Source organism: Zeus faber (genome assembly GCF_960531495.2).
Source record: "Zeus faber genome assembly, chromosome: 21".
In the NCBI taxonomy this organism is placed as follows: domain Eukaryota; kingdom Metazoa; phylum Chordata; class Actinopteri; order Zeiformes; family Zeidae; genus Zeus; species Zeus faber.
The window spans coordinates 13,389,608-13,512,502 of NC_137208.1; the positions used below are offsets into that span (position 1 = coordinate 13,389,608).

At 45.4% G+C, this 122,895-nt stretch overlaps 1 protein-coding gene across 2 annotated transcripts; it reads right to left on the reverse strand.

Annotated features, from left to right (window-relative positions):
• Positions 1-16,200: 16,200 nt before the first annotated feature.
• chchd3a (coiled-coil-helix-coiled-coil-helix domain containing 3a) lies at positions 16,201-108,419 on the reverse strand. 2 transcript variants are annotated; one of them, XM_080022079.1, is made up of 9 exons: positions 108,222-108,419; positions 106,812-107,063; positions 106,205-106,298; positions 92,331-92,424; positions 76,517-76,697; positions 51,258-51,341; positions 39,144-39,214; positions 20,102-20,237; positions 16,201-16,875 (listed from the first exon to the last, which is right to left on the reverse strand). In XM_080022079.1, the coding sequence occupies exons 1-9, from the start codon at positions 108,300-108,302 to the stop codon at positions 16,852-16,854; spliced, it is 1,017 nt and encodes a 338-aa protein (XP_079878205.1). In that variant the 5' UTR covers positions 108,303-108,419; the 3' UTR covers positions 16,201-16,851. The 2 variants fall into 2 exon arrangements, with proteins under 2 accessions (XP_079878205.1, XP_079878204.1); XM_080022078.1 differs by having other exon boundaries at positions 92,331-92,427.
• Positions 108,420-122,895: the final 14,476 nt, after the last annotated feature.

A 122,895-nucleotide genomic window follows, 5' to 3' on the forward strand; every position in this document is an offset into this window, starting at 1 on the left:
GCACCGAGGTCAAATAAAAACAACTCGACATGAGATGGTGAGACCCTGAGACCGTGTCAGTGAATATTTGGTGGGGGTTTGGGGGTGGTTCAACCGGGGGCACCAGAGCCCGACAGGGGGTCTCCAGAGATCGAAGGGCGGTCGCAAGGGCGTTGATGATTCGAGGCAGTGTTTCCAGTATTCAAATATCATAATTCCAGATGAGGGTCAAATATAAACTGTAACAATATCCAAGACTATATGTTGTAATTGTATGTATTACACAGAGTTTTCAAACATGGAGATAGTAAAGGGTTACGCATTTGGCTCCAACAAACAGCTGAATGAGTCTTCCACCCAGCACACGCCACCATCCTGAGCCGGTTTGTCAGGGAATCGCACTCGGTTCTGCTCACCGGCCTCGGAAGTTATTTCGACTTTCTTTAAGCTGCAGCAGCGAAAAAAGCGCACCGCGTCATATCGCAGGACATCCAGATCGGTGCCACGCTGCGCTCCGGTAGCGTTGCCTTTGTCTGAGGGCACGTGAGAGAGTGAGTTTTTACCTGCCCGCAGCCGTCCCAGGACAACTCATTAAGTGAGCTCTCCTTCTGTAGAGGACAATCAGGCATGGAGGTGCTGCAGTCTGCACTCTGCTATGCTGGTCACATACTGGGTCCATTGTATGTGTGTGTGTGTGTGGGGGGGGGGGGTTGGGGGGTCTTAAATGCAAACATGAACACACACACACAAAGACATTCACAAAACAAAACGTGCACATGGAGTTGTGTCCTTCAGACGAGCTTCTCAGTGAGGGACAAAATTTACTTGACGATAAAACCCACCTAATGTTTAGCATGCATAGGCACCACACACAAGCACACAATCGCACGCACACAAGCGCACACACACACACACACACACACACACACACACACACACACGCGCACCCTAACCCTTTCCCCACGGTGGAAAGGAAATGACTTATTGACTGTAGGTCTGTGCCATCAGGTCCATGTGAGAGGCTGTTGATTTAGTCACTGCACCGTACCGTGCACCGTGTCTCCTTAATGGAATAATTGAGTTTAACTCATATATTGACACAGACACACACACATACACACACACACACACGTACACACGCAGGCACTTTGGTCGGGGGGAAAGCTTTGGACCACGTTTTTTTATTTTATTATTATTGGAGGATCCGATGGATTTGTGTTATTTGAATGGAAGTGAAGCATAAGATTAAGTTTGCCTACTGTCCGGGGGGTGGGGGGTGCATGTGTGAGTGTGTGTGTGTGTGTGTGTGTGTGTGTGTGTGTGTGTGTGTGTGTGTGTGAGAGATGTGTGCGTTTTACCCAAAGTGGAATTTGTTGAAGTGATTCGCGAGACAGGTGGAAATGAGGTTTTGACGAGCGCTTGTTTGATTTCAGAATTGGAAACGGCGAGGAGCTTTTTTTTTTTTTTTTTTTCCCTTCACGCCCATACTGATTTGCTCTGATTAGTTGCAGTAAAATAAATACCGTGGAGGGGTGTGTGTGTGTGTGTGTGTGTGTGTGTGTGTGCGTGTGTGTGTGCGTGCGTGCGTGTTGCATGTGTGCGTGTCCACGTCTTTTTGAATAGATCTAAGAGACTCGTTCTTTCCTGTGTCTTTATTCTTGAGTCCTTCTTATTCCCTCCCCTTATCTTTCTTTCTCGCCCTCTTCCTCCCTGATTAACTTTCTTTGTTGTAATGAATCAATATTCTCCATAGTTTTCTATTCCATTTATTGTCCTTTCTATAGTGAAAATATGGACAGAAATATACATTTTTAATATTCTTTAAACACAGGACAAGCATTTTTGATTGTGGGTGAGAGAGACAGAGAGAGAGAGAGAGAGAGGGAGAGAGAGAGACGTTCTACTTTGCTCCGAGTCGATGGACGAGGGAGAGTTGAGAAGAGGCGAGAAGGAGAACAGGCTGTGTTCCTTCATCCTGCTGTTAACTGCACGCCGATCAATAATCAATCCCTAATCTCTCTCCTCTCCTCTCCTCTCACCTTCACATCTCTCCCTCTCTCCTCCTCCCTCGCTCCTCTCTTTCATAAGCGCCCGTCTCACCTGCTGAGATATCGAATCTTCCTAGCGGGAGCACGTCCATCCCCACCACAGCATGCACGCACGCACGCTCGCACGCACGCACGCAGACAGACAGACAGACAGACAGACAGAAATGGGGAGATAAAATAAAATAAAATACTAAATAAATCATAAAAAATACAGAGAAAAGGAGAGATGTAGTAAAATAAAATGCAAAATAAAAATACAAAATTTGGAGAAAAAGGGCAAGGTAAAATTAAAAATTAAAAAATAAAATAAGATAAATGGAGAGAAAGGGAGAGATACAATAATGAAACAAAAAAGACAACAGGCAGAGATATTTAGATCTATAACACACACTTCCACACAATAACTGCGTCCACCTACATCATGGAACGCACCTTGAAATGTTCTTCAGAAACCCCTGAATTGACACACACACACACACACACACACACACACACACACACACACACACACACACACACACACACACACACACACACACACACACACACACACACACACACACACACACACACAGGTTCCCTCTGAGGCGTAATGCGCATGAGACGTCTGCCAGGGGAATAAAGAGAGATCCCGCTACAGAGATCCAGTCAGGCAGAAACAGCCCCCTCACTGCCCCGTCCCTCACACACACACACACACCATCCTTTTTATTGTCCTTTCTCAACACACACACGAGAATTACATTTGTCCTCCGCGTATGACCCGTCCTATACGTAGGAGCAGTGGGCAGCCGCAGTGCAGCTCCGGCTCTTTCGACAGCGTAGCCGACAGGGGCGTTAATCCCCAAACACGCATGTCTCTGATGGTGGGAAGAAACCCAGGGAGAACATGCAAAGGACCTGGGACGGGTGGGGCTCGAACCAAGGGGCTCGAACCCCAAGTCACTCAGTGAGTAGGTTTCATTCATGAAAAAAATCAAGGTTGCAAGGGGCTGTACACGAAGGACCGTGAAAGAAAAAAATAAATCAAAATAGCAAGGTAGAAACAGAAGTACAGACAAAAAAACCCCCCCATATTACAAAACAAAGTGCCTACATACATAGAGGGTGAGTTTTTAGAATTATCCACTGACAATGCGTTTATAGGGCGTTCTAAGGGCAACAGCTTGGTCGCCCTTGGTTTTTAGCCTGGATTTTGGGGAACAGCCAGAAGGCCTTGGTCAGGAGACCTGAGAGAGCTCACTGATCTCACTGCGGCCAGGGGACACAATAGTCCAGATATGTAAAGTGGGGCCAGCCCGTGTAGTGCTTTATGGGTCATTAAGAGAATTTTAAAATCAATTCTGCAATCGATGGACAACCAATGTGGAGCGGCCAACGCTGGTGTAATGTGTGACCTACAGCACGTCGCGTCGTCGTTAAAAAAGTCTAGCGGCTGCATTTTGGCCCCACTCCAGCCGAGACGCAGAAGAGGGAACTCAGGGTGATGAACAGTGCATTGCAATGATCAAGACGGGAGGAGACGAGATCCGCATCTCGAAAGGAAAGGACAGATTTGATTTTGGGCAATGTTTCTTGCCCAAAGATAAAGGATTCGACCGCTTTCTTTCCACACAACTCAAAGTTCATGTGTCGTTCAAAGAAGACTCGTAGGTTTTTTGAGGCTCGTTCGACCTGAGCTGCCAGAGGAACAGAGGAACGATACTCTGCTCTATTCCTGGAATGGGAGGAAAAACGCTCTTTTTCTCTCCGTTTCGATGGAGCCACGCTCAGCCTCGAGGAGCTTTCCGGGGCACAAAGAGGGGAAAAAAGAAGATGTGCTTCAGCCTGTGGTCATGCGGACAAACATGGAACCCCTGCGGCACCGATCGATCCGCCCCCAACCCCCCCCGCCCAAAAAAACAAAAAACCTGCTATAAACTACCGGAACCCGCTTCTCAGGGCTCCCTCCACGCGCTGTGTTCAACCGTCACCTGGAAGAGAGAAACACTGTGCCTCCGCACCGTTTCAAGCCGGATCAAACCAGAGGGAGACGACGCAGCTTGTGTCAGTTGCCACGTCCAGGAAAACCGCGGGCCACTGAAAGGCATCAGGGGTTCCCAACGCGGGTTCCGGGGACCCCCCGGGGGGTCCTTCAAGAGGTCCCAGAGGCCCCCCAACAAAACGATTAATTGTTGAAGTTCACAATTGTTAAAAAATACACTAAATACACTAAAAGGTTCAATAATGACGTGACGTTTCACTGTTATCTCTCTCTAACGACAGGGTGGATAGGTAATGGAGGTTTTGTCGCTCCTTCCCTCTTCCACTGGGAGTCCTTTAACCCCCGTCTCTCCCCTTCTCTCTCTGATTTTATAGAATCCAATTGCTCCCTTATTTCTGCTTCTTCCACCACCGAGCACACCGCGCGCCCTTTGTCCTTTTTGTTTCTACCATTTTGTCGTCCCCCGTCCGTCTCAAACACACACACACACACATACACAAATGACAAAATAATGACTCACACGTCCGAAATAATACAAAAAAAAAGAAAAAAAGAAGAAGAAAACTTGTGATTGAAAACATGGTCGCACCTGGTTCCCAAAGCGGCCTGCCTCCACAAGCCACGGTTTCGGTGGGGGAGTGGGAGGGAGGCCGCCGGCTCCCTGTCCTCCAGGGAGGCCTTTGTCTCTCACACACACACACACACACACACACACACACACACACACACACACACACACACACACACACACACACACACACACACACACACACACACACACACACACACACACACCTCCGCCCCAAATATCCATTTATTTTTCCATTTGAAATGCAGAGACACTCAAGCCGCCCTCCAATATCTTTTATTCATCTGCCTGATTGTGGAGCACGTAGGTAGCGTTTCCAAATGACATTAAGAGATGATTATAAAGTTGCGACGCGGACTGAGCGGCGCCGAGCCTCGCGCCGTCCCTTCGTCCATCTGGTCCCATGTTTATTCAGTGATTCGGTTTCTCTGTTTTGTGTGAGTGTATGTGTTTCCTCCACAGTAAAAATATGTGTACACACAATATGGAGGTGTGGACATCCAGTAATGAGGGTTTTTTTCTTTTTTCCACTGTCTAGGTGACACGTCATACTACTCAATAGGTTAAATATGAATAATGATAACAAATCAATAATATTACAGATTAAATAGATGAGTTGTGTGTGTATGTGTGTGTGTGTGTGTGTGTGTGTGTGTGTGTGTTGATCCGACAATAAGCCTGCGGAAAGGATACTGATAGATACATGGAGAGCTCCCCAATAAAACTTCAATGGCTCTGGGAGGAGAGATAGAGAGAGAGAGAGAGAGGAGAGACAAGTGGAGAGGAAGATGGAAAGTGAGAGCCTGATGTCCAGAATATTGACTGCAATCACAGGGCCTCGGCCAGAAGTGCTGTCCCATTCACTACGTCTGAGCCATGAGACGTGTGTGTGTGTGTGTGTGTGTGTGTGTGTGTGTGTGTGTGTGTGTGTGTGTGTGTGGGAAACAATTCCGCACATGATCACAACTCTTTATACGTGTGTGCGACAACAACAAAAACAAAAACAAAAACACACCCACACACAGACACACAGACACACAGTCATTTTCCAATCACGAAATGCTGAGCCGACAAAAGCCAGGAAACCTTCCTTTGTTTCTATTACCTTTACTGCCAATTACCCACAATGATAACAGCGGACTGATAAGATGCTGTCACACACACACACACACACACACACACACACACACACACACACACACACACACACACACACACACACACACGCACACACGCACACGCATGCTTCCCTCTGGGGTTAAACTCCACCGCAAACGCTGATAAGCCAATGTCACTCACTCAGCACCTCACTCTGAGAATCGATGCCTGGCCCGCGGGGGCGCTGACCGGCCACGCGGAGGAACAACTGCCCCGCCCTGCACCCCCGGCAACAGTAACCACGTTAATGAGCTCCGCAGAAAGGTCGGCTGGAAAAACAAAATAATTCCTCTCTATAAATATTTAAATGTGATTAGCGTTAGTGAGCGCTAATTAAGGCGTCTTGATGAGGACGCCGCTGCCCCCCACACACACACACACACACACAATGGGAGGGTTACCGGGAGACCGTGGGCCGGGTGTTGGGGAGGGGGGCAGCCGGGTTTTTTCCAAAGTGAGGCGTTTTTGTCCTTCCAGATCGGAATTACGAAATAATTTGTCCCGTGCGAAACCGCGAGGAAGGGACGGAAGGAAAGAGGAGAGGCACCCACGCAATCCGTCATCCTACAGCTAAGAGTTCTCCTCTCGAATCCTGTTTGTGAGGCTGCTGAGAGGAAACCTTGGCTTTGGTTTTTGAGGAACGGGGAGAGGGATCCACTTGTGGAATCGTAAATCGTAAAAGCCAAATAGGGAGTGCGAGGCATGAATCACGTTGCCCGACTCAGTGGAAGACCTCTCGGTGAAGCGTGTCGCTGACGTCGTACATAAAAGCCAAAGATTAAATACAGACTCATCAAGTGAGTGTGCGGCTAATTGTCGTCCTCTTACAGTATGTGTCGGACCCCTGGGAAAACAATTGGATCTTTATTCGAAAGCATTACAATTTTCGTCCGAGAATAACCAAAGATAATTGGACAACATTTACTCACTGACATTAAGTTAGTTTAAAAAGGCTGCACCGCAATTTAAAAAGGCGAGGACAATAGCTCTTTAGCTGGAACAACGCGATTCTAGGTGGTTACTTCAATATTTTTGGTACTAAAATATAACTGACCAAACTGACTTGCACTGCTGCCTCACAGCAAGAAGGTCCTGGGTTCGATTCCCGCCTGGGGCTCTGTTGGCACCGTGCTCCGGCGGGTTACCTCCCGATGAGGGTCCTTTCTGTGTGGAGTTTGCATGTTCTCCCCGTGCTCACATGGGGTTTCCTCCATGTGACATCAAGTAAGGACCCCCACCAAAAACATGTAGAACAACTCTGGCAGTGGCTAGTTTGGCAGAAGCTGAAGTAGAACGGAGAAGTCAGACAACTCCTTCCCTCCACTAGTCTGGGGGTCCGCCTTGGGTTGCAGGCCGGGCAATAGGACTGGCGACCCTTGCCTGAACCTGGCCTCGAATGGACACTAGTCCCGAGTTGGTGTCGGCTAATCGCGCATCGCAGCTCATTGGATCTATAATCGAAAAAAGAAGTTCACGCAAATTGTCTTTGATCCTTCGTTTTGTCCAATGATTTTTGTTGGTGAGCGTAGGAACATACAGTGCACTGTATGCATCCATATCATTTTGGCTTCCACACTTCTCTTCGTCTGTAGACGGCAAATCATTTGGATATCGCTTCTTTTATTTGCTTTGTTCGTTGTGTATGTACGATGAACATGAAGGTAAACACTTTTTCAAATTGAGGTTTTTTGATTGAATCATTAAACCGCTCTATATATCGAGCTCATATTAGCAGCCTTTACCTCCACAGATGTAGGAACGGTTTCTTTATGGCTCAAAATGCTTCATGAATTACACCAAAAATTGAAGAGTCTTAAAATCAGAACACAGACATTACTTTTTAAGACTTCATCTTAAATCACTCAGTTAAGGATCTACTTTTAGCCTGGAGATGTTTCACGGATACGGCCCCTCGTATATCCAAGGCCGTAAAGAAGCCTCGTGGAAAGCACCTGTTGGGGCTGGGGGAGGCCGTTTGAATGCGCTTCTATCTGCCGCCCCTGCAGTCTTCCCCCTTCGCCGTGAGGTTCATATTCACCCCCTTTTATTCAGCCACTAAAAAAAGATTGTGCTGAACATGCACAACCCCTCGCTTTGTTCCACGGATCGCCCGGCCTCACCCTCTTCACATTCATCCTGGTCCGCAGCGCACCCCGTGTGGGAATTACAACCCGGCACGAGTGCTGACCTCCTTCCTCCTGGCCAATAAACTGCTCCCATCACACGGCAGAGGACTCTCGGCGGAAACGTCAATGCGTTGGGCGGCGCGGTGACACATTCAACCTCCACACGTATCTTTGCTGTTCGACCTGCGTTGACCATCTTGGTTTCCCTTACCTGGCGACCGCCGCAGCCCCCGCGGGCGCGTTTGGAGAATCCTGCCGTAATGAGGTCAGCTGGTACTTCAGGCTGATGAGGTCTGACTGCCACCACCGTGGGACGAACAAAAATACACACATGGAGAGTACACAGAGGGTCATCCGGGAAGGTAGCGCCATTGTGGCTTACAGGCAATTACTGTACACACACACACACACACACACACACACACACACACACACACACACACACACACACACACACACACACACACACACACACACACACACACACACACACACACACACACACACACACACACAATGAATCAATGCAGCACCCAAACATCATGTCAAATCCCAATATTCCAGTTTATCCAGATGCATCAAGTATTGACCCTCTGTGTCTGGTTCTGATAATACTCTGCTTGATGATGTCACCTCCCTGGTGTGATCCAATCATAGATATCAAATGGAGATAATTGCGTTAACCCCCCCAGACAGCGTGCATGCATGTGTGTGTGTGTGTGTGTGTATCCTAAATGCCCCAAGGCTTCACATATATGGACATAAGAGGGGGATGATAGCATCTCATATTGTGTGTGTGTATGTGTGTGTGTGTGTGTGTGTGTGTGTGTGTCCTAATGTGCAATATCTCCCGCGTGCCCTCTGACCCACCACATATAGTGTCCAGATACAATGTGGAGCAAAAGGGTGTGTGAGCCAAAATGCTGGTGCAGATTCTGCCTTTACCGTGTGTTGTCATTGAAGGCGGTGTCAGTGTGTGCGTGCGGTCTACACATTTACAGATGAGCATACTACAATTGGATTGCAATATTTGTGCAGAAAAGTATACGTTTTTAAGCAAAGACGACTGACAAGTGCGATGTATGTGCATAATCGGACAAGTTCTTAACCAGGGGTTGGGATGGAGTTGGTGGTGCTGCGTGTGTGTGTGTGTGTTTGTGTGTGTGTGTAGCAGTCGAGGCGAATACCAAGCCCTTGGGCAAAAATCGTGCGTTGCATCTCCATGGCTCCAGGACGGGAGTGTAAAATAATTTAAATCCCCCTTTTGAGGGGTAAGAAAACATTTTCTCCAGTGCGGGGGATTAGACTAAACTGGCTTCCCACAGGTCACAGCTGGATGCGCTTATGTAGAGCCGTGTAACAGGTTTAGTGGTCGACTGCTGAACTCATACGCTGCTCCTGTGTGTGTGTGTGTGTGTGTGTGTGTGTGTGTGTGTGTGTGTGTGTGTGTGTGTGTGTGTGTGTGTGTGTGTGTGTGTGTGTGTGTGCGTGCGTGCGCGGTTCGCCGGGTGTAAAGGTTGCTTCGCACGGCTCGATGGCAGTGGTCAGGAAGGCGCCTTGAATGAGTTGTCACTCTCAATCAGTAGGAAAAGAGATCATGAATGGCACGTAGCGAGGTAGATACAACATTTGGAATGTGCTCGTGAAGAATTTCCTCTAAATCTCCTTTTTCCCACGACTGTCACACTCTCGACTGTGGAAGATTCCACCGTTCAGAAAGTAGAATCCCACAACAGGATTTTGGGTCGACCATGTAGATCTTCTAATGAGCCTCAACCCAGAGGTCCAGTTTTCCACGGACTGCCTTGTGTTAATTCTAGAGCTCCACACGACGGATTGCATCAGTCTGTAAGTAAAGATAAGGAAAATCACATTATGTCATTACTTGTGCTTCTGTCTTCCCCCTTTATAATTTATGATCATTTATTATTCACCTGTTTACCCGAGCTGTGACCCCCTGCATTCATCCAACAATACATACATACATACTGAGCTAAACTGGACTCTGGTTGTGTTTGACACTTCCCGATCAGGAAGGGGCGAGAGAGAGAGAGTGAGAGAGCGTGATCGCCGTGTGGAACAGAATTTTAAAGGGAATTCTTCACTCCTCTAAAGTCTCCCAGTTATCCCACACACCATTTTCTGCTCTTTAACCAAGCTCCAGGGAAAATTGACAACGGTTGGGAATCTTTCGGAAAATACTTTGGCTGATATGAGTGTGTGTTTTTGACTTTGTGTGCGTGCGTGTGTGTGTGTGTGCGTGTGCGTGTGCAAGGTCATCGCGGTGTCCTGGTCGCTGCGTCTCCTCTCCACAGCAGCTCAGGGGCTCATTACAGCTCACTCCATCTCCGGAGGGAAACCCAGAGTCAAAGTCAAGTTCTCACTTTCTCTTTGTCTCTTTCCAACAAAAATTCTCGCTCTGCAGATTCTCCCATTCAAACTAAATATAAGGGCTTCACCATTTTCTTTTCACTTCTTCCTTTCTCCTTGTTTGTGTTCTCTATCCACATCTGCCCTCTTATTCTCGGCATCACTTATTCAACATAGTTCTTTATTGCTATGGCGTCGCCACACCAGGACAACAAGTCTGTGATTTATACATAATTAAAGCCCATCTAATTAACGTGGCCTACTTGTGGAACACAGTCCGAGCGTATCGGTAATGAAGGCAATTATCTTGCATCGTAACGTTAATGAAGCCGATCTCGGAGTCCGACCGACCTGTGGCGAGAGCGAGGAAAACACATCACGTAGAATAGAATGCCCACCTTATTGATCTCTTCATACATAGTACAGTCCAGACCAGAAAAAAACAAAAACAAGAAACAAACACTTCGGACGCTCTATAACCAATTCTCCATCAATCATCATTACCCAATTGTCTGGCCGGGGTAAGGTGGGGTGTCACATCTGGCGATGGGTGTAGGACACCCGGAATGGGTCACCAGTCCATTGCAGGAGGACGAACATTCATGCACCATCGACACGTACGGGCCAGTCATGGAGACCGCCAACATGTCTTTGGGAGAACCCAGAGGAAACGCTTGCCAACAGGGCGAGACCACTTGGACACCCAAGACCGGATTTGGACAATGGTCTTTTGGGCTACAAGGCAACAGTCCTACCCACTGTTCCACCGTTCCGCCCCTTCCTTCGATTCCATTTACTTTTATACTTTGCCACCAACAAAGAAACCAGAGGTAACCATGGAGCTCAATACCACAACACAGCAGCAGCTGTTGCCGCTGCAGTTAAGTGTCTTTTTTTGGGATGAGACACAGGCGGACAGGCAGGCAGACAGATGCCAAGACAGCGACATGGGGAGAAGTGAAGAAGGGGAGCAGAACAAGAAACAAAAAGAATAAATAAATAAGTGTGTGTGTGAGAGGCGAGAGAGAGAGAGAGAGAGAGAGAGAAGCAGCAGGGGAGGAGAAGGAACAAGAGAGGAAGCTCTATAAATCGCCAGCCAGTGCCGGGCTGTAGGGAGGGTGTAGCAGTGTGATGAATAGAGTCATCAGCCTAAGCAGAGCCTACAGAGCAGCCTGCCATCTGCCTTCCCATTACGAGAATGGAGAGCAGGACGCCCCACTCCCATCCAAAGGCCCCACTGGCAACGCTTGGAGCCGGGAACACATTTTTGCGTCCGTGTCTCTGTGTGCGAGAGTGTGCGTCCCCCTGATTATCTAGGTGTGCATGAGATGTCCACCTCAACAGAGCTACAGCAGACCACGTACTACCACGGCGTCGCCGCTTTGGTGAGCGACGTTGGCTCGGGTGTCTACACATTAGTCAAGGTCATGAGTCTAAAGTGTCACATCTTTGGATGTGTGTGTGAGCATGTTTGTGTGCATCTCTGTGTGTGTGTGTGTGTTTAAGGGTGGCCCTCAGAGAAAAGTTACAGCGGCGTGGCAGACGCTTCACACCTCATTGGCAAGCAAGGAGCACCAATCACCAGCAACAGATCCGCCCCCCAGGCTGCCGAGCCATTCTTCAGTATTCAAATTGTGAGGGAAAGAGAAATCGAATAAAACCAAAAGAAAGTGAGCAGCGGTCGGCCAGGCAGAACTAAATGGGGAAAAAATAGAGACATAAAAAGTAACAAATGAGACTAAATTATTAGGGAATTATGGCACCGGCGGAAAAGAAACGGTAGAACTTCATCGTGGTATTCAGCTTTATTTGATTTCGTCACGAGCTTGTAAAATGTTAAGTGTTACAATTTTAAAACGCGCTAGGACATCCTAGTGGCAAAAATAGAAAGTGGCAGTCAATAGGATGAGTAATTGCTAATACAGGCAACGTGTGTTAACACCTTGCAGGGGTACCAGGGACTGAGTCAGTGTTTAAGAGAACACTGCAGATGTACAGTAACTCTGCATCTCTAAGGTGGCGATCCACTAAATCGTTTGCATTGGGTGACATTCAATTTGAAACATTTTTTCAGCAGTTACCCTTTACCCTTGTCTTCGCTCGAAAGATTGTCGCTCTGGAAATTAAGTCTCGATTGATTTGGGGTATTTTCTCGGCCATTTAAGGTGTTTTTTCATGCGATGTTTGTTCATCCATATTGACAGTTTACTCGCCACGCTGCTTTATCAAATTTACCCCTGCTGCCTTTCACTTCTTGCGTGCTGGCGATCAGCGCTTTGTTACGGTGGCCCTGAGAGCTCAACGCATTGCAGCTTAAGAAAACACATGGAAATAGACAAAACACAAGTAAATTACAAAAAAACAAAATAAAAGGCGTTAACAGAAAACACAACTGCAAAACCACATAACAGAAGTGAGCCACACAATTGAAATATTTCTGGTGAAAAGGGGCATTCACTCACTTGTGAGTGTATCAGGAGAAGCTGTTTTCTCTGGAACATTGCACTTAAATGTCTTCAATACAAACTGTGGCTTGATATAAAAGTTGATTTTTCAATTTATTAATTGCACGGAGGAAGCTGATGGAGGATTTGGGCACGGTGGTCTCACGTGGTGTGACTGGTCCGTGATAGTTGCGGCTCCAGGTTGTTACTTGTATAAATTCTTATAAATAATTACAGACATTAGATTATTTCGTTTCATATATTTTAGCACAGATAAAAGGGTGTCTGTAATCATATGGTTCACTTCCGTAAGCTGGTTTTGCCTTTGTGTTTTCTGTTATTGCGACTGTGTTTTCTGTTAATGTGATTGTGTTTTTGTTAATGCGGCTGTGTTTTCTGTTAATGTGATTGTGTTTTCTGTTAATGCGGTTGTGTTTTCTGTTAATGGGGTTGTGTAAATGTGGTTGTGTTTTTTGTTAATGTGGTTGTGTTTTTTATAATTTTCTTGTGTTTTGTCTTTTCGCATGTGTTTTCTTAAGTTGCAGTCATTGAGCTTTCAGGGCCATTGTACATTCCTCCCGGGAAAGGCGGACCCCGCCACCAACAATGGAAAAAGCATATCAAGGAGCACAAGCATAGTGCAGATACATTGAATAACTGTTTATTATAAAGTGCCATTTAAAGAAGGTATTAAATACCATATTTTCAAACAAAATAACCTTACTGATTACCACTGTATGCATGTTCAACGTAAAAGCAGCAAGGCAAGCAATGTGGCTGTCGCTGAAGAATCCAGTAAAAACACTAAATTAAAAAATTGTACATTAGTCTAGTGTAGTGTTTGTGAATATACTGTATTTAAGACCACGGCACAGCCAAAACTTATATCAGAACATTAAGGCACAAGGATAGTCATGCACATTATGAATAGTGGGATTTGCAACAGGCGGAGAAACTTCCATGACACTGAATGAGCATCATTAATATCTATATAAATATAAAAAAATTGTCACATTAAAGGTTAATAAAAAATAGAATAAAATAACCTGGAAAAGATATGCCTGAGACTGCGTGCAAACCCAAACGTACATATAGTTGGGGAAAAAGATTGAAACCGGTGATTTCCACACGCAACAAACCGGCGCATCCTCCAAGGCAAAGGTTGGCTTTTGTCAAAGCACCACTTTTTCCAAACCACTCTGACAGTTTGTGCAGGAAAATAAAAGTACAAAAGTTCTACCCACTCAAACTTGGGAAATCCCCCTCACAAACGTTGGTAAATGATGAGTTGAAACGTTACAATTGAATTACCGGACGCTGTTTTTTTCTGCCGGTCTGCGCTTGTAATTTTCCAGCACAGTGTATTCCATGTGTGGCAGACCTATCCAGTGGTTTTCCGCCTTGATAGGTGTGAGGAGAGGAAACGACAGCGAGGATTAAATACCGCTGGCGTTTTTCGAGAATAGAGGGGGAATCAACGGCGGGGAACTTTTTCTTTTCTCATCTAAAGCTGAAAGACTGAAAACATAGATCAGAAAAGAACGCGGAAGACATGGCTGAAAGACTTCCGACTGCAGGATGAAAGATTCAGCCTTGAGCTGGCGAAGCCTCAAAGAGGTTTGCCCGGAAAAATGAAATAAAGAAATAAAAGCTGGATGTATAATGGATTGGGGAAAAAAAAAAAAAAAAAAAAAAAAAAGAAAAGAGTAAAGGACAAGGAGAATAAAAGGAGAAATTAAAACAGAATTAAAATGATAAAAGCACCATCCAGTACCTCGCAGACAGTCATATGCGTTCCAAACACACTTGCGGGCAAATACTTTTATGTTTTTGCAATCGCCACTTACCAGGTTTTACAGGTTACAGCCCCCGTCCAGCCACCACTTGTTTCAATCCACATCGATTCATTTGGTCCACGTACATGACAGGAGCTTACGGCAGTTATTAGAATACGCTAGAATTTTCTGATGTGACTCATTTTTAAGGAAGCTCGGACAAAAGGCGTCGAAGGTCAGGAAGTGGAGCGCGGGGTCTCTCAGAGGAAAAGGTAAAGCCTCGGAACCCCTAATGGCGCTTTTACTTTGAAACGCAGAATGTAATCTCATTATAGACTTAATACACGATCAAATGATTTGGCTCGGCTTAGTGGCACCGGGTCAGACGGACAAACCGGACAACCGCCTGCCTTGAACCCAGGCACCCCTTAACCCCCCCGAAACCCACACAGACCACAGATCGTCAATCCCTCCCTCCCCCGAACCCTCTAAGAACCTAAATGTCAAACGGCAAGCGGACAGCTGACTGACTGACAGAGGGATTAGTCACAATGAATCACATCCTTGCACGCACACACACACACACACACACACACTCCAATTACCTCATGTCTCTCACAACACGTGTTTATTTTAGGATCTGAATTAAGATAACCTCTGTCTGCTTTGCTTTATCACCTGCTTCCAATGACTCAAGCCCAAATACACACACACACACACACACACACACACACACACACACACACACACACACACACACACACACACACACACACACACACACACACACACACACACACACACACACAAGAACAAAAACAATTACTTTCCCCAACTACCTCCGAATACACTTCACAGACAAAGAAATGGATGGCGGCCGCGAATAGCACCATGAATTGTGCATCAACTACACCCACTGTCTGCCCCGTCTTCGCATCCGTTTCACTGAAGGTATGACGCAAATGATGACAGCGTAAAACATGGCCATAAAGTTTTGATGGTGAGTGCAATTTGCTTTTGCTTTGCATCTGATCGCAATGATCCAAGTGAGTGGCAAAGGAAATAATCTGTGCATCCGTGCATCGGGGGGGGGGGGGTATCAATGGCTCCAGTGTGAATTGGATGTTTTTTGCAACAAGGCTCATTTGCATTGAAAGGGGCCAATTTTGCGGCAAATGTATGAATAATACCTAATTTCAATACGCGCTAATAGCACCGCCGCACCGAGACGCTGTTTGCGCGGCAAAGCAGTCAGGGGTGCATTTCACCGCTGTCACTGAATTGGTGAATTGGACGCTTGCTTTTTGTGTTACTTGCACATATTTAGCGGTCGCAAAAGCCGCACAATCCTTTTATGAATTCGCCCCACATTGTAGTAGAGATAGAATTTGGAGTGGTGGGCTGCAGACAGCCAGGAGAGGCTTTCCGTCATACAACACTGGAGAGAAAGAGAGACAGAGAGGGAGAGAGCGACGGAGTGAAAGGGAGAGAGGAAAAAAAAAAAGAGAGCAACAAGGAGCCACATGATCTGTTATTGTGAAGGTTAGCTTTGTCTTCCTTTCGTGGGTTCACTTGTGTTTGCAAAGCTGTTGTGGCACCGTGAAGAGATGTGCGACGCTTGTCGCGTACTTAACATCACACACACACTCACGCACGCACGCACGCACGCATACACGCACGCGCAGCCTTTTAAATATTTATTATGGAGAAAGGTTCAACAGCCGTGCCAGCATCATTTCCTTTATTTCCTCTGATCAGAAGTGTCGGCACAAAACGCGCAGCGAGGTACATTATTAACAGAACGCAAACACACTCTTCTACGCAGCAAACAGATGGATGCATGTGATGGAAGCGAAGAAACAAAAAAAAGAAAACTGACTCAGAGAAGGGATCGGCTGTGCATAGATTATTTTCTGGATTGATCGACGTCGTTATCTTTAATGGGAAAATGCTTTGGGTGAAGTTTGGCGATTCCGAGGTTTATCCGAGAGGCGGGCGGCTTGGGTCCACTGGGCCTTATCTCCAAGATGGTGGACTCCATACCGCTGCCACCTTTTCCCTTTCCTCGCCGTGAGAGATAGATACGTTAGTGCTGGTGCGGCAAAGAGGGGTGAGAGAGGAGGAAGGCAAGGACAAAAGGGTCTATTTCCTTCTCTCTGAGGTTCTCCTGGTTCTCTGGCCTAGATGGGTTCAGGTGGGGGCAGGCGGGTTTCCGTGTGTGTGTGTGTGTGTGTGTGTGTGTGTGCGTGTGTGTTTATCGTGGTGCCGGCTCATTCCTCGGTCGCACTTCATCTCCACCGGGAACGTGAGCGGGTCGGGTGGGAGGCGGGGACTCCATCCATCGCTCTGTTTGTCTCCTTCTGCCGAGCGCCACGGCTTTAGCCCCCGGTCCTCAACTTGTTCTGGGGACACACACGGGGGAAAAAAGTGAATATTAGAGAGCGGGGGAATGTAGGGAGAATGAGAAAAGCTTAAGTGCAGGAGAATGGGAGAGAGGACATATCAAGCGAGTGATAGCCCCATAAAAGGCCAGAGGGAAGATGGAGGGACGGAGGGAGGGAGGGAGCGGCCCAGTGGGGAAGGGATTACATATTGGTGGTAAGTGTGGCTACAAATCCTCAGCACATCGCCCCACTTCCTGTCAATAACCATTTGAAGCAGCCTAGTGCATCCGATGGCGTTCAGACTCCCGAGGAGGAGGAGGAGGAGAGGAGACAGAGGGCGTTAACGGAGTGGTTAAATGCCTGCGAGGAAGTGTGTCAGAGAGAGTGCGACAGAAGAAATTGATCCATAGGTTTATCAAACGGCGGCGTCACTAGCGTCATCACACATTCTCCCAGACGTGAAACATTTCTGAGGCTGGGTCGATAATGACAAAACCAAAAAACAAAAAAAACAAAAAGAAAAACAATATTTTTGACCGATACCTCGATGTAGAGGATGTAGACTATTGACGCTTTCATTAGACATTTAGACACGTGAAATTTGCGAAGCCTGAATTTGAGAAATGGATATTACGACCAAGCAGGTAGAGGTTGATCAGAGCGGCTGGGATTTGACGCTCAGAAAATCACATGACTTTACTGTTATGCAGCTTTGAAGACAACAAATCACCAAATTAGGACCAAAAGGACCGAGGAAGATATTTCACCTATTGACAATGTTTTGATAAATGTCACGAAGCTTTTTGTCAGTGAAACACCGAAGATATCAAAGACGCATACCCCGGCTGCGTCTCCATTTAAATCCTGTTTTCCTGAAACCTCAAACGGGAATATGGTCTGGGTATAAGAAAAAAAAAAAGTTGAATTTAAGGGTCAGGTTCAAATAAACAAACAAAAAAAAAAAAAAAATGAAGAGGAGAAAGAGAGATGGAATGAGAGAGAGAGAGGGAGAGAGAGAGAGAGAGAGAGAGAGCGAGAGAGAGAGAGAAGCGGTCATGCGACGAGAATATGGAATGAAGAGCCTTGCAGCGGACAAGGGGGGAGATCAGCCTCCATGATAAACCTCTATTCATGGGGGTGGGGGTAGGGGGGCAGAAGCGATAAAGGGAGAAGTGAAAGAATCGGAGAGAGGGAGGGAGGGAGGGAGGGAGGGAAGGCGGTGAGGAAGGGAAACAGACGGTAAAACTTTATCTGTTCCTCTTTTTCACAGTCTGTTATCTGGACCCGTTTAGTGTTAAATGCATTAGAAATGTGACTGAGGATGGAGGGATTGTGGACCGAGGGGACGGTGGGATTGCCGGAGGAGGAGAGTGACACAAAGGGACGCGGCGCGGGTCTGGAGTGTAATCGCCCGCGCGGCAATAAGTGGTCTAATTATCAGCCCAAAAGGCCGCGGCCGCCGACAATGGCGGCGTCCCGGACTCCCTCCCCTCGAAGAGTCAATATTCTAATAGTGAGATTGGAGGGGACGGGGTCTTCCTCAAGGGCGACGCCGTATCTCGGACAATCCTATCTGGGCCCCTTGCCGAAATACAGGAGCGGCACGGCTGCGTTTCTCATTGTTGAGAGAGGGAGGAGGGCGACGGCAGCCGGGGGTGGGGGGGGGGGGGGGTTTGAATGTTTGAGAAGCGTCTGTGGGGGTCAGTTTTCAAGTAACCGCCGAAAGAAAGGCCAACCAAGGGCGGACGCTTTGACCTCCAAGGGGGGGCGGGGGTCAAAGTCACGTCCTTTTGACATTCATCCCCCGTGCGTAAAGCTCAACTGCCGGCCGCAGATAAAGCCGTGCAAACACGGCGATCGCCGGACGCCGTCGACCAGGAGACTTTATTTTTATTTTTTTACCCGGTCCGTTTACTTTCAGGCGCAAGGGGTTCCTCCTTTTGTTTCCTTATCGTGGAACCGTTTTCCTTCTGTACCTAATGACTTAAAAAGAGAGTCTCGCAGAGATAACGGCAGACGAACGAGAGTGTGTGCGTTGTGATTGCCGCCGGGTGATAAACACAAGCCGATTACCATATCGTCTCAGCTTGCTCGCGAACAATTTACAAGATCATAAAAGCGCGTGTATTCCACGCCCTCGCTAAATCCGGACGGGGCTACAGGTAGCTCTTTCACACGCACACACACACACACACGCACTATTCCTACTTTAACACAAATACACAGAACCACACACAAGGAATGAATAAAACATGATGCCATTTGCATGACATATATCTCAAAATCTGCCTGCATCCGACTTTAAGATCTAATAGTATTACCGCCGAGAGTAGGAGAGCGTCGCATAACTGGCTTTACCCGTTTCCGGCAAAACAATGCAATTGTGAAAAATATCTAATAGAAAAGCTATATGAATGTAAATTGAGGCTTTTTGGGGCCGTTGCATATTGCATATTGCCTGAGCAGGAGCAAGTCAATATCAACCCTTAGTGACATTACTATTACCATATGCGACCGTGGGGGGAGGAGAGGGAAAGAAATGTTTGCACCTGTCAATGGAAGGGGAGAGGGGTGCAAGGGACGGGGAGAGCCGTGTCCTAATACTAGCAAGCTCTTTGGTCTGATTACATTAAAAACATACACTAAAGTCAGCCAAGGGAAGGCCGGTGCCAGCGGGTATTATGGAAATGGCCTTTAGGTTTGGACCGGACATTTAGAGTTTATACTGGCGCCAGTAGCCGGGTGGAAATGATATTCCACCGGCTGAAAGCAAGAGGACGACACATGCTAATGGAGGCAAGCCGGCGGCTGAGTGTATGTATGTGTGTGTGTGTGTGTGTGTGTGATATAAAAGTATGGTGCAATGTCAAGCCATTTGGATATTAAGAGAAGGAAGGGATACTGTAGCCTCTGCCAACAACCACAAGCTGCTAAGGAAAAAGTCGACGTCGACATCTGCTTGGGGGCGACTAGGGTACTTACGTACTCATGATGTACACTAACTACTCAACCATGAGCTAAAGAAGAGGGGACGGGGGATGCTACGACTTACAGATCTGTGGCCAATGCTGGTGCACGCTCATGATTTCCATCCTTGTTGTCGAGGCAAAGAGGGTTATAAAGTCTATTTAGACTGAAATGGTCTGAAAGGCGATACACACGATCAACACAATAAAGCGAAACCCAAACGACCAAAAAAGTAGTCGCGGGGAAGAGGGGCGGGTGGAACAGGCGACGCGCTCACCTGCTTGGCGTTATTGACACACTGCAGGTACAGGGCGGCGATGTTGGAGCACTGAAGGGTTCTGCCAGTGTTCTCCCTGTAGCACTTCAGGATCTGACCCTGCAGGTCTCCACACACAGGGAACACTTCATACCGCCTGCACAGGGACGGAGAGGGAGACAGAGAGCCAGAGAGAGAGACAGACGGAGGTCATGATAGGAGAGAAATAAGACGGTCGGGGAGGTATGAGCGGGAATAGAGGAGAAGGGGCGAGGGGAGGGGGAGACAGGAGTTAGGAGGAAGGAGAAGAGGCGGACAGAGGGTTGAGGAACAGAACAGAAACAAGACTTGGGTTTGTACTTCGGACTTTCAGAATGTAAAATATCAATTTAAATATAGCAAGCAAAGGCTGCGTTGCCTTGGTAACCACTTTGTTGCGCCCCTTTCTCATTAGGGTTCCAAAGTACAGCATCTGTAAACATGAAAAAGCCAGCAGTTAAAATAACTGTTAGGAGGAAGGAAAAATAAATAAATAAAGGTAAAAGAAGAAAAAAAAAATTTGAATGTTTCGTTTTTAACGTCAATTTTAATTTTCTACCCTCACACAAGGTTAATATACTGACTTACTTGCTTCGGTTTTGTCCGTTTTAAGGACCAATTTAAAAGGCTGCAGTGCAGACGCAAAGTTCCGTGCTCATGATGATACTGTAGGGTCCAGAACGGTTTATTTGTGCCCTTAATATAAGAAACTTCTCTTCCAGACGGCAGCACAGAATTTCCTCCGTGTCTCATTAAAGGTTGGAGCATAACATGTTGTCACTTTGAGGTGTGTGTTCTTTTTTTTTTTTTTTTTCCCCCAACAAAATCTCCGGTGTAGTAATGGCCCAATTTATTGATGTTCCTGTGTTGTTTTTTTTTTACATTTCTCCTGTAATATTAATGTGACGTCTTCTTCTGTTAAAATGCAGCAAATGTAAGAAACAGCAGCTACAGCTTGTTTCTTTTTTTTTGGCATTGTCATTAGGGTTACATGCAGTTTAACATATGCCATGAGCTAAACACCGATCAGCCACAACATTAAAACCACCACTAATAACCACTAATACCGTGTAGCTCCCTCTCGTTGCGCCAAAACAGTTCTGACCCGTCGAGGCATGGACTCCACAAGACCCCTGGAGGTGTCCTGTGGTATCTGGCACCAAGACGTCAGCAGCGGATCCTTTAAGTCCTGTAAGTTGCCAGGTGGGGCCCCCATGGATCAGGCTTGTTGTTCCAGCACATCCCACAGTCGCTCGATCTGATCGGACCCTAACCCCGCCCATCCACATGATGTAGAACAGGGGTGGGCAATTATTTTTACAAGGGGCCACATGAGAAACTGAGCTATGTTGGAGGGCCAAACCAACAATAACTTTAATTTAATTCTGCTCAATATTCATTATTTCCCACTGTAAAAAGCAGAAAATTATATATTTTGATTAGCTGCTACTGGTAACCAGAAGAATAAGGATTTTTTTGTAAATATTTATATAAATATATGAAACTGTGGTGTAGGTCAAATAGGAAAATACTCCTACAGAAGTAATAAACAGTAAAAACAAAAACAATCATAACATTAGTGTTTCATTAAATTTTTAACATGTTAATCTTCACAAATACTGAAAAAATGTTTTGCAGTATGTTAAAGATAAGCAATTGGTCAACTTGACACAAAAAGCAATAAGTGCTTTTAATGTTTTTCAGTTCATTTTACTTGTTCGGTAAAATCCAGTCCGTCTTGGGCTTGAACAAGTGCATTGAAATCTGTCTGAATGTCTGAGGATATGGATATGCGAAGGACAGCTGAGAGGTGATCATCAGTGAAAGAGGATCTGTACCTGGATTTGTTGAACTTGTCTGCTCACATACGTATGTAGATCCAAAGAGGACTAGAATCTTCTGAGCATGCCTCCTCCTGTGTGGGAAGTTCTCCTCTTTGAAGGAAGAGTTCAAATCAAGCAGTGAGACTGATCTAAAGTGCTCTGCCAGAAATGTGTCAGTCTGCGGGTCAATGAGTTCCATCTGAACATCACTGGGTGCATTACCCACACTGCAGGTGAAGGGAGAAGGAACCATGTGCATTTCACTCTCAACTGTTTTGAAAGTCTTGAAATCACCTTGAAAACTCACAACGCAGTGCTTCTAACATGGATGAGTCCTGTGGAGGTGATCGGCTGATGGTGTGGCTTCCTTCAGTGTTGGCAAGTGGGTGAGAATGTTGTCCTCCATTTGGCTTGAGAGAAGCTGCAACTTCCTCATGAAAGCCTTCACTGTGCTGTACATTTCATCCACAAAAAGGCCCTTGCATTGCAGTTTGACATTTAGTTCATTCATTAGTGCAGTCACATCGACAGCAAAACCAAGGTCTGCCATCCAGTCTGCGTCTGAAAGCTGTGGGATGGAATTTCCTTTCTTTACACAGAACTTGTGAATCTCTTCTCTCAGGTCCCAGACACTTTTCAGCACTGTGCCCAGGCTGAGCCACCTGACAGCTGTGTGGTAGCATATGTCACCAGGTTCAGTCTCATTTTCCTCCAAAAGCCATCAAACTGTCTGTGATTCAATGCTCTTGCCCTGATGAAGTTAACTTTTTTAGTTACAACGTCAACAACATGGTTATTATCAACACTGACTTACACAACACTTCCTGATGAACAATGCAAAAATGTCAATATCGACTCAGGGTTCATTTCTGTCATTTTATCCTGCATTCTCTTCATCCCCGTCAGATTTGGACAACCATCCGTTGTCACACCTGCCGGCTTGTCCCATTTCAGTCCCAACTTGTCCAAACATGCATTTACTACCGTGAACAAATCCCTCCCAGTTGTTGTCCCTTTCATTGACTGCATGGCTGCCAGCTCCTCCGTGATTTCAAAGTTTGTAGTTATCCCACGTAAGACGATGAGCAGCTGGGCGGCGTCACGTACATCGCATTTCGTCGGGAGAGGGGCACGTTCTCAAATGCTCCCTTTTTCTACGGGCATTATTAGTGCTGTAGAGTCCAACAAACACTCCTTAATAAACTCTCCGTCAGAAAACATTTTACTTTTTCTAGCGATTCTGTGGGATATGACATAACTTTTCTTGACAGCTGCATCTCTGGATGTGCAAAGTTTAGTAAAAAGTCCTTGTTGGTTTTGCAGCTCAGCCGGCAAAGCTTCAGACTCCCTTGCGCGCTCTTGATCAGACAAGTTTTTGTATTTCTCCTCGTGTTTGGTCTCGTAGTGGCGATTTAAATAGTAATCCTTGAACACAGCGACCGGTGTACCACAAACTAAGCACATGGCTTTACCTTTGACTTGTGTGAATAAATATTTAGCAGTCCATGTCTTAGTGAAAAACTCGGCATTTGGAATCAATTTTTCTTTTGTTAGCGTGAGCTGACATTTTGAGGGCTAGCTGGCCAGCATCACTTGTAACTGTTCACCCACGCATGCGCACCCTTATGTAAATTAAAAAAAAAACGGCACGCTTTTCAAAATAAAAGCAACACAGTTGTATTGCGTGCACAGCATAAATACTTTATCAGTTATGTTCTAATTTACGATTGCCCTCACGCGGGCCGGACAGGGACGCCCGAAGGGCTGGATTTGGCCCCTGGGCCGTAAAATGCCCAGGTCTGATGTAGAAGAAAACGTGATTCATCAGACCAAGTCACCTTGTTCCATTGATCCATGGTCCAGTTCCGACGCTCATGTGCCCATTGTAGGCGCTCTCGGCTAAAGATGGGTCAGCATGGGCACCCTGACCGGTCTGCGGCTACACAGCCCCATACGCAGCAAGCTGTGATGCACTGTGTGTACAGACACATTTCTATCATAGCAGCATTAACTTTTTCACCAATTTGTGCTACAGAAGATCTTCTGTGGGATCGAACCAGACGGGCTGGACTTCGTTCCCCACAGGCATCAATGAACCCATGGGCGCCCATGAACCGGTTGTCCTTCCTTGGACCACTCTTGGTAGGTACTAGCCACTGCATGCCGGGAACACCCCACAAGACCTGTAGTTTTGGAGATGCTCTGACCCAGTCGTCTAGCATCACAATTTGTCCGTTGTCAAAGTGGCTCAGATCCTTACACTTGCCCATTTTCCTGCTTCCAACACATCAACTTAAAGGAATGACTGTTCACTTGCTGCCTAATATATCCAACCCCTTGACAGGTGCCACTGTAACAAGATGAACCATTATATTCACTTCACTTGTCAGTGGTTTTAATGTTGTGGCTGATCGGTGTATGATTCAGAACAGTGACTCAACGGTTGACCCAGAACTATGTTTGTAGTGTTCCAACATAGGATTGTGACCGCGGGCTTACACCAGAAGCCATGTTATCACTTATGTACGCTCAATCACCAAAGAGCTGACGCTTCCAGCTCACACCAACTCATCGCTTCATACGCACAGAGCTGCATTCATTTATTTAGCAAAATATATTTATTTTTTAGTGACACGGTATTCTTTTATATTTATTTATATTTGTTTATATAATATAATATCGGCAACATTACGCACAGCTCCTGTTCCTCGCTTTCTTTCTCTCTTGCAGTCTTCAACTTTTGATAAAAAATAACAATCACAAAACATTGCAACCTTCTTTCTCTCACTTTAAGGATGTATGCGAGTGTGAAAATGTACATACAGTACTCTCAAAATGTAGATACGACCAGAGCCGGGACCTCCCTCTCTGTCTTTAAGAAGCACTTGAAGACCCAGCTCTTCAGAGAGTACCTCCTCTCCAAACTTACAATTACTTAGCACTACTTAGCAGTATTTATTGTTACACTAATGTCTCTGTCGCAATGTAGCTTGAATGTTATTCTCCCTTGTAAGGCGCTTTGGATCAAAGCGTCTGCTAAATGACTAACTGTAAATGTAAGTGTAAATGTAGATATAATATATAATTATAATATAACATAGTTATCCATTATATTTATTTATATATGTAATTTTTTTTATATATGTTTGTATTTATTTATATTATATATTGTCCTTCCTAAAAAATATGTTTGAGTGTGATTTGTGCGACATGAGGTCATACTGTAGATGGAAAATGTTTTCAATCAAACTATATGGAAATAGAGGGACAGTCTTAACAGAGATCAAACTTGGACTTTCACTTTTTTTACTTCAGTGCGTCATGTGATAAAATTCACTAGGGATCCAAACTATCTCCCAAATCTTCTTCCACCCATTGTTTTTAAAAAGATATTACGTCGCCGCAAATGAACAGTCACGTCGCAAAGCACAGGGAAACCGGCTCCTGCAACAGTCCGCTTCTCCTCCATTTTGGGAACAAAAGTTTTTTAGGGGACGGACCAGCAGAAAATGCATTATTTCGCATTTGCCTTGCAGCTAATAAGCATGAAGTTGAAATCCATTCAACTTCCTCCTGTCGACTTTTGAAATGAACGACTTCCAGCGGCTTTGCCGCCGCATTTTCTGGGCCATTGTCTAACTACACAAACCTTCGCACTCCTCTTACTTTTCTAGGCCTAGAAGTCCTATTTTCCACTGCTGCAATTATCATTCCAGACCCATAACCTGGTAACGGAGCTGCTGCATCTGCTGGGCGCAGGTCAAAAGGGAGATCAATCCGAGTCGGCCCGTGTCGATGTCTGTTGGGATTCCTGAACACGTCAACTGGGAGGACGGCAGCTGCTCTGAAATATGACAATCTGGACAATCACTGTCCTCACGTCACTCCTCCAAAAAAGCCTCCTTCCCGAGAAATCGGGGGGTGTTTTGGGGCTGTGTGATCAAAAGTATGCAAGGAGAAGGAAGCTCGGGCTAATGAATGATTGATCAAGAGCAAACAAGAAAAGAAAAACCGAAAAAGGGGGGCTAAATGTGAAAAGCTGTCCTTTAAGCCTCAACAAACAAAAGCCCTCCAGTGTCGGGCCAAATGAGATGACAATGCTGACTCCAAAGTTCAAAATTATTGCCAAGACAACTCTAACCTTTTGATTTATAAGACCTTTTTGTCTAGAGCCTAACCATGGAAGCAATCTTCAACAAGCCTCTGAAAGCCTCACCGAAAGGCATATTGATTATTCTACTGGGTGCTAGTGAATCAATATTGATCCAGAATGCCTCCCTCAACAATGCACACACCAATTAGCTGTCACCTTGGGTTGGCCTAAGTGGCTATTTCAGTCTCACAGCATCCATGAAGTAGTTGTAGACTCTGAATGCTAATCTGGCTATCTGACACCCTTCACTGGCCAAGCGTGCTAGAGTATGTCCTCAAGATCTGCATTTGGCATAGTGCGGCAATGCTCACGGGTGTCACATGCAGATGCTGCCCGAATGCGAGTGCATTAAATTGGGGATCTCAGATTTCTTCGATTCAGAAAATCTTAGCAAGGGGATTTTTCTTTCTTTCGAACCGGCAGATGGGATTTTCCCAGCGCGAAATGCTGTTGTCAGTCTTTTAACACACACCATAAAAATCTATAGAGATGACACTTGCACATGCTAGGGCCATTATGTTAATGGAATTGTCATTCTTTAGTTCACACCAGTGGTCAGGTCATTGAGTCGGAAGCATCAGTGTGTGTGTGTGTGTGTGTGTGTGTGTGTGTGTGTGTAAATATAAGTGCAAGAGCGCCAGAGAGATTCTGCCCCGGTCAGCAACTATGGAAACCTCCCAGGGATACTGTGGGTGCAGCTGAGCTCCTCTAGTCCCAATCAGATGTTTGATTTGCCCCTGGAGTGAAAAATCATCGCCCTGTTGGATATAAAGCAGAGGGATTGGCAGCATGGGTCATTACCCAGAGTTCAATGCAGCAGGAAGCTGGTGCAGGGGTAAGATGCATGCGTGCATCACCATGTGGTCTTAGTGGTTAGTCAATCGAGATCCCAGGTAAAAGTCATGGGTCAGGGACTAGTTGTGTGCATATGAGAAGCGCATTAGCCAACATACAAATTAAGCATTGAAGTGCCAAGTTACACCATTACTGGTGTAAACAACCATAGAATGGTAACCTTTGAGCATTCCAGGGTGCGAAGGGTGAAATACAGGACTCGTAAATGTGTGAGATATTGTTCACTAAAATTAGACTCTGTTCAAACAATCAAAAGCCATTGTCGGTTATACCTTGCCCATAGGCCTGGGTAGTGCCTATAGAGTAGGGGTATCAAGATTCTCCAAATCCAGGATTTGATTTTCATTTAACATTGGATGTTAAGGTCAGGATCGGATTGGATTTTCGATTGGAACATAATTAATTTTATTTCAGCACTGAGGGCTATGCCATTGTTAAGCCCCCTTTCATAGTTCCCTGCGAATTACAGGGATAATCTTTCAGGCGTTGCTAGCGAGTTACACTATTCACACATGCAGCTACATTCAGGAACATTTCTGCGTTGCCCCTTTTCACACATGCTATGATAATGCCGGAATAGATGGGGGAAGGGACAGATCCAGCAGAAGTCACCCGGTGCTGTGCCGGTCTGCATCCCCGACGCCGGAGAGCGTCAGATGGAGCAGCAGCGCACGGAGCGACAAACGGACAAAGCTCATTCACTTGCGCACACAGAGAGAATGTATGTGGACGTAGCGTGCAAATAAAAACAAACATGCCCATGAAATAAATCTTGAAACAAATAAATGATGCAATGAATATATAAATAAATGTAAATATATAAATGAGGAAATATAGCTCGGGCGCAGGCGTTTGTGCGCCCGAGCTCCAGCCGAGGCGGAGAGGGGGATCTTTCATTGCGATTCATGGGATCTTGCGTCAATTTCATTGCACCGCAGGGTTTCGTGAGACCCTCCGAATCTTATGCCATTGTTGCCATTTTTTAAGCACACAAAGGGAGAAAGCAAAACTGCAGGTGCACACTCGTTACCCGCTCCCACTTGGAAAACAGCTCCGTTCGTTTTTTATTTTAATTTGAACGTTTTAAATAGGCTATTTTGGAAAACAGTAACATTGTGAGAACTTTTTGAATTTGCCGTTAGAAAAAGGTTTCCGATTTTACTGTTGTCACGGAGACAGTCGGTAGTTTAGTTGGCCCATTTTAACATCCCTACTTTGTACATGTTTTTTAAATAGCATCAATGGACTGTTAATCAAAATAAAAAAAGACTGTAATTAAAAGAAAGATTTCGGGGGATAGTGCCCTCCTCGAGATCCGCCGGCGGGAGGGTGCGCTGTGCGTTGAGGGATGGAGCAGCGGACCCCTCGGCGGAGCTGACCGCACCTCGCCCAACTCCGAACCAAATTTCTTGAAAGTCAGAGCCGCAGTCGACTCCGCGGAGGGGCCCACAACCCCCAGAGCACGCTGCATTTGTTTACCGGCACATCCTGACCGCCCCAATATGGCGACCATGTCGGACAATATTACCCACAAAAACACAAGGAACATCGCAAACCTGCTTGTGATTTCGGAGTTTGAAATCGAATCCCCACCTCGGATCGGAATCGTGAGCCCCCATCTGGCAAGTGAATCGAATTTCATGATATCTGCCATTACCTTTGAACAGCGATTGGAACATTATGCTGTGTGAGCAAAGGAGATGTTCCCCCGTGTGAAACCACCGGGGACAAATCCAGTCATTTGCCTGAAGGCATGACAAGGCCATTGCTCTGCGTCAGGATATTGAACGATGACAGCGTTGCGTGCAGATATCACTGCCGCTTCCTTCCTATGGATCCCGAGGTTCATCCATTTTGCAGCCTATAGGCATCTAAAGGGACGCTAAGAGCCACACACACACACCCACTAATTACTTTCTTAAGCGCTTGCATTAATGCCAGGTGCATCATGCTGATACAAACCACAGTGTTTGTCATCAGTAATGGCCTCAGAGAGAAACAGAGACAAACAGAGAATAGACGGACGAACAGAAAGTGAGAGAGGGAAACGACAAGAGAGAGGGCCAGACGGGGGGGACGGTCGAAGGGGGCGTTTCACGATGAGGAGGAGCTATTCCCTGATACGGAGTCTTTTCCCTCATCCCATGGATCCCACTGTGGGGAAGGGGGCTCCGACTGTGGCTGAGTTAATCACAGAGACAATAACACTGTCACACACACTCAGAGGCAGCACGCCGTGTCTTCCATCATCCATCATTAAGATTAACATTAAGTTCTCATCACAAACCAAATGTACGATGGCTGATGGGGATAGGCTCTCCACCTCCCCTCGTTTCTCATGCCCCCATTGCCTGCCTGCCTGCCTGCCAGCCTTAATTTTACATGAGGTGTATATCTGTCTGCTATAAAGTATGGTGCCACAGCATAGATACTGCAGCCCGAAGCGCAAATCGGCAAGAGGGGTAAACCTCCTAAAAGTGGTTCTATCCACTCGGTGGGCCAGAAAAACATTTTTTTTAAGACAGCTTTCACCGGATTTGTGATCAGATTGGTGTAGGTTACACACACGTAATTTATCCTGTTTCAAGACAACACTGTAAAATTGCTTCTGTCGTGGAACTATAACCGATGACATGCAGTGTGGAAACAAGATGAAGAGAAGGACTTTGTTTACATAGACAAATGGAACACAGGGGACAAAGTGCATTACACCACATACTGAATATACCATACATTTTTCTACTGCAAGACCATGCTGTACTTATCAGGGCTAAGACATTCACACACACCATTTTGTTAATAAACATTCCTATACCCTGCAGTAGTGAAACAGACTCTATACTATTAATCCATTTGGCCGGGATACAAATACGACACAATTCCATAACATTTCGGTCTAATTCTTGAAAAAACTTTTTTTTTTTAAATAAAGATCATATCAAACCGTCTCATTCACATGGGTGGAAGCATAGTGTGAATAAAACATTATCTTTATACCATGGGTTTCATATTCACAATGGCATACATTCCAGACTAGTATTTTATTGCCACTATATCGTGTAAAAATAGAAAATAATTATCATATTGGGCCTGTCAAACTTTCCAACATTATCAATCCAATTCTAATTATATTAAATAAAAAAATACTTCCTTTGAAATAACAGGGGTGGTTCACAATAAGGCGCAAAATTGAGGATTAGTGTGTGTGGGGTTAGCGCTTAGGGGGAGGTTTGGGTGACTGAGAAAGTGTCCCCATTAAGCACGGGGCTTTGTTGTTTTATTCAACTACAATAAATACATCTAATATAAAAACACAAAGTTATTTTTGGTTTTGTTTTCGAAAAACAGGGAAGATCGTGGAGATCGGCAGCGCAGCGTCACTGCTATTTTTATTAGATTTTTTTTTTTTTTTTTTTTTTTTACGTTTAAAATACAGGACATTTGGGGGGGGGGGGGGTGACAGTGGGAGAGAAGCGTAAAATACGGGAGAATCCCGGGAAAAACGAGAGAGTTGACAGCCATGCCCCCCGACTCTCTTTTTCTCCCTTTTCCAGTGTGTCCAACCCCCAGAGGCTCATGGGATATTTAATAAAACCTCAGAAGCACACATCAAAACAAAGTGAGACATCTCACCAGATTTGGAGGTATGTGCGTGCGTGTGCACGTGTGTGTGTGTGTGTGTGTGTGTGTGTGTGTGTGTGTGTATGTGTGTGTGTGTGTGTGTGCGTCAGTACATGCATGGGTATTTGTGCCCTGCACTCTGGGGGACAATAAATCTCAGCAGTCATATACAGGGGTCTCGTGTCGCTCTACCAGTAGCAGTAAAGGTCTCTACACCAAAAACCCCCTCCTCTTTTCTGCCCTACCATCGCTTCTCTTTCTTTTTTTCCCCTATTCTCCTCTCTCCCTCCTCCTCGTCTCCTACCACCACCACCACGACCACCACCGCCACCCCTCAGACTCCCTCCCTGTCTCCTCCGGTCCCCTGCGACTTGATCCATAGATATGGCTGGGAATGCGGCGAAGGAGTGAGGATGATTCACATATATTTATATATATCTACGGCATAGTTTCGGGGCTCTGCCTCATAAATCACACACACACTCACACGCAGGCAAAGAGAGATAGAGGGAGAAAGACAGAAAGAGGGAAGGGGAACAGATATGACAGAGGGAGAGGGCTGCCGCATTGAGATGAGATGCTTTATCAGAGGAACGGAGATAGAAACGGCCTCGCACACGCATGCGTGCGAGCATGTTAAGATAGTGCGAGGGCGCATGTGTAGACACGTCTGCGAAACGGAAGCCAGAGGAAGGGAGAGGAGTGGAGGGAGCGGGAGAATGAGCGGATAATGAAGAGGAAAGCAGTGCGAGGAGGCGAAGGAGGAGAGGCGGATTTGATATGCACTCCTGCCGGAGGAGAGGGGACGGAGTGTGTCCCATTTAACATGTAACAAAGCAGGACAGATCACCCGCTCGCCACACCTCCCCTTCTCCCTCCCGCGCTCCCTCTCCCTCTCTTTCCTCCCGTCCTTTTTCTCCCCGTCTGTTGCCAGCTCCTCAAGGTGTCCCCAGATCAGCTATTACAGACCCGTTCCGGCAAACAACTCAGCATGTCTCAAACGGGAGGGGACGCCGGCTGGTGGGTTATTGGCCACTCCGGCCGTAAGACAGGGAAGAATTGAGAATGATGCTGGGATCTGCATACTATATGCATGCGATGTAGATTGAATATCGCTCCCGTTTGCCCAAACAAACATAGTATCGACTATGAGCTCCATAGTATTGCGCTCTGAAATGATATCCATACATCTCTGTTAAGAACACACCGTGATTCAATAGTGTGCGGACACATCTGGCAGAGTGTATGTTCATCCGTCTCAATTCCAGTTCAAAGACTACTATAGAACGAAAAACCAAATATCCAAAGATGAAACATAGACACACACACAGAATCTGCGACATTGACAGTATGGATTATCCCGTCACGCTCGAAATTGAGTTCTCAATCGCCAGGTTGTCTATTTATCATCATTTGGTTCCACTTACTGGTTAATAGGGTTAAGGGTTGGACGCGGTTCCTCCTTAAAAAGCCCTCATGTTCTCTCTAGTTAAGGCGGGTGTCAGGACCGCGGGGGGCAAATAAATACAAATGATCCAGTTAGGGAGAGAAATGGCATGCACTCCGCATCTTAAGAAGAAGACCTGAGTGACCCCCCGCCGTGAAATCCATCAGCATACATAAAAAGATGGAGGAGGAGTGTACGGAGAGACAAATACATTTAAGAAAAAAAAAGTGGGGGGGGGGAGATAAGAAGAGGAAAAGAGAACGCACGAAAGCAAGCGATCGAGACTGACAGATGACGAGAAAGACTAAGTGAGCAAGCTAGAAAGCTAGAAAAACAAAGATGGACGACGCCGGTCTAAAGTTTACAGCAGGGAAGACAAAGAGGGATGAGAGGGGAATAAATGAAAAGATAGCTAGAATGTGTTGTGTGTGTGTGTGTGTGTGTGTGTGTGTGTGTGTGTGTGTGTGTGTGTGTGTGTGTGTGTGTGTGTGTGTGTGTGTGTGTGTGTGTGTGTGCGTGCGTGCATGTCCTTGTTGACCCCTCTTCACACAAACTCACAAGAGACTGCTCTCACAGAGGCGCTCACATGGGAGAGGACAATGAAAATATATTGCTTAAAACACAGCTGCAAGCTCTATGTCTGTCTGTGTGCTTTCCTATTTCACAGGGCCTGCACAGTATCAAGAGGTTTCCAAAACTCTTGACTGGCAAATGGGCCGCGGGCACTTTTAATGTGGCGAGCTGAAAATATGGTGTGTATGGTGCTGTACCATACCGTGAAGTGAAACTCTGGTACTTTTGAACCTAAACCCAGTGATTGGCATCGGAATCTTTTCAATTTCACCCAGCAATAATAAAATAGGTTCAGCGGACTACCACACACACACCATTGCGCTACCTATTGCAGTCGGCTATTCTCTCAATACTGGATCAAGAGGGTTGAGGAAAATAGGGTTTACGTAAAAAAAAAAAAACCAGTTTTCATCATGCATCATCCGGTGTATATGGGTCGATAAGCCACAAATACGTCAAACGTAAAACACAACATACTGAAAACCTTCATGCGGTCTTTTGGAATGTATTTAAGTCAGCCATCCATCCGCTAAAAGGCTTTGTGCATGTTTATGCCGGTGCTCGTGTGCACATGTATAATATGTCCCTCGATGTGTGTGTCCGCCCTTTTTTTATAGCGGGCTGTTAAAGCCAAGACAGAGCTTTTAAATCGGCTATTGACTTCTGGCTGCGGAGCGATCCACCGTCTTGTCCCCGGGTCCAAGTTGCCTGGATACGGCTGCGAGCCCGCCCTCACCTCGCAGGAGGGTCAACGCGCCTCTCCCCTGCCTCTCGGAGCGGAGAGGCAGCTGAGCACCGTGCGCTCTTGCTACCGTGGTGCACATCATTAATAACCCGGTGTAATAAACGGTGCGGATATAAATATGAAAGAACCACAGCTTTCTCGGGGATAATATGCTTGTTGTTGCCGAGGGGAGATGGACGCTTATAAGCGGTCGACGGAGAGAGTGGGATTGACCGAGGGAAAGAGAAGATGATGGCTCCGCATGAGCTTTGGAACGAGCAGGTAAAGAGCGGGAGTACGAACGACACTTAAAACACGCCAATCCGACCCAACAAGCGTGTGTTTGCCAGGTTGTATTTTCGTGCGTGATGGTGCGGGTGTCTCAACCTGATCCGGAGAACGAAAAAAAAGATTTATTCAACGTGTAATAATTCTGGTATTCCATCTACATCTTACTTCCATATGCTGCCTTCACGTAGATAGAGGTGCTCTGAATGTTTGATTGGAACCTGTAATACGCGCACGTGCACACGCACACACACACACACACACAAATTTATTTCCAGACCACCGTCGTAATGTCCGTTACAAAGGTGATCCGGCAACGCTGGTTGGTCCGTTCCATCCGCGGCTCCGGGGGGTGGGGGTGTGGGGGGTTCTGGGACCCCGTGTCGGAGTGAACGTCTCAAACAAAAGGAGCCCAAAGCCCCGGCAAAGGTTACCGGTGACAGCCGGCTTAGGACTCTCCTCCGCCGTTCTTTTACATAAATCTCCCATCTCTCGCTCGCCTCCGTTCTCGCAAGCTTGCCTTTTGAAAGCGAAACCCCCACTGGATCGCCACGCCCTTTAGAGGAAACCAGAGCGCAGAGGCATGTGTGTGCGCGCACATAAATGCATACTGTAGGAATACCTCCGGTAATACGGTCGAACATACATGTACTGTATTAAAGGTCACACGTCCAGGACTGCTCTGTGTGATATTGTGTCAAGAGTCAGATAAACAACCAGTGGTAAGACTGGCAGGATATAATTCAGCTGCAGAGATAGTCTTCATCTGCGCAGCCTATAAGGGGGTCTTATCGCCGGTCAGTGTCGCATGCAGGATAAATAAAGGCTTTGTTCCTGCATCTGTGAGATGGCAAGTGTTTATCTGCCATATTCTGGGATTACATCCTCTGCTGAACGCTATGCATGTACAGTATATGGAAAGCCCGGACACCAAAGGTCCAAAAAGGCCTTGAAACGCGGCTCTCCCGCTTTGTCTTCTGGAACTTGAACGGGCGACAGGATATCTTGAGGCAACAGCAGAGGGTTCCACTCGACACAACGTGTGTAAGAGATGTCGACCGTTTTCACTCGCTTTGAGGTGGTGGGGATGTGTTCTCAGCCAAGGGTGGTGTTCTTTTTTTGCTGAACGTTCATCCATATCCACAGTTTGCTGACCGCAAAGAGCCCCCCTGGCTTGCGCCGGTCAGTGCATTCTCGCCGGGAAAGGCGGACCCCGCCACCACCGGGTGGAAACGGCAAGTAGAGGAGCACATGCATGACGTGAACAACACCGAACGGCTGTTTCTTTACGGCCGCTGGCGAAAGTATCAAATATCGGATTGAAAGATATATATTTTATGGATAACCGCTTCAAGTTAAAAAGCCGCGCATCACATGGCTTTCCTGTCGGCTTGAACGGAATCCGACCGTTCCGCTCTGCCCGCTTCCATCACCGCGCCGCGTTCGCCCCAACGGCACTGCCGCGAACCCGACGCACTTGTTAATTGTTAACTCGAGAGACTGCGAGGAACTCCCAGCAGGCGAGGCGGGTCGCGTCTGGGGAGGCTGGAACCCCCACGTCTGGAACCGACAAGCGGCGCGGCTGTGGTTGCCTGTTGCTGCCTGACCCCAGTGACTTATATCATCACGTCTTACTCATCAGAATGTTCGGCTGAACAAAAGATAAACCTCTTCAGTGTCTGCGTGCCACAATATGTTGAGTATATTGAGCGGGTTCAACGAATAAAGTGGGCGATGAGTGTATATTTAAATTCTTCCCCATAATTCGGGTAACATTTCCAATAATCATGTCTGATTATCCACGTTGATTTTATATAACACAAATTATATTCACAATAATGGGCTCCACTAATGCATCGTGCTTAATTTAAATCGACTGAATTTGCAATGGTGAAAAAGCATGCACGTCTTTCTGTGAGTGAGTCGCTGTATGATTGTTTGTGTGTGTGTGTGTGTGTGTGTGTGTGTGTGTGTGTGTGTGTGTGTGTGTGTGTGTGTGTGTGTGTGTGTGTGTGTGTGTGCGCGTACATCTGTGTGTGCACGGGGCTGCCCGCGTGCACGGATGTAATGAGGTCACAGTGATGCAGTGGCGTTCCGGCTCGGTGAGCTCCATCATTCCCACAGAACTCTGGCGGGAATGCTGCAGGAGAGCGGCGGGGAGCAGCTGCACCGCACACCTACGATAACAACCGCCCGCCCGCCCGGCCGCACGCGCGCGCACACACACACACCTCCTTCCCACAAGGATCTGTTGCCAGAAATAGTTTTCCCTTGAATATATATTTTCAAATATACTGTTTAAATGGAAGTAAGATTAAACATCTACACTCGAATATACCTTAAGGAGAGGCCCAATTAAAGAGGTAGTGTGCACTCCAATGTTTTTTTGAGCTCTTAACCGAAACGTATGACCGTTCTCCAATGAAACACAGCAATCTTGGTCATAAGATTAATGTTTCTTCACAATTTTTTTTTTTTTTCCAATTAAATCCGCATTACTTAGTGTGGCTCAGCGCCGCCTACTGGTTGAAATCGGCGCAAAGCGCTCAGGGGGGATGCTGACGCAGATCAGCGCTTTTAATGGCTCTCTGCGCTACCGGACGACCATGCGTTATGACATATAAATAAAAATTAATTAAAGGCCAGATAAATAAAATATAACTGATGGATGTGATGCATTTGCAACGCCGACAAACTCACCCGATGGTGCCCCCCCCCCCTCCAGCATCTCCTCCATCCTGACTTTACTCGGCTTGTGTGTAATCACCTCTTCGCGACTATACCAATCAGCCCGAAAAGAGCACAACCTCTCTCTTTTCACAAGGGCCGACTTGAACCCATAGTGAGGGAATAAAGACCTAACGGATTAAAAAAGAAGACGTCTCCCATATTTCCTGAGCATTCCTAAGCATTACCCCACCACATTATCATATCAAACCCATGTTAATTCTATCAAGCATGGATAGGGCCCACTCTTCGCCATTTTATCTCTAGAGGCCATTTTCAATTTTGAGGAAATCAAAAGGCTGTGAGACAAAATATCTCCACTTATTATTCAAGCGAGGACAGATGCGATCTTATCGCTGATGGTTTTCTGTCATACGGACAGACAGCCAGGGAGAGGGAGAGAGAGAGAGAGAGAGAGAGAGAGAGAGAGAGAGAGAGGGAGAGAGAGAGGGAGAGAGAGAGGGAGAGAGAGAGGGAGAGAGAGAGGGGGGGGGGCAGAGAGAGGGTGAGAGAGCGAGGGAGGGAGAGAGACAGGGGGAGAGAGCGAGGGACAGGGAAAGAGGGAGGGGCGGACAGAGAGAGAGCAAGGCAGGAAGAGAGGGAGAAAGAGAGAGAAGGGAAGAGAGAGGGGAGGGAGGGGGAGGGAGGGAGAGAGAGAGAGACAAAGGGTGAGGGAGCGAGGGTGGGAGAGAGAGACAGAAGGGGAGAGAGAGGGAAGGGGAGGAGAAAGAGAGAGACAGAGGGTGAGAGAGCGAAGGGAGGGAGAGAGAGGGAATATCTACGGGGAACCATAGAGGAAAGGGAGGTCGTGATGTCAACAAGGTTAGGGTTAGGTATGGAAATTCCTGTGCCTCCAAAATTCTTAAGCGCACACACACACACACACACACACACACACACACACACACACACACACACACACACACACACACACACACACACACACACACACACACACACACACACACACACACACACACACACACACACACACCAGAAGGATAGATGGCAAGTTTGAAATCGAATGGGAATAAAACAGTGCACATCAACATAACACACACGGACACACCCACCGTAACCCAACTGCCAGCACCCAGACCCCTCTGAACCTCCCACAATTTCATTACAGCATATGCACACACACACACACACACACACACACACACACACAAACACACACACTCATACTCACACTCACACACGCACACACACACACACACATTTACCATTCTAATCCATTCACAACCCTTCTAATGCATCTCCCATAATCCAATCAACCAATCGCAGCTCTCGGTACAGTGATCTACGTCACATGACTGCCCGCACATTAGCCAGGCGTGCGCTAGCAGTTAGTGCTGTTGTGTTTCACTAATAGTATTCCAGGGTATTTCTTTCCCCTTTAATCTGATTTGGGAAGTCTCAGCTCTAGCTTTCTCCAGTCTAGCGCTAGGCCCCGGTGGGTTAGGCTAATCAGTTTCCAGCATTTCTGAGGGAGACAATGATCCCAGCGTTAGCGGCGGCTAATGACACGCTAACGCGATTACCCCGGCCTCCCCAGAGGAGACCCGGGAGCGCGGAGCCTCGTCCGACCCCACCTCCTGCGGCCTCCTCATCCACTTCCCCAACATTACAATGGAGCCTAATAGCCTCTTATTAAGAAGACAGATGGAACACGGACGGGCAGCGATTGGACGTCTACTTTGGTTACACGTACGTGTGGGCTAGCCTAATGTGCTACATCCATGACAGCTTATTTATTCCATGCGGCCTGGTCCCGGTAATAGGAACAATGGAATAGTGCTTCCCCGTGCTGCAAGCGGAGGAGCAGAGCACGTTGAGAGCTCGGGTGTCGTGTTCAAAGCTGTGTAGAGCACGGCGTCGACGATGCCAGGGTTAGGGGTTCGATTCCTGCCGGGCTCAGACCCGATGTATGTACGTCGTCACACTGTACAAAGTGTTGGGGATAAACAAAATCTCCTGAATGTTTCACATTTTATTCATATTATCCTGCAAATAATTAGCAAATATCCCTTTCTATTTGTTTTGTCTTTGTCTGGTGATTCAAGGTGACAGTGCCAGATAACGTATGTTATATTTTAATAATATTATGGATTTAGATTACGCACATTTGAGTATTTTCCGAGCTTATAGCGCTTGTGCGTAATCACCGGGTGTCATGACATTTTATTTATTTTTTGGGCGGGGTCTCCGTCCTCCCAGCCTGAATTGGAACAATATTTTGGCTATACCTTTTTTTTTTTTTTGCAGTTTTTAAAGTTGAAGTTTATTGAGGCCCGGCGCTTGATTTTCGTTTTCGTTGCCTCAGTATATTTCATTTATTGTTCTAACTTGGTGTGTTGTGCGTTTATTCGAATTGTATTTTATTAATTGTGTTTATTTTATACATTTAAGCCCTGAGCGGCTATTTTCAAGTTGTATCCCTAAGAGAGATGTGGCCCGTCATGAATAAACAGTTTCAATGACTCATTCATGATACTTTCTCATCTCTTCATTTTAGGCTTCGAATAGATCCCGTGATGAGTTAATGGTATGGGCTGATACTGCTTCCAGCGATTGGTGACCCAAAAACCGTGATCGGAGCTCCCAAATATGTCATGTATGTATTTCAGAGTTGTCCATGTTTTAAAATGGACCTTACACACATACGCAGAATGGTTGATATTGAATGAATATTACTTTCTTTTCTTTTTTTATTTGTGTCAAATTGTTATTTAATTTTGTTGAGGAGACACAATTTCAAAAAAGTGTCAAGTTTTAGGATGAAGCTTGCGCGGACTGGGACCCGGACTTACTTGAATTTGGCATTGACCTGGTCCGCCGCCTTGTGGTAGTTTTCCGTGGTGACCTTGTAGAACTGAGCACTCTGGAAGGAAAGAAGAAAGAGAGAAGGAATGAGAGGGAGAGAAAGAAAGAGAGGAAGAATGAGAGAGAGAGAGAGAGAAAGAAAGAAAGAAAGAAAGCGTCAGAATGAGAGAGAGAGAGAGAGAGAAAGAGAGCAGAATGAGAGAAAGAAAGAAAGAAAGTCAGAATGACAGAGAGAGAGAGAGAGAGAGAGAGAGAGAGAGAGAGAGAGGCAGCATGAGGGAGAAAGAGAGGCACAACGAGAAAGAGCGAGAGAGAATGAGAGCGAGAGAGAGAGAGAGAGAGGCAGAATGAGAGAGAGAGAGAGAGAGAGAGAGAGAGAGGCAGAATGAGAGAGAGAGAGAGAGAGAGAGAGAGAGGCAGAATGAGAGAGAGAGAGAGAGAGAGAGAGAGAGAGAGAGAGAGAGAGAGAGAGAAAGACAATGAGTCAGAGGCGGACACAACAATAAGCCTGCAGCGTCTTGAGGGCGGCAGATCAGTTCCCGTGTTCTTCACATCCGGGTCACATCAGGGCACCCTCCCAAACTCCAGTCAAACTTAACGGAGGGGTATGTCGAGGGCACAGTCCCAGTGATTTCCGAGATGGGTGTACCGTCGCCGCGCACGCGTGTGTGTGTGGTTGTGAGAGCCCGTGCGGGTGTTTGTAAGTGTTTCGCACCGCGCCGCATTCGCTGCGTCCAGGAGCGAGCGGGCACATGCATGCCTACGAAGCCGTGTCGGGCGCAGATTTATCGCTGAGAAAGAAAGTGCTGCGAACGTCCGTGTTTGATTTTGGGTGTGTACGTGCGTATTGAGCGTATTGCCTGCCTACTCCCTCGCAATGAACTGCTGTAATAACAGGCGGCCGCGCTGGAAGGTCGGCAGGCGGCGGGGCCCGCAACCCCGCGGAGCAGCAGTCAACCCCCTCCCGGTGACCCGCGGCAAACAAATCCGTCGCAGGACCACTCAACCTCAATTACCTCCTCAAACACGGCCGTATAACGCCGCCGCCGCGCGGTTTATGGCGCTCCGGGAAGCTGTGTCCCCCCCGGGCGCTCGGTGGCAGTTATGCACATTTTTGATCGATGGTTTTAGACGCCGTAAAGCGGGATGCGTCCGCTTGATTGAGGGCGGCGGCGTGAGGTTTAATCCGGGGGATGAAAGAAGATCATCTCGACAAACACTCAGACGGAGAGTTCTAGCGTGACATACATCGTTTTGTTTTTTTAATATTGCCATTTGATAATTGCCGCTCTACGCATAGTTCTCTGGTGGTGTTAGTCGGACACTACACGGGGTGATTGATTGAAGCATTCCGCCTCGATTGAAAACACCGACGAGCTCGACCGAACCTGCGAAGGTTTATCCTTTGTTCCGTCGTCTAAGTTGACTCAATGTTTTCCAATTCGGCCACGACATAAAAAGCTGTGACACTCAAAAAATAAAAAAAAGGGGGTGGCATCTCCAACAGATAACCATTTAAAAACATAATAAAGCGCCATTTAAAAAAAAACAGAAAACGAGGGTTTTTGACATGATCCGTGTCCCGAAACTGTGAGAAATAAGGCACATCGTCATGAATAATAACATTTGCTGAGCGCAGGCAGCTGTCGCTGCTGAGAAAATGTTGAAAGGTAGCGCGGTTCTATTCGTATGGGATGTGAAAAAAGTACATAGAAATAATACACAACACACCGAGCCACTTAATTAATCCTTCATTAACGATGCTCCGCTCTGGGTTTGATAAATCAAGAGCCTTTGGTATCCTGTCCTATCTGCTCCCCCTTAACACCGTACTAAGAAGGACATTAATCATAGTTCAGGGTAGATCAATAGGAATGAACAGAGCTGCTGAGGCGATCAATAGTGGTGCATTACAGAGCTGGAGGAAGATGAGACATGACAACGCCGACAGAGGGACGGACGGAGTCGAACGGGGCACCCAGAATTGTCCGAAAGACCTGTGGCGTTTTGCACGTCAAGTCACCGAAAAGTGTTTCCCCGCATTCACAGGCGGCCTGTGTACGCGCTGCGCTCAAAACGAAACGGCAAAAACTAGGGTGGGTGTATTTCAACAAAGTTGCATGAGAAGAAAACGTAAATCTTATTTTGGTTTGTTGTTTTTGGAGGTTCGAGGAAGGTGAGGGCCCTCCTGCGGTGGCGAGATCGAGCAATTAAAAAAAACGGGAGCGAGAGATAAAGAGGAGAGCGAGAGAGAAGAGAGGCAGAAATAGTTGAGTTGGTGTCTCTGTTTGGAATACTAAGTGCGAGGTAATAATACCTGCCTAAATGGCAGAGCCGGCACTAATCAGCGCTCTAATCCGCCTGGGAGCACAAAAGGCCATGTGTGACAGTGATTGCAGGACCGGCAAACGCGCACACACACACGGAAAAACACATTTAAAACACCACCGTTGCACATAAACACTCTCAGACACATTCATGGCAACCCCGCCGGTAAGACATGAATACTGATGCGGGCAGGGTGGGCGGGGGCGCACGGGCGCACGGGCACACGCGCACACGCACACGCACACACACACACACACACACACACACACAGATAGATACAATCACAGATAGAAACCCGCACAGCCGAGTAATTTGTGTGGCTGTTGTGTGTGATTACTGAGTGGTCTCCAATCGTGATTTCCTGCTTTCCCCCCACGCTGATTCAGAGAGTAGCCCCCAACCTCCTTTTAGGCGAGAGAAGACCGACCACTCAATTTGGCCGAAAGAAAAAAATAAATAAATAAATAAATAAAATGAAAAAATAAAATAAATCTATTTTGGGTGTTGCAAACACAAACACAACACAAACCGTAATCGAAATTTGAGCGACAAATGTTCTTTGATTAGTATCAAGCCAATCCTTCCCCTTGGACTGTTTTTGTCGTTGGGTGTTAATGTACAGTGAGGTGGTACTCCAAAATAATCCAACAGATGCTTTCCGCCATTTCTCCTCAATTTGCTGGAGTTGCACTGAATAGGTTGCGCTGAATAAGTGTTTAGCTCATTGGGAAGCAAACAAAAACACTGATAAATAAGGTCATTACGGCTAATGCGCACAACTGAGGATTTTTCTTTTTTTTAACAAATAATTGCCTTTGTAGATGTAGCCCTCCTCTTCCAAAAAAAAACAAAAAAACAACAACAACGGCTTATGAAAATAGGATTTCCGGGTGTACCAGACTGCAGCTGGATCACAGGGGGTGCATATACAGTATTTGAGGACGAGCCCTACACACGGTGTTCTGCTCGGCATAAAGCTGCATCGGCTCAGTCTCCTGATGTGAAAATGCACGAAACATACCGTACAGCTTCCAACACCTGTCCGTCCTTTACGGTCGGTCGGTTTATTGATACCCTCCCGCCCCCCTCTTCTCCCGTCTAAAGCGCGTTGACAAAACGCGGGCCCGCGTCTGAGTGCCTCCCGAGCCGACGTTGCTCCCTCCCTCACTGCTGGGAGCTTTTACCGAAATACCTTCCCTCCATCAGACACCGATGTACTGGATCAACAAGGTGTGTGAGCTGTGGAGCTGTGAGCTGAATTAGGTTTACTGTGAAGTAGACAGTGGTCTACAAACGAGCTTATAGAGAGCAGTGATTCTCAACGCGGGGTCCGGGGACACCCGGGGGTCCTTCGAGAGGCTCAGGGGGGGGGGTCCCCCTAGCATAATGATTAAAACTGTAGCCAAACTTCACAATTATTTCATTTACAAGACGTTAACACCATCAGAGACTGTACAATAATGACTGTTTTGATCCTCGTTCACTGTTATCTCCCCAACTACCCCGGCTCCCCGGCTCCTCCTTGTAGTCTGCTGATTTGTCCTTGAGCAAGACACTTAACCTAGATACTGCTCCTAGATACGTCAGATACTAGGATGGGTAAATGCGGAGAAACTGCAAATTTCCCCGTTGTGGGACTGATAAGGGTTTATAAAAAAATAATAATAATAAAAATAAAAATATATATAGTAGGGAGGTATAGAAGTTTAGACTAAATCATATCTAACAACAAAAATCCAGAGGAAAAAATCACATCAAATGCGGTCAAAATGAGAAAAAGGAAAAAGGTTGAGCATAACTGTTACAGAATATTACGGATATACAGTACATGCAATGAGTTCATGCGCAACATGAATTCTCTCAGTGAATCTTGTCCCTCGCGCTCTAAAACTGACTCAAGTTTTTACCCTTTAAATGAATTCTTCAAACCTCCACCGTGAATCAGCACTGCTATTTTAAGACCGAGCCACTTTGTTTTTTCCTTCTCACGATGAATGTCTGAAAGACGCAAATTGCTGTCGGGTTTCGGTTTTTTTTTTTGTGTTTTTTTTTCAGTATTCCAACCACAACACCAGCCGTCCTCTGTAAGCCTCTTGTCTCAGATGTGATTTGCCAGTGCTGCAGACCGTCAAGTCTTCACTACAGATTACTGCCTCGCTACTTATTAAACGGGCAGATTTCCACTGATCACCGTGCGCTAAGAGGGGGGACGGAGAGAGGAAGACGGATAGAGAGAGGACAACAGCGTGAGAGAGAAGAGAGGAGGGGAACAAACAGGAAAAAAAGGGGGAAAGGGGGAGGGAGGGAAGACAGTAAGTTGAGAGGCAACAAGAGAGGGAGGCAAAAATGGAAATAAAAGAGGAGAAAGAGAGAGAGAGAGAGAGAGATGCCATTATTGTTTTTTTTAATGTTCTTTTCCCCCTGTATTTCTTCCTCTCGGAGTGCTGTGCAACCCTTCTATGTGGTGGCAATTGCTGCTATGATTGTCTCCCATGGGAGAGCAGAGAAATCCAATTTTATCGATATACAATGCCAAAAGAAAGAGATAAAAAAAACTGTAAGGGGGGGGGAGAGAAAAAAATCAGCACTACAAAAGTGGAAGTAAGACACAAAAAATAAAACACAGCACAAAAAGTCTCAAATAGAGAAATGGGGAGAGAGAGAGAGACAGAGAGAGAGAGAGAGATGGGGAAGGCAGGGAGCGATGGAAAGAGACATTCGCAGGGAAGGGGGGAAAAAAGAAAAAGAGGGGGGGAAAAAACACAGGCAAGTTGATTGTTAAATATGAGATTGTTTTACAGCAGGGCAGGTATTGAGTGAAAATGTATATAGATATTGTTTTCAGGGGCTATTTGGTGGCCGAGGCCCCGACCAGAAGCAGCGGCGGGCCGGGCTGTCTGCGTGCCCTGGTGATGGCCTGTCACTGGAAGCCCCTCTGATGAATGGCCATTTTGGATTGGAACAGACGTGTAATATATATCAGACTTCTCTCTCTCTCTCTCCCCCCCTCTCTCCCTCTCCCTCTCTCTCTCTCTCTCTCTCTCTCTGTGTGTGAGAGAGGGATGCCCGGAGTGGCCTGAGGCACGAGGATGAACGAAGGGAGGGAGGGTGGAGAATTGGATGGGGGAAAGGAAAGGGAGGGACAAGTAAGGTGAAGAGGGAAGCGTTAAGAGTGATGGCATGAAAAAGGGCTGAAGAAAAGGGGGAAAAAAAACAAGTGAAAAAAGAGAGAGTGGAGAAGGGGAAGGAGTGCGGAGGGCTTGAAGAGGAGAAGAAATCGCTCAGGGGCCCCTGCAGATTCCCCGGCCATAAGCTGCACAACATGTTCGGTCAAACTGCGATCCTCAGTTCCATGACGGATCGCACACTTTCTGGCGTCTCTCGCTGAGACTGTGAATCTGGCAAAGCGATATGTGCTACGGGAGCTGGCTCGTGATTTAAAAGCTGCATTACGTGATATTTCTGCTAATGAAATTGAGTCAGAAGACTCCCCGTAATGAGAAGGATTGCTAAATACTGTCGATGACCCTGGCAATCATCTCCCTAATCTACTGCTTCATGTGCTTTGCAGCTAACTGCTGTCTTTTGGACGGTCCATCAGAGATAACTGGACAGCTAAGAGGTAGCTAACAGAGCGAACTGTCTTTTTTCCCCCCCTTGCTTTTAAACCGAGGAAAGCAGCTCAGAACTCCACTGTATTGTGGACTGTTGACTGTCTGTGTGCGAGTCAACCAGTGGCTGGTGAAGAGAGTCTAACATACGGTGAGCAGACATCCCGGCTTGTCCTGGACAGTCCCGGTTTCATGCTGTGTGTCCCGAGTCCCGAGATATCTGTAAAACACTAAATTGTCTCGGTTTTCTGCACAATTGTTTTCAGCGTTTAGATATGCTGCTTTCACACATGCTCTGCAACCCTGTAATTATCCAGACATTACCCTGAGGAGCTGTATGTGGGAACGCAAATGTCCGAATTAATTGTGTGGCTCTACGCGTAGCTGCTTCGTACTCCTTTCTGTTTTCCTTTATATTCCTTTCCACTCTTTCGGTTATATAACGTCCAAATACATGGAGTATCAACACCAAAAAGATAAGTCGGTAGCCTCCTCCACCATCTTGGGTGTGCTGTAACACTCTGCAGCATCGTTGCGTCACGTCCTGCCTCAGGAATCCCTTTAGCCAGGCTCTGCCCCTCGTCTAAACCAAACTCAGTATTTCCAAGTGGTCTAAACGCGTCTGACGCGGACAATCTCTGGTTGTAAGCGACATGTGTGAAAGCAGCTTTATATATATATATACACACACACACACAGACACACACACACACACACACACACACACACACACACACACACACACACACACACACACACACACACACACACACACACACACACACACACACACACACACACACACACACACACACACACAGTATATAATATATACAGGCAAGCAGAAAAGAGCACAAATCAGCTACAGTCTGTGCACAGAGATCCCACTAGAGAAGTGGGCATGCGAGTGGAAGTGGACGTCTTTGGCGCATGATAGAAACGCCATGAACACGCCCACTCGCTCGCTGTGAGATGTGTGCTTCCAGGGGTGTGCGTGTGTGTAGGCGCAAAGCCGATGCTTCCTATAGGGGACTCTCAGTCCTCAGTCACTATCTTAACCCCCCCCCTCACAACAGAGGGCCGGACGTGCGGTACACTTATGGGTCCTGTTTTGGGGGCTTCAAAATGTGGTCAAGCAAGTCAAACATCTTAAGTAACCAAAGATACTAGATCAACAGGGGGGGGGAAGTCATATAGTCATCAGAATTTACAATTTACATAAATTACAATAAAATGGTATTCCCTTCAGAGTGATTTTATAGATGATCAAAGATATTTTTCCGTTGTTCGTTGAGATGTGTTTAAAGAACAATAAATATTCATTATGCAATGCCACGCTCATACTGTAATCCATGCCAGGCGGCGTAGGACATGAGAAAACAAACCGCAACTTTACCAATTACAAAAGAGTCCACATTTAATAGCGATACTGCTTTTTAGAGCATTGATACAGCACAGAAAAGTATACAATACTAGAACCCACTACCACGGACAGGAAATCTGCAATCCAGAGTCGTTTACCAAGAAAAACGACGTACTTGTGTATGAATTATGTAGGTGAAAGTGCTTCTGGAAATATAATGCATTTATCATGTAAATCCGGGCCTATAAAATCAATAGGAAGCGTACGACAGCATTGTTGATTTCAAAGCTTCTCGTTGCTGCACTCGTATTTTCATACGTTTCCCTCTTTTCTTCTCTCTGTCCTCCTCCTTTTCTTATTATATACGCCCCTAAATTGCTGATGGTCGCTATGCTTTGGCATACCATCTCCGTGCTTGCCTTCCCTTGCTTTACGATTTAAAAAGAGTTTCTTGTTCCATATTTATGTCTCCATTTGACAGATTTACATTAGATTACATTTATCCATTTAGCAGACACTTTTGTCCAAAGTGACATACATCAACCATTGGAGCAACATCAAACTTAAGTGCATGCTCTCCTGTTTCTAAATTCAACCGGATACAAGTGCAAGATGCTGGAAAGTTATCAGAATAAAATGTGTCGTTCATTTTTTGGATGTTAGTGCACTTTTTTTTTTTTTTTTTCATTTTAGTGTATAGTCAATACAACAATTTAAAGCCAGTCAACTTCAACAGAAGCAAGAATAGTTAGTCATAGCTAAGATAGGATCAGGGGCTCCTGTGAGAGCAGGGTCTTCGGGTGTTTCTTGAAGGTTGTGAGTGTCTCTGCAGAGCGTAAAAAGCTGGGTAGTTTGCTCCACCATGAGGGCACCAGGCATGAGAAGAGTCTTGAAAACTCATCTTACGCAGTGGGGGGCACCACCAGGCGCCACTCATTTGCAGACCTCAGAGAGCAGGTTGGGAGGTATGGCCTGATTAAGTGATGCAATGTATACGGTATGGGCGCAGATCCAGTGCCTGCCCTGTAGGCCAGCATCAAGGATTTGAACTTGATGCGGGCAGCTACAGGGAAAGGGTTGAAGAGAGGTGTGACATGTGCACGCCTTGGCTGGTTGAAAACCATACCCGCTGCTGCATTCTGAATCATCTGCAGTGGTTTAACAGTGCGCGCTGGTAGACCAGCCGCTAGTCTGATGGTCTAGTCGTGAGATGACAACTGCCTGGAAAAGAAGCTTTGTCGTACATTTGTCGTCAATCACTGCCACAAGAATTCAAGCCGACTTCGACGTGTCCATGAATGGAGGCCATTAATTTCCTCCTCTGCTTATTCTTTATCGTTCAATTACATTTGCTTGTAATTCTCTCAAATCTCCATTCCTCTGTGGCCTCCATCCTACCAGACAAAAAACGTTGGATTTTGTTCTTCGACACCTCATTCTGTCCGTTCTTCTCCCCGTCCGTCCCCTTCAACAATCTGTTGTTCCGCGCTCTTTTTCCCTGCGAGCTATTGTCCTTCAGCCAACATGTCAACCCCTATCCACTGCTTCATCCCCATTTTTCTCCTCGTCTTTCCCGAGCTGTCCCCGCTCTGGCTCTCTCTGAGGTGTGAAGGTGATTTGTTGACACAGTGGTCTAAGGAATATTGACCAAGGGGGCTGACGAGGTTGATTGATGACCACCCCTAACGGTCAATAATGGCTGCGGTATCGTGATTCCCCAAAACCACTTTCACCATCACAAGTCACGCCGACTCCTGTGGAGCAGCTCTCTAATGGTGAGCAGCTGCACCGAAACAACGTCATGTGACGGGCAGACAATAACACCAGGAGTCAAAATAGTGTTGTTTTTTTAAATTGGCACTGAAAAAAAGAAGACAAACAACTTGCCGTGTATCGTCATTTGTTTTACAAGATGTCCAACTTTGTTTTGATGTCTTATCATTTTTCTCCTCACTTGTATCTGCAAAAAAAGCGGTTTTGTTTTTCTTTGAAGAGGATCCATTCATCGACACTTTCCTCCTGACATCATCAAATGGTCTCCTCTCTCCTCCGCTACCCAACCAGAACTGTACAGACCGTTGCACTTGCAATTACTGATAGGAGTCAACTTGCCAATCAATAGCCACTAAGCCTCAGTGCGTGAGAAATAATTTGGTGCACCTTTTTTTTTTTGGACCCAAAGGGGATCCGTCTTGAACATAATGGGCGCTTGTGCACAGTAACAATGATGAATTTTCACATTTGTGTCACACCTTTAACCACTTCCTCCGCAAGAAAAGCAGCGGTAGCTGGTGGGGAGTAACAATATCCATGCAAGGAATTATTTTGAACTTTGTGTTTGAACTTCGAGCGTGTTTGCATATCATTTTAAGGCAACACACAAGACACTAACCCAACCGTATTAACCAAGTTAATCACAGATGAACGTTTGCCAATCAACACAAACCAACAAAAGTCCAAATTGCTTCATCCATTGTCGTATTTGCGGTGCCGTACAACAGAGCCCCGAAGAGCAGAACTCCATTTTCCAGACTTTGATTCATTCATGCAGGCTCCAGAGGATTAATGTGTTAAGCCTAAGAGCCCACCCCGCCTTGCCAGGAACACCTAGTGAGAAACAGTGCGAGGCTCCCATTTTGTTTCCCAGTGGCTCAGTCACTGTCCGAATTACACAAAACGCCACAGCAGGTGGCAGCCAATTTTAACCCCACCAAAAGGTACAACGTATCCTCGAGGACAGACCCATGACGCACGGGGCGGCGTGATGGGGACGTAATTTATCACAAATTTTAACATGGTCGTTTTACCATGCACTGCCCCCCCACATCCCGGTGACAGAAGGTCTTCTCACTCGCAGCGAGGAGCTTCCATTTGAAGCGGCCAAGGAGGTTATTTGACCCTTGTTCCCCTCTGTAGGACTCTGCTTTGACAGGGCACAGTGGGGTGGTGTCATTTCCAGGGACAGGGGAACGCACTCTGGGATGAAGGTGATTTGACCCCTTCCCCCTTCAGGCGGAGGAGGAAAGGGGAGAAGGGAAGAAAGACAGAGCAAAGGAAAAAGGCAGGGTGAGGAGGGAGAGAGAGAGAAAGGGGGGGGGGAAGAGAGAGAGAGAGAGAGAAAGAGAGGGAGAGCAAGAGAGGGACAGAGAGACAGAGAGAGAGAGAGAGACATAGAGATCACACTGAACACAGCATGGGATTTTTCACTCTTATGTGGAAAACAAGAACAGTGGGATAGTACAGGAGGAAAAAAGTGTGACATCTGAATTACCCCTATCCAGCGGCCGGGCTACCGAAATGTAATCATGTGTGCGTGTATGTGTTTGCAAGTGTGTGCCAAGTGTGCCTTGATGTGGCAACTTTTCTGCAGCAGCAGCTGAGGCTGCGGTGTTTGAGGTAGGATCTTTAAAATAAAGATGACATCATTGTGCTAATGAGATGTATAATGCAGCAGCTAGTTTAAACTATGATAGGGAAAGCCTGCGCTTTTTGTGTATGGTCATATTATAATAAAGGACCTAAATCTAGCTCTTGTATAGTGAGAGAATCAGAATTGGCGATCATTTCTGTGAAACACGTCCAAAATAAAGAGAGATACAGACAAGTTTTTGGCCTCACTGATTAATTTAGCCACCACCATACTGTCGATAATTAAAGGAAAAGTCTAATATGTTTTTAACCTAAACCTTATTTTTTAGATCAATGGGATTCAACCGGAGCTGCAATATGTAGTACAATGGGGCAATCGCAATCACGTTCTTCACTGACCATGGTTGTTACACAAAATATACATTGATCAGCCACTCACAGATGAAATGAGTAACATTGATCATCTCGTTCGAATGGCACCTGTCAAGGGGTGGGATATATTAGGCAGCAAGGGAACAGTCAGTTCTTGACGTTGATGTGTTGGAAGCAGGAAAAATGGGCAAGCGTAAGGATCTGAGCCACTTTGACAAGGGCCAAATTGTGATGGCTAGACGACTGGGTCAGAGCATCTCCAAAACGGCAGGTCTTGTGGGGTGTTCCCGGTATGCAGTGGTTAGTACATACCAAAAGTGGTCCAAGGAAGGACAACCGTCGACAAGGTCATGGGCGCCAACGGGCTCATTGATGCGTGTCAAAACACACAGTGCATCGCAGCTTGCTGCGTATGGGGCTGTGTAGCCGCAGAACAGTCAGAGTGCCCCTGCTGACCCCGTCCCTCGCCGAAAGCACCTACAATGGACACGTGAGCGTCAGAATTGGAAGCAATGGAAGAAGGTGGCCTGGTCTGATGAATCACGTTTTCTTTTACATCATGTGGGTGGCTGGGTGTAGGTGTGTCGTTTACCTGGGGAAGAGATGGCACCAGGATGCACTACGGGAAGACGGCAAGCCGGTGGAGGAAGTGTGATGCTCTAGGGAAAGTTCTGCTTGGGCCTGGCTACTTGAAGTGACACGTACCACCTACCTAAACATTGTTTAGGAGGGTCTGTTTTGGTGGCACGAGGGGGACCTACACAATATTAAGCGGGGGGTATTTATGTTATGGCTGATCGGTGTATATATATATATTTTTTTTTATTTTATTTTATCTGGGGTTTTAAAATAAGTTTCCCATTAAGATAAAGTTCAAGTTTGCTGAACGAACATTGAACCAGTTTGAACCAGCATAGGAAATAGTCTATATTATAGACTATTTCCAAGGTTAAAACTGAGCAAACTTACCCTGTGTAAAAAGAAAGCTAACTTCCTGCCATTCGGTCACAGATTATATGATTTTCCCCGCAGGGTGTGTTCTTGTGTGCTGTTCTCACCCTCTCCTCCAGCCTGGCCACCTGCTCCCTGTAGAAAGCGTCCTGCTTCTTCAACTCAGCTTCTCGAGCTTCCAGCTGCTTGGCCTTAGGGCACACATGCACGCACACGCACACACACACACACACACACACACACACACACACACACAAACACACAAACACACACACACACACACACACACACACACAGACAGTGGAAAAAAAGAGGATAAAAAACATTACTTATCCGCTCAGTGGAGTGTGTCCGTAGTTGAGACACGTGTCAAAAAAAGAACAACAACAGCAGCATAGCACACAAACACTCCGCCCAGACAGACACATCCCACCGCATAGAGGAAAAGCATATAATGAGAGAACTCGGAGCTCGGAAATTGTGTCTAAAGGAGAAAAACAACAAATGACACATCACAACGGAGAACACAGACGATCCGCCCCCACCCGCCAAACCCCCCAACCTCCTGTCATACATTACGCATACTGAGAAACACGAGGAGAGAGGGAAACACAGGCGTGAAATGGATGTGATGCGGACAAAAACAAGGTGCGCTGAGGTCGACGAAAGCGGCGGTGCTCCTGCTGCTGCACATGTGCCCGGACGCATGCACCCGACAGGTGAAAAACGGAAATGAGTGACTCCGCATCGACCTTCACAAAAACATATTTGACTCTTTTGCTGATAAATGAGACTCTGATATTTGCATTTCACTTCATGGCAATGCAGTTCACCTTATTTACGATGAAAATTAGGGCTGCAATACAATTTCTGGGGAAGTTCATTCATTTTCTAATACTAGACTAAACAGTTTTGATAGATTTGAGGGCAGCACGCCTTTTTAATGCAAAAAGTTGCAAAGTTTTGGACGTGAAATAGAATCAAATCATTTAAATGTATTCAACAAAACGGATGATATAAGAACAAACAGGATGGACAACTTCATATTTAGGTGGAATAATTGAAGGTGTTCAATAGCATTTATCCTGTTTGTTAAATACATTTCTTGAATAGACCTACTATTTATTCAAGTCCTAAAGAAAGTAAAAATCGCCAGCACCAAGAACAGGATGAATCGAAACATTCACCAATAGCCAAACAAGTCTGTTATTATAAGACAAAAAGTATTTGTGGTATTCTGGAAAGACAATAATAATGGGAAGTAGATGGAGATGTTGAGGGGAAAAAAAAAAAAAAAGAAGACAGATTTTGATATGTAAATTTGTTCTGAACCTCAGAAGCCATCAGGTGTCATTTTTCCTTTTGTTGCCTTTGAAAGCAGTTGAAATTGTCTCCTCATCTATAATTTTACACAGCATGCCAGGGAGAAGAAAAAAGAAAATACCAGGGAGAGGTCTGCATGTAAAAATATGGAACAGCTGAAATACATAGTTGAACAAAAAACAGAACACGTCAAAGAAGGGAAGATGAGAGAGGAACATCGGGAGATGGTTGTGGAGAGAGAGAGCAAGAGAGAGAGAGAGAGAGAGAAAATAACTTCTACTCGTACCTTGAATTGGATGTCCTGCATAAGGAAGCCATTGGAAAGAGAAAAGAAAGAGTGAAAGACAGAAGGAGTGTAAGGGGGAACTGAAACATCCGCCATATCCTTCTAAATTACATTTGGAAGGGTTCTGTATTCACAAGTGGAGCGCTGTACAGGTGCGCTGTCCTGCTTCACTGCTCACACATCCGCTGCACTATTACTCACTCACCTGCGCGAGTTCACAGACACACAGACACACACACACACACGCACACGATACACAAATGCAATACACACACAATAAAGACTTGTGCAAAACACACACTAAAATATGCACACAGACCCATAGAAAGTGGAAGCCCATACAAACAATTGTGTTTCCATGTTGTGAGCAAGTACATACATATACAGGAGAGCAAGAATTCAGATGTGTGGAGAAATACAAACAAGCACACAAATGTGTGTGCATGTGTCTGTGTGTGCGTGTGTGCTCAAAAAGGAGGACATTATTGATTCTATATACGGCAGCATAGCCTTCAGGAAAGCAGCCATGCAGATCAAGCCTCAAAGACTGCACTTTAATCACTTTAGTATGCCAGTGGGGGGAGAGAGAGAGAGAGAGAGAGAGAGAGAGGGAGGGAGCGAGGGATGAAGTGAGAAATTGGTGTGAAAAATACAAAACAAAATAAAACAAATTATATTGGCCTTATTCAATCACCAGCACGCTGATAGCCATCTTATGTTTGGCTTCTCAGCGCAGTGCGGTGGGAGCGGCGTGCTCCTTGCATGGTGATGAGGAGCGGCGGCGAGCGCTACAGAGAGACCGTCGACGCCCAGGACGAGAGCAGGAAGATTGAAAGTCAAGAGGATCTTGCAGGTTACACAAGGCACACACGCCGAGCCAGCCCTCGGAAAACACGCAAGCCTATATTGGTGCGGCCACTCAAACACCCACTTAACAACACACACTCAAGGTTGTCACCTTGGTCCATGGCAGGCAGACTTTTGAGGAAAAAATATATAAATCTCTATTGTTCCGTTCTATCGTGAAAATCCTGAAAAGCCCCAAGAAAGCAGGGCCGAGTTAACACACACTTAACACGGCATGATGTTATTGCTATTGTTCAAAATGTATTTTGCATTGTCGTGACAGTCTCAGTATTGTTCCCATTGAGTCTATTGTAAGGCCACTGCCATTGTGTGTCCTGCTGGGTTTTGTATGTCGGCTGAAGAAAGTTGTTTCACGATTGGAATCAATGGAACAATAGGTATTGGAGGAAATATCTTTCCGGCGGCCCAGCGACCAAGTGAACGTAGTTTGAAGGCGGAAACACAGGTTTCGAGTGCACTTGAGGCGGAGGCAATTTGCGCTTGAAACGTGTCGTTGATTCTGAGTGCGCTATCGGGGGCTGTGGGACGTACGAGCTTAGTTTTTGAGATCGCCAACGGTGCTGCTGGTGAGACTGGATTAGGGCTGGCGAAGACGCCAAGTAACTGTCACGCACCGACGACTCAATTTAGGAACGGTGGCGCGGTGGAAGGAAGGAAGGAGGGAGGGAGGGAAGCATGGAGACTGAGAAGAAGAGGGGCCCAGCGGGGGGTTGGGGGCTGTACATTGTTGCAAGTGTGTCCAAATTCAATGTTAACGTTTGGCGGCAGTCACGGAGGACTTAAAACCCGACACAGAGAGACAAAAGACGCAGACTGAGACGCGGTGATGCAAACACTGCGCAGACACTGATCTCAAACACAAACAGACACAAGCAGATGCACACACACACAGACACGCAGACACACACACACACCAGCCGGCGCAGCTGGACCCACAGAGAGCAGTTGGACGGATAAATGTGCGATGAAGGAAAGACCAAAGGGGTCATTAATAGACGGGAGGATGTGACAGAAATGTGCGCCCGGGGATTTTCGGTTCCATTTCACCTCCCCCATACTGCGTGGGTGTACGCGGTACGCGCGCACCCCACACACCCACACCCACACCCACACACACACACACACACACACACACACCCAATGTCAGGATTACTTCTGACTGATTAAAGCCATTGAGCAGCCTTTAAAGGTAATCTAATCATACTAAAGGCCAAACAATAGCACAGAATACGCCACTGCCCACACACCCTTTTTCCTCCTTAATGAAGAGGCGGTCTGGGGGTGGAGAGGGAGGCGACCGCTGGAGGCAAGCAGGGAGCAGAAATTGACAAGAAAATAGAAGTGAACTTGAAAGCAATAGAATAGAGCAAAGGGATGAAAAGAGGAAAGGGACAATACAACGTGATTTATCATTGAAGGTGTCAAGAGCGCGGAGCGGGCGACAGACCAGACGGGTGGCCCGCTTCGAGTGGATCTCTATCACAACTTGAGACGGAGGGAGGGAGGGAGGAAGCATGTGTATATGCCGGAGATGTAAGAGAGACAAAAAGGGACGACCGCAATTCCAATTAATCTACTGCCATCCCCCTCAAAAAAAGTCATTTTAAACCAAAGGGATTTCTTTCAAACTATTTTGGGATTCTATGGTGAAAATCATGGATGACTGTCAACAAGCCCATAGCACTGTTCTTCACACAAAATACAATGTGTATCTGGGCTGAATGATAGTCTTCAACGTCATTTGTTTTCAACGTTTGATACGATACGATACGATGCGAATGGAATTATTTTGTTTGTCCTGCACAAAAAGATTGAGGAAGCGATGAGAGAAACGATTAAATCGTGCTACCACATAAAAGATAAACAAATATATACAAACGATTATATAAATGCAATCTATTTTAATGGAGTTACAAAGTCTCCAGCAATTTCTCAACTGAAGTTTGGAAAACAGCCCACACACGACATATAGAGTAGACAATTTAATCTTCTCTGGTCGTCATCAGCAACATCATTGTCAACACCAAAAACTCTGATACTCTGTTATGCATCTCTGCATGTCTGCTCCTTTTAAAATACGCTACCAAAAAGGTGGAGGGTGGGGGTGGTGTTCGGGCTACAATGGCACGTGAGTTCCACCGTGAGACCCCGGTGGTCAGATTAAACGGATCGTTTAGGCAAGGTGAGCGCCTTTGCGAATATCAATTAGCCAGCCGCCGAATAATTAAGGGAAGCCATGTTTCTTAATTAACCCGGCTGTCGCACTTTGAGTGAGGAAAGGGAAGAGGAGGAAGGGAAGGCAGGAGTCGTGGAGCAAAGGGTGGAGGTGAAGACAAGGCGACTTTGCGCCAACTTTGCTGCGTTAGGTCCCGCACCGCGGTCTCCAGCTCTCGCCGTTTGGCCGCAGACCCCAAATGGGGCAGGCGCAACATGGGTCTTGCCATCAGACCTACGCGGAGACCCCCAATGGTGAATGTGAAACGGGGATTTTGCAATCAGACACAATCAGACGCCTAACGGGGAGACCCCAAAATCCCTGTTGCACCTTACGCGTACCCTGTTGGGGGTCTCCTCGTCCGTAAATCCCGGCATTTTCAAATCCCAACGTTTAACTCGACAGGTTGGCACTGCTGCCCCAGACGGTAATAGCGTCGCTCTCACTGCGTGTGTTTGTGAATCAGACGCAATTTGCTACGAGGCTCATTTGTATAGAATGGGGCCAATTTTCCCCCAAATGTATGCATAGTACCAAATTTTAATACGTGCAAATAGCACTGGCACACCGAGACACCATTTGCGTGGCAGATCAGTAGCGGTGCGTTTCACCGTTTGGGGGTGCTCTGTGAATTCGCCCAAGGTTTCCATCATTCCAATGAAACCCCACACACATCCGAACCGCCTTCCATCCCCAAATACGAACCCCATCTTGGATTTAATAACTTTCCATTCCTTATTGAACAAACCTTTATTTAACCGTAAGTTAAATAGTGCCAGTTTAGATAACATTAGAATTGAACATTCTGTTGGAAAACGAAGGGGGCAGTCCAGACGGGAAGAATCACGTCTTATTAAATGATAGATTTTTGTTTAGATCACTGGCTTTGCTTATGACTAGAAGGGAAATACAGCACAAAGTAAAGTATAATACAAAACAGAGGACAGATAAAGAGTGTTTTAAATACTGGGTCGATTACAACACACAATAACAGATGATTGAGCTGGTCGTTAATGTAGGCATTACCAACGTACAGCTTGATGTACAACAGGCTTGACCTTTTTATTCATTACGAATAAACATGTCAGACTGTGGCTGTATCAAAGACAACGCAATTTTCGATTCAAGACGAGTTACGCACCTTCAGAGACACGCCGATGTGGATATGCTCTTGTGAGCCGTGCCCACAGAATCTCGACCCAAACCCCGTTCGATGGGACACAAATCAGATCGGGTTGGAATAACTAACGGCACACTCATCCATAACCTTCGCCCCATCCGCCATCTTAGCCCTGCTGCCATTGCCTCATGTCTTTGATTCGCCCCCTTGTCACCGGTAGCATCATAATCAATGCTCCCTCACAACGTCCCAGTGACAGCGGCAGCAAGGTGGGTCAGAGCCCCTCGCGGGGCCCATCTATCATGAGGCCCCGCGACAAGAGCCCCATGACAAACTAACAGTGAACCCCAGAGGCCCCCGGTCCACTCTGCTCCGACAGGCAGGGAGGGGGGGGTCAAAGGTTGGCCCAAGTGACCGTGCTCCGGTGTTAATTGGCACGGGTGAGGTGTAGGTGGTGTGTGGGAGGTGAGATGGATGGAGGTGAGTGGGATGGAGGGAAGCAGGGCTGTGGGAGGAATAGAGGGGGAGGTAGATGAGATGAAAATGAGAGAGAGAGAGAGAGAGAGAGAAAGAGAGAAAACACTCAATATCTGGATGGAATATGGCTGAAAAGACTGTCGGGGGAAGGACTTTTCTTATCGACATGGGGGGGAAAAAACAATCCGGCAAATGGACACTATTTCGAAGAGGTGTTTAATCACTCCTACGAGACACACCTTAATGGTCAAACTCAAAACTCAAAATTGTCTTACAGGCAGACTCACAGGCTTACAATACTGAACCTGTCACACCCTGTAACAGCCTCTCAAGCCATTACGCCGTGCTATCTAGCGCTATCTTTAACAGGTCACCGGCTGATCAAATCTAAGTGAGGGACTGTGAAACAATACATCCAAACACCTTACTGGCAGTGGCGTTATACATTTTACTGAGAGTCACTAATAAAACATTGGTCCTGGTAGGGAAAGCACTCAAATTCCATTCACTTAGGCTAGGTAATTAGCATCATGGGGTTTTAAAGGAGAGGCCGTAACATTTAGGTTCATTGCTGGCTATTAGTCTCCATGGGAGGCTGGCAGGGTTATAGGCAATGTAACAGTGTCACATATACTGTGGTCAGTTAATGGGCTTACCCTTGAGTGACGGCAGTAGGACACACACACACACACACACACACACACACACACACACACACACACACACACACACACACACACACACACACACACACACACACCCCCCTCAGCAAATTCAATCACTTTTTCTCTTCAGTTTCAGTAGATTCGTCAGGTGGCCTACGCCACAGTGTATAGAATTGAATGCCACAGAATGTTTATACTCGATAGCTAATTAAATTTAATTTGTTCGAGGCCAAGTTGCAAGAGAAGCCTGTTTGAGACACCGATGGCAACGACTGTCATTTTGGCCCGTTTAGAAAGGCCGAAGACTCAGGCAGGTTCTCTTGGGATCTTTTAGGCCGCTGAGTAATAGCAGGATGACCCGGTGGGCGTCATGGCAGTGACCTGTTCAGGACAAGGGCCAAAGAGGTGGAGCAGTAGGTGGGCGGTAGGGGATGAGAGTGCACCCATTTGTGTTTATGCGTTAACCACTCGTTGTTTAAGGGCACATTAATATGAAGTGTCCTTGTGGCATCTGCAGCTCATTGACTGGTAAGTAAGGTGAACAGGGGGCTTGATCTAAACCAGCTGGCCTTAATAATGGTGGGAGACATGGTGGTGGGAGTGTGTGTGTGTGTGTGTGTGTGCCTGCGTGCGTGCGTGCGTGTGTGTGTTTGGGGGGGTGTCATTAGCATCTGCTGCATGCACCTGACACACATTAAAATCGATACACCAACCCAGGGAAACATGGATTTACATCTCTTTTACAGCCGCTCCATGTGTGACGGTTCAGATGAGTCGAAATGAAATCAAGTGCCTTGAAACCTCAATTCATTCTCATTTCTTCAGATGTGGTGACTCGACTGATAAAACAGTGTTCAGATGAGGAATATTCTGGAGGTGGGGGAACACAGAGTACGAGAGTGGGTAACGGCAACAAATCCCTAAAATGGGACAATACAAGACAACTTCCCCCTCTCCTAAGACTCCGAGGGACAACAACATCTGCCGACTCAGAGACTGATTAATTGGCTGATCAGCAGCCCGCGGTGCAAACTGATTGATTGATCATCCTTGTGTTGGGAGTTGCCTTTATCTAGAGCCCTGGGGAGCGAACCTCTGGAGGTCCCGGGTCATCTGTCATGTCCAACACACTGGTTCGGCGGAAAACCAAAGATGAAGAGCAGTGAGTTCATTACCGAGATGTGAGTGTGCGTGCGTTTGTGTGTGTGCGTGCGTGCGTGCGTGCATGAGTGAGTGCGTGCGTGAGTGTGTTGGGGGTGGCTTGGGAGTCACAGGCAAGATGGCAGGGAGGGGGCACCTGGAACCAACACTGACACTGAGTGTCTGAGTAACACGGCAACATTGTGAATAAATGTTGAGGGGGGGGAAAAAAAATCAAACACATTTTTAGCTGCCAATGTCAACTCAGCCTCCTGAACTTAAAGTAAAGGCCATGAAGGATTGAAGGCCATCGGACTGATATACAACACGTATCCAAGTATTCGTGTTGGTGCATGCAAACGGAGCAACAATGCATGGGCATCAACACACCTAGTAAAGTCAAGGAAAGAGTACAAAAGAATGTCTGAATAAAGAAGTGTGAACAAAGTACAAAGAAGGCTCGAGTGACACACTTTGCCGACACCCAAAAGTGGCCCAAATCCGATTGTCCTTGATTGAACACAGGCCTATTTTTGTTTTGAGTTTGTTTACACAAAAATCAGATATTGGCCGATTTTCATAGGAGGTCCTACACAGGCCGATCTGCAGTCATGCAACCGCACCGACCACAGAAGTATCAGATCACACTTCTCACATCTTTCTGCACAGAAATGCCATCGATGCCTTCTAATACAGCTATAGTGTTTGTCCCTTTTTAGCTTTCTTGCCCACATCCGTAACAGCTGACCAACTGTCGTCCAATCTTCAGAGCAAGACTTACATTATTGATTCTGTACAAAACACCCGTAACGGGAAACGCATATAATACGAAGCAATCCATTTGGACCAATCACAGTTCTTCTGATCTTGCATCGGCCTACCGGCAGTCACATTTTTGGGGAGGTGAGGAAGTTGGTACACTGCTCTAAAATTAAAAACGGCTGGAAGTCTGCTGGCATATCAATGGTAACCCTACTGGTAACCCTAAAAGGTGAGGTTGCCAACGCTAAATAGGATATCAGACTTAACCAGAGAATTTGGTTGATTGTAAAACTTTCGCACTTGTGGCAAGATATGCATTCGAAATGTTAGTGAGTATTCTCAACTCGGGATTTATTAGCTCGTAACTTGGATTCAATAATCAAATATTTGATAATTCCTCTTGCTAAATTCCATTGAATGTTTGTCATTTAATGCCACCAAAATATTTGAAGTTCTGTTTAATTCTCATATGCTATTCGGAGGCCTGGGGCCTTTCTTTGTGGAGTTTGCATATTCTCCCCATGTTCATGTGGGTTTCCTCAGGGTGCCCTGTGTCCTCCCACCCTAAAGATTCAAGATTTTTTTTTTTTTTTATTTGTCACATACATATACATACTTCCATACATATATGCAGTGAAATGTAATACCGGAGCGCCGGCGCAAAGACATGCACATTAAGGTTAGATACTGCTGCCAATGGCCCTGATCAAAGCATTGGCTCTAAATTTTTAGGTTGGTGCCAGGGTACAGGGCTCCTTCAATTGTGGCATTCAATTCTGACCGACATCAGATCTGAATTGAGAGCTAAGGAAAGCTGATATTCAAACATGCCGTGTTCCAGCAAGTCAGTGCGCCATGTAACAATGTAAAGGAAAACATTCCATGGCAATACAAAGTGCTCTGTCAGGAAAGACGATCACATACAGTAAGTCATCAAAAGAGGACACAACAGGGTCCAATCACTCTTGACTACTGCTGTGCATCCAAATGCCTTTATTGACCGAACTGGCAGAAAATTATGCAGCAAATAACCAAGTCTAGAAGCTGTTTCTCCAGCACAACCTGTTAGATGCGAGTCCTGCATTTGAAGGGCAGGATATTCAAGAAAAGTATTTGCAACTCTCTTGGCTCCATGGGTCCTGTGTTGCTATGGCAAACTAGTCTGCTTCGCTGCAATCACATGCATCTCATAAAAGGTAAATAAGCATGAAATCGCAAGTCACAAACGCGTTGGATAATGTTAACTTAATGGACCAAATCTCAGAAGTGAACAAATTTAAACAGATGAAGAGCTGCAGCACAGCTTATTTGCACCAATACATGGTCAGTAATGGGTCGCAAAATGAAAAAAAACAAAAAAAACTTGACTGACTTCAAATGAATCACTAAGAATCACATGAAGAGCACAAGCTATGAAAAGTTTCCTTCTTCAACAGCAGTGGGCAACGTGAACAACGTGAACACTATGTCAGGAGGACCAGATGGTGGACGTTGACCATGGAAAATGCAGCACACCTTTAGGCAGACAGCGCCAAGGCAGGACATTCCTCCACTTAACTGCAGAGCACACGATGAACGACCTGAGAGGGGAGAGAGGCGCACTGCCGTCTAAGGACCGCAGCCCCTGGGGACTGAGGGAATGAAGGGGAGAGCAAGGGAGGGGGAGAAAGAGAGAGACGTTGCAGAACACTCCGGTGAGGGGTGACCTGCGTGGAGGGTGGAGGACAATAGAAAGAGACAGGGAAAGACAAAGAGGACACAAAGGCAAAGTCCTCAGGATCAGTGTGCGGCTGACACAGGACCGCATGCTACCGCCCTCGTCCCATATGTTTGAGCACTGCTGTGTGTGTGTGTGTGTGTGTGTGTGTGTGTGTGTGTGTGTGTGTGTGTGTGTGTGTGTGTGTGTGTGTGTGTGTGTGTGTGTGTGTGTGGCTCCATCCGTGCTTCTGTGTATGCTTGCCTACGCCTGCTTAGATGGGCTCGTGTTCAGGTTGAATGATGCATATTCATCTCCTTCGTCCGTGGGGGGTCTTACGGGCCTTGAAGGAAGTCGGGAGGTGGTCTCGGTTTGCCTTTGGCTCCTGTCCATCAAGGCCGCCAAAACTGGCTCAGGGCAACCTGTGCTCCCGCTGACCACATCGACACAATATAAACCTCCGCCCTCGCCCGACCTCCTGTTCAGTGTTTGTCACCGCTGCCAGATATTAGAATGCCTGACCACAAATTCTGTGACCCTTTTTTTATTTCCCTCCACTTGATTTGAAAGTCCTGAAATGGTAATTTCCACGCTGAATGTCATAACGCCCGGGGTCTGAGCGCCTATCAGAACTCAGTGCATGATTTCGCCGCTGCTTGGCTATCAATAAAAACAGGCACTGTTTTTCCTCGTGCACCATTTTGATTTGTTTATCCTTCAAACAGAAATTGACAACTTTCTGTGAAAAGTGACTTGAAATCCATATTTCCCCCTTTGTGCCTTTTCTCCACTCCCCCTGAAATTGTTCTGTTCTTGCTCATCTCCCTTTGCCTCTTCAATTTACCACTCAACTTTAACTCTTGTTGTTTCATCGCTCCTTCTCCATGTTTCAAGTCAGCCCCTGGTTCAATCAAAATCTCTCCTTTCACCCCTTTGTGGCCATTGACAAATAAACCCCTCGAATCTTGGGTCGTGAATTGGCAAAGCCCAGACTGTTTACGTCTATACAACCTAATTAATATATTCTCCTGTCTGAAAAACGAATAAAGGCAGAGAGAGCAAGAGAGAGGAAGAGAGAGGCAGAGGGAGAAGAACGGTACACAACAGTACACTCAGAACTCAGAACAACAGGACTCTCTCGCTGTACATTACATATGACAAAGTGTCTACCGCACTGTGCAGGCGCCTCGGAGGATTGCTTGTTACCTCAACCCTTTTCTTCCACTCCAAAATCTGCCTACTTATATCCGGGCAAACATCGGAGGAGAAGGGGCGTGTGGAATGGAAAAATGAGAAGGTGATGAACTAAAAGTGCTCACCACCAACTACAACAGGAATATTGAGAATAGATATTGAGAATATTGAGTCAAAAGTTCAAGTTATTCACATTATAATTGAGTTGGATAATTCAACACAGTATAATTGAATTCTAACCTTGAGGAAACCACACTTTGCAAACAAACCCGTTAATAAACTACTTTTTACTTTTAATTTTCAGATAAATATTCAGTATAGTGGGTAAAACAGAGAGGTATCGCAGACCATAACCCTTTTCAAAATTGTTCGTTCATTAGCGAGCCAAAATTTAGAGCAACTGAAAAGGTTTGGATTAACCAATCATTTTCTTATCTTATCTGACCATATTCCATGAAAGAGAACATGGACATTTGGACTGGGCTCAGCGGTACAAAGACCTCAGAGAAAGCACACGTACACACTCACAGACGGAGACCAGCCTTTGCTTTTGAGGTAGTAAATTGACTTTACACGTTCTCTGTCAGAAAGCAGCTTTCCTGACACCTGCCTCCATCCATCAATCGAAGCAGTGCCATATCCTGGACCGGGCGTTGGCAGCCCGCTGTGCCAATTAGCTGACGGGTTGAGGCCCCGGTGCCGTGTGCCAACCGCAGACCCTGCCAATTAGAGGCCGACCTTCCATAACCCAAATACTGGAACGGTGTGTGGGCATCACAGCCCGGGCAGCGAGTACAGGACTGGACAGAAACCCAAAAAGACAAGAGAAAAAAAATCTTCAGAGAAAGGTTGGGAGATAACAAAATAAAATTAAGAAAGACAAATCCCGGAAAAGGAGTGTACGACACATGGCCGTACCTAGACATCTCACAGCAGTCAAATGTATTTAATTAAACCTTTTAAAAAGGACTTTCCAAAAATAAACAAGCACTCACTGATACTCAGCTCACACATAAGAAGCATGATGCCTTCAATGAGTTTGACATTTGCATATTATACAGGATATAAAGGTCTGTGTGAACTTTAATTGAGTGTGGCCAAGCGTGTGGCCACGAAGGAACTGGAAAGTTTCGTTTCCATTGATAATTAAGCATTGCAGAGTTTTAACAACGTCATTCAAATAGTGATTTGCATTCAAGGTTAGGAAATAAGGAATTGGAATAAACAACAATAAATAACATTTGATTTTTGTTGTTAGGCTACTTTACATCCTTCTCAGTTTCTATAAATGTGCTGGCCTGAAATAAAAGTAGGAAAGCAGACTGCCTGCTTGAGTGACTTTTACGGTCATGATAAGTCATGACCGTAAAAGTCATCATGTGAAGCTCTCAAAACAGGCAGTCGCACCGGACTGCCTGTTTAGGAAGCCCCTCATCCCTAGGCCTGTCAATTCGCGCTCAAGCGCCGGCCCCTGAACTACCCCGCTTATATTATCATCATCATTATTATTATTATTATTATTATATAGGGGTATAGCAAGACCCCTCTGGTAGAATGATAGCCTTGTGGTGCAGGAGTTACATTTGGCATCGGTGTAATTTCTACAGCTTTATTCCTTTAGTTCCTTCCCATTTGCTGCTAATTGTCCAATGATACTGACTACTTCTTTATTTAATGATCCCACGATCAATTCTTCTCCTATCCATTTATGCAGTCGCTCCCACTTGGGTGGAATCTTGTAAGTGTTCAAATAATTCTCTAGTTAAAAAAACAAAACAAAAAAAAAAAAAAACGAAAGGAAACAAGCCCTGCAAGACTGACATCTTCTTTGAATCGGGATGTTCCGCCGTGCCTGACGAGGTAAGTCCACACAACAGCCCGGGGGATTGGGCTCAAAGATAGGAGCCAATCTAGGCCAAACGGTCTGAGCAAATTTATTCAAATCATAGTGTCCCACTGTCTCTTTATCTCATTCAAAACTAAGAGACAGAGCAAGCCCCCTTCCTCCCTTCATGTCACGCATGGAGAGAGAAAATACGATGAGAGAAAATTGAACCAACTGCTTTTTTATTCTATTTTTTTTTTTTTTTAAATACCACCAACGAGCGGCAATTCAAATCCCAGCGAGTGGCCTTTAATACCTGAAAAATTAAATTGTTGGTCCATTATCAGCTATGCCCAGTCGCCTGTATCTAAAACGCGACAGCTTGTATTTGAAGTACACAAGATTCTCCAAAAGAGGCAGGACAGACTGGAGACCGCAATTTTTCAAAGGGGTGGAGGGAAGATGGGGTGTGTGGAGTTGTTGCCTTAAAAACGTTAAGCTCTAACCAAGTCATTTTCAAGCTGCCCGAGCATCAAACAGAACACAGTTTAAGGACAGAGCCAGTAGTTATTTTCTCCAGAAGCGCTGAGAGGATGAGCTTGGTACGTGTGTATGTGTGTGTGTGTGTGTGTGTGTGGATGTATGTGTGTGTGTGTGTGTGTGTGTGTGTGTGTGTGTGCGTGGATGGGAAAACAAAAAGTCACTCCAGGCGTGCGTATGTGCTTGCCTGTATGTGTGAAGGATTGAAAGAAAAAGCACGCAAATATAAAGTGTGGGGCTGATCATTTAAAGAAAAGGTTTCATCTTGAACAGATGTAACGGCCAACTGCAAGATTTTTTTTTATTTTTAAAAAGGCTTTGGCTCCGTACGAACAAACATTTATTTAATGTCAAAGTCAGCCAACTAGAGGACTGAAGAAAATTCTGTCAAGAATACAGCTTAGCCCCACGAATACAGCTTAACATCCACTTTAGGCGCACTTAAACAGATTTTGGTATGCAAACACAAAAGCAAAAAAATAATAAAAAAATTAATAAAAAGGAAGTGTGGGAGTCTAGGGGTTTAGGGAGGGAGATGGAGTCTTTCTGGCGGTGGTTTGCCAACATGGCGAGAGTTTTTATCATAAGCTTGAACAAAAAGGCTCGCTGGCGACAAGTGTCAAGAATAAATACCAATGATGATGGTGATGATTATGACAATTTTGGGCACAGGAGGAATGGCGTTCCGCTCCCTGGCTCCTGGTCAGCGTACGAGCCTGTGCGGCGAACATTAAGACAGCTCCCTTCCCCGAGTCAGATCCAATCAGTGCTGCGGGGGCGCAAATTCGGCCAATTCCAGGCAGCTTGGCGGCCGCGGGAAAGGGAGCCGTGCTGCCGTATGCAGCCGGGGCTTGCCAACGCCCCTTAACGAAACGGGATCGTCCACCAAGAGAACATCCGCAGTAGCTGGCAACGCGACGACCTCCATCACAAACAAAAGCTACTGCCGACCTTAGATGACACGACGTGACTCGACAGCCTTTTCCTCGCCTCAATTTTATCCAGCTCAAATCTCTCTTCCCCTGGAAAAGAAAATTGTCAAAAGCCTTGTCATGGAGGATGCGAGGGTCTCTGGGTGAGTTGAACCAATCGCCACCAGGAGACAAAATCGTCGCCACAAGGGGGGCCGACCGGGGCTCGCCCAGGCCAGTGTTTGGAGCAAACAAAAGATTGATGACCCAGGGTTTGATTGAAATGTCTGCCTCAGGGTTGGAGCCAGTGTTGAGAGTGAAATGATGTGGCTGGTGATTGATAGGCCACGAGGACGGTTTGGGGGTGGGTCGTCGTAAAGCAAAAGAAGGGATAGAGGGGTTCTGCGAAATCAGAACAAAGAGCCACAGGTATATGGATATAAACCGTCAATGAGATGCATTTGTGAAAAAGAGACATAATATATATTTTATTTATGTCTCTCTTTCATACTCCAACAAACCAAACCTTAACATATGGAGTTCACTGAAGATCTTGGCTGGTTTGCGTCAAGCTTTTTTTTTTTTCCACATGTTTTCTAATCGATGTTGTTGGGTAATTAAGCAGTAAATTCTAATTTACCTTTTATCTAATTAGTGATGTACTTTTGTGTAATTACTTCATTCAGCAACTCCTTGACAAGGCCCTATTGACCATAAAAACATCGTGTCTATACTTGATTGTCTACTGAATCAATGAAGACTCCACTAGACACTACTAAAGAGGAGTAGATGAAGGGGGTCTGTCCTAACTAAGTTACCAAGCATGTTGGGGGCAGGACAATAGGGCATTCGACAAAATATGTGTTGGGTCTTTGGACTGGGCGCTTCGACACCAACTCTGTACCTTTTACCTTCTGGTTGGTTTTCTTTTTTATTACATTTTAGGAATTTAATCTGTCTATTGTTGCAGTTATTGCAAACCACTTTCCCAAGACACAAAATGAGAAATACTAATGAAGTAAAATAAATCACAGGTAGTTTACACTGAACTGGTTTTGTGAAGGCTGGATTTAACTGCCAGCAAACATCACAATTATAAAAATATTATAAACAAACTAAATCACCCACCACCCGCTTGCACTAGCCTTCCCGTTGGCGTAGGTCCCCCTTGAGTGGCAGGACATGGGTGAGCTCTGACACGGAACACGTTCCCCAGACGGCAGAACCCCAGGAACCCAACAGCGTTGACAAGGACAACACACCCCTGGCCGCGCTGCTGTGAAGTTTCAATTACTGGTAGACTATCTGGCGAGCTCCCCGCTGCCAGTCAACCTGACACAGGAGGCAGCAGCTTGTATTGGACAGGCCTACGGTAGGTGGACGCAAACCAGTGAGGGGTAGAGGGAGAGAGAGAGAGAGAGAGAGCGAGGAGAGAGAAGCGAAGACGAAGGGAGATTAAAACCCTCTTTCCAGCATTAAGCGACTCACTTTGGTTCTCAAAAATTTGATTTTGCTTGCATCATATTCACATTCCAAAGGACAATTTGCAGTTCCGCAGGCTTCCAATGATAAGAACTACAGTGACCAAACTGACAAAAATGTCCCACTTAAGATTGATTGACTGCAGCTACATGTACGATATTTGTACAGTTGGTTTACAGATGTATGCAAACATAGCCAGAAGTTAGGAGCTAAAACAATCACACAATATGTGGGGTGAGTCAGGTTTTGGGCACACTTTTTAAATTTAATTAAATACTGTACACACAGTACATGAGCAGTTTACTGTTGGTAGCCTATAGTAATATTTTTTATTATTATAAGGCATGGTTTCCTTTTGTTATTGCTCGGTTATTGCTCAGCATTAATGTCCTTTTTTTATCCTCTGTGTTTTTCGTAGAGAATAAAAAGGAAGTATCTGAAACACAACAACGGCATTATGCACAGGCATGGTTGAGGTCTCGTTAGAACCGGGATGTTTCAGACATCTCGTCATTCAAGTTCGAACAATATCGATCCACATTTGGAGAACAAATTAGTGAAAAAACGTTAGTTAGTTTCAGGAGCGGGCTGCTTTGTGGCATCATCATCATGATCATTCCCCTCATCACTCCCCTCCAGCGACTTGCGAGAACGACATCTAGACACACAACTTGAGCCGGGGCTGCGTTTAAAGGAAACTCGGAAAACTGAAACTCGCGCTGCGTTTTACAAAACCCCAGAAAAAATACACTCCATCATCCAGGAATGATCGTAATTCTGACTTGCTTGTTCTTCAGGGATATTTAAACTATATTTAAACACCAGAAGACCATTATGCACATTGATTGGTCCAGACTTTTGTCCACACAAACTGTCAAAAACAGTCAAAAACATATTCCGTGTTTGTGTCTAAGTAGGCACAAAACTGTACTCCTCAACACTCTCTTTGCCATTACACGACCGTATAACCGATAGAAATGGCAAATACAGCATTGACGTACATGACACCGCGTTTGGGGGCAATTCTCCCAGATCATTGTGTGAGTGTGAGTGTGTGTGCATGTGTGCGAGTGTGTAATTGGTGCGGCTAATGCTGCGGTGGCTGTGGCCATTATAAGTGAGCGCTCACAGCATTTCTCCCATTGTGTGGGATGTACAGCAGAGGATGTATGGGGTCTCGCTGCCAATCGTGACCAGCATCTCGATGAGGGGACCAATCAATATGGGCTCTAAGAGGGAAGCACAACAACTAGCCCAGCCTTAGATTAGCGTTACTGCAATATGGATGGGCACAAAGAGCGAGGTTGGAGCTGGCTCACCTTCACTTCACTGAGGTTCAACTCTACAGCAATAAATGGTCCCATAATGACAGAACCTACACTATGGCCAGAAATGATCAGGGTTTTAGGTGTTTGACTCAAGGAAACAATACCCTCCTTTTCAATTTTCAAGTTGCCGTCTTCCTTAAAACAAAAAATCACCAATGACTGTCATCTATTTAAAATCATATATATATATATATATATATATATATATATATATATTTAAATATATATATATATATATATATATATATATATTTAAATATATATATCCACACACACACACACACACACACACACACACACACACACACACACACACACACACACACACACACACACACACACACACACACACACACACACACACACACATTCCTCCTGCAGCTCCCCACACACCTGAGGTCCATCAACAATCAGAATCCGCAGTATTTATTCCCCGGTCTTCCATCCACCCATCGCCTGATCGTCAGCTAATTTACCTCTGTTGGTATCTCTCATGGCTCCGTCTAAATTTGAGAATTTGTTTGTTCAGTCTCCATACTAACCTGCCTATCTTCCTTTCCACATCCAAGCCGTTACTGTCCTGCTTCATGGAGCCTGGCTCCCTGTCCACCCGTCTGGAACCTGGATCCCTCCTCATCCACACTGTCCCTGTCCTGTCTCGCCTCGCGCTGTCCTGTAGTCCCGCCTTCCAGGACACGTCCGCCCAATCCAGCCTGATTGGGTCTCTCCCGTCGTCACGCCAATGACTCTTAATAAAACTCCTTTTTTTTACCCCGTCTGCCAGCTGCCTCTGTGTCGTCCATTTGAGTCCCTCCTAGCCCTGGTCGTAACACCACGAAAACAGCCGACACATTGGCGCTCCGCCGTGCAGTCCTGACCCAGGGCGCCCTCCTGGGTCAGCACGACCAAGCACTCCAGGACTTCGATGACCACCTCAGGAACATTTCGCCGGCCGTGAGTAGCCGTGGGGCCCCGCCCCGCTACTCCAGCACCGCTTCCCAACCTGGCCCCCAGCACTCCTCTCATCCACCGGGAGCCCCACGTTCAGGCCCCAGTGCCATATCACGGCGACTTCCAGACATGCCAGGCTTAAATGGTCCAGTGCGCTGTGGTGTTCGAGCAGCAGCTGTTGTTCTGCTTCACCGAGGGCTCGAGCATCGCCTACCTCATCGCCTCCCTGAGGGGGGCCGCTCTCGCCTGGGTTTCAGCAGTGTGGGAACGTCGAATTCCCCAGAGATGCTCCTACAAGGTCTTTACATGGGAGATGAGGAAAATCTTCGATCACCCAGTTTGTGGAAAAGAAGCTGCATAGAGGCTCCTCTCCCTCCGTCATGGTCCCCGCAGCGTCTCCGCACTCGTCGTGGAGTTCCAGACTCAGAGATGGCCGCGGAGATCGTCTGGAATGACGGGGCACTACAGGACACTTTCCAGTATGCCCTTAATGACGACCTGCAGGAGAGTTAGCGCTGCGAGACGACCCGCTCAACTGGACCAGCTGATAACCCTGGCGACCCGGCTGGAAAACCGGCTCCGGAGCACCCGCGCAAGAGGTGGGTGCGGACCCAGTCTGTACTTCCTGCTTAGTTGGTTACGTCCTGGTCTCTGGCTTCAGCAGTCCCCAAAAACCCCCAGAGTCTCCCGAGCTGTTCCGAGTCGGAGCCCATGCAACTTGGGTGTACTTAGGTCTTGCCTGTACTGCGGCCAGACTGGACATCTTAGGACCACATACACTCTACGTCCGGTAGGTTGGTACGACTCAGTGGAGGTATGTACCAGCCGAACAATTTCTAACCCCACCCCTCGTCTGTTGCTCTCTTCCACCCTCTCCTGGGGTGGTCTGTCTCGTCAACTCTCAGCCCTCATAGATTCCGGCGCAGACGAGAATTTCCTGGATAAGGGAGTGGAGCACCAGTTGGGCTTGGTGCCCGTTCCCCACTCCGTACAAATGGGGGTCAAGGGTCTGACTGGGATGCGTCTGACCTGGATAGAGCACAAGACGGCCCCCCTTGATCTGCTGCTGTGGGGACCACCGGGAGGCTTTGGTTTTCCACCTCATCGACTCACGTCAAAACCCCCTGGTGCTGGGTTATCCCTGGCTCCTGAGTCCACAACCCCCACATAGACTGGACCACAGGTAGAATTACCGCGTGGAGTACCCACTGTCACAGCCACTGTCTCCATTCCGCCTCTGCCCATTCATCAGTCACACCTCCAGTTTCCCCCGAGACCCCACACCTGTCCTCCGTCCCGGAACACTATTGGGATCTGGGTCAGGATTTTAGCAAACAGCGTGCACTGTCCTTACCGCCAGACCGCCCCTATGTCTGTGCTATTGATCTGCTGCCGGGCGCCCCTCTCCTCTGCAGCCGGTTATATAACCTCTCCCAGCCGGAGCGGGAGGCCATGGAGGCATATATACGGACGCCCTCACTGCCAGGATCATCCACCCCTCATCGTCTCCATTAGACGTCCGGGGCCTTAATGACATTACGGTCAAAAATAAGTATCCCCTGCCCCTGATTGACTCGGTTGTTGTTCCACTCCGTGGGGCAACACATTTCACAAAACTTGACCTCCATAACACTTGGTTCCCATTTGTAAGGGGGACGAGTGGAAGACCGCCTTCAACACCCTACTAGGCCACTTCGAATACCTAGTCATGCCCTTTGGTCTGTCCAATGCCCTGGCGGTGTTCCAACTTTGCAATGGGAAGCCAATCAGGTTGGACAATCAAAAGCTGATCTGAAAGCTTCATCTTCATCTTCACCAATCACGTTTGTCGATATAGAACTAAGCCTTGCCCCATCCCTCATGGACAGGTTGCGTTTATAAACAAAGTAGACACGCACATGGAGCGGAGATGGAGCCGCAGCGTCTAGAACTCTGAGGTGAAACAGAAAAATGATGTGTCGTTGGGACACATACGTCCATAGTTTGGAATTTTTTGGGGATATTTAAGTTCCGACCCAAAGCAGACGGTAAATATAAATTGTGTAAAATATGTTGATGGGACATCCCGACGAAGATGGACAGCACCACAAACTTTTCTTTATTATATTATTTATTAAGACCTACTTGCTATATTTATTTTGATTTGATCAAAATTTTACTTTAGTGAAATGTAAATTAAAGCGGCTGCACTTGATCCTTATTGTTTAAGAACAGAAATTATTTGATTTCAAGTAGTAATATTTGTAATTTTTATTTATTTATTTTATAAAATGGCCTTTACTGACGGGACTAATTTTATTTTGAATATTCAATATAAAATATTATACATCTACATGCCTTGATGATGTCATTCTCTATATAGACTGCTTATCAATTGTTTTTAAGCTCAATAAACATAATTGACCGGAATGTCTCCCATTTGTCCATGAAATTGAAATCTTCCAGGACACGTTGACCGGCACCGATTTTTTCTAACAGAAAGTCTGGTTCCGGGCTCTGCCAGCAGCACACGCCCCGCAGAGGGCACCACGGCCCGGGCCGCTGCACAGGGCAGCGCGGAGGTTCAGTTAAACAATCACTATATCACTATAGGCAGGGGTCGTCAGAGAGTCATGGAGAAAGTGTCCCCATTATGTAGGTCTCGTTCTATATGCACTTGTTTCATTCCATAAGGAGATGTAAAAAATATATATATATATATATATATATATATATATATATATATATACATACATACATACACACACACATAATCATAATACAAGGTGTGAACATGTGCAGGACTTACAAGGACAAAAGAGTGAACAAATCACCTCTGAAAGCTCCATCAGCCTCCAGATTGTGTGCTTAGTACAGCAAACCCCAACCTCTCCCGAGAGCTCATTTGCCAACTTATCGACTCTGGAATCCAAACCCATTTCAATTTCCAATTACCAAGGCTTATGTGGTTTACAACAATGTAAATGTAATTTGTCGGACAACCGTTATGTTTCAATGAGAGGAGTGTTGAAAAGCAATCACATAGATTGAAACGAGCCCACACACCGGCGAAAAAAAACCCACGGCCAAATAATACCTTTTTGAATATCTATCCCAGAAGTCAGTCCAACTGTAATGCAACCAAAGTAAAACATCTTAAACAGCAAACCCAGACAAGAAATCACACGAAAAAGGACAATAGAAAATACGGGAAGGAACACACACAAAAACCACCAATGTACTTTTTAATTTTCAAAGATGGAACTAGAGAAAGAACTGTCTCAGCCAATTTGGGTGGGCTCCTGCACCAATGGAGTTTGGCAGAGAGAAATTACAATGGCTGGGGCAAGTCTCGAGCAAGAGGATGTCTTTTATAAAAGGAAAAGTCCATTTCCAGTTGTAAAGAACAGCAGACTTATAAGACCGTCTGACAGACTTGACAATTACACAAGTACTGTGAACAGTGCTGCGCCTCCGCTGATAACCCCTTGGATTCTATTAAAACTTCGGCACTCCAAAAGAATGCTCATGGAAGGAAATTATCACAGAAGCGTGCACACAGACACACAATCCATTTGAAAGTCATGAGACATTTTGACAATGACTATTTTGCTGCAGTATATCTCCAAAAGTGCTTTAAAAGGCTGTGCTGAGGCTACCGGAGACAAACACAAACCGATGCGATATAGATAGTATATATTGATTGACTGCATAAGAGTGAGAAATTAGCTATCACATGTACGTATGTGCGTGTGTGCTCTGTGCGCCAAATTTCAACGCCACTGCAGTGCTTTTTTATGCATTGTTTTAAAGACTTGCAATAGCTGTAGGTTCGCCTTGGGGCTAAAAGCCTAGGCTTTGTTCCATAGAACAGTGAGAATCAATTATTGAGTAATAATCTGCCACATGTGTGTGACGTTGTAAGGATACCTGCTGGGTTTTACCTGGGTCTGTAGCTATCAGAGAGTAAGATGTTATTAAGTTATTAATTAATAGTTATTAAGTTAAGATATTTTAAGACACTGTGGTGTGGGGGTGGTGGTTGTTAATTGAGTCCGAGATCAAGAGTGGCTGTATGCCTGTTGTTCGTCAGAGCAATCAACGAGCACACATTATATCACACACACACACACACACACACACACACACACACACACACACACACACACACACACACACACACACACACACACACACACACACACACACACACACACACACACACACACACACACACACACACACACACAGCCCTTTTCATGACACGTTTCCATCTGCTCCGGGCTTGTTCCATCTTGCCCACTCTCTACACTAAACTGGTACGTTTCAACCGCATCGCCTGAGTGTGTGTCAGAGGGCCCTGAGAAAAAGCCACTCGGATAGCATGTTGCAGGCAGAACTGCCACAGAAACATTTTAACTACATTTATGACAACGTTTTGGACAGATCATCTTTCTTTTCAATTAAGTATTGCAAGTATAAAGGTAAATGCTGTCTATATATATATATATATATATATATATATATATGGTATACAAAAGAGGTGATTATAAGGCAGAACCAGGGTAGGTTATGAACTATGTAATTCTATGAACTGTTATTAAAGCGGTTTCCTTTCGGTCAGATAGCAAGCTAAGTGATTAGCTACTGGAATACATCTAAACATAACTTTTTTCCACAGGAATTCAGACAGGTAAAATACAAGGACTTTGTTGAATTTTTCTCTCGGGGCAAGAATGAAGGTAAGTATTAAGGGTTTATGGTTTGCAGATCAAATATCGTAAATTTTGACTCAGATGCAGAAGAACTCGACTGATTTTGACAAAAATAGCTATATGGATGAATAAAATTAAACAAAATATTCATGTTGCAATCAAAATCTCATGAATTTCCTAATAAGCTCAAAGACTATTTAAGGACATGCAGAAGCCCTGTTTTACATACCTGTGCCACCCTCTCTCCTCTCCTCATCACGCTTCCCTCTCTTCTTCACCCGCCAGATCACGTCACACTACCCTCCCGCCCTCCCTGTCTCCGTCTCCCCTTTCGATTTGACCGTCGTTCCAAGCGAGAGATCCCTGATACACTTGTCCCGTGGCATGGAATCACATCGACCCTCTCCCTTTTCTCTCTAAAATGATTCATTTTTTTCCCTTTACTGCGATGAGCGTGTGAAATGAGCTATATAATCAATAACGCAGGTTTGTAAACAGAGGCTGCACTCCGGGGGAAAATATGTTTTCTGTAAAAAAAGAGAAAATGCTCTGTGCTTGTGGTGAAGAATGCTTGTCTAACAATGTTTACAAGGGCAATTAAAAGTAAATAAAATCACAGGCTGCATAAATGAAGGTAGTTTTCCAGAGGAGGGCAAGATACATGGCAACATACACAGAGCACAGCAAAATCAAAGGACAGAATTTTGAACTCTACCTGGAAAGGTTCTTTAAATCTATAGCTTGAGACGGTAGTTCTCAACTGGTGGGTCCTGATCCAACTGGATTACGGCTCTATTTATAGTGGGCCGCAGGTGAATATATACATCTTTTTTTTTTTTCATAGATCTATATAAATATTCTTTTGTACCAAATTTTAGATTCTGTGCTGATATTTTGAAACGCTGTTTACAACTGCGGCATTTGAAAAGTCATGACCTCATATCATGAACATCCCACGGTTGACACCATCATACAAAGTTCTTAGCCAGGTCAAATTAACAAATGAATCAAAATGAATCTGAGCAATTCCTCATTTCCTACACTCCTACAAGTTTTCCACATCAAAGCTGACCTTAACAATGCACCAAAGTGTTTTTAGTTTACTACACTATTGATTTTTTGAAATACAAGACATTAGTTCAAACTTTAAATTACTTTTAGGTCGTGACTCAGTGTCTACATAATAAATGTGGAGCTGAGAACAGTTGAGAAGCACTGCTTAATATACGCTTCAAAAAATGTCTTCCATATTGTACGTGTGTATGAGTGTTGGTGTGTGTGTCTGAGGGTGCATTGATGTCAGTATTTAATAGCCCAGACCCCCCCCCCCCCGCCCCCCCCCGGGGGTCTCTTCACTGTGCAGTTACCGTAGTGACAGCTCATTCCAGAGGCCTGGAAGTCAAAGTGAAAACTGGCTTTTACCAGAGTGGGGTCAGAGGGCTACATCTAGAGTGTGCGCGCGTGTGTGTGTGTGTGTGTGTGTGTGTGTGTGTGTGTGTGTGTGTGTGTGTGTGTGCACGCGCACACAGGGGGTTCTATGGATTACTGCTCACAGCCAGGCTCACACACATGCACGGCTGGCATTTGTCACAGTCCCAGGTATGACTTGTTGATTACAAGGAACAGGTAATGTTCTGTGAGCGTGTCTGTTTGCTCGTGTGTGTTGACATGGTAACAGAAGAACATCCCTGTGAACACATTTTACGGTCATCACATTAAGTTGTACATATTGCTCTTGTGGATGTTGTCTCTGAGGACAAGCTCATGTTTACATGTGTATGAGCTTAAACATATTATTCAATATCATGTAGGATATAGTTGATGCACATGCATTATGATTCATGACACGTTCACCGTGACATATCTGTCTGCTGCCTGTTGCTGACTTACATAGATTTGAGCGCGGACCCTCTCATCCTCTGCCGCCACCCGCTCCCTCAGGACGGCCTGTTGCAGGGTATCCTGGGTCAACACTCGCTCCACCGCAAGGATCCTCGAAACCTGATCCTGGACCTGCGACTGGGCCTCAGCCCGGGCCAGAGCGGCCGCCTGGACCTTTTCCTCCTCAAGCCTGGGGGAGCGCAAAAGACAATATTTCATTATGATACACTCATTAAAGGGCTTCCGACACATTTCAATTTCTTCACACACATTTTATTTTCAAGATTAATTTAATGTCATAATTTTATGTGGTGTGGTGTGTGGATGGGATGGGTTTGAGCAGCCACACCTGACCGGGATCTAGGTGATCGGGTCAGGGTGGCTGCATCCCAGTTGCTCATTGGTTGGGCTCACCAGCAGCAGGTTTAAAAACCCCATCCACAAACACACTCGGGATAGGAGCCCTGCCATGACATGTTCCATCTGCTCCTGGATAATTCCACCTAGCCTCCTCTCGACAATAAACTGGTGTCTACACCACTTGGGTGGCGTGTGGCAGGCAGAACTGCTACATTTTAGTTTCTATTTTATGAGCAGGCCCAACCTCTGGCCCAGGAACCAAATGTGGCCTGCACATCAATTTAGAGATGGAAAGTTTGCAATAAACTCCACAAAAGTTGGTTCAAAACTAAATATGATTAAATGTTCTCCAATAAAAGGTTTTCCGGTTGTCCCACCAATTGCCATTTCACAATTTGCTCAGTCACTTTCTGTGAATTATCATATTGACAAATTGGCGAAGTTAGAAAAATGTTTCTTGTTGCTAGTTAAATTAATGTGAGAAATACCTGGAGGCTAAAAGTAATTAAAAAAAAACAATAAACAGAATTGCTATGCAGAAGCTGCATGAATAAATATGAAAAAACATCCCAAAATATAGTTGTACGCTTAGTGTTTGTGGGTGTGTATTTTCTTTTCGTTGTTGTAGCCACACTGTTTCAACAAAAATAAAATGTTGATTTGTTTGAACCATAAGCTATTAAGAAGTTGAAAATCTGGCCTCAAACAAAATGTGGCTGAATACAGGTTGTTACAGATGAGGCTCAGTCAAATGTTTTCCATGGTCTGCTATTTGAAAATTAAACAAAAATCTGGATACATTTTATTATTGCATTAAAACAATAAGTTAATCATAATAAATGCAGTATCATCACATAATAATCAAACTGGCACATTAGAATAGCCAACAAAATAAAGAATACAGTTGAAAACTTGCAAAGAACCTGACATTTTGTCACCAGGAAACTGTAATAAATTAGTTTGGTTATAATTCTTCACTGAATAGATTTGACAAACTAGTAGAAAAAATTTGACCAAGCCAGTCGTTGGATTTTGTGGCGCACAGAGACCGATGAAGCACTCATTCTGCAGAAACACAACTAGGTTCTGAACCCTGTCACCGGGCTCTCATAGTTGCCTGGCAACACACTCCCTTCTCAGTGACGGTTGGCTTGAACGAGTTTTACAGTGCCCTGACTTAAACAGTGGTGAAGATGTAAAAATTAACCAAAACAACGGGTAGCCTAAAAATGGGAATTGTGGTGGAGCAACAATATGTGACATTTGTGGCACTAACAAAAAATATGAGACTTGCATATACTTCTTAGGAGTAAATTCTCCCGAAAACTTTTTGTATTTTGTTAAGCTGTCAAGAAGGCAGTTTCCAACAACTTGACCTTTGTACATCATTAGAAAAAGAGGAAACCCAAATATGGAATGCAATCAAAATATACGATTATTCTGTTCTATTTACAAAGAAACGTTTTGAATTCCTGTTGTCTGTGTTGTTAAGTGGACTAGTGTAATATGACGACACTCGGCAAACAACACACTTCATTGGGGTATACTGCAGTATTATAACTAGCTGGTACACATCAAATCCAATCAAAGCAGCTACAGTGTAAGCCCCCGAGCAATAGCAACAGTTTGTCCGCGTGTGCCAACTATGACTCATTCCGACGTCAGTGGAACACCCAGACCAGGCTAGGATAACAGGCAGGGCTGTCCAATATGTAGCGTTTTTTTAACGTTTCTTTTGCTCGTTCAAACATAATCACATAGTGGATCGAACACATACTTCCAGTAAAAGACGCTAAACACTTGAGTTTCCGCAAGGCTTCATTATTTTTCTATCTTTTAAGAGAGCAGACTGAATGACGAGTCACCAGATGTCAGGAGCTACGAAATTCACTTTTACCTACCAATAAGGCAACATGATACTCATGTTGAGAACGTGTTGAACCAGTGAACAGTTTGGTCGGGATGAATTGTGACTAATGACGAGTGTGTCTAATTTGCTCACAATAAGAGCGGATTCGGGCATTTTGTTTTTGATATTGTTCATTATATTTCAAATTTATGGAAATCACTGCTTAAGCACTTGTATCAATGGCAACAATTAATATTCACTTTAATGAGTTTTGGTTGGCAATTAGAACAAAATGTGACAGGAGTGATGTACCTGTATTCAGAGTACAAAACATACAGTTCGGCAAGACTTGAAGAACGTTGGAGAGATTAGAGAGAGACAGGTTGAGAGAGATAGAAAAGAGGACAAAAAAGCTGCAGAAAGCCGAGAAATAGAGTGAGAGACAGAGAGCATGACAGAGAGCACGCAAGAGATAGAGAGATGGAGAGAAAAAGAGTGTCAGAAAGGCATGTTTGGCCCTGAGGAAGTGAAGCAAAGAGGAACGGGGTTGGAGAGAAAGAAGGAAAAACTTGGAGCGAGATGGAGGGAGAGACCAGCCATGTCCAGTCTCATAGTCCACTGGGCTGCACACGTCAGCACACTCCATCCATCATTGGGCTCTGACTCTCACTCTGTCACACACACACACACACACACACACACACACACACACACACACACACACACACACACACACACACACACACACACACACACACACACACACACACAGAGCTAATGGCCTCTTACATTCACCATTTCCCCACAGCCCATGCCTCCCTGCTTGCACTGCTAATGTATCGAAGCTCCTTTAACTCTAAACTAAGGCTGCTGCTACGACTTCTTCGGATCATCCAAGATCTGGGAGATGAGGCTGTTATCTTCAAAGCAGACTATTTCAGAGCAGAGCAGACCATTTTCCTTGACCATCTGAAAACAGGCCAACGGTGTGAAAGCTAAGGCGGGAGGCTGAAGCCCTGAAGAGAGACTCATGGTGTGAAAATCACAAGTCACCAACAATGGAAACAAATACCACAACCTTGCAAAGAAAACCCACAACCTTGCAGAAAAACTCTTAACTTGCCACTTCGCAAGTGCTAACCCAAGCAAAGACCACTATCACTGACTGGATACTATCTGTCTGCCTCACCTCTATTGCTTTCCCAATCATTATTGCCCTGTCCCTGGGATATTGGACACATTTTTCATTCAGCTGGGGAAGATTGGCATGGGGGGGGGGAGTAGAGCTAGAAAGAGGTTGAGCGAGGGGGAGCACCTACATATGGGAACCAAAACCATTTCATCATTTTCTTACAGGATGATGTTTGTTGTGACAATTGATGGGGAGAGAGACATTGGTAGGGAGACAATAGTCTTCCACAGTATGAGAGGATAGCGACCGTTTTCATAACTCAGGGAGTAGATACTTGACAATAGAAAGATAAAAGAGAATGACGTCAAAAAATGAGTCGGCAAGTCAGAGCCATGAAGGTACCATTCATTTGTGTTAGTGTGTGTGTGTGTGTGTGTGTGTGTGTGTGTGTGTGTGTGTGTGTGTGTGTGTGTGTGTGTGTGTGAAGAAGATGTTGCAAACACACGGAAGGCTGGAACAAGCCGGGAGCAGATGGAACATCTTCATGACAGGTTCTCCCTGTGTGTGGGGATGGTGGTTTTACCTGTTGCTTAATCGATTGCTTTAACGAACAACAGGCATACGGCCATTCGGATCCCGGGCCCAATTACCTAGACCGAAGACAGGTGTGACTGCTTAAACCCCGCCCACCACCAGCAAACGGACAGAAAAAAAAAAGAAAGAAAAAAATACACTAAACTGCCTGGATTCTGAAACAGAGTTCCAAAACCTCACATAAACACTGGACTCTGAAACAGGGTTCCAGTACCTTAAATAAACAAAAGTGTCAAAAAAACAGTCCCCTTTCCAGGAGACCTGGAACCCTGTAACAGCACGGTCCATGGGTGAGCCTCCCCAGGGCGATGACAGACTTCCCTCCTCCCTTCCAGAGCTTGGGGCCTCGACTGCTGTGCTGGCTGGTGGAGGTGTGGTGGCTTGGGCTGTTTGGAGGGGTGATCTGGCTGCTGGGCTGCTGAATGGTCCTGGCGGTGGCTGCTGGATGGTCTTGACTTGGCTGCCGGGCGGGGCAGCTAGCTGCAGGCAGTTACCCATGATGGATGCTGCCTTTTCTTCTCTACCGGTCGTCCACTGGACACCCTGGGTGCGGCTGCTGACAGTTGGGAGAGGGCTGGTGCTGTGGCCATCCGTTGACCTGCTGGTGGCTCCAGTGCATCTTCAGAAGACCCTCCTGTGTCCCTTCCCCGTGCCGGAGAGTCCCTGTTCAGGTGCCATTGTAGCAGATCTGCCTACCACACCCCATTAGAAATCCATTTTTTAGGGCCCTCCGACACAGAGACACAGGCAGAGATGTTGTAAACACACCAGTTTATTGTAGAGAGTGACAAGATGTAACAAGCCAAGACAGATGGAACATTGTCATAACAGAGGCTCCCCCTGTGTGTGCGTGTGCGTGGGTGGGTGTGTGTGTGTGTGTGTGTGTGTGTGTGTGTGTGTGTGTGTGTGTGTGTGTGTGTGTGTGTGTGTGTGTGTGTGTGTGTGTGTGTGTGTGTGTGTGTGTGTGTGTGTGTGTGGGAATAGGGGTTTTAACTGTTACTCGTTGATTGCGCTAACTAGCAACAGGCGTACATCCACCCTGATCCCGGGCCCAATTATCTAGACCCAAGACAGGTGTGGCCACAACATCCCCACACCACAGTGCGTTCATTTGTGTAAATGTGTGAAAGAGTGTTAGCCTCTGTGTGCATAGACACACAATATTTTCCATTTTTCTCGAGCAGATGGCCTTGAAAAAGAGAAATCAAATATGCTTTGGGAACTTGGAACTGCTTTATTTTCTAAAGGCACAATAGACACATTTTTTGTTTTTGCTTATCATTATGAAGTTAATGTTGAGCGCACAGTGTAATGGCGATAAAATAATGACACCATCTTCGTTTAGATTGGTTCCCTGTAAGCCTCAATATCACTATGCATTTCGACTACCACCGGGTATGAACTTCCAGGAAAATCGATTGACGGATCGATATACGCCGGTGCGTCACAGGAAGCATGTCAACCAATTCGTAACCATTAGCGGACATGGCGGAGCAATCTACTTCACGTAGATCATAAACCCTTGATTATAAAAATGACTTATTAACATTGGTTGAGAAATGTAAACCTTATAGTGCTTGACTGCACTACAACCTGGCCATAACCTGCAGACTTCAGGTAATGGCCAAGGGCCACCAACAAAGCTCTGACACTTGAGGAAGCTATGTTGGAAAACCTGGCTGCTGAGTGGTCGTGCAGTAGGCATACGTTTTCCCTCCATTTTGATGGAGAAACAACACATAGTCAATGTCTCAATGCTCCACAGTAGAGCAGCATTCAACTTCATGCAAATTGGCTTGCTGCAATCACAAACTTTAAACGCCTTCTCTCCCTCTATCCTGATGCCTGCTCTTATTAAAATATAATGGTTGCTTCATGAAGCTCAAACATTCTTGCCTCAGTTGACATATTGTGAGGAGTCAACTTAGTACCAAATTGTGTCAAACTTGTTGTGTTTCTTTCAACAGTACAGAAGACCATTCAAATACGGGGTATACGATCTGCAAGCTTCAACCTTTCGCCCAAGCAAGAGCATTTCCTGTCCCAATGTGGACGACCTCTCCCTCTCACTTCAAACTTAACTTGAATATGCTTGCTAATGCTTTATGTTGTCCACCTGTCATCTGGCCGGTTCGACAGCCTTGGTACTGTTGGTCTGGGAGAATTTATTTTGACCGACTTGCATAACCGGGCAACCTTAGACCAAGCGCCTCAGAACAAAGGAGTTTAAGGACTTCATGCAAAATTGATGTAGAAATAATGTCGCTGAATGCTGCCTATGAATTTTTTATGTGAGTAAGCCCTCCCCCTGCCCACATGTGATCACACACACACACACACACACACACACACACACACACACACACACACACACACACACACACACACACACACACACACACACACACACACACACACACACACACACACACACACACTTTACTCATGGGTACTATGGATTGCTGCAAGGCAGTTGATATAGGCCATATGGGAGGTTCAGAAAAGGAGTGAAAGGGTGGGGGGCAGGCTAATATGATTGCAGATAAGATTACGGGGGGTCCTAACTCTCCTAAATGGAAGTGAAAGCCATTTTTGCCCAATATCCTCTGCCATTTCAAAACATGCATGCTCTAGAGCCAGGACATAACATCACAGCGGATGTCATTTTCATTTTAGTGCTGCCCTCATAGGACCTGATGCACAAAGATCATTGTATCCTGTTCTGATATCATGCACATATCAACCACCATCCATACCATCTAACCTCCCTATACTCGGGACGGAACTGTGGAGATATACTGTGGCGCACCACAAGCAGAGAATGTAATTTCCTTTGTGCCATTTCTTTATATGCCATTTTTATGTATCCTGCTGTAATTGAGGTGGTCTTCATTATGCTTGATTTATTGACTACCTTTGATGAAAGGAGGAAAAAAGAAGAAGGCAAGAGACAACAACCGGTATTGGAAAAGGATATACACTAATGCAGTGTACGTCTGAGCTAGGCATCAAACACAGACTAATAGTAAAGTAAATGATAAATGGAATTACATAGTGTTCGTAATTGTAAATGGTAAATGCAATAGTGCTTTTCTACTCATGACATCCACTCACACAGCTCATGCACTCATGCATACATTCACATACAAAAACACCAACCAGCTACCGTAGTTGGGAGCAGTTTGGGGTGAAGTTACTTGCCCAAGGTCACCATTGCCAGCGATATCTGCACCCCAGAAGTCTGAATATTCAAGGTGACGTCTTGAGGAGAAGTTATTTTCCTGCATGTCACTACTATATGCAGGACAGGTTGTGTCATGCACAGCCAACATTATGTGTTTCCCTCTATGGCTACCTGCATTTTGAAAACCTTTATGTGTCATGTTTTGCATTTTTTGCAAATATGTTGTATTCTTTTGCGGAACCACGAAGTTGGAATGTTCTGGGAGATAACAACAAGCTAAAATCTGTAAGTGAGACTGTCTGCATCCATCTGATCCAATAAAGAATTCAACAGGCGGCCTTGGCTATACGAGCGAGGGGGAGATAGAGGCACAGGCAGAAGGTCAGTGTTCTCACTCAAACGTCTGGGATGCAATTACAGCACACGGGCAAATAAGGTCTGTTTGACTACATTGTGAAATAACAGGCAAAAGTTTGGAGACAACAGTCAACATTACTCTCAGACATGTACAGACACACACGTATAAGTACACACACATGGGTGTATATACACACACACACACATACACACAATCTATAACCACCCTGTCTACAATTCCCAGATCCGCATCTCCTCTAAGTACACACAGAGCCCCCTAATGTGTTTTGTGGACCACCTGGGGAGCGGTCCCATTAAAGGGCCTTCTCTCATCTGAGTGTAATCTGCTGAGAGATAGTTCCTTCTGGAACACAGTGCCTCGGAAACCATGCCACAAGCTAACGGGCTGACCGCTGGAGGGCTGCAGAATGCTGATGGAGCAGAAGTGCTCGAGGGAACAGGGAAAGAAAGAAAGTGGAATTGAAGGGAAGAATAGGGAGGCAAAAGATGAGGTTCGGACAAAGGGAATACAAACTGAGGAAAGAAAGACAAAGAGGGACAGAGGGAAAGAAAAGAAGGAAAATGGAGAGGGGATGAAAGATGGTGAAACCAGGAACGGGGGAGAGGGGAGAGAGAGAGACAGAGAGAGAGAGAGAACGAGAGAGAGAAATGCAAGTCATAAGAAGATAGAAACAGAGGGAATAGCCTGCGTGAGAGTCCTTTTCTCTGCAGCGGTTCTGCTCTGATGCGTCGCACAGAAGGGCCACTGTCAAATCTGCTCCATGCAGCCGCTTCCCGCTACAAATGAGTAATGTCTGCACCCAAAACACGCTCTTCTGCAAGAGCACAAACTTCTCTCCAGTTGAAGAGAACATGCACAGCCAGGACACCTGGAGATCTGCTATGGCACACTCACTCAAGGACAAATTAGGGTATCTCGGGATGGGAGGAGTAAAAGGGAAAAAAAAAGCTGAATGTAATGGAATAATATATTAGAATATATTAGAATATTTAAAATAACAGTTTCAGTTTACTATTGCAATTTTATTTAGACTTTCATTGAACACCATACTGCCTTCTTTAAATATATTTACTTTGTAGTTGTTAAAATGTGAATCATTTAAGTAAATTAAAACTTGGAAAGGCTGACTTCATAGACTATAATACTTGACTAGATTTGAATGAATCTACCACCTATAAATCCAGACACTGTAGCATCCAATTGTGGGTTTCATGATCATCCCCCTCTCTATTAGAAACATTGCCAAACCTAAAACACCAACATCTTTCAGATCCGCAAACATAAACAGATAAAAATAAATTGCGCTTTGCGAAGATCAATATCGGAGCCCAGGAAAACTGAGAAAGCTTGAGCAGCTCATGGTGTTAATGGCCTTTCATTTTGGTTTGTATAATATAGCACTTTAGCGTGTTTGGAGAGAGAGAGAAGATTCAGATGTTTCTCTATTTTTCAGTGTCTATGGTAAACCACAGTACACCCTGCTGCCACCTGACAGGCAACAGACAGCTAAAAATAATACAAAATAACAATGGCACAAGGCAGAAGTTAGTCTTAGCCTCAAGAAAATCTAAGATATTTGCAATCCCTCAATAACTTACACATTAAAAGGAGTTTTGTCCTGGAATGTGCGCTTCAGGGACTTGAACCACCATCACAATTCAATTACCTTTAGAAGGCCCTGCTGACAAAAAACGGGGCATCCTGTGCCTCCCAATAGTTTTAATTAAAAGATAACAGTATGCTCATGTTTTGTTCAATAAATACATAAGAACTGAAAAAATAGTCACACAAAAAAAGCTATGTATTGGACTGCTTTTGAATATTGAAAATGACATTCTGAAACAAAGTTGTGAAAGCTATCTAATGCCTCAACAAGAAAACAAAGAGATATCGAGACAACATTTTCTTTACATGGACAGGACCAGTGACTCTATTGCAAGAATGTCAAAACACCTTCAGCTCATCTTCGTCATTTCATGCTGAGAAAATAATTTCTGGATATTGTGATAATCAAAAGAAAATAAAGGCGTAAAAACACATAAAAAAATCAAATGCATTCCTATTTGGGAAATTTTAGTTCACGATTAATAGTCATATAAATGACCGAGATAAACATTTTTGTTCATGTTACGCAATTGTAGTACTCTTATAATAGCCTAATAACACATATATACCTAGCGGGTGGCGGAAGCTCTGAATCATATTTCGGACTTCAATCTGACCGGTACGATAGATCCAAGTCAGTGTTAGCAGCGCGTACTGGACTTCATTTTCCTCGATGATAAGTCAGTTCTCCGACGGCGACACGGAGAATGACAGCGCTGCTGTCAACGGGATATTTTCACGCACCACAGGAGACCAACGATACGTCCGTTGTTGTTACAACGGAAGAATCGACGTGATGAAGTCCGTTGAGGTTGGTGACAAATTTTCAGATTTCGGGATTTTCTGAGACTCGTAATATTGATAGACTCTACATTTTGTTGTGTAGGCCATACTTTTAAACTCAAAAATAATTCCACTTTTATAAAACATGTATATTCTTACTGTTAAATAAAAGCTTTTTTAAAAACAAAATCAGTTGTGTGTTGTTGAGCTGTTTGTTATTGGCCCATTCAGCAGTATGTTAAGTAGCCATGAGGCTTTGTTTGTCCGCCAACCCCATTTGCATTCTGGGGGCTGAATGAACCTGGTGTGGGTAAAACTTTGGAGGTGGTTATCTCAGAAACACGGTTTGCCACACCCTTGTCATTAACAAGTCATAGCTTTAAAAATGTGTGCTTGATTTGCACAAGTGACACCTTGTTTGGAAGCTCCGATTCTCCACTTTCAAATGATGCGGGGAAAAAAAAAAATCTCGAAAGCCACCAAATGACCCTAAAGTTTGCGGTGGGTCACATATGAAAAATAAAGTTCTGTGTTTGCCTTTCAGGCTTTAGGTTAGGGCTGAACGATTAACCAAATTCAAACAGACCTGGCCTACAGGAAAGAGCAGTTTATATGTTGAATGTATCCAATGCTGTGTTGGTCATACTATAGAATGATTTATTGCTTGTGTTTAGTGAAAAATACAAAACATAAGGAACTTACAAAAAAATACTACTAAATTGCATACTAAATCACAATATTGGTCAAAATATCGCAATTAGATTATTTTCCCAAATTGTTCAGCCCCACATTAGGTCATACAGTGGGGCAAAAAAGTATTTAGTCAGCCACCAATTGTGCAAGTTCTCCCACTTAAAAAGATGAGAGAGGCCTGTAATTTTCATCATAGGTACACTTCGACTATGAGAGACAGAATGGGGGGGAAGAATCCAGGAAATCACATTGTAGGATTTTTAATGAATTAATTGGTAAATTCCTCGGTAAAATAAGTATTTGGTCACCTACAAACAAGCAAGATTTCTGGCTTTCACAGACCTGTAACTTTTTCTTTAAGAGGCTCCTCTGTCCTCCACTCGTTACCTGTATTAATGGCACCTGTTTGAACTCGTTATCAGTATAAAAGACACCTGTCCACAACCTCAAACAGTCACACTCCAAACTCCACTATGGCCAAGACCAAAGAGCTGTCAAAGGACACCAGAAACAAAATTGTAGACCTGCACCAGGCTGGGAAGACTGAATCTGCAATAGGTAAGCAGCTTGTTGTGAAGAAATCAACTGTGGGAGCAATTATTAGAAAATGGAAGACATACAAGACCACTGATAATCTCCCTCGATCTGGGGCTCACACGCAAGATCTCACCCCGTGGGGTCAAAATGATCACAAGAACGGTGAGCAAACATCCTAGAAACACACGGGGGGACCTAGTGAATGACCTGCAGAGAGCTGGGACCAAAGTAACCAAGGCTACCATCAGTAACACACTACGCCGCCAGGGACTCAAATCCTGCAGTGCCAGACGTCTCCCCCTGCTTAAGCCAGTACATGTCCAGGCCCGTCTGAAGTTTGCTAGAGAGCATTTGGATGATCCAGAAGAGGATTGGGAGAATGTCATATGGTCAGATGAAACCAAAATAGAACTTTTTGGTAAAAACTCAACTTGTCGTGTTTGGAGGAGAAAGAAAGCTGAGTTGCATCCAAAGAACACCATACCTACTGTGAAGCATGGGGGTGGAAACATCATGCTTTGGGGCTGGTTTTCTGCAAAGGGACCAGGACGACTGATTCGTGTAAAGGAAAGAAGGAATGGGGCCATGTATCGTGAGATTTTGAGTGAAAACCTCCTTCCATCAGCAAGGGCATTGAAGATGAAACGTGGCTGGGTCTTTCAGCATGACAATGATCCCAAACACACCGCCCGGGCAACGAAGGAGTGGCTTCGTATAAAGCATTTCAAGATCCTGGAGTGGACTAGCCCGTCTCCAGATCTCAACTTTATAGAAAATCTTTGGAGGGAGTTGAAAGTCCGTGTTGCCCAGCGACAGCCCCAAAACATCACTGCTCTAGAGGAAATCTGCATAGAGGAATGGGCCAAAATACCAGCAACAGTGTGTGAAAACCTTGTGAAGACTTACAGAAAACGTTTGACCTCTGTCATTGCAAACAAAGGGTATATAACAAAGTATTGAGATGAACTTTTGTTATTGACCAAATACTTATTTTCCATCATAATTTGCAAATAAATTCTTTAAAAATCAGACAATGTGATTTTCTGGATTTTTTTTTCTCATTTTGTCTCTCATAGTTGAGGTATACCTATGATGAAAATAACAGGCCTCTCTCATCTTTTTAAGTGGGAGAACTTGCACAATTGGTGGCTGACTAAATACTTTTTTGCCCCACTGTATATAACAATAAATAACTTCACTAATGAAAATCATTAAAATAAACAAAATCCCCACTCTATTTATCAGATGTCTGAGCGAGAGCACACAAAAAAGATCCTTCAAACAAGGGCTCGTTTGGACTCTTTGCTTTGCCAATGTACAAAAGAAGAAAACAAATAGAATATAGAAAATTTTCTGCATTTAATTCGATGCCAACAATTAAGGAAAACTCCGGGTAGTTTTTACCCAATCCTTAGTTTTCTGTCATTGGGAGTGAACCTGAGTTGATCTAGAGCAGGGGTGCCCAATATGTCGACCGCGATCGACCGGTAGAACGCAGAGGTAGGTTGGGTAGATCACGCGCCATTCAAAAGGTTGTTGTTTTTTTTAACTGATCTGACCAACATTTTGAATGAGTTCAATTTAGGGCTGCCAGGAAAAGACAAAACCGTGGTCAACATGATCAGTTCAGGTAATGCTTTCAAACGGAAAATGCAACTTCTGTCCTCAAAGCTGCAGCGCCATGATTTGGGGAACTTTCAAAACCTCGCATCAGAGCTGGAGACCCAAGGGAGGCGTCTGCACAACTTGACAGTGGGTGCTCCACGGAGCAGTTTGAAAACTTTCTGTCAGGCTTTGATAAACGGTTTCAAGACTTTGCTCTACTCTAATCGTTACATTTATGTGCTCCCCATTTACGGAAGATATTGAGGTTGATTCCCTCGCATTAAAAATTGCAACACTGTCTGCAGTGGAGGTTGAGATTTTGACACCACAGGCTGACACCCAGCTCAAGTCCAGGGCTCATGGACAGTTTTGGAACTTACCCACAGAGGGAAAAGTACCCAAAAATGAGGAAATGTGCTCCCTCCTTGACTGCAATATTCGGCTCTACTTATTTATGCGAGTCAGCCTTTTTCCCATATGAAGATAATTAAGTCCAAATACCGTTCCACCATGACTGATGATCATTTGGAAGCCTGCTTGAGGCTGGCTACCACCAGCTACAGTCTGGACTATGCAACCCTGGCTGACTCCATTCAGTGCAAGTCATCAGAGTAAGGTAGTGACCATAAATGTATTTAATTGTATTGTGCCATAAGGGTTCATGCAGTGATGCAAGGTACGCCAACATATATTGTATATATAAACTACGCTCAGTATATATATAAATAAATATATTTAGCATTTTTTAATGCAGGTAGATCATTTTGACCTGGTCATTTTAAAAGTAGCCCGCAAGCCGAAAAAAGTGTGGGCACCCCTGATCTAGAGGATTTAAAAGATTTTGATGCTCATCACTCTGGTTGACACAAAGATCGAAAAACATTATGTAAAATAGAATATTATAATGTATATAATGTTTTTTGTGCATGCTTGTTTTTGGGTGTGGGAGGAAACGCATATGAATCCGGGGATTATAGCCAAACCCCACATACGAAGGCAACTGAGCCACTTTACAAGAACATAATGTGCTCTACAGTATAGGACTCAGAATCGCCCGCAGGTGCTACTGCTTCTGGGGGCTCTTCTGAAGTCAATTCCCCATTTTGTCTTCAAAACACAAACATTTTGAAGACAAAATGGGGGAAAAAAAAAGGAGAAATCAGAGAACTTAGCAGAGCGAGAGAGACAACATTAAAGGAACTATTGATTACAGCTCTCCAAGCAAAGCACCACGGTCAATAAAGCCCCCAGTTGGCCTAATGGCATTTCCATGGAGATGCTACAGGGACACTTTTCACCATATCCCTGTGACTGTGGCAAAGATGCCAAAGAGGGGGGCCAACCAGTCAACCAGATGCTCGCTCCACTTTTTTATCTTTTATGGCTTGACAGAAAATAAAATTTCACATCAATACCGTGGTTGGTGGTTTGGGCTCCCTGGGGGTAATCAGACAGCTCTTCTAGATCAACAAAGATGATTTACCCACCATTTTAGTACCCACTCAACTTTTAACTATGAGAGCAGAAACACAGACACACCAATAAATCTTTGTCTCTTTTATTCCCTCTTTCACTCTCTTTTTCCTGTCTGTCTCATTTTGTCTTTCTCCCTTCGTCGCCATCTTTCTCTTCCTCTTGTTTTTTCACACAGCCAATAAAAAAGTAAGTACAGTAATTTACGTGCAACATAGAACTAAGCACTTAACATAAATACAAGTGCTGGAAAAACAGTTCGCGGATGACTGCTTTTTTACAAACCCATGTTTGACAAAACCTGAATATGAAAAAATGGCTTTGCCAAGATGACAAAAAGAGGGCTTCAAAGCCATCCTAAACGGGCCACAGTATACACAGAATAACGATTGCCATGATTTGAATTAATTGCGAGTGCGGTGTAATTTGAGGTACTTACTCCGCTGAATGGATGTCAATAGCGAGGACTCAGGAAGGACTAACAAAAAGAAATCACACACACATCGATTGCCAAACCATTTTTCAAACCCCTTATTAATCTTTCCCTTCTTGAATGTGTCTCGAAAGGCCGCTAATCGCCAGGCCACCAGTACCTCGTTCTCAGTCTGTAACTACACTCATTTTGTCTACAGCACACTGTGCATTTACTGAGTAATAACAGTGGCTTGGACCTCCTCGGCGCTCCGTTCGAGAAGGAGCGATGCCTTTAAAGGACATTACTGTGTGTGTGCACCTGTTCCTTCCCAGCGCAAGAGGGTAGAAGAGAGGAACGTGGAGAAGAACAGAACGCACAAGTGGATAAGGGGAGAAGAATTAGATGGTAAGACGCTTCTCAGATGAGGAGTATGATTCTTCATCTGGCCCCGGCTAATGGATCGCCCACTCAGCGCTCAGGAAATTACCTCAGGATGGCGCCCTCCTCTCTCAGGCATGATTAATTGATTCAGCCAGTAAGAGAAAGGGAGAGAGGAGGGAGAGATAGAGGGAGGGGAAAAAGTGCTGATGTGCTTCGGAAGAGAGGTAAATTGGAAACACAGTGGGGAGCGCAGAGATTGGTACTGACCTTTTTGACTATTAATGAAACCAGAGAATGGTCACATCTGAAAGTGTCCCGGATTCTAATGAAATTCCAAAAGTGGAATTGACACTGGGAAAGGTTCCACGGCATTCTATTACGGTACATCGTAAGAAGACAGCAGAGGGAGACGGGGAGAATCGAGGGAAAATAGACGAGGCGAAAAGTGAAAATACCAAGAGAAAGATTGGGAGAGATGAGAGATGTGTACAGCAGCTGAACAGCTCCCGGGAAACTTTTTCGACTTTCAGACGAAAGACGTTAATTCTTATTCTAATACTCCACCACAAATAACAAATTGCCTCATAAATAACTGCAGTGTTCGCTACACCAAACTAAATAAAACACAGCAGCAGCATGGATTTGCATGTGCCATTTTTTATTAGGGGTCAAAATGGGAAATGTTATTATTTAATAATTGTAAATGAAATGACTACTTAAATAGAAGAATGGAAGTTCAGAAAAATACACCACAACTGGCTCATAATGTCGCACTAAAGCATGTGAACCCATACCTGCATGTATGCGTGTATGTATTTGTGCATGCGTCTTACCAGCCTTGAAGTTCCTGTTCCGCCTTTTCCCTCTCCTGCTGCAGGCCTTTATACAGTTCATCAGCGATCTTCTTCCTCAGGGCTTCTTCATCAACTACTGATGAAGAGAGAAAGAGTGGAAGAAAAATGGACTTCCGTTTATAAAACACCTTGAAATTGTCTGCTCATCACATGACATCGCGTATTATTATGCTCATGCACACTGATAGGCCGGAGGAAGAGCCCAAGACAAAACAGTACATATAGAAGAGAGATGGTTATTAAAAGCCTGACTGACAGACGGCAGTGTTTAGTCTACACCGTCATCTATAATGTCTGGCATGGTGAAATGAGCACTTAAAACATGGATTCGGTAATTAATTTAATGGGGAGGGGGGGGGGGTTTCCATCCCCTATGCTGACTGGCTTTGACCCAGGCCGTGATACATTCTGTAAGCTATAAAATAAAATGGAGTTATCTGTTTCATGTATTCCATGTTGTAGCATCTTTGCCCTCAGGGTTTAATACCTTATGATGCGTATAGAAGAGACAAAGAGCAGTGTGAGTGTGTGTATGTGGGTTGGGGGCTGGGTGCATTGCAAATCAGTAACCCAAGCTTTAAAAACTTTAAGAAAAAAAAGAACTACACACAAATATAACATCCCAAATGTACACGCCAAGACACACACCATTGTCAAATCTCAGAAGCTTAAATTCCTGCTTCGCCCTGCATTGTGTTGATGGCGTCATACGTGTCTGCTTAGTTGTCTTCTTCGTCCTATCTTGGCAGTTAATTAACCATGAAAGTAAAGAAGGCAGCCAGCGACCGGGCCAAAACGTGCTCTGCAGTCAGAAGTGCCATGCGGCACTGCAGTGGCTGGCAGAGTGTGAGAATGTGTTACTCCCCAACTGCATTAGATAGATGGGATAATCACTATTGTCAGAGCCTATTAACAGCGGTAAACCAAGATAACTGCTCACCAGTAAAGGACACACCTGTAATATCAAGGACCGATAGTAGTACTTCAGCCAAACACCATCACTGCCCTAAGGCACCTACACTAGCACTCCAATTTCTCAGTTTCAAACTATGCATTTAGCCGTTTGGCATCACAAAGCTATGGAGGAGTTGATCACTGACTATTGATAACTTGTACTTTTTCTGCCTCATGCCAATGCCAGCTTTTGACTGACAATGCAATCAAACTACTGAAGCGGACATCTGATCTTATGTCAAAGTGATAACAGAATAAGAAAAAGTAACAATAACAGCGCTTTACCAGCCACAAAGAAAAAAATAACTTTGGCTTTATAACCAGCCTAATACTGATTACAACAACCGAGGAGATTTCCTTGAAAGGGGAAAGTGATCATCACTTTCATTGTGTTCGCCACATTAGACTTACGTTAAACCTAGCATCACATAGCATCTTGCACTCCTATTCTAGATATTTGTGACATTCACTGGTGGGTTGTAAATTCATTATGCTTCCTAGATTATCACAGCAGTGTATCGAGCAGTGTCTCCTGCTTCTACAGCTGGCTTTGGGATTTAAAGAAGCACCGATGCTTCAGGGTAATCCCATATCTGTTCCTGGCTGGCTGCTGAAACATTTTTTCCCCTCACAGTGACTAAAACTAATTTTAACAATGGGAATACACTGATCAGCCAGAACATTAAAACCACCTGCCTAATATTGTGTAGGACCCCTTATGACGCCAAAACCCGCTCTGACCTGTTGAGGCATGAACTCCAAAAGAAATCTGATGGTGTCCTGTGGTATCCGGAACGAAGACATTAGCAGCAGATACTTTAAGTCCTGTAAGTTGCAATGTGGGACCCATGGATTGAGCTTGTTGTTCCAGCACATCCCACAGATTTCGATCGTTTTTAGATCTGGGTAATTTGGAGGCCAAGTCAACACCATGAACTCTTAATCATGTGCCTCAAACCATTCCTGAACATTTTTTGCAGTGTGGCAGGGCGCATTATCCTTCTGAAAGAGGCCACTGCCAACAGGGAATACCGTTGCCATGAAGGTTTGTACTTGGTTTGCAACAATGTTTAGGTAGGTGGTACTTGTCAAAGTAACATCCACATGGATGCCAGGACCGAATGTTTCCCAGCAGAACACTGCCCAGAGCATCGCACTGCCTCTGGGGGCTTGCCTTTATTCCATAGTGCATCCGGGTGCCATCTCTTCCCAGGGTAAATGACGCATACGCACCCGGCCATCCATCCATCATTGCTCTGTGGCCTTGTGAAGAGTGAAGAATCACTCCAAGAGATTCATTCAAATGGGGATAAAGGAGATGACATTGGCAGGTTGGCATGGTAGAGCCTATAGAATGCATTATTATTCCCCTATCACACATAGTTCACAGTCAATTACTGGGATAACCTTTTCAGCACTTCGAGTTTCACTATTAACACATTCAGCTACATTCAGGAAGATTTCTGTCTTGCACCTTTTCACACATGCCATGACAAATGCCGGAATAGATGGGACAAGCAGAAGTCACCCAATGCTGTCCCTGTCTATACCCCCCGCGCTGGAGGGCGACAGTCAGAGCAGCAGCAAAAAAATATATACGTATATATGCCTATGAAATAAATCCTGAAATAAATAAATGTAACTGAGTAAATATACGCATCCGGCCCCGAGCGCACCTCCAGAGTCGGGCGGAGGTGCGCCCAGCGGCCGTGGTGGGATCTTTTATTGCTATTCATGGGATCATTCATTCCTTTTATTGCGCCACGGGTTTCATGAGACTCCTCTCAGTCTGATGCAAAGTTGCCATTTTCAAGCTTGCAAAGTGAGAAAGCAAAAGTCCTGCACCTGCACCACGGCACGATGGCCATGGCTAGGCTATTTTGGGAAACAGTAAAGTTTTTAGAACATTTTGAATAGGCCATTAAAAGCAATTTTCGACATTACTATCGACATGGATGTTAAAATGTGCCAACTAAACGACAGATTGTCTCTGATCGGTCGTTAAGTTGGCACATTTTAACATCACTAGTTTGTACATGTTTTAAAATAGCACAAATGGACTGTAAAAAAAAAAATATATATATATATATATATATACTCCTCACAAAAAGTAAGGGATATTCGGCTTTCGGGTGAAATATCAGGATGAACCTTAAATGCACTATAACCTTTACAGGTGAACTTAATTTGACCTTCTCTAAACTTTTGAATGCACATGTTCCACTGTTCAATGTTTCAATACTTTTGGCACAACTTGCTGTTCTCTAACAAGAAGCTGAACGGCAATTCACAATAGGTGTTTGATCCATGAATGGACCAATACATTTCCTGGTTCAATTAGAATTGGTATTTCTCTGATGAAAGTCCATTCATGTTGAGCAGAAATGATGGCCGCCAACGATGTTGGAGACGTCAAGGAGAGCGCTATGCATCAGCCACTGTTGTCACCAGACGAGCCTTTGGTGGTGGTGGTGGTGTTACAGTGTGGGCAGGTGTGTCTAGTCAATACAGAACTGCCCTACACTTTGTGAATGGTACAGTGACAAGCCCATACTACCTGAATAACATCATTAATCCAGTCATTGTGCCCCTGCATGAACAACACAGGCCTAATTTCATCTTCATGGACGACAATGCTCCAGCTCATCGAGGTTCCATCATTAGGGAACGGCTGCTGGAGACTGGGGTACCTCAAATGGAGTGGCCTGCACTTTCTCCAGACCTGAATCCCATAGAAAACCTATGGGATCAGCTAAGTCGCCGTGTAGAGGCTCGTAACTCTGTACCCCAGAACCTTAATGACCTGAGGGCCGCCCTTCAAGAAGAGTGGGGTGCCATGCCTCAGCAGACAATAAGTCGACTTGTGAACAGCATGAGACGTCGTTGTCAAGCTGTAATTGATGCTCAAGGGCACATGACAAGTTATTGAGACATTGACATTTTTTGTTGTGGTAAACCCACCACTGTTGTTGGCTTTTGTTTCAATACATTGTTTGAGATGAGGAAATCACCATTGCATGCTTCTACTTAAACGCTCTACTTTCATGATATAATATCACTGTAGCGTGAACTTTTTACATTTTCCATAAATTTCAGCCGAAAGCCAAATATCCCTAACTTTTTGTGAGTAGTGTACACACACATACACACACACACACACACACACACACACACACCTTTTTATTAATTTCTCTCTCTGCAAGGAAATAGAGCAATGGCGGCAAGGAGGTCGTATGCGGACTGCGGACACTGTAGGGAGAAAGGCAACTGGCATCGGTCCTGCACCGCATGCCTGGGTAAATAGCATGTTGAGGTGGCGGTCCTGGAGGACACCATGGAGTTCCTAGCCTGTGCTCAGCTCTCCCTGGCTACGATCTGGACAAGGGAGGCACGCTGGCGCGAAGAGGACACCGATGGAGAGCAAATCAGACGAGGAGGAGGTGGACAGGGAGTTCTACGCTGGAGCCCCCCTCCAGAAAGCTCCGACAATCCCTCTCTTCCGCGAGGTCCACACAGAACTGGTAAAGGGGTGGGAGAATCCCTACTCAGCACGGGCACCGGTAAGAGGCTACCTGACCATCCACCCAGTGAAAGGACCTGTCACTGGCTGCCTCGCCCTGGCCGCCTAGGCAGCCAAACAACTGGCGGGGGTGGCAAAAAATGCCTAGCTGGTGTCAGGGCAGGGGGCCTGCGCCATCAACACCCAGACCCTCCTCCAGCGCTATTAGGCCAAGCTGCTGGCAGAGCTCGGCGGCTCAGCCTCAGTGGACAGGGGAACCCTGGTGGAGCTTTGGAAGGCCACGGACCTCTCCCTCTGCCTTACCCGTTACGTGGCTCAAGCTACCGGACGTAGCATGGGAGCCTGCGTGGCCCTGAACCGGTCCCTCTGGTTGGGCCTAACTGGACTCCAGGACCGCGCTCGATGCCCGGTGTCCCCCACTGGCGCCTTTGGGGGGGGGGGCTTCTGCCCTCCTCTGCCTCCTCCTTCTCTCTAGAGCACCCAGGGGCAGTAGAAGCCACAAGGCTGGACCCAGAACGCATTCTGCCCCACTGGCAAGGCACAGGAACAGCAGAGGCAGCTGCGCCCCGAAGACCACTCCCGGTCTCACATGAGGCCGCAGCAGGGCAGCAGCCCACTGCCACGGCGAGCAGGCCTTGGATCTCGGAGGAAACGGCAGGTGGGGCAGCAGGACGACTGTCCTGTCCCACCAGTGTGCTCCTTTCTCCCGTGTCTACAGTTGGACAGCACACACTTACAGTGAAAAAAACACATGCACCATTTGCCCACCTTGGCGCCCATGTGTCTGTGCCATGAATCACATGCCCCATCCCCCCACACCTCCCACACACCCACCGTAGGAGTGTAGCAGGCTTCCGTTATAAATGACAGCCTGCCACGCACGAACCCCCACAGTACCATCAAGCACCGTTTGAGCACATTCACAGATTCAACAATAAAACCAGCGAAACTCATAAACCCCAGTGTCCCATTGTGTGTCATGCCCCACTAGGAGAGAATTTTTATCAAAACATATCGCCCGTGAGGCATCAATTGGCCATGAGTGGGCACACGCCCGACCCATTGAATGCTGTGCCTGCGCGTCCACGGGGTGCCCAGGCCCAAGGTGCGTACATATCAGACCGGTGGGTCCACGAGTTGAACCGGTGGTTGCGCAAGCACACACCCGACCAACACTGCCGCGTTCACAGAACGCCCAGACTTGAAGTGCAGATCTCACGGGCCCGCAAAATAAGCCTGCACGCACCCAATCCGGTGCGCATCAAGCCGCCACAATGTACAGCTGCTTGGCAATGTGCACGATGAGCCCGTGGGACTGGAAAACCGTCACCGAGGGCTACGAAATCTAGTTCGCCCGACCCCCACACGCTTCAGGGGAAAGATCGAATTGGTGGTACCGGACGATCAAGCAGAAGTTCTGAAGAGAGAAATAGATTCTCTGCTAGAAAAGGGAGCGATACAGAGCGTCCCAGTAGAGCGGGAGGCACCAGGACACAACAGCAGACATTTTGTGGTCCCAAAAAAGGATTGGAATTTGTGCCCCAACCTGGATCTATGGATGTTGAACAAGCGTCTGATGAAAATGAAATTCCAGATGCTGATCACACGTCAATTTGGTTTATTCGACCAAATGACTGGTTTGTGAAAACGGTAGGCCCCTGTCCAAGGAGCAGTTGGTTCTTTGGCTGGTGGAAGCCATAGACTTGGCCGATAGAAGCCTGTCATTAGAGGAGCCTCAGGGTCTGTGCACACACTCCACCAGGGGAGTGGCCTCCTCTTGGGCCCTCTTCAGAGGGGCATCGGTGGAGGATATATGTCGGACAGAGTCTTGGAGGTCCCCGCACACATTTGTGCGTTTTTTACACCTTGGACATTACGAGGTCTGCGCTGCCACATGCCAGGCTCGGCAAACAGACCTTAGTATGCATGTGTTACAGAAGGTATCCCACAAGAGTTTTTCCCCCACACGTCCACTCACATGTCTGGGACACGCCAGTGGGGGTTACGTTATTACGTGAACCTCCCTTGGGTGATCACAATACTATCCTGTGATGGTATATGGCCCCATAAGTAATAGAGCGCAGTCCCTGCGATAGGGAAAGCCTACGTTGTGTAGGCAACCACGGTTCCCTGAGGAGGGACCAGATCTATTACTGTGCTGCGGTATGGTTCCATTCTGAGGCACTAAGCGGCGAAAAGAGGAAGAAGTGGAAGTCAAGCTGCAATATATACCCGTGGGGGCAGACAGAAGTGTGGCGTCGTCACTTCCTCTGCCCTTTCAGGCGTGAATGCAGAGTGTTTCGATCAGTCCCATGAGTAATAGATTTGGTCCCTCCTCAGGGAACCATGGTTGCCTACACAACCTAGATGTTTTTTGCTGCAGTCTTCAAGGTGAAAGCTTTCCACTGATTACCATGACGATGTCAGGGCTGATGCCATCCATCAGTGTAAGCCTTGGCATAGCACTGTTCATAAAGAAAGGCTAATGGATCACCTGTGTGTTTTTTTCCCCCAAAAAACTGCTGATATTTTGATTAAAGGGAAATGAAGATAAAGCTATTTCACAGGTATTGCACCTGGCATCAAGGGTTCAATCTTTAATTGCAGCTGTTATTCCCTCCGTCTTTCATTGTGTGCAACAGTCTTATCCTCATTTCTAGTCTAGTCTAGTTATTTCATACCAGATCAAATATGATTATGTTCATACCAGTGTTTTTCTTGCCAGTCATAAAACCGATGCCTCCTCACTACCCACGGCAATGCATAAAAACAGTAGAGCAGTAGATTCAATGCATTTGCGTCAGATTTAATACAGCAGAGAGTGACAGTGCCAGGTAAGGGAGAGGGACCTCAGCAGAAACACTGGGGTGCATGAGAGAAGGTGACTGACAGCTGACAACTTTTTTTTGCTACTGTATAACTTCCACGAAGCCGTATGTGACAACTGTCACATACGGCCCTAACACATGAGGGGGAGCAAATATCCATTATGTTTGACAATAGTGAGAGCCACCATTGATTTTGCTGGAGAAGGAGAGTCTAATTACAGCTTTTCCATCAAGGTATGTCTAGATGACATCTTGTAGAACAGACATCCCACAAGAAAAGAAAGAAAAGTAGATTTTAAGGTGGTTTAAGCAAGAGCTTCAGCTCATGTGGCAGAATGTAATTGATGGCTATTGACAATTAATGAAGAAATATGAAGAAGGGCAATATGTTTGTATGCATTTGTGTAAGAAGAGTTTAAAAAGGTGCCCTTAGTGGGAGAAGCAATCTTGAGAAATTAAGTTTTTGAAAAGTTTGAATATTTAGACCACAATTGTAGTCCGATATTTCAAAAGTTAACAGCGCGCACCATCAACGCGTATAAAAACAAGCACGGATGTATGTGCATATATATAAATATATGTACGCAATTACATTGACAATTTCTCTCCGATGCAATTTTTGGATTAACAATGTCCAAATATGTTTAAAGAACTATTAATCATTGTTATGATAATTATTAGTCTAGAAATAACATAAAGTATAAAAAGTATAGAAAGTCTGGATCTATACAAAGAAGTAAGGTTTGCATAAATACGCCATGTTTTTTCATCAATATAGTTTCATATAATATAGTTGCAGTTGACCCTGGGTAGTTGCCGTCTTTTCCTCTAATGGGATTTTTTGGAGTTCTCATTTTTGGCAAGCACCCTTGTCACAAAAATGATTTGGCTGAGGTGTCAATATCACTTCAACAGAAAGTTGTTTCCTGTTTCACATACAGACTTCTGGAGACATAGTAAAAGTTCCCCTTACTTGGAGCAAATTCCATCGATTTACCCTTGATCTGTAAAACCGGCCGTGATATTTAAGAAATCTCCATAAAAAAATCACAGACAACATATTCTGTAACCTCCAGCCAACTCAAACATATCCACTTGAAGTCAAGTTGTAAATGTTTTTTATATTTTTGTAAAATCCAAGCTGCAGATTCATCGGCACACCCTCTGCTCCGTCCAGAGGAGAAGGGCGCTTCAGATAGTTAGTGGACCGACAGGGTCGATCAAGGACCGGGTTTTGATATGATAAACACTGTTTGGGGTCCTTGAGGAAGGCTGGACAGGGTCAGAGACAATTCCTGATCGGAGGAGCCTGTGTCAACCCTGAGTAGGACATGTAAATGTTAAAGAGATTAAAAACTCATCTTTTTAGACATGCCGCCCTCCCGCTCCTATCCTTTCCCTCCGATTGCTAAACCCTGTGGAAAAACTTGAAGAGGAGGAGAAGAAGAGGATATTGGCGGTGGAGATAATAGACAGAGGCAAATTGTGTTTCTCATCAGAAGTTTCATTAACCCCAGGACCCACACGGAGGGCATAATCTGTAACATTACCACTTCCTCACGCTTCTGGCTCCCGCTTAGACGAGGCCTCGCACACCTTCCACCACGTTCACATGTGGGGAAAAGCAAAGCGCCGAGACTTGTCTTGCAGCACTGGCAGTCAGGTTCCTCCTTCTATTTTTTTCATTGTAATTGTAATATATTTTTCCTCTATTTCATGTTATTCAATCACAGGTTATGGAATCGCTTGCCATTTTCACATGATTAGAAGTTAAGCAAGGTTCAGCAGGGAAGCAATGCACTACCACGTCTTCCACGTTCACAAGAACACACATACTTGTCACACTTTTACCCCCCCCCAACCACTTGTTTTCCTTTTTCCCTCGTTTACTTTCTCTGGTGCACCTGGGAGACATCTTTAAGCAGGCTATTAGTCCGTCACAGCATGTGGGCTCAAGAATATGAATATTTATCGCACATTGGAAAAAGTGTGGGTGGCTCAAACTTGACCGTGATATAATCAGAACATACAGTTACTCAGGCCATGATTTAGAGACGGGCCGTACGCTGAGAGACTCACTCGATACCCAGACCTCGCGGGCACAGATAATCAATTTCGGACTCATTAAGGTTGCAACCTTTTAGGATTTGATTTAACTTTCCAAGTTTTGAACAAGATTCATCTTTATTCAGGGTTGCCTTTTTCACCCACCTTTTGAAATTAGCTGATTGGATCAATTCTCTAAGCTGACTTTTCTCCTCTCCTTTACAGTGGCTTGTAAGTTTGATAGTCACATATCTCTGAGGTGGCCTAGCACTAGAAGGCGTTCTGCAAAGGATATGACCGGCATTGATAATAGAAAGGCATCCTTTTACATGAACAAATGTTAATTCATTGCTGATAGTATTAAAACAAATGCACTTTGTGTATTGAGAAAAAAAATGGAGCAGCAGATTATTACCATCTGTTGCCATACAGAAGTCCTTTAGCTGCATCAACAAAATTAATTCAACCATTAAATCTAAGCATGACACAAAAACAAAATACACACACACAAAGGAAAGGAAAAGGAATATTTTTTGTTTCTATATAGTTCTATCTACCACTCACTAAGGCCTATAGGGAGAAGCAGAAAGAGAATACATTTCCTCACCTTGGAGGTCAAGGGCATTTCATATCTACATTTAAGCAATAGTAAAGAGTAGGGGTAAAATTTATGATAAAGCTGGCTTTAAAGGTGCAGTGTGTAGAATTTATGGAACGGACTTGGCAGAAATGGAATATAATATTCATAAGTATGTCTTAATTAGTGTGTAATCCCATGACAATAAGAATCGTGTTTTCGTTACTTTAGAATGAGCTGTTTTTATGTACATAGGCATGGGTTCTCTTCACGGAGGCTGCCATGTTGCACCGTCATGTTTCTTCTGCAGTAGCTCAGAACAGACAAACCAAACACTGGCTCTAGGAGGGACTTTTGAGTTTTTCGTGCCCACCGTCTCTTCTCAGAGGCCGTAATGTTGTACCACCATGGGGAGAAGTATTCAGTTGGTTGCAATCTGCAAATTCACCGTTAGATGCCATTAAATTCTACAAACTACACTAAATGTCCCATTGATTTCAATTTTAACAATTATATTACATAGTATACTATGTGTATGTATGTATGTATCTATGTATAACGGTAATTGGGGACCCAGGGTCAGAGAGGCTGCATACCCACAATAGGTAAAAACCCCCATCCCCCCACACACACTAAGGAAAGAGGAGCCCTGTCATGACCTGGGTCCATTTGCTCCGGGGCTTGTTCTATTAAGCCCCCTCTCCACAAAAAACTTGTGTTTTTTCTACAATCCCCATCGTCTGTGCCTCTTTGCCGGGGGTCCTGAAAACACTTGCCACTTGGGTCGCACGTGGTAGGCGAAACTGCCACACTGGCACCTGAACAGGGACTCTCCGGCATGGGGAAGGGACACAGAAGGGCCGTCCGAAGACGCCCTGGAGCCACCAGTGGGTCAACAGGAGGCCACAGCACCAACACTCTCCCGACTGGCAGCAGCAGCACCCAGGGGGTCCGGCGGAGGACCGGCGGAAAAGCAGACGCAGCAACTACCACATGTATGTGAAAAATAATCTCTTAAATCTTGGCAGATAGCTTCTCCATCCAGCAGCCATCGCCGGGACCATGCAGCAGCCCGGCCACACCTCCAAGCAGCCCCCGCAACAACCAAGCCTGGCTACGCCTCCACCAGCCAACACAGCAGCTCGAGGCCCCACGCTTGAGAAGGGGAGTCTTCATTGTCGCCCTGGAAGAAGGAAGCCAGTGGACCATGCTGCATTCATTTTTCTTCTCTGCTTTGGGGGGGGTGTAGGCTTCGGCCAGGCATTCTCCCTGGCCAGAGTTTGATGTCGGGTATGTGGTGTGGGGATGGTGTGGTCTGAGCAGCCACACCTGACCTGGATCTAGGTAATTGGGGACCCAGGATCAGAGTGGTGCCATACCTGTTTCTCATTGGTTGATGTAATGAGCAACAGTAAAACCCCCATCCCCACACACACTCAGAAGAGAGGAGCCCTGTCATGACCTGTGTCCATCTGCTCCAGGGCTTGTTCTATCAGTCCCCCTCTCAACAATAAACTTGTGTGTTTTCTCCCCCTTCATCTGTCTCTCTGTGCTGGAGGGCCCTGAATACGCCACTTGAGTGGCGTGTTGCAGGCGAAACTGCCAAATCTCCAAAATGTGTTAATTTCTTTTTTTGGGGGGGTGAAATCACTATTATTCATGTTTCAATTATTATGCAGGGATTTTCAAATGTCCTGCCTGGTTTCTCACTGAGCCAGGCACCGCTTAACTGAGGCAGAGGTGGAATTACATCAAATGTTGGTCAAAGATGATTGCCTGCAATCCAAACCTGGATTCAAATCAGAGTTGGTTTTGTCACAAGCAAAGGTTTTGCAAACAATGAAAAACCACATTCTTTGCAGCCAGATCGGATCGGTAGTTGTGCCTATATCCAGTTCATCATTGATATCTTAATCTTGACATCACCATAACTGGCGATACAATACCACCAAAAGATAGCCGATAACCTGAAATACGGTAGCCTTTTGGTAAGTGGCGGGGAGCTTGAGGAGAGTTTAGGCATCAAAGTAAGATGCACAGGTGTACGGCAGTGCTCGCACATAGACACGCACCTCCTCCTCCTCCTCCTCCTCCTAATGAGGCCGGGTGGTTTGTTGTGTGAAACTGCAGAGATGTCCTTTTAATCATCAAAGCCAGCGTGGCGTGGCATAAGTTGGCCTTTTCTAATTACCTTACCGATTGAGCACCATCAAGGATGGAGAGACTCGCCCACACCCTGGATGTCACACTCTAAAGACCCTGCGCCCACGCCCTATCCTCTAGTGTCTAATGAGCAGGTAACATTCTAGTGTCCTCTGTCTGCTGTGTTCAAAGAAGCAGGATGCTTATACAAAAGGAACAATACTAGACCTGAACTTTAGTCAAGACTTGAGAAGAGAAAAGAAAGCATCTAGGTGAGACAGATGCAACCAAAGTGTGCGTACTTGTGTTTTCTAAACTTCCATATGGGTATATCTGTGGTATTAAACTCATCCTAAAGACCAATCGTCACACCTGTTGCAAAGACAGTAGTTGACACAATAAACAATCAATCTTGCAATGTCACTTTTAATGACAAACTTTACTCTGCCACTCCATGTTTATCTTGAAAAGAAAAACTTCAACAAGTGACACATTGCCACATGATTGCCTATATGCCACCCTATTTTTGTCATTGGTGTGTAATTCTTTCAAGCAAACAGCACATTTCAAAGAGAAATCCTTGAATATAAAGCAGCATAAAAAATATGATGACCAATTCATGGACATGCAAATGTCGTTCAAAATTATCATCTTCGACATATTTAGGCAGCAGACAATGTACCAACAATGTTGTGAGTTTAAGTAAAATTACTTATAGTCAAGGCATGCCCTCTCTCCTCTCTTGGCTTCATTTCAAACCAAATATTCTCTTAAATAGATGACAGAATTTTTTTTTTTTTTTTTTTTCAAGTTCCTCAGACTGACCTCAGCATTTCTCTGTTTGATAAATATATTTTATCAAACAGAGAAATGCTGAGGTCAGTCTGAGGAACTTGCCTGCATTTGCCACTACAAGAAAAAAAGGCAACTATGACAGCTTGAGCTACACAATGGTGAGCCTCAACGGAGGGCAACTAATTACAACATCAATTAATTAATGGTATTAAAATAAAAAATAATTAATCATTTCATTAACAGGGAGGTGAAGACAATGAATCACAATATGACCATGGCTGCAGTGAGGTGACTCTGAGAATGAAGACTAATTAGAATCCGCTACAAAAGTTTGAGACAAACAAGCTTAACGGTGGCTTAAAACTAAACACCCACACACTCTGTTAAAATTCAATATATAGCTTAACTTGGACTGAAAGTTCATTACCGCATAACCTCTGCCAACCAATCCAAGTATTAGACATTTGTTTCAAGACCAAGGATAGTTTGTCTGAGAAAATATCTGATGTTTCTTATGACGAGCAACCAAACTGAAGTTTGTCCTTCATCCGTTGATATCATCCCAAAGATTAGCAAGCCATTCCCAGTTTAACTATAGTAAACAGTAAAGGAGAATATTTGACGATTCAGCTGGTTTCAACCTTGTTCTCTCCATTGAAACCTCACTGATGTGGATAGCTAAACAATCCCATTACTATGAGGGCAAATAAGTCCCTCGGGGTATCTTGATCTTTGGCTGGTCTATAGGTCTATAGGCAACTCTAGCCTATAATTGGCCTGGAAATTGAGGTAAACAAAATGCTTTCATTCTCCACCGCCCCACCAATGTGTTCTTGGATGTGTGATTTCAAGTTTAGGAGGCTCTATCCCCTTATCACAAATTCCTACACATGCACTTAACTAATACAGACGACAGCATAAGATGACCAGAACATCCAGTTCATAACACTGCACTTCAGTGAGTGGTTTAGTGTATTGGCACACAACTTACCAGGTGATGCAGCGGGAGGTGGCGCAAATGGAACTGACTCAGGAGCGCCCGAAGGCTCAGGGACACTGGCAGGAGCTACAGGTTCTACTGGGGGCTGGGGAAAAGGTGTAACTGGTTCAGAGAGAACAACAAACTCAGGCGAGGAAGGCGCAGTGATTGGCTCAGGCAGTGAGGACAAAGCTTCCATTGGTGTATGCGGGGGTGACAGGAGTGTGACAGGCTCAATAGCAGGGGAGGAGGAGATGGGTTCTATTTCAGGCAAAGGGGATGCTGTGATGGGTTCAATCATGACAGGTGGATTAGGAGCAATGGGTTCAATTATGGGAGAGGATGGAGCAGGGGTTTTGATCATGGAAGGAGCAGCAATGGGTTCCATTATGGGAGGAGGAGACATCCCAATTACATGGTCAGGCGGGGTAAGCAAAGCTATGGATTCCACAACAACTGGTTCAATAGGAGCATGTGGAGGAGGGGAAGGTGGAGGCAAGGTTGCCGGCTCGACAATAGCAGGAGGAGGTGCCGCGACAGGCTCAAAAGTAGGAGTGAGAGCAGCAGTTGCGGGTGGAGGAGACGGGACCACCATCTCAATGACAGTGGGTGCTGCTACCTGTTCCGTGAGGGAAGGAGCAGGAGCCACTGTCTCAGTGGCAGTTGGAGCTGGTGGAGGAGCTACCGGAGGTGCAATGGGCTCTACCAGAGGAGTGGACAAGGTAGTGACCGGATCAAAGGGGGGAGGAATTGGATGCAGGGGAGGAGAGGGGGCCTGGGTGGGAGGAGATGGTGTGGCAGTATGTGGGTGGGCGTTCGGCCAAGGGCCATCTGCAGGCTCCCGCATGCGATTGATGACATTTTCAGAAAGCTGTGAAAGAGGAGGAGAAGGAGAGAGAGGTTTAAGTGAAGCAACTGGACAGAATCGAACAGAGCATTGTGTTGACCATAAACAAAACTGGCAAATGTCCTGAGGGAACCTTAAAAGTTGTTTATAGTAAGAGCAAATGCATAGTAACAAGAATGGCACTGGAGTGAGAGGGACATTACACAACAAGCGTAAGTTCAAAATACAGGCTGGCTGAACAACCAGGTGCTCAACATAGATCTGGTGATGCCAAATGCAAGGTAATCTTGTCAACTACAGGCTCTAAATCTATGTTTAACTTCAGCAGGAAGTGGTATGAAGGGGCCTCTCAAAGCTCATGATAACAGCAAATAATATAATTATAAATATAATTACAGCGCCCCCATTATAATATAAATGCAAAATAAAAAGCTCAAAAAATAGCCAGGGTCTATTTCCAATGAAGTATGTGTAGAATAAAAACATAAAGTAGAAAATGGAGCAATGTGCAACATGTGGACTTGTGTGTATGTGTGTGTGTGTGTGTGTGTGTGTGTGTGTGTGTGTGTGTGTGTGTACAGTAGGGCAACTAAGTAATAATAGGCGTAATAATGTATAAAGAGTGTTCACTGGGGAATACAATGTACGGTTGGAAGGGGTATTATTCACATATGCTATAATAATAATAATAATAATCTGTACTGATACAATAAATGTGCAACGATGCAGATTGGCTTGTACATGGATATCGATGTAAATATACATGGATATCGATGTAAATATACATGATATAGATGTAAATATACATGGATATAGATGTAAATATACATGATATAGATGTAAATATACATGATATAGATGTAAATATACATGATATAGATGTAAATATACCTGCTATATATTGAGGAACGGATGAACAGGTGAATAGTGTATCGATGAATAGGTGAATCAGTTGTACTTTATTGTACATAGGGCATATTATTGAAGTGCGAGCGGTTCGTCGATAACAAAATGAACGTGTCTCCAATGACTGACATTAGTTAAAATAAATTAATGACGCTGCGTGCTTGTTACGTTCACACCGAGGCGTATTCGCCTCGGACGTGACGTCAGCGTGACGCGCATTCCAACGCGCTCCCTGACGTCGGCGGTACGGGACTTTTGCAGATGGACGCCACTCACCCGTATGCCCTTCACAACCGTGACGGTTTCCCTTTCGTCCGCCTCGAACGAAACGCGGCGTGTGCTGTTGTTCGCGCCCATCGTCTGCGAGAACGGCGAACTTCTAAACGTCAAATAAATGTACTTGCGTGGACTTGGTCTCCCAGCGCGGGTCGGCAGTGACAGCAGAGCACCGGGCCAGTGGCGCGCACACTCGCTTCCTCCTTACCCGGCACGTTTTTTGGGGTTTTTTTTTGTTTTTGTTTTTTCCGATAAACGTGAGTCGTGATTGGATGAACGCGGTGGCGTCGGCACAACGCCGAATCTGATTGGTCAGAACGGTTTGCCGTCGCTCCAGCCCCTGGACGGTGGGAGAGGGCTTTACGACATGTACGTGAATAGAAATGTCTGCGCGGATATGCGCGAGATGTCAGTGCCTTCGCGCAAACTATTTTTGAAGAATAATAATAACGAAAACGCAATAAAAACTGATTGACATTTGGTCCGAGATCTTATAAGGTCTTACATTCTGTCCATACATACGTACTGTTGTATACTGTGCTGTATTATCCCAAACACTACCTCACTCTATTCACATTCACATGCCACTTTAATTCACATGCCACTTTAATTGCACATATCTGTACATACATAGGCATATTCCCTCTATCTATTCCATTTTATTTCATTTTATTTTTATTGTATTTTATTCTATATATTTTTATCTTATTCTATAAGTATTCAACTTACCGTATTACGTTTTCGGAGTCAGTTAGTCGGTCTATTAGAAAGGAATTCTTTACTTTTATTTCTTTTTTTCCTAGGACATATTGTGTGCTATCACCGGGTGCGTTGCATTACATTTCACTGCATATATGTATGAAAGTATGTATATGTATGTGACAAATAAAAAATCTTGAATCTTGAAATGTTTATTATGTTAATTGTTTTCTGAATATGTTTGCCTTTATAATTTTTGTTTTTCTTGTATTTATATATTTTTTTGTTTATATGCGTGTGTGTGTGCGTGCGCGTGTCTGTGTTCTGATTTAGATCATTTCTTTGTTTTATTTCTTCTTGTTTGTTTTGCACGGAGGGCTTTCCCTTTACCATTCCACTGCACCATACCTGTATATGCACTGCATGTGACAAATAAACTGGATGTTGATCTTGAATCTTTCTGTAATATTCTACCCTGAGCTCTTCTGTTTGTGTGTTGCTGTGTTTTCTAATTAGAAAACAGAGTGGCAGAAGAGGTGGGTGTCAGTATTTATTGTGAATAGCATGTTGCACCACAAATATTTTTTTCTTACATGACCAAAGATCATGGAGATAATATAATTGCAAGTTTTTTTCCCCCAATTTTTTCACACGGCAAATGTAAGAAGGCAACGTTGCTTGAAAATCCAAATTAAAACTGGTAATCGTGGGGTTAATTTGTTACAAAATCCCATATTACATTATTTTTTACGCGACCCTTTATTTATTTTCTTATTATATATATATATATATATATATATATATATATATATATATATATATATATATATATATATAATTTATTTTTTTAACCTGGGCTGTCAGCATGCTAGGCATACAACACAGAGTATTTGTATGCTATTGCATCTAGGACAGAGTTAGTCTGCAAGTAGAGTTCAACTTCTCAACCTGCAATGCAGCTCTTTATCAATTCTTTAGTCATGAAGAACAGCTGCAATGACTGTGCTGTGGACAACCTGTGGGATGAGAAGAGCACAGCTTTTTGTTCCGCAGAACCACCACCAATCCCTCTCTTTAGAGAACTATTTACCATGTTTGGGTCTATAAACAACTAATCACTACTCCAAGAGGGGGAGAATCACCATAGGTGAGACAATTTAACATAGAACCAATCAACATGTACACAGAAAACATAAACATCGGACGACAACATGTATTAAAAAAACTGAGTTAATTAAGTCCAGAAAAAATGGAACTACAACTGGTCACGTGGCCTCTTCCTGTCATACTTGGCAGTAAATGAGGGAGGAAGGGAGAGGAATGCAATCAGGAGGGTGCTGGGGTGCGTTCAAAGCAGATGTTGTGGTGTGTGTGTGTGTGTGTGTGTGTGTGTGTGTGTGTGTGTGTGTGTGTGTGTGTGTGTGTGTGTGTGTGTGTGTGTGTGTGTGTGTGTGTGTTCACCGGTGAGTGTACAGGACTTATACCATTTGGTTCTGGTGTATAAGGTTGGTATTATGTTGTGGCGCCCCCAAACAGCAGAAAGGGCCTCGAACCATCTGCCCCGCAAGAAAGCCAGTGGGCCCCCATGCCCACCCACACCCCGCGCAAGAGCAAGGCCCGCCCAACCACAGCCGACCAGACGCCCCACCTGGCCACTGGCCCGAAACCCATCCACGTAGCAGAGTAACAGTGCAACCAGATCAACGCAGGGGCGCAGCAGGCCGTAGAGCAGCCACACTGATTGCCCCCTCCCCCCCCCCCGGATCCAACCACAACCAACCATAGCACCCCTACCTCCCGTATCTGGAGGCACCCAACCTACAGTGACCAGCCACGGGTGCAGAGCGGCCCGCCATGCGCCGCCGCCATGACGGGCAGCTCCGCATCCCCATCAGGCCCCTGGTCAGCCCCCAGCCGCCGAGCATGCAGACCACAGAACAGAGGGCGGGGGACGGCCTCCCACCCACAGCCCGCACCCAGGCCGAAGGAGGCCACATGGTGAGCCCCGTGCCGAGCACACCCGGCCAGGATCAGGCCAGGTCACGGGACCAGACGGATTGCTTAACCAGCCGCAGCACGACAGGCCACCCACCCCCCCCCTCTCCCACGGGGCGCAGAAGGCCACGTAAGCCCCACCACACGCCCACGAGTGGGCGACCCCAGCAGCGCGTTGACCTGCCGACCATGGAGGCCAAGACCCGAACCCGCAACCTGCACCCCCCGCCCACAATCGAGCCCCAAACGAGCAACCACGCCTCAAACCAACACATGGGCGCCAGCCGCAGGGCACCCAACCATCCGCAGAGCCCCGACCAGACCAGGAGGATCCCCACGTACCCCAAAACCCGACAACCCGGCAACGACATTCCCCCGACTTCGGAAGATTCAAGTATCAATGTTATAATGTTATGTCAAAGATTGAAGTAGCCAATATTTCACTCAATATTTCACCTTGTTTTTGGATATTACCAATATTTTTTTCCATTGAGATGTATTATATTAATAAATGTAACCATTGGGATGTGGTAAGTTTATGTCTGTTTTTCCCATTGAGTAATATTATTTTCTTGGCAATTGTTTAGGCGATCAAAATGGGTTGGTGGTGTTTGAGTGGTGGGTCAACTGAGGAGGGGTCACTGACGAGACATACACTCGGGAAGACTGGAATGCTGTAACCCCGGAGGGTTGATAGCATCTTGTTGATGTTGGTCCAGAATGCTAGGATAGGTGGGCAGAGCCAGATGGCATGAAAGTAGTCATCTCAGGAATTCAGTGAACAGTGAGAGCAAACGTCTTTATCCACAAACCCATTTTGAACAGTTTGTGTTCTGTGATATGAGCTCTGTGCAGAATCTTATTGGATGAGTTGCATTTTGGAACTGCGGGTCATAGAAAAGGTGTTGTTGCAAATAAGCTTCCACGGATTGATATCGGTGGAAACAGCACTGTCTCTTTCCCATTCCCTGGTAGGTAGTGTGGAAGAAATTCTTCTGCAATGATTAGTGAGGTTAATCTGCCCGCTACAAGAAAACAAAACTGAGAATATTCAAGATTATTTATTCTGCAGAATAAAGAGAACGGTTCAGTACTGCTCCAAAGCAGTGTTCAGACCAGTCTAATCTTATTTCTGATCAAGAGGGCTTTGTACAACAACAGAGGGTGTGGCTTGGGTCAGAAGTCATTCAAGTCTTTGTCCCTCAACTGTCTCACTGGATGCCAACCTCAAATAGTAAATTCACAGAAATTACCTGGCAGACGTGGATTCTAATCCCTTACAATGCACCTCCAGGCTCCCCTGTGGTTATTCTTCATCTCCTTACAAGGTAAACAGGACCAAATGTGTTCTTGTTCTTCCATGTTAGAATTGACATTGCAGAGAGAAAGAATATTTTTCTCTACATAGAGTTGGGGGGTTCCTGGGAAAACAGAGACAATGTTTAAAAAAAAAAACTCCCCCCCGGAGGTAGAGGCCTTTTGTCCTCATTCAATATAAATGATCGTAAGCATTTTTCTCCCACAGCAGAGATAATGTGTCATCTGTTTTTAATAAAAATTTGTATATTCTGGAAAATAGATCTTTTAAATTATCAATATGATCAACATGTTCAATCATCGTAGGTGGTTGTAGGATGTTGTTAGTCAATTTGATTTTAACTTTTAGAGACTGCTGTAGTTGTTGGAATTGAAGGAAGCTGTGGCCGCTGATATTTTACCTTTGGGTTAATGTTGGGAAGGTTATAAGTGAATTGTTTTCAAAGATGTGTTCCAGATGAGTAATTCCTTGTCTTTTTCAAGACCTGAAGATTACTGGTCTGTTTTTAACCAGAAAATCCAGGTTGTGCAATGGGGTGAATTGGGGTGAATTTGAGTGTAACCACTGAGTTTGAGGAATCTCCAACAGGCTGACAGAGTTTTTGCGATGAATGGGTTTCCTTATTGATTCAGTAAGAAATGGGAGATCAGATATTGATAACTCCTAACATTCTGTTTGTTCAATGTCTCGCCATCCATGGCCCAGTTGTTGCTCTGGTTGTAACCATTTAATGATAAATTGAAGATGGTTCACTAGATAGTAGTATCTGAACTTTGGGGCTGCTAGGCCTCCACAGTCTTTGTTTTCTGTAGTGTTGCTAGTTAAATTCTCAGTTTCTTATATTTCCAATAAGATTTATTGATTATTGAGGCTAGAGAATTAAACCAATGTACTGTTGGTTAGAATGGGGTCATTGAAAAAATATAGTTTATTTTTGCTAATATTCATTTTCACTGCTGCTATCCTACCAATTAGTGAGATGGGTAGGCTGTTCCATCAAATGAGGTCTTCTTCAATGGATTTGAGCAATGGAGTAAAGTTAAGGGTAAACAAATCTGAAAAATTGGTAGAGATATCAATATCAATTTATCTAATGTTGCCCATTGTGATGGTTAAGGGAAGTTTCTGGGTTAAAGCATTCCAGTCCTCCTCACTGAGTGGTAAGACTATGGTTTTAGTCCAATTTATTGAATGGTCTGAGATAGCTGAGAATTTAAATATAAGATTGAAAACTTTCGGCAGGGATGATATTGGGTTCCATAAGTACAACAAATTTGTGTACAGATTTTGTGAACAGGAGTTTCCTATTTATATGCTAACGATATTACTGTTTTGACGGATGGCCGCCGCAATGGGTTCAATAGAGATGGCGAATAGTAAAGGGGAGAGCGCACTTCCTTGTCTTATGCAGCATTGTAGAATGAAATGCTGTGAAGTGTAACAGTTAGGGATGACAGAAGCAGATGGGGAGTTGTACAGGATTCTGATCCATTGAATGAGTGACTCTCCAGAGCCAAATTTGTTGAGGGTTGGAAGGAGATAAGTTCAATTAACTCTGTCAAATGCTTTTTCGGCATCTAAAGAGGCAATAACAGTATTTAGGTTGTTCTTTTGAGACGTGCTGATCAGACTGAAGAAATGGCTCATATTGCCAGATAACCTTTAACAAAGCCTGTTTGGTCGCAATTAATTATGCTTATGGGTCTATAACTGGAGGTGAGGGTTGGGTCCTTATTGGGTTTGAGCAGTAATAGGAATAATAGGAGCAGTATTCATGTGTGGTGGAGGTTGACTTACTCTCTGTAACCATTCTGATGTACTTGACCCTTTACAAGAAACAGACGCCGCAGGGTAAAGGGCAGCACACTGAGGCGGCACTCCTGGAGGATGCCGCAGAGTGCCCAGCCTGCGCCTAGCTTTCCCTGGCAACCGTCGGGAAATGAGCGCCACACTGGCACAAAGAGGGCGGCGACAAAGGGTCTATTTCAAAGGTTGAGCCCACTTCCCCGGCTAGCGTTAGCACAGGAGCTGGCCCCATTCGCGTCACCCCTCCTTCTAGCGATTGACTGGCCCCCATACCCGCGGCGGTTTTCCTTCCCAACGTACAGTATATAACGGAGGAACTGCAGAAGGGGATATCCCTTAGGGCCCGCACGGAGTTGTTGTACTCAGACGAGTCTGACGATGGAGAGATTCTTCCCAGCTTCCAGGCCATCTCCAGCCTGTCCTCGGCTCTGGCCTTGACTAGGCTACTGGAGGCCGAGCTCGTTGAGGTGTCCCAGCGAGGCGGCCAAAAAGATGGGCCTCCCCACCATGGCTGAACTGGACACGAAGGTGTCCATGCTGGACAGGGAGTTCTACTTGGGAGCCCCCCACCGAAGCACTCCATCTATCCCTCTGTTCTGCGGGGTGCACACAGAGTTGGTGAAAGGCTGGGCTAACCCCTTATCTGCGCAGGCACCAGTGAGGGGTTTGATGCCTACAGTTACATGGACCTGGCCCAGGAGCTGGGCTACCTGTCCTTCCTTCCAGTGGAAGGGCACGTCGCCGGCTGTCTTGTCATCAGCTTGGGGAAGACGCCCACCCTACTCACCAAGGTGGCCAAACAGCTAGCGTAGCTGGCCCTGTTTCAGTGCTACCAGGCCAAGCTGCATGTGAAGCTGGTCAGCTAAGCCACAGTGAAGGAGGAGACACTGGTGGAGATACCGAAGGCCAGAGGCCTCTCCCTGCTCCTCACTTGCTGTCCAGCTTAGGCTACCAGTCGTAGCATGGGTGCTAGCGGAGAGCATTTCGCCCTGTGGATTAGGTAACAACCCTGATCGCAGTGCTCTCAGGACCGTTCCCAGTCGCTGCAGAAGCACCGTTTGAGTCCAATCACATATTCGACAAAAAAACTTGGCTCCACAAGACTCATAAACCCATCATATCCCATTATGTCATGCTATACTAGGCCAGTTTCTATCTGAAGGCAACAATTGGCAATGAGCGGGTACACTCCCGACCCACAGGGTGCCTGGGCTTGTAGCGTGTGCATAACAGACTTGTGGGTCTGCAGAATAAGCTGTCACACAACCTGGTGTACACCAGGCTGGCGCTACTGCAATGTGCAATGGCCTGACGAGCATGCATGATGAACCAATGGGTCCTAAGGACTGTGACCAAGGGCTACATCATCCTATTCAGCCATCCTGCCCCAAACTTCAGGGGAGAAGTCGAGTGTGTAGTCCGGACAATCAGACAGAGGTTCTCGCAAGAGGGATAAACTCCCAGCTAGAAAAGGGGGCATTGCCGAGTGTCCCAACAGAGAGAGGAAACTTTTTTGAATTTTTTTAATGGATCTTAAAGATCCCCCTGGTCAACCCCCTGGTACAGAACATATCTGTGCTTTGCCTTCCAGGGGAAAACCTACAAATTCCATACACTCAATCCTTAGCTTCTCGGGTGTAGCTCAGGAGGTTGAGCTGGTCGTCTAGTAATCTAAAGGTTGCTGGTTCAATCCCAGGCTCCTCCTGCTAGCATGCTGTAGTGTCCTTGAGCAAGACACTTAACCCCTCAGTGCTCCTGATGGCTGCGTCCGTCGGTGTTTGAATAATTGTAAGTCGCTTTGGATAAAAGCGTCTGCTAAATGACGAAATGTAATGTAATGTAAGGCATGAGATAGACTCGGTTTCAATGATGGACTGTATCACTCCAGCCAGAGTTCAGGCCATCAAGTCATGCGCATCACTGTTTGGACCCAGACGGTAAGTGACATCACTCTTTTGCCAGAAACTGCTGGGCGTGATGGCATCAGCAGCTGTGGCATTGCCCCTCGGCATGATGTGGACCAGGGAGCTATTTGTATTCACCCAGTAAAGGACAGACACCACAAAATAATGGCATTGTCGGGCAAAGGGTCACATAAATGTGTAAGAGCTGCCCACAGCATTATCAGCTTTTCAACACTTCCTACCAGCCCTCAAGGGCCGACATGTTCCGGTCATGTCAGCAACACGTCAACAATAGTGTGGTGTGGGGATGGTGTGGTTTGAGCAGCCACACCTGACCTGGATCTAGGGAATGGGTGGATCCAGTATCAGAGTCGCAACAAACCTGTTGCTCATTGGTTGGTCTAACAAGCAAAAAAAACCCCACCCCACACACACTCAGGAGAGGAGACCTTGTCATGACACATGTCCATCTGCTCCTGGGCTTATTCCAACTAGCCCAGTCTCTACAATAAACTGCTGTCTACAACCCGTCGTCTGTGTCTCTGTGCCGGAGGACCCTGAAAACGCCATTTGGGTGGTGCCTGGCAGGCAAAACTGCCACAAATAGCAGACGTCAATCGCCAGGCCTGTGTCCAGTCCCTCCCCCTGTACCATATGGCGAACCGCTTACTACTGTATGTGGAGCGGAACATCTTCTCCCTCCTGGTGGTCCACATCCCTGGCATACTCAACCATGGAGCAGACCTATTATCCAGGGGTAATCCCTGGTTAGCGGACCCTGACCCAGAGACTTCACCCCCAGGTGGTGGCGGAGATCTGGAGACAGTTGGTCGGATGGAGGTGGACCTGTTTGCGTCTTGAGAGACAACATAGTGTCTGTTATAGTTCTCTCTGGGGGGGGCATAGATGCGGTTGCCCACTTGTGGCTGGAGGCGCCGCTCTATGCTTTTCCCCCTGTGGCACTCATCCAGCCATTGCTGAGAGTGCGGGAAGACAACCTGTCACTGCAGCTGGTGGCCCAGCCACCGCCAATCTGAGCGACATAAGTGTGAGTCCCTCGTGGGATTTTCCCCTCTGATGAGTCCTACTCACGCAGGCACACAGAACAATATGTCACTCACGCGCCTCCCTGCCTGATACCTGAGAGGGAGAAGCTCCTAGAATCAGGCTTGTCAGATGCAGTGGTCGCCACTACACATTGCGCCAGGGATCCGTCGACATGCTTCCAGTATATACTGAGGTGGTGTATTTTTTCCCAGTGGTGCAAACAATGGGGACACACCCACTCCGACTGCCCTGTAGGAGCAATATTGTAGTTCCTACAGGGACTATTCGTGGATGGAAAAGCTGCCTCTTCACTTGAAGTCTATCTGGCAGCACTCTTAGCATGTTGTAGGCTAAAGTGGTCACGCGTCCTAACACATCTTTCACTCCGAAGGTTGTTACCGAACCTGTTTCGGAGTCAGGTCATTGAGTTGGTGGCCTTCTCCCCACAGCCTTTTGAGTCAGCAGGGGAGTGTCCTCCTCTTGGGCCCTGTTTTACGAGGTCTGCGCAGCCACATGCCATGTTTGATGCACAGATTTGAGTATGCAGGTGCTGCAGAAAGTATCCCACAAGCATTTTCCTCACACATCCGTTGGCATGTCTGGGACAGACACTTCAGTGGGGGGTACCCTATTATGTGGACCTCCCTGGGGCGATCACCATAATGTCTTGTGATGGTATACGGCCCCATTAGTAATAGATCACAGTCCCTGTGAAGCAAATGTCTAGGTGAGGGAATGTCTAGGTTGTGAAAGCAACCATTGTTCCCTGAGAAGGGACCAGATCTATTACTGCACTGCAGTACAGTGCCCCTCCGAGACGCTCACCAGCGAAAAGAGGAAGAGGGGAAGGTAGACTGCGCTTATATGCCCCTGCGTCATTACTTCTATGCGGCATGAATGCAGAGTCTTCGATTGGATTACATGATCTGTCGATCAGTCCCATGAGTAATGGGTCTGGTCCCTTCTCAGGACCTAGACATTTTCATTTTGGTGGCGGGGTCCACCTTTTCCCAGCAAGAATGCGCTGATCAGGCGCATGCAAGAAGTCAAAGTGCAGCCATGATGAATATTACACAACAATCACAAAAGAACAGCACCCTTAGGTTAAAGAATACACCCACCTCCTCCTCAAGTGACCAAGTAGAAACAAAACAAATCAATCGGTCAGAAGAAGGCATACTTTGTGTAATCCTGTACACAATTTGACATGACTATGCATTGTTCATGTTCTGTCTGATGGTCACGGAGGCAAAGATGTAATGAATAAATCACCAACGAGCTTGTTTCATCATAGAAGTTTAGAGTAAAGAAGCTGGAGGATTGAAACATAAACTTTTGGTACATGAGTTACTGTATGTATTTTTTTTCCTCCTTTTTTGCATCCAGTTTAGATGAGACAGTTAATACATTTTTTTTTTTTTTTTTTTCGAAATGCTAATAAATATTGGAGGACATGAAGCACATGGTGAGGAGGGGGAGGAAATGGAGCGGGAAAATGAAAAAGAGGAATTCATCTTTGCCTTGCAATGAGAAGAAGAGAGGAGAAGACCTGGAAAGAATAATGGTTTTACACAAAACAAAAATAACTGACTTTGGACACAATAATGTCTAGTGGATGTCAATGAGTTGATAAACCCCATGTAACAGGACCTGATGAGATGACCGATGACATTGCATGCCAAACTGACTATACCCCAAAACCACATTTTTTATGCTTTTCTACCCTACCCAAATGGTTTAAGTAGCGTTGGGGTCTTGTTTGCAAGTAATGGGATAGGGTAAGAGAGTTGAGGAAGGGATCTTGACGCGCAAGGTTGATTTCCCCTCTCAAGTTGGAACAGTGAAAATTACAAAAAAGGACTTTCATTGACAAGACATAAAACACCGAAACATTGTGAGCGTCTGGCATAACTGAGATTGGGTTTATGTACTAAAATGGGACAATGTGGCGTGTGTGTGGATGTCTGTGCATGTGCAACATTAAACAAGACAAAACACAACAACGGCTGGGACTGAACTGAACCCAACAGTCCGACCACGGACACAATCAAGCAGACCTAACAGTTCTTTAATGGCTCTCTGGCAGAAGACAGGGCAAAAGACAGACGAGGAGGTCAAACAAGGAAATCAGTCACTACACCTTACAATCCGAAAGGGGCAGGCGGAGGTGTGAGTCCAGAATCCAGAAGGCGGGAACACGCTCAGGGCCAGGCACACTGGAAAGCTGGGTGGAAGATACAAGACAATCAGACACCGCGAGAGTGAATGGGGCCGGTATATATTGACAGGCCTAGACCGACATGTTATCACAATGCTATGATGTCCCGGTACTGACCAGGGGGACGGGGCAGAACTGTAGCGAAGACCAAATCCGAAATGGCAGGAGAAATAAACAGGATAAGTGACAGAATAACACACGGCACCAAGTTGTGACACATGTTGATATTTGCATGTTTCATTATCTATTTTTCCTACAATAATAGGTATTCAAATAAGTCTAATGAGTCAGAATTGATAACTCCACTAAACAATGCCGACCCGTTGGTCTCCTGGGAACAGCAGGCTGTAAAAAGCAGGGTTGTTGTTTATGACAGCATTGTAATGAATATGAATACTGCTACAGTAACACTGACTCCCAGAACAATTGCTTCTTCCTGGTGTATTCCCGAATATGAATTTGTTTTTTTCTCAAAAAGTGTGTGCCTCTGGGTTGTAATGCAGAGTGTATTTACATGACTAAAGAGCTTATTTTGTCTAAAAATTGCAAATTGTATTTTAAAAAAGGCTCGATAAATAATAATAAATTTAGCTGCAGGCAGCAATACACAGGGTCCAGGTTAGTTGTGTTGGTTACGAATTGCAGTTTTCACAGTTCCCATGAAACGTGTGTGATGTTATGCCCAGTGCTTCTTTATTATATTCGACTTTCAGCTTCTCTTTGACATCTGGAACACAAATACACACAAACAATACAATCATTTCTTAACACAACTAATAACACAATTATTTCTAAACTCAACAAAAACATCTCTTGAAGTAAAAAGAGCCACAACCTCGACATGTATAACAAATTGGGTGATGTCACAAAAAGCCCGCTCCACAAACAAATCAAGGTACGCCAAAGTTCTGCTTACTTACCATAAATTTTCATTGCTTTAGCCTGGAAGTAGTTAGGTGCGTATTACAGTTTTCCGAGTTTCATTAATGATAGTATCAGACTCCACAAATTCAGCTTGATTTTGTCGTGGCCGACAAATTTCCAGTGTCGGGCCTGAATGTGAACGTCAGGAACGATGTTCCGACATCCCTACCCTGTCTAGTGCAAGCTTAAATTCACTTCACCTTCTGTTGCCGCTGCACGGTATCAGACGGCCACATGTTGTAATGATCCATCATTTGAGTAATTTCGCCAAGTGTCGCGTTCCGCCATCTTTGTTAACACTCACTCCCATGCACGGACAAGTAACGTAAAACACTGTGCTGTAATTTATTGGCCTCAGCAGTATATTATATAGTTAGTTCCTACAATATAATTCAAATATATCAGCATGTTTCATTATTTATTTTCCTTTTTTTTTTTTTTAATCATACAGTGTTAGGAACGTCGCAGAATTAAAGAGTTAAAACCGAGAACATTGTTGTCGTGGTTTTGTTATACTGTACTGTAGTTATTCTGCACCTCATGCTCTCTCTCTAGCTCTCTCTGTCACTCTTCAGATCGTCATTTTATCCACATAATTTAAATGTAATCATTGCATTTACAGGAATGTTTTCATCACTAAATCGCCGGGCCACTGTTGTGTGCACTGAGCAGTGCCACACACACACACACACACACACACACACACACACACACACACACACACACACACACACACACACACACACACACACACACACACACACACACACACACACACACTACTGTGTACTAAGATTTGTCACCTTGTGTTTTTAACAATAGGAGAGATCCGCTCATCATCTTCCAACATGATAAGAATAATCGCAGCAATATGCCTGTGGTAGGCACGGCACTGAGCCTCTCAAAACAAATATATGCCTTTGTTGAGGGTTTTTACAGAGGGTTCTAAGGTTGGTCCGCATGGTCATGCTGGGTATGATTTTGTTCTCTGTGTTTGGGGTTTTACAGCCTCATACATCCAGAATGCGAGTTAATATCACCCGGAGCGAGAGGCACTCAATAAGAATAACAGAAATCATTCCCCTTCATTCAGTCAAGCAGTGATCTCAGCGGCTCTCCAGATCCTGAAAGACTGAAATCTACGGAAAGGTATTGCATTAATTCGGGGAAAACTTGATTCAGCCGTTTTTCACGTGATAAGCATCACGTTATAATGGACATTCATCCGGAACTCCCAAGGGACAGGGGCTGATCACTTCCCCGGAATCCGGTGCTGCTTCACGAACAGCCTCAGCCCTGAGAGTTGGTCACTGTTTCAGTGGCATCCACAAATTACATAACTCAGTTTTCAAAGTTCAATAGCTTTTTTTTTTTTCATATGAATGAGAACACTCAAACTAAGTCTATACAGTATGCTTCTGATATCGAATCTACATGTTGCACAGCCTTTTAATTTCAAACAAAAAGCTGCTCCTGGATCTAGTCATTGGCCTTTGGCCTTTTGATTTCAAAATAAAGGTCTTTAAACTTTTATTTTCAAATGAAAAGGCTGAGCAACTTATAGTGTATGTCCTATTATTATAAGTCTAAGCTTTATTGAATTGGGAACATTCAAAATTTCAAGAGAAAAGTCAATCTCGAAGATTTCTTTGTGAATAGTGTCAAACCCATGCACACCGAAAGACTGTAGAGGTTGTACAATAGGTGTTCAAAGCAAAAGAGCTAAGACTGTACATTTGATCCATTATGGACCACAACCTGGACTCTGATTCTCTGCCTGTTTCCCGAGATCCTGATTCTCTGCCTGATTCCCTGGATCCTGATTCTCTGCCTGTTCCCTGCCAGATGAATTTGATTTCTCTGACTGATCTCAGATTTTTACCCCTGCCTGTTTTTTGCAATAAACCCTTGATCCTTTGCGCCTACTCCTGAGCCCCTGTATCCTCAGTTATACCTAACTCAGCAGGAAAATATTTAGTGTCGGAAGTCGCTTTTAGAACATCTATCCCAAGCATCAACTATGTTGAATTTACAATTAGATCTACACGTTCACAGATCATAAGGATAAGCCTGACACCAACCATATCGCTGTTTCTGACGTGCCCTTGTCTTTTACCTGCACATAGGTCAGTCAAAGCAATCATTTAGTGTCCAAACACACATCCGGCTGAAAGAAATAACCTTGGTCCCATCCTTTATTGGAGGGTGGAAGCCCAGTAGATTAGCGGAGCTGATGGGACATTTACTGCAGGGCTAGGTGATAAGAACTTCTAAATTAAACCTGGTCCTGGGATGCCGGGCGCCTTTCTAAAGAGACAAGGCCAATCCAGCCACAACAGTTATTGTTTTTTTTTTTTTTTGGAGGGGACACAAATATCGCCCACAATGCTATCTCCCCCGGTCCACCGCCACATCAATCTGGGCGCGGGCGGCTGGGAATCGACCCCTTCCCTTCCAAAATCAATGCCCTCTCCTGTGCTCTTTGGTACGGCAGAGATTGTCAGAGATAGAGTGCGGGAGAGTTCCACCACATGCAGCACCGTGGGTTCTAAATGGGGGAGGCCATTAACTAGCTGACACACACTGGATCCCTCCTTTCTTCACAGGTCACTCACCCTTTTATCAGTGTCATGAGGATTGGACTGTATGTGTGAAAATGAAAGAGGTGTTTTTTTTTTTTTTACTACCAAAATGGCCACTATGCACATAATGAGACTGTTTGCTCTAATCTACAGCCATCATCTTCATTGTTAAGCCATCCCA

Coding starts and splice junctions, on each gene's coding strand:
- chchd3a (XM_080022078.1), bottom strand. CDS start 108,302: ATGGGCGCGAACAACAGCACACGCCGCGTTTCGTTCGAGGCGGACGAA. Junction 39,215..51,257: donor TGGCCAGGCTGGAGGAGAGG/GTGAGAACAGCA, acceptor CTTTCCTTCCAG/AGTGCTCAGTTCTACAAGGT. Junction 20,238..39,143: donor CAGGTCAATGCCAAATTCAA/GTAAGTCCGGGT, acceptor GTCCCTGTGCAG/GCGGTATGAAGTGTTCCCTG.